At 39.8% G+C, this 132,262-nt stretch overlaps 2 protein-coding genes across 19 annotated transcripts in view; one reads left to right on the top strand and one right to left on the bottom strand.

The window, feature by feature from the left end:
• The first annotated feature begins 10,572 nt into the window (after positions 1-10,572).
• On the top strand, positions 10,573-80,713 carry ABI2 (abl interactor 2). Of its 18 annotated transcripts, none has more exons than XM_057411717.1 (12): positions 10,576-10,794; positions 42,909-43,076; positions 51,064-51,240; positions 54,682-54,699; positions 61,503-61,600; positions 62,397-62,543; positions 63,581-63,702; positions 64,666-64,848; positions 67,394-67,552; positions 71,862-71,948; positions 72,273-72,446; positions 77,576-80,713. In XM_057411717.1, exons 1-12 carry the CDS (start codon positions 10,678-10,680, stop codon positions 77,749-77,751), a joined length of 1,626 nt encoding a protein of 541 aa, XP_057267700.1. In that variant the 5' UTR covers positions 10,576-10,677; the 3' UTR covers positions 77,752-80,713. The 18 variants fall into 18 exon arrangements, with proteins under 18 accessions (XP_057267716.1, XP_057267704.1, XP_057267717.1 ...); XM_057411716.1 differs by having other exon boundaries at positions 10,579-10,794; positions 63,578-63,702; XM_057411721.1 differs by lacking the exon at positions 71,862-71,948 and having other exon boundaries at positions 10,574-10,794.
• Positions 80,714-90,486: 9,773 nt separating this feature from the next.
• RAPH1 (Ras association (RalGDS/AF-6) and pleckstrin homology domains 1) overlaps positions 90,487-132,262 on the bottom strand; it is a 90,130-nt gene continuing 48,354 nt past the window's right edge. The window contains 11 exon segments of the mRNA XM_057411712.1: positions 90,487-92,750; positions 92,752-92,885; positions 97,067-97,209; positions 98,824-98,944; positions 99,523-99,621; positions 101,937-102,047; positions 103,266-103,409; positions 104,768-104,833; positions 106,529-106,650; positions 110,302-110,461; positions 112,822-112,899. Of these exon segments, the coding sequence (XP_057267695.1) occupies positions 90,926-92,750; positions 92,752-92,885; positions 97,067-97,209; positions 98,824-98,944; positions 99,523-99,621; positions 101,937-102,047; positions 103,266-103,409; positions 104,768-104,833; positions 106,529-106,650; positions 110,302-110,461; positions 112,822-112,899 (3,003 nt within the window). The 3' untranslated portion in view covers positions 90,487-90,925.

Here is a 132,262-nt window from a genome sequence, read left to right as displayed (position 1 = left end):
ATAAGGTAGCTGAGGCCTTTTGCTTTGGCCAAAGAGGAGAGGATGCAGAACTGAAAGGGCAGAAGAACCAGTTAAAATGTGTCCCTGATGAGTGCCTCAGTTACCTCAGTGACAGTGGAGCATTGCTGCAGGAGGGCAAGTGATGCTGCAGTGACACTATGAGGTAGGAAATATTTGCTATTTATATGGGGTATGGGAGGTGAGGCCACCTCTGAACCTCTCTGTTTCTCTGCTCCAGTCTCTGCAGTGCTGAGCAACTCATGGGCACTGGCACGCACTGCTCCTACCTCCCCACTGGCATCCAGGCAGGTCAGCTCTGTCACAAGCCTGGCAGTGAGACATCCAATGCTGTGCCTGCTTGGCTGCCAACTCTAGTCTCACCAAAAAAGGCTTTTTTTAACAGTTGCTTCCAACTCAGTAATGACTCAGACACTGCAGCAAGGGTAAAGTGATCATCTTCCCCTTCAGAGTTCTATGCAGAAGGCCCTGAGTATCCTCTCTAAAAGAGAGCTTGCTGGGCCCAGCCATCAGCTGGATTCAGATCTTTAATTTAACTGATGGAACGAGATGCTCTAGCTGTGCTGTGTACCTGCTGGCCCAGGGGCTGTGTTTCAGCAATAGACTAGTTGATTTCTGCAAGTACTTGATGTTCAGAAGCCTTGGGGAGGGGAGGCTGGGAGGAAATAAATAGTCATATATACATGAGAAGGTGCTATTCACCCATTAAGGCTCTCTCCCTGGACAAATTTCCCTAGGCCATGAATCCAGAAAGAAACAAAAATCTGTTGGAATAGTAAGAGAAAAACAGTGATATTCAGCCATTTATCTTTTGGGGTGAGGGAGAGAAAGCAAATCAGGGTGTCTGAAAAAGCAAAGTTCATATTGTCAGAGGATGGAAATAGGCACTTAGTAGCATTGTTTCATACTCGGCAAGACCCTGATACACAATAAGCAAGGCTCAGATCTAGCTAGGGTGACTTTATTACCCTTGACAACTTCCCTGTCTCCTACTCCATCCTCGAGTGCTTCTAAGTCAGCCTTATACAGGGATGGGCTTTGGAGCACTACGGGCATCAGCAGTAACTGTATTGCTGCTGTAAAGGGGGTGTGGACGAATGCTACTCTGTTATGATGTGTACAAGCTCTAAACTCCCACAAATGCAGTTTCCAGGCCAAAAAGCCCTGTCGTGCCACCTGCAACTGTCCTGCTTGGGGAGAAAAGTGCAGCAGATTTGTTTCTGAACATGTTCTGGCCTTGTGAGGTGGCTGTCCTGCTTTTGCAAGCTCTTCCAGGAGTCTGAATGGGGGAAAGGTGCCTTGGGAGGAGTGAGCCATGTGAACTAATGGGAGCTGACAGGGATGTCTGCAAGAATACACCGTGGCATATGATGGGAAACCAGCTGGTCTAATGGTTGTAGCTGCCCCACATTCATTGCTGAGCAAGGTATTTGGGAATGAAGAGGATGTTTGAAGAATGTAGTCCTTCTGTTGTGCAGAATTCATACTAAATTTGCCAGAGTCTGCACCTTGATTTGATGATACTGTTCTAAAAGGAAGGAGTAAATTGATTGCTTGCTAACAGACTGCTCTAAATTAACTTCAAACATGGGCCTGGGCCTGCAAGCCTTTGTATGACTGTGGCTATTATTTATACTGTGTGATTGCATTGAATACCACTGACTATTCATATGCTGGCCTAGGACAGTTGCACTTAAATCTCAGTTGTGGCTTTCAGTCACTAGAGATGAAATTTTTGAAGCTGTTTAGGTGTTTTGATTTTCTATACCCCATTAAGCACCTACTTGACTATTTAAATGCCTTGATGTTTTTGCAAGTCTAGTATTGTCATAATGCAAAGAAAAAGGAAGTGATGCAGAGGATTTGCTGGATCTGGTTTCATATCCCAGCAGTGATAACTAGCTAGGACCACTTGTTATATGTAGTTCATAGTGAACCTCTTTTTGTGCTTGGGGAGCCTTGATGATGATAGCAACTTTTACATAGTAAAGATAAAAATACCGCAGACATACAGCTTGCATTAGCCTTTATTTATTTTATAGCTGTACTGTTCCAGTGTGGTAAACTGAGCTGAGCAATCACATTTTCTCAATTACCCTCAAGAACTGGAAATCTTTATCACCTCTGTGTTTCTTTCTCCCCCTACTGCAGCACTGGTCTTGAAATTGTCACCACAACTAAAAATCCTCATTGTGTAGAATAAGCTGTGATTTTAAGAAATTTTACAGTGCAGCCTCCTCATAAAACTCCACCAGGTCTTTCACTGATGTGACTCACTCAATTACCCATGTGGGCAGACTTTCAGATAATAAAAGTAGTTAATGGAAAGCTGTGAGAAATACTGCTGGTTCCTGAGGAGGAAGGCTACTGCAGGTATTTTATCCTAGGAGCTGCTGAGCTTCCAGCCATTTCTTTTAGATAAGCATTTCTCCATTCTGCTTTTTTCCTTTGTATAGAAACAGTTTGAAAAATCAGATTGGCAGTAGAGGAGCAAAAGTACACCAGCTGTATATTTTTGCTTCTCTGCTCTTCTTCCTACATATTAGAGATGATAGCCAGTCTGTGCCCTGAAATCTCTTATCGTAGCTGGGTGTATACTCAAACAACATTCAATACTCTAATGAGTTCTGGATTTCTGAATCAAGGAGTACAGCTAGCAAGTGGATAGATGAGCCCTTTGGCTGGAGGTGTCATGTATACTGACAAGGACCAGATTTTTCTGGAATGAGAAGCAGGCCCTTGAGATTTGGTCAGGTAATACAACTAGAAGGCAGATTTCAATGACATTTCAGTAAGTACACATTGGAGAACATGGCACTTTTTGAAGCTACTGAGGCAGAAAGAGTAAGAAGGTACCACTTTGATGTAAAAGCCTTCATATGCAATGAAATTATACAGGAATTATGGCGTCAAAGAGCCTTAGAATTAAGCCAAAACTGGAACTAGTGGAAGCGGACAAACTGATTAGAGCTGAGGGCTAGCTAGTGTTTGCAAAACAACCAGAACAGTTAACTCTTAGTTGTGTGGTTCTGAGGCTGCTAGATTTTTGAGAGATGTGCTACTGCAAATGGCTCTGTGAGCCCATTCCAACAACAGTGATGGACGTGAGAAGGGAGAGGACATGAGGATGTGCTCATTCTTCATACAAGATGAGCTGGGAGGGAGCCTATGACTTGGCTTGTTTGACTTGGCACACAGAAGTAATGCATGCGTATTGAAGCTGTGGACCTGAGAAAGTTAAGCTGTCAAATTATATTTAGTGAATGCATGCTGCAGCAAAGTGCAGAGAGGAAAAGAGGGGACTTAATGCATAGCTAGGCCCCATGGGTAGTGAGCACAGAGCAGGGAGTGAGGCTGTTTAGAGAGGATGAATTGCCTGATTCACATAAATCTCTGTGTGCGGTCAGGGATCTACACAGACTTGTATGATTACTTTGAACAGCAGAGCTCAGTTTTGTTTATCTCTCAGTGGCTCAACCCCAGACTCCATCAGGTGAAGGGTGACCAACCTGTGGCCTTCGAGCCATTCACCTCTGGCCTTGTGCTAGGGATGTCTTCTGCAGCAATCCCATTCCCTAGCTGGGGAAGCAGCAGTCTGACAGGGACTCTTGAAACCAGTGTCACAAGCTGCTGTACACCCCAGCTGTGCACCCACCTCAGCCCCAACTCACTAGAGGCTTGTTAGCTAAGGCTGGCATCTGCCCCATTTGAATTCATGCGTGTGAACACCTCGCTCCATTGTGTTCTCTGGAAAACCCAGTCCTAAAGAGACTAAGATGGAAAGAAAAAATGCTTATCCTTACACCTGTATGAGACAGATCAAACTTCATGTGCTGGCACATGACTTTGGGGTCCTGTCTTACATTCCAGGGTGCTGAGGTTCTGACTTTGATTAGTTTGTAGCAGGATGGTTTATCTTAAGCTCTAACTCTTTCCTGCTAAAACCTCACTCATATGATTCAGAGATATATTTGCCTTTGAAATAAATGAGTCCTTTAAGGTCCCTCTCAGAGAAGGCAGTGCTGGGAAGCCTGGCTGCCTTCTGCACATAAATATTCTGTCAAACCAGATTTGGGCTGAGGTGGGTGAAGCTGCTGTGACTGATGGGGAGCCATCAGTCTCCATCTCCTGTTAGGCAGTACTGCATCGTTTTGATTTGTGCTGTTACCATGCTGCCGGAAATGGCTGTGGGGGAGAGAAAGGGCTGAAATGCTCCCGTGTATTAGTTAAGCAGGAGGACAAAGCAGTTAGGAGAAGGAGAGCAATGCAGACTGTGATAGTGAGCAGGAGCTGTGCAAAAATTTCTCCTGGACAATTTGGCTGCTCATGGCCTGCATAGGTGGATTCTTCGATGAATTGGAATCTGGCTGGCCCAGGGGAGGTTTAGATTGGATATTAGAAACAATTTCTTCACAGAGAGGGTGATCAGGCATTGGAACAGGCTGTCCAGAGCAGTGGTGGAATCACTGTCCCTTGAAAGTGTTCAAAGACCATGTAGATGAGGCCCTCAGTGACATGGTTTAGTGGTGGTCTTGGCAGTCCCGGGGTAATGGTTGGACTTGATGATCTTAAACGTATTTTCCAACCTAGTTGATTCTATGATTCCAAAGAGGAACTGCCATCGCAGCCTTGTGAGAGGATCACTTGACCAGATGTGTGATGAAGGCGGAAAGATGATTCGCAGATGTGGTTTAGTATCTTTCCCATGCAATGGAGTTATGCTAGTTCTAGAAACAACACACATTCGTTTGGTGGCTTCTAAGAATATGCAAGGCCATAAAAACCTTTTTGAAGTGGTTTATGTGGTAAAAGCATGATTACAAACAGGACAGGATTAAAAAAGCTCCAGGGGGCAAGTTCCTGGAATTATGCAAGTACCTAAAAATCTGAACTTTAATTTCATACAGGAAGAAACAGAGACCTCAGAGAATGGTTCTAACTGTTGCAGCTGCAGAGCAAACTTGCAAATGTGAAGAAACCATAACTAGGCCAGTAACATCTGCTCCAGTCTGTAGTGAGCTGGAAACAGTATTTGAGAGAGTATTTTTTCTCATGTGCTGTACTGGAGCATTAACTCCACTGTCTCTACTTTGGGGTCTGTCTCCCCAGCAGCCATATCAGACCTTACTTGGGGGGTGTCACAGGGTCAGGACAGGGTGGGAAAGGACTTGGCAGTTGGTCTGGATTTGCATCTTTGAGAAGGAACAGTGGCAGGAAAGAAAAACAAGTTAGAGCGGCTCTTTCGTCCCCCTCTCCCTGAGTTCTTTGTTGTTTGAACCCTTGGAAGGAAACTGATGAGCAACTGCGCTTTGTGCTGGCTTCTCTTTGAGACCATTTGTTGCCTGTTTTCTTTTAAAGTCTGAAATGTTAGAAAGAGATCATTATTTTTCCTATTTAGTTTGACCTCTTCCTTCCTTAGAGACTTTCTCCCCTTGTACTGCCTCTGTCCTTCTCACACAATGCTGTGATGAAATAAAAGTTCAAGAGAAATCTTGAATTCCTAGGAAAAAAGCTTGGTATTTGGAATGAGGCATGTTCTAGAACAGTCTGGGTCTCTGTAACATGTCCTGTCCCTCTCTGGAGGTGCTGTTGGCCATCAGATGTCAATCATGCACTGCCTCCACCTGAGGTGGTACTGAAATAGCAATGTTAGCACAAACACTTCCAGGAGGTATAAACTACCCCATAGGTCACTTGTCTCACCCTTTGTGCAGCAAGTGTTTTACACAGCTGCAGTTTCTCATAAACAGAGAGGCAATCTGTGGTTATAATCTTGATTGCCCAGCAAATTACGGAATGCCTGAGGAAGCAGGAGGAGAATGTGCAGCTGCAGGCTGTGTGGGTTTTTCATTCTGGTTTACAGCAAGGACCGGAGTTGATCCTTTAAGATGCCTTGGGATCCTGGCACCATTTGTTGCAGCACTGGATATGTAGAATCTGCATTCTGTGCTGGGGGGGCCACCCCTGGCATTCTAGTATAACTGTGGGAGTTAAATAAGGTGCTGTTTGCTTCAGGTGCTTTAGATTATATAGCAAAGACCTGCCATGCAGCCAGAGGCAGATCCAGACACTATGTGAAGTGAGCAGGATGGCATGACAACATTTTTGTTGAAGGACTGAAGGTACATGCTTCAGTTACAGACTACTTTCTTAAGCTGCCCAGTTTTCCCTCCCTCTCCCACCCCTCCCTCCCATCTACTGTGGTCAGTGCATATGGCTGTAAGTTTGGTATCAGAGACCTTTGACTTTTCTCCAGCTGCAAATCTGCCCAGCTCCATGTGATGCAGCAAGCACAGGGGTTTTCAGCTTTTGTTTCTACCATCTACAAAACATGAAAAGAAAAAAAAGGGGGCTCATAAATGGGAACCTCATGAAACTAGAGCAGAGTTACTTACATAAGTGAACTGAAAACCTACAGCAGGATCTGTTGGATATCTGACCTGGTCATCTGTCTAAACAGGATGTTTACTTACATACCCCAATGTGGTGATTGTGCTGTTCAGTTTTCCATACAGCAAAAAAAATGAAAGAGGCTTTTGATTGTGGTTTCTTACTGTCGTGCCAAAACCAGGTGGCCTTTGAGCTACCCCATTATTACTTTTCTCTAATTAAGAATTGGTAATTCAAACTTTGGTATGTGGGACATCCACACAAAGTGCCCAACTACAAGACTGCGCACACCAAAGCATTGGCTTGTCCATGCAAGTGTTTGCGAGTAGGTGACTCCCTTGGGTGACTGGCAGAGGTAAAACCCTAACACATGTGAGAGAAGTTGGAAGAATAGTGGTCCCTGTGTTTTTGGGTCTCAACCTCCAGTTTGGTGTCTCCAGCTAGATGCTTGTCTTCCTATTTTCTGGTGACTGTAAGCAGCACTTTTAGGTGGAAAATACATTTGCTTCCAAGTCTCAAAGATACTGATCAAAGGTAAAATCTCATAAAAAAGGATTTTTAAAAAAGTTGGAAAAGTTTAAGCATCTGATACTGTAATTAGGGCTGAGGGGGTATAAAAACTTAAAATTAGTTTAGCACATCACTGGATAGATGGGAAGCCATTAATGTAAATTTAGGGAACTAGTAGTTGGATTCAGTTGGTCTAATTTAAACACGATTTCTAATTCTTTTTGGTATGCATACAGAGGATTATAGGATGGCCATTATTCTGACAGGAGGGTTCTTCATACCTAAATTTTAATCCACAAATGAGTACCCTATTAAAATGTAAGCGTGTGGTGATAACTAGCACCTGATTGCGCAGGCGGGTTGGTCTAGCTACTCTGATGAGCAGCTGTGTGAATGTATTTTTTTTCTTACGCCCAGGGCCACTGAGAGGTCAGCAGGTGTCTGACCCACGGGTGGGAACTGTGCAAGGTTTGCTGATGCTGGGTGCAGATCTGAGAGCAGATGGGATCTCTCAGGTTTCCCCTCAAAGCAGGCTCTGATGGTACCCAAAAGCACAGAGAGAAGATGAAACAATTAACAGTTCCCTCTCCCTACAGTCTGGTGCTGCTAATCCAAGTTAAAATTCCTAACAGCATCTTTAGAGAACCTTCCTCTTTACATCTTGACAGCTTTCTCCTTTTGCCAAAAGAAAGATCATGCAGGTTTTCTGGGGAGCCGCCAAATGACAGCTTGACTTCACACCTGAAAAGCAAATGAATGGAGAAGGCAGCTTTAGCCTGCCTCCAGCTTGGCATAGAAATGAAGAGTGGTGGGAGCATTGGCATGAGCAGCTCCTGGAGCTGCAGCAGCAGCAGATGTGATGAGCAGAGCTCAAGCTAAAGGTACTGTGGAGGAGGGAGCATGGGGCCCATTACCGAAAGGCAAAGGTGTTACTCATCAGCTGCAAGTCTGAGGGTGAGGAGGCCTGGCCATTGCTGATTCTTGGAGATGTGGGACAAGAATGGAGCTCCACACCCGCAGCAGCCTTGAGTTGATTTGGTTGGCTTTTCTTCTCTGAGCCCTTGCAGTGAAGGCTCTGATTAGCTCTCTCAAAAGGCACATTAATGACCAGCAGGGGAGCCGACAATCAGGATTTATTCTTTAACTAGTTCACAGTAATTCTGGATGTATAACTCATGGTTTATAAACTTTGGGGGTACAGGGCACCAAGAGCAAGCCTGGATGACACTTACTTTTTTAGTCCTTGTTTTAGGGCAGGGAGTGCCAGCATCTGCTGTGAAGAGATGCAGGCAACCTGACACCGCGCTAGCACAGCCCCGTGCTGGAGCGTGGGTACTGGGTGATAGGGTACTTGTGTTCTCGAGCAGTCACCCCTCCCTTCCCCGCACATGCCATAGCAGGGGGTCTCTAGCAGGGTGTTTTGCAATTCTCAAGACTTCTTGTGAGATTAAGTCTACTGCAGCTGGAAAATATGAATTACCCTTGGCAATTCAACTGCCTGTAGAAAAATTATAGCACAGAGTCAAGTAGTTGAAGTTGTGAATTTTGGGCCATATTTAAAATTGGGAGAAAAATGCTTTACATATGAGGGCTTTTAAAGCAGTATAATGAACACTGTGCCTGACTCATCCTTCACATGGGAGAGCTAAGCGAGATAAGAGGAAATATCTCCAGGCAGACACTCCTCAAGACAGGGATTTCTATCTCATTTTTCTTTTAAGGGAAGAAACTTAAAAAGGACTGGCCCAAAGATGAAATGTTTATTGCATGACCCCAGGAGCTGTTTACAATCTGCTTCTAATTCTAGAAATCACCTGGCACCCAGGGCTATCTAGCTGGATGCCTTTGCAACAGCTTTCAAGGCACGAGAACAACTGTTTCTAGAGTACCAGGTTGGTGTACAAGGGCTGCAGCACTGGATCTTCTCTAGCTGGTGACTACCACAGAATTGTCTGTAACAGAGAGGCTGGGAAAATATCAGACTGTTGTATTCAGAGTATGTAAGGGATGTCCAATCATGCAGGGCTGCACTACACAGGCAGCAGAAGCTCTGGAGCCTCATGGGAACATGAAGCAAGTAATCACAGCTGCAGTTCATTTCAAAGAGACAAATGAGCTCCCCTAGAGAAAGCTGGGACACTTCTGCTGAGAGGGCTGATTGCCTTTTCTTTTTCCTGGGGGAGGGGAAAGGCTACTTTTGGGTTCAGGTGAAGGAATTCAGTGGGAAAGCCTTCCACATTCCTCTAAGGGTGGGCATTTTCATCACAACTGTAGAGATACTGAGTGACTTGCCTGGGACATAAAGGAAGTCAGTGTTAAAGCCGGGAACTGACCAAACAGACCTCCTAACTCATGGCTTCAGTGTTGTGCTTCAGCCACGAGGCTGTCCTTCCTCCGTTTCTGCTGACCCTTCATTAATATGCTTTTCTGTTAAAGCTGAAAAGCTGACTACTTGGCAGCTGAGAATTTACCCTTCCTCTTGCCCCTGTACAATAGCAGCTTTTCAGGCCGAATCTGCACAAAAGAAACATTTTGTTCTTCCTCTGCTCATCAGAAGAGCAGAGCAGCAGCTATACTAAAAGCATGAGGGTCTGATCCTAGTTCACATTGTATTGAGGACAAAGCTTCCAGAGGTATCAATATATGTGGTGTTACACTGATGCTATGGGAAGAGTGCTGCTAGCAAGCTGCCACTGAGTAAATTAGTGCAAAATGATGATTAAAAAAAAGCGCCAAGCCTTCCTAAAATGAAGGTACATGTTGTTATTTGGTGTTGGCCCTCCAGACTAATGCTGTGGCTGGAGCCAGCTCCAGTTCCAGGGGACACCCCTGGGGCAACAACTCAGGGTGACACTGCTGCCTCTGGAGCGAGATCCAGTCACCGGAGGGATGGAACACCTCTCATCAGAAAAGGCTGAGAGAGTTGTGGTTGTTCAAGCTGGGGAAGACTGGGGAGACTTTTATTGTGGCCTTAAAGTTCTTAAAAGGGACCTGTAAGAAAGATGGGAGAGACTTTTTAGCAGGACTTGTGACAGGATGAGGGGTGATGGTTTCAAACTAAGAGAGGCTGGACCTGAGGAAGAAATTCTTTACAATGAGGCTTGGTAAAACCCTGGCACAGGTTGCCCAGAGAGGTGGTGGATGCCCCATCCCTGGAGACATTCAAGGCCAGGCTGGATGTGGTTCTGAGCAACCTGATGTAGCTGAGGATGCTCATTGCAAGGGGGATTGCGCTAAGGGACAGCTGAAGGTCCCTTCCAACCCAAACTACTCAATGATTCTGTAGTTCCGGGGACCGGGCCGAGCCCCGCACCTGATGTTAAAAACAAACCAGACCCCTAAGAAAACTGCACAACAAGGCAGGGATCGCCTCTGCTTTGTACAAGCCGCTCGAGGTGAAGGAGAACCGCCCTTGCACACGCTGCAGCCGATCCGCCACCGGACCATCCCAGTTATCACCCGCGTCCCTCCGCCGGGCCGGAAGTGGGCGCTCTGCGGGACGGAGGGGAAGGTTGGGGGGGGGGGAGGTGTTCGGTGGGAGGCGGGCGCATGCGCAAGAGGTGTCTGCCGGCCGCGTCCCGTCCACCGCCGCGGTGGGGGTCTGGCGCGCGCGCGCGCGCTTCCTGCCCGCGGCGCGAGGCCGGGCTCGGGTGGCGAGTAACGCCGTGGGGTGGGAGGGGGGAAAGGGTACAGCGCGGAGCGAAGGGAGGCGAGGAGGACGGACCGAGAGACGGACGGACCGGGTGAGAGGATGTGAAGATGGCGGAGCTGCAGATGCTGCTGGAGGAAGAGATCCCGGGGGGGCGCCGGGCCCTGTTCGACAGCTACACGAACCTGGAGCGGGTGGCCGAGTATTGCGAGACCAACTACATCCAGGTGCGGCGGGCGGGGCGCGCGCGGCATAACGGTCGCCGTCCCCGCCTAACGGTCACTGGTGCTGAGGTGGCCCCGGTTGGCGAGGCGGTGGTCATGGAGCAGCCCCACGAGGGCTGGGCAGGGTCGTGTCCTCCTCTCTACCCCGGTGTTGGCGGTGGGGCCGACTCCGGGGTCGGCGGAGCGGAGTCGTGCCACCCCTGTCCCCTTCGCGATGAGAGGGCGACGGGTGGGTGGCACTGACTGCTGCAGCCTGGGGACTGGAGAGCTGGTTCACCTCCAGCATAAACTACCCCGGTGTGACGAGGCGTTTAGATATGTAATTGATTTCTAAATTCCTTCCACTTTGTGAGCGTGTTGAATATTTATTTCGGATGGTGTCGTCTGCGTTGCTGCTTTTCGTTCCTTTCCCACCTTCTGCTCTCCTTTGCTGGCAGCACGGAGATGGTGTGATAAACTGAGGAGGTACTGGTCTCGTGTAAATACAGCTTTTTTTGCTTGTTAACTTAGAACACAATGCTATGTGTTTTAATTGGGATATACCTGTCAGTTTATATTTCCTTTCCCAAGCAGGGTTGGGGTATTTGATCGGAAGGGCAGCTACCAAGTTGTAGGTGCAGGATGAAAGCATGATGTAGTAGAGATGATACAGAATTAGGGAGAAGGAGATTACGCCCAAGTTGCAACCGCAGTGAGTGATTTGTGTTCTGACCACTCTGAAGCCAGGTTGATGTTAGGACTTTGGGTTTTTTCTTTCTTTCTCTTTTTACTAGGAAGAGAAAAAAAATATTGTCAGCTTATGTTCATAGCAATTGTAGGGCCAAATGAAAGAGTTCCCCCCCAAAAAAGACCCCCTGAGAAGGGTCTGAATGTGTAGGAAACAGAAGAGAGGGACATGGGTTTGTGGTGTCTTGTGTGAAGGGAAGATACAAAGCGCCCCAGTCCTGGTTTTGCTTTCAGTCTCCTAAGTGGAAAATGCTTGTGTGTTTCCAGAAGACAAGTAGGGATGAGATCTTGTGATGAGGTTATGTCAGTGAAGATGGGAGAGAATGTTGAACCAGTGACAGAATATTTAAAATGCCCCTCTAAAAACAGCTCTGTTTCTTTTGAATTGTTTGATGACCAACTGCCCTCTAGAGAGAAGACTTTGCATATTTTGGGTCATTACAAAACATGTCAATTACAGGAAATTAGAGGTGTATCTTATTATGTAATAACTTGTCCTGTGTTGAAGTGGCTTACATTCTTGAAGAGAAATATATTGAAATGCTTTCTTACAGCCATAACTTGACATACATGTATTTAGATTTATGCTTTTATGAAAACTGGAAAACTGATATTTTCTGAAATAGGGAAGAGGAGTCTTGAAAGGCAGAACCAAATAGGAAGAAGCAGATGTAGTTTGAGTTGGCTTTTTTTTTTTTTGTCCTTTTTCTGACCATTTTTCCTTTTCTTTGTATAAACCCGTTTATAAAATCAGTGTTGAACAGCTCGCTTTTATTGTTTTAACTAAAACTACAGAGGAGGACTCCATGCGGTTTTGTGCAAATAGAGAATGAAAAAAGGTGGTTATTGCTGCAGACAGCATACAGTCTGTAAGGACTGTATGGAGATGGATACAGACAGATGGTGAGTGAACGAAAAGAATGAGGCACTCTTGGTCAGCCTGATGGATTCTGGCCACTTCACAGCAATTCCCTGACTGTTGGCCATTTATCCAAGCATCGTGACAACAGAGAGCTTTAAGGGGGAGGTGAGAATGAAAGAACAAAACTGTATTGTGAGTGTTGACTGCAAGGTGCAGTATGGGTCACAGCATGGGCATGTTTAAATTTTAAACAAGTGGTGAATGAAGGGCAGCAGGAAGGCGATAGGCTCTAGTCTTTGGAATTGGCTGAGAGACCACAGAGTGGGATTTTTGTACAGAAGAGGTCCAGCGTGAGGGGATTCTGCATTTAGTGATGTGAGTGTCCTAGCAGCAAATCTGTTGGTGAACCCCCCTCGCCTTAATGGTGCCAGAGCTGCATAAACTCTTGCACAGGATCTGTATACAAAGCTGTATATGGGACTATAACTGTTGATTAGTTGGATACTGGTGATTTTGATTATAATAATGGTTATAATCCCAAAACTCTTATGTCCAATTAAATCCAAATTACATTCAAAATAGTAGCCTTGGATTTTATGGTGAAGATGGGCATGTGATTTCTTAGACGCATATGGAAGAGTAGTTGTCCAGAAAGTCATGTAGTGAAGATGGGATAATTCTACTGTAATCCTTTAGTGTTTTGTTGTTGACAGGAAGTTTTGTTGTGGTTATTCTTCAGATCTCCTGGAGGCTCAGAAAGTGACTGAGACCTGAATATAATCTGCAGGATGGTAGGCAGTGTGGTGATGGGACCATTGATGTAGGTGCTACACTGGGCTGTACTTGTCTGTAGACAAGCCACTCCCTTTTCTATGTCAGTTGGTGCTTTGAGATTTTTTTTGTCAAGTACAAAAATGGTTGCAAAAGTCAGTGGAGGCATAGGTCAGTTGAAGTTCAGTGCTAAGGTGAATGTATTTTTCTCTTCCTTCCCCCCCTTAGCAATATCATAGCAGCTTCAAAATAATCAAACCTGATCTCCTACATGTGGAAGTTGCTTGTAGTTTATAGTAGTAGAAGTTGTGTCAACTGCAACTCATTTGACTTCTGCTTAAGAAGTGGAAAATCAGTTCTTTAAATTTTTGGCAGTGTTTATGCAAATTATAATTGATACTTAGCTCAATCACTGTAGCAACAGGGAATGTTACATAAATTGTTATTCTTCCCTTGAGTCTGTGATACAATAAGTGTTTCGGAGCACTTCAGCTTAAAATTTTGTGGAACATTGTAGGAAATAGAGCAAATATTCAGTAAGTGATCCTGCAGTAATGAAAGTAAAAAAGCTACTGTTTGGACAAAAAAAGTTTTTTCATTAATTTTTCTTTATCAATGGTTGTTCTTTTTAAATTTTCCCACTGGGTAAGTCGGTTTCTCAGCCCTCTAGTCAATCAGTTACCTGGTAAGGTGATCTGCTTTTCAAGAGATAGTATTCCATTAAATAGGAAAATAAATGGATAGGAGAAAATTTAAGTATAATTTTGAATACCATAGCAATTAGTTTAGTAATTTTTCTGATTCTACTTTATACAAAATTACAGCTTTTAAAGATAATGTGTAAGTTGCTCACTTTAATCTGCTTGTGTTACTACAGAAATCAAATAACTTTTCTTGCCCAGAAGGGCTTCTTCTTCAATAACTTGGAGAAATCATGGAGTTATTCCTATGTCATACTTCAGCTTCTTAAAGAGAAGAGGAAGATAAGTGTTTTTATCTAGGAGGATGTTTTTGTGGTATCTGACACAATGTCAGTCATGGGTTAAATTTTATTCTGCCTATTCAATGCTTTATGTACTAATGCTGTGTTCTCTGTTACCAAGTTCAGTCTCAGTCTAAACTCTGCAACAGAGTAATTCTCTGGAATATATTATCTGAGTCAAGACCAGGTTGGGCGAGGCCTTGGGTGATATGATTTGGGGTAAGGTGAACCTGCCCACGGCAGGGGGGTTGGAACTAGATGATCTTAAGGTCCTTTCCAACCCTAACTATTCTATGATTCTATGATTATCTGATGTATCTGATACTATAAGAAAACCTATTTGCAGTCTGCATTAATGTATCTGGGTACTTCATAAAAAGCAGAGAACTAGTTATGCTGGACAATATGCTGTGTTTAAAGTTTTCATATTCCTGCATTGTTTTTGTTCATCAGTATCCTGAAGAAAATCTTAATTTATGATGGTGTAACAAGACCAAGCAATTATGCAAATTACTGGTATACTAACATAAATTCCAAACATTGTCTTGACCTGTCCAGTTTCTTTGAGGCTGTCCTGTGTAAGTCTATTCTAGAATAATCTTCTATTTGCTCCTCGTGATCCTTGCTTTTTGAAAAAAATCAGCTTGTCATTTTGCACAGTGCATGGGGCTTTCTAGGGTAACTGAATGCTTGTGTCTGTTAACTCTTTGTTAAAAACATCAGAAAAAATTACCAGATGGAGGCATTTCAGCCAGGAAGTATCTAGCAAGAACAGATTTGGGTGAGGGAAGTCCTGTCACCAAAGTTAGCATGCAGAATTGAGTGAAAGGCCAATCCTCTGTGCCTTGCTCAGCTTTCAGAAGGGGTGTAGGATTTCCATGTACTGTGTTATCTAGATTCTTCTAAAAGAATTTCTGAGCTCTCTATTTACTAGCTTTTCAAGATTATTATACTTTACTTGTCAGCTCTAGAGACTGAAAGGGGAGCGTGAGCTTCTGATTTTCCTCTCTTCATAGTCTTCGGGTTGCCATGACTGTATTGCTTTTTATACACAGAAACAGCCTTCTGTTGTTTGTGAGGGGAAGGATGGGAGTGGATTTTTATTGCTGTTCTTAATAGTCCATCCTTCTGGTTATTAGAAGTACCTGCTTTCAGCTCCTGCAGATAGCTTTCTTTTACATAGACATAAAGGTGAAAACTATTTGTTTCTCAGTAATTTTACTACAGTCTGTAGACAGATGAGTTTCATAGTTCTTTTCCACATATCTGTTAATCTTACTTAGACCAAGTAGCTGTAGATTTGGAAGCATCTATCTTCCAGTAGGTTGAACAAGAGAATAAGGTTGAATAAGAGAAGAATGCTAGAATTAGCATACCAGTTTTAAATTGCAGAAATGGCAGTCCTTTATAAATAGTAACTTGGTGGTTAGATCTTTAGTAATAATCTCTATTCTCTTCTCTGAAGATGTGTATCACCTTAACAAAGGCAACTCAGATTTGTAAAATATATTTAACCATCAGAAATGTAACTATCAGAAGAGTTATTTTCAACCTTTCTGCTGCTTAAGCTTGTTTCTTTTATAATTCAGCTTTGGTGAAGAGGTGATAAGAGGATTGATGGGTGGAACACTTGTTCATCAGACATGAAAGCAGATATTGATTAGCTCCAGTGAATGTTAGACCAACAATTCAGGAAGATGCTGACAAGTTGAAACTCTTTAAAAATACTAGGAAACTAGTAGTGGTAATGGATACATAGAATCATAGAAGTCATTAAGATACGTGGACAATATGCTATAGTATCTTACTCCTGAGTGCAGTGAATTAATACGTAGGTATATCTGGCCTGCCAGGCTATTGTAGGATGTCAGAAAACGTGTGATTTTAAATTGTAGTAGTATGCTGCGGTTGGTTAACCCTGACTGTCTGCGAGGTGCCTACCAAGCCATGCGCTCACTCTCAGTCCTCAATAGAACAACAGGAGAAAGTAAGGAAAAACTTATGGGTTAAGGACAGGGACATCACACACTGATGACCGCCATTGGCAAAACCAACTCGATTTGTGGAATATTAATTTAATTTATTGCCAATTAGAAATAGAGTAGGATAGTGAGAAACCAAAACTAAAACTACCTTCCTCCCCAGCCCTCCATTTTTCGCAAGCTCAACACCCCTTCATTCCCAACTCTTCTAACTCCTCCCAAGTGGTGCAGGGGGATAGAGAATGGGGCTTGCAGTCAGTTTGTAGCACACTGTCTGTGCCTCTCCTTCACAGTATCACAGTATCACAGTATGTTAGAGATTGGAAGGGACCTCGAAAGATCATCTAGTCCAATCCCCCTGCCGGAGCAGGAACACCTAGATAATGTTACACAGGAATGCATCCAGGCGGGTTTTGAATGTCTCCAGGGAAGGAGACTCCACAACCTCCCTGGGCAGCCTGTTCCAGTGTTCCGTCACCCTCACTGAGAAGAAGTTTCTTCTCAAGTTTAAGTGGAACCTCTTGTGTTCCAGTTTGTACCCATTACCCCTTGTCCTATCATTGTTTGCCACTGAGTAGAGCCTGGCTCCGTCCTCGTGACACTCCCCCTTTATATATTTATAGACACTGATAAGGTCACCCCTCAGTCTCCTCTTAGAGGACTATAGAGACCCAGCTCCCTCAGTCTTTCCTCATAAGGGAGATGTTCCACTCCCTTAATCATCTTTGTTGCCCTGCGCTGGACTCTCTCCAGCAGCTCCCTGTCCTTCTTGAACTGAGGGGCCCAGAACTGGACACAATACTCCAGATGCGGTCTCACCAGGGCAGAGTAGAGGGGAAGGAGGACCTCTCTCGACCTACTAACCACCGCCCTTCTAATACACCCCAGGATGCCATTGGCCTTCTTAGCCACAAGGGCACAGTGTTGGCTCATGGTCATCCTGTCGTCCACTAGGACCCCCAGGTCCCTCTCCCCTACACTGCTCTCTAACAGGTCGTTCCCCAACCTATACTGGAACCTGGGGGTGTTCCTGCCCAGATGCAGGACTCTACACTTTCCCTTGTTATATTTCATCAAGTTACTCCCTGCCCAACTCTCCAGCCTGTCCAGGTCTCGCTGGATGGCAGCACAGCCTTCTGGCGTATCAGCCACTCCTCCCAGCTTAGTGTCATCAGCAAACTTGCTGATAGTACACTCAATTCCCTCATCTAAATCATTGATGAATATATTAAATAATACCGGTCCCAGTACTGATCCCTGAGGCACTCCACTAGTTACAGGCCTCCAACTAGACTCAGCCCCATAGACTACAACTCTCTGGCTTCTCTCCTTCAGCCAGTTCGCAGTCCACCTCACTACCTGATCATCCAGTCCACACTTCCTCATTTTAGCCGCGAGGATGCTGTGGGAGACTGTGTCAAATGCTTTGCTGAGGTCAAGGTAGACCACATCCACCGCTCTGCCATCATCCATCCACCGTGTTATTTCCTCATAAAAGGCTAAGAGATTGGTCAAACATGATTTCCCCCTGGTGAAGCCATGTTGACTGCCCCTCATAACCTTCTTATCCTTGATATGCCTTAAGATGGTACCAAGGATAAGGTGTTCCATCACTTTCCCAGGGATGGAGGTGAGGCTGACCGGTCTGTAGTTACCCGGGTCCTCCTTCTTGCCCTTTTTGAAGACTGGAGTGACATTTGCTTTCCTCCAGTCCTCAGGCACCTCTCCCGTTTCCCAAGACTTGGTAAAGATGATGGAGAGTGGTCTAGCAATGACTTCCGCCAGTTCCCTCAGCACCCGCGGGTGCATCCCATCTGGACCCATGGATTTATGGATGTCCAGATTGCTCAACTGGTCTCTAACCCATTCCTCATCGACTAAGGCAAACCGCTCCGTCGACCTGACTTCATCTAAGGTCTCAGGGGTACAGGGCTCTTCAGGACTGCCCGCAGCAGAGTAGACAGAGACAAAGAAGGCATTCAGTAACTCTGCCATCTCTTTATCTTCTGTCACCAGGGCACCCATCCCGTTCATCAGTGGGCCTACATTGCCTCTGGTGTTAGTTTTGTCTGCCATGTATTTAAAAAAGCTCTTTTTGCTGTCCTTGACCCTTCTTGCCAGGTTTAATTCTAAGGATGCCTTAGTCCTCCTAGCTGCCTTCCTACATCCTCTAGCAGCAGCCTTATATTCCTCCCAAGTGGCCAGCCCCTCCTTCCATGACCTATAAACTCTCCTCTTCCACTTGAGCATACCCAGCAATTCCCTATTTAGCCACGCAGGTCTCTTGGCCCTCTTCCTTGACTTCCTACGTGTCGGGATGCTCCGATCTTGAGCACGGAAAAAGCAGTCCTTGAATGTCAACCAACTATCTTGGGCCCCTTTACCTTCAAGCAGCCCTGCCCATGGGATTTCCCCTAGCAATTGCTTGAAAAGGCCAAAGTTTGCCCTGCTAAAGTCCAGGGTTGCAATTCTACTTGGTATTCTACTAGTCCTGCCACACAAGATCCTGAACTCCACCATCTCGTGGTCACTGCAACCAAGGCAGCCCTCAACCCTTACTGCTTCGACCAGACCCTCCTTGTTAGTGAGGATGAGATCCAGCAGTGCTCCTCTCCTGATCGGCTCATCCACCATTTGCAGGAGGAAGTTATCATCCATACACTGGAGGAACCTCCTGGACTGTGGCTGGGTTGCTGAGTGGTCCTTCCAGCAAACATCAGGGAAGTTAAAATCCCCCACGACGACCACGGCCTGTGACTGTGAGGCCACTCTCAGCTGCCTGTAGAAGGCCTCGTCAACTTCCTCACCCTGATCCGGTGGTCTGTAACAGACACCTACAACAGTATCCCCCCTGCCAGCCTGCCCCTTAATTCTCACCCACAGACTCTCAACTCGCTCATCATCTGTCCCTGGACAGAACTCGGTGCACTGTAGTTCCTCCCGCACATAAAGAGCAACCCCACCACCCCGCCTGGCTGGCCTGTCTTTCCTGAAAAGGACATAGCCCTCCATGACTATATTCCAGTCATGTGAGCTGTCCCACCACGTCTCTGTAATTGCCACCAGATCATAATCTCCTGACTTAACACAGGTTTCCAACTCCTCCTGCTTATTTCCCATGCTGCGCGCATTGGTGTACAGGCATTTCAGGGAGCGAGCTGAGCACACCGATTTCACCCTAGGATTGTAGGAGGCCTCCCAGTCTTCATTAATTCTGGAGCGCTGCCCCACTGGGGCAAGCCCAGCTACAAGCCCATCCCCCTTCGAATCTAGTTTAAAGCTCTCCAAATGAGCCCTGCTAATTCGTGCCCCAGCATCCTTTTCCCTCTGTGAGACAAACCTTTCTCACTTGTCATTGTCCAGACTGGTGCCCTATAAAACCAGCCGTTATCAAAGAATCCAAAGCCCTGCCTGTAGCACCAGTCTCGAAGCCAATTGTTCATGAACTGAATCTTCCCATTCCTTCCCACATCAGTGGAAGATGGAAGGAGAGAGGAGAAGATCACTTGAGCCCCAGACTCTTTCACCATCCGCCCCAAGGCCCTGTAGTCTTTCTTCATCCCCCTCAGACTGCGGAAGCAGCTTCCTCCCCACCTGTCTGGAAGACCAGCAGCGGGTAATAGTCTGTCGGGTGCAGCAGGTTGGGGAGCGCCCTGGTGATATCCCTGATCCGGGCTCCAGGCAGACTACACACTTCCCTATGATGAGGGTCAACTCTGCATATCGGGCCCTCTGTTCCTCTCAGAAGGGAATCCCCTACTACAATGACCCTTCCTTCTCACACCTTTCCCTGTCGTGAATGTGGGGTCCCCCTAATGGGACAGTCCTTCACAAAGTGCTCCAACATGTGTCCTTCCCACAGGCTGCAGCTCTTAAAGAGCTGCTCCAGTGTAAGCTCTTCCCAGTGGGGAACAGACTGCTCCAGTCTGGGTCTTCCATGGGCCATAATTCCTGCTGGAGAACCTGTTCCTGCATGGATTTCTCTCCATAGTCTGCATCATTTGCCAGGAGCCTGCTCTGATGTGGGCTTTCAATGGGCTGTAGCTTCTTTCAGAGCATACCCACCTGCTGGAGCATGTGATCTGTTCCACAGTGGTCCTTTGTTGGCTGCAGGTGGATGACCTCTGCCACCATGATGTTCTCCATGGGCTGCAGGGGTATCTCTGTCCAGGGTCTGGAAACATGTCTTGCCCCTTCTCTGACCTTGGTGTCTGCAGGGTTGTTTCCCTCACGTTTTTCTTATTGCTCTCTCACAGCTGCTTTGCAGTGTTTTTTTTCCCTTTCTTAAATAAGCTATCACAGAGGCACCACCAGCATCACTGCCTGACACAGCTTTGGCTGGTAGCGGGTCTGTTTTGGAGCTGGCTTAGCCTGTTATGAGGGCAGCTCCTGAACTCTTCCCACAGAGGCTAACCCACTACCAAAACCTTGCCATGTGTCTGAAGGGGCATTACTTCAGTGCGCTCTGCATTGACGTTTACTGTTGGTAAGGTTGGCAGAAACTGTTGCTTGAAGGAGAGAGTTAGCCTCCCTTGCATTAACAGCATATATAAAAATAAAAATCTGCAGAAGTGACACCAAATATTTTCAATATGTATGACAAATACAGGAAAAAAGTACTTGAAAGTATGTTGCTTATGTGTCTTTGATTCTAATTTTCTGAAATTAATTTCCATGGTAGTAGTTCAGTCTATATATGCCCATCAGAGTTGTAACTATATTAAATGGTTGCACCAATTGTTAGCGCATGTCTCTTTCTACTCAAGGTTTACGGTGAGCTTGTTGTTAGGTTGGTAAGTTTAGTGATAATGTGAGTATAGGACTATCTTGTCTGTTTCCTTTCAAGTGAGTGAGTATAGCTGGCCAAGTTGGTGAAGTATTTATCACTCAACCAGTCTACTTTTCCTTTGCATTAACTGTGCTGTGTTTTGCCAGGAAAGCTAATTTAATGCATTTATAGTGTTATAAGTTCAACCTGGAGTGAACGGAAGAGTGAGATTGATTCTATATTGAGTGGATGTGGAAATAGCATAAGCCATTTTATTGGTGGTAATGGGACTTGCTGATGGTAATACTGTATTGTATAAGTGCAAAAATACAACCTGTAAATTTGCAAGTAGCTAATACAAAGTATTGTGACCATAACTGTTAGTTACAGGTGGTATTTTAATTGTTCTCTTCTATAGTTTGTTTTTGGATTGTGGTTACTGAATTACATTGCTCAAGAATTGTAATTCCAAGTAGCAAGCTTCTGCATCCTACAGTTAATAAGTTCTCTAAAATTTATTGTCTGTTGCTCATGTTCTACTTGCATTTGCATCATTAATCTTTGTGGTTTAGTGCTGTAGGTTTTAAGGCAGGAAGTGGTTTACCACTGTGGTGCACCATGTAAGAAAAGTGCTTCTCCAGTCAGTGCTTTAAGCAAGTGATATCTTACTCTGTTATGTTCAACGCAATATTTTATTGATAAATGTATTTAAGTACCATGTTTTTTGAAAGCTTTCGGTAGAGTCTACATCTAGATTCTGCTGGCCCATTTATCTTGGATTTTCTTTTCAAATATTGTGTTTTCATGCTTAAATGTGCACCTGAAATTAGCCTCTTGCTTAGTAATCTAAGTTTTGTAAATTTTGTTGGATACCTCTACCAGGAACCTTAGACATTGGGCTATTCATACTTTATGAAGCAAAACTGCATTTCAGTAGATGAAGCATGTAATCACAGCACGCTGAATTTAGGTGCATTTCTTCTTTTCAGGGTTCTTGCAGGTTAGGTTGGCAATTTTTTCTTGAAGTGAAATTTTTTTGACTAATATGTGCTTGCAAATGAACTGTGCCTTTTTCAGTGAGAAATGTTAATTTTCTGGCTCCCAGGTGCAATGAGCAAGTTGCTCTGTCAAATTTATAGTGATACGCTCTGAACTATGGACTCCACTTTTCCTGCAGCTTATTTCCCAGTAGATGTCATTGTAATATCTATTCTTAATGGTCTTTCAGTTTGAAATGTAAGTGCTTGTTTTATTGTTATTTGCTTAGTGTTACTGTAGTGAAGTTGTTTTATGCTCAGTTAATTGTTAGAAAGCAGATATTAATTTCTGTTATTCTTTTTGATAAAAGACTAGGCTAAATCTTGTAAGAATTTTTGTGAGATTTTGTTTAGTGTTAATATAAAGAGGTTCACTGGTTTCAAGGAAGGAGAAGAAAGTGATTTAAATTTGGATTTTAGTGAAGGAAATCTTTCTATCATAGTTACATGGAATAAGAATTAAGAATTTTTGCTTTGTGCCTTATGAGAGGAAGGTTTGAAAAATTTATTTACTTTCTTGTCAGTGTTAAAGTTTCATGGGTGGGATTGAAGGCTTTAGAAGACTGCCCCAGTCTTTTCAGCAGTGAAGGGCAGATAGCAATTTTCTCTTTGTCCAGTGTGTTACCAGCTGGGTGGCTCTGGCAGTGGCTCTAAATTTTGTGCTTGGTGTGGGAATATTAAGAAGCATTCTGATTGAGATTTATGAAGGGCCAGGTTGGACAGGGCCTTGGGTGGCATGGTTTGATGGGAGGTGTCCCTGCCCATGGCAGGGGGGTTGGAGCTGGATGATCTTGAGGTCTTTTCCAGCCCTAGCTATTCTATGAAGGCCTGCCTTGACAAGATTGAATGGACTGCTTGCTGGACTATCCTGAATAAGACTTCCTTTTCTTTTTTTTTATATTGGAAAACTTGTATTTAAGATTATGTGCATAAATTATTCCTCATACCCACCTAGAAATGTTTGGAACATAAGGTGTCTAGAAATTAAAGCAATGCCTATCAAAATATGCAAATATTAGGCTTTGCTGCTGTTTAGGTGCAAGATTGCTGAGCTTGTCTACCATCTTTCTGCTTATATTCTAATTATGTCCTTGTCCTGGGTCTGTTCCTTATGTGATCATTTGTGAGCCCGCTCAGTTAGCTAAACCAACAGAAAACTGACTAGGACAAGAAAAGCATCATTGCTTTGCTCAGTGATGGTGGAAGTGTGAAGTGATGGAGGAGGTGGGAATGAAGTAGGGAAAGAGTGGGACCATCCCTCATGAGGGCACTAAGCTGTTAGATGGACTGTTTTAAGGTAAGAGAGAAGTTCTTCAAGATATCAGGTTATTTCAAGCTTTTTGCAGCAGGAGTGCTGCTCTTTGGGCCCGAAGGTTAGGTTAGTAGTGAAAATGTCAGGTGTTGTTTCTGCCCCTTAGTGGAAACTTGTTAAACATGAAAGGGTCATGACAGATAACCTTTAGGTAATATGTGACTTTTGAAAGCAGAATTGCTGCTTGTCTGTCTGTAAAGCCTGTCTCAGAACAGTCAAAGTCTGTTCTCGGTATTGCTGTTCTTAGCAGATGGGGATATATAAACATAACTGAAATCGTATTTTTGAATATGATTTCTTCTCAAAGAGAAGATTTTAGTCTGTTTAACAAACAAAATATACAAAGCCATTTATTAGTGAGTAGTTTAGTGTGAATTCAAAGTGAACTAATTTGTCTTGATTTGCTTTAATAATAATCATTATACAGTATGTGTTTGTAGAATGCAAATTCTCAAAGTGATTTTGAATTATGTCCTTTTAAATATTGTTTGAGAGGTGTTGGGTGTTGCAGAGTTTGTAATTCACTGTAATTTTTTTGTTTGCTAGGTGGCAAGTTTGTAAATTGGCATGAGAAGTGGTGCTAGTTTATCGCTTTATATGTGAGGCAGAATGTTTATTGCAGACTGCAGAACTTTGTCTACCTACTTTCTTTTTGGGTAAAAACCACTGGTCTGCTGCCACTTGTGGGGAATGTAAATATGTTAAATATCCCAAATTAAATGGCTGTTTGGGATCAGTTAGCATAAGTTTTATCTGTCTGGAGTGCAAGGGGTGGGAGGATGAGCACAAAGTATTTAGCCAAAGGGAGAAAAAAAATCCCTTTTATGTAATAGAATATCATGCTATTATGGAAAATTTACAGTAATTTTCAGTATTTATAAATATATCTAAAAGGAGAAGTTGCCAATCTCTTATTCCCCACACTGCTAACAGCAAAATAAGAGGCTGAGATGGATGATGGATGTCAGAGAGATTAAAAAATGCCTGAAACCTCGAAAAAGGGGCTGTTGTTTTTGGCAGAGAAATAATAAATTTTAAGAATATGCAAATGATGTTGTGAAGAATATGAGCTGTGTACACTGGTTTTCCACTTTTCTTGAGTAAAGTACAGGAGTACTAAGTTTAGTTTGATAGGTAATGTTACTTAATCTGTGGAATTATTGTTATGAGTTAGCGTTTAGGATTTTATGGCCTTCTAAAAAAGGCTAAATATTTTAAATAAATAATGAAAATATATGCAGTTTTAATTTCTCTTTCATGTGGTTTTCCCCTGCGTGTTTATTCTGAACTTGTTCATGATTGCATTTTATGCCCATTAAATGAAATGTTTTATATTGTCCACTGTAATCCATTTCACTGGGCTATTGGGGATACTGCTTCTGTTTAATACCATATTTTTGGTATCCTGAATAACATATATCCTGTATCCTCTGAAATGATTATTGCACAGATTGGTGTTGGTTTGGCATTCCAAAGAGAGGGAATTAATGTGTCAATTAGCTCATGTTAGTTAAGCAAGATCTATATAAATTCATGGGAAAGATTGAAGATTTTTATATGGTGGAGTGTATATGTGAAATAGTGAAATTAGTTGGTTTTTCCCACCATGGCTAATAACTAGAGAACTGGGAGTGAACAGAGTTGTAGAGACGCATAAAACTGTGACATTACATTTATTTGTTACTTTGATAAACCAGTGTGAAGTGTTTTCTGATATACTTCTCAGTTTTCTCATTTCATTCAGGTGCTGGTGATCTTGGAAATCATCTTCAAAGATTTAGGCTTGTTTGTGTTTGTGCCCTTAGGGAAATGATGCCCATGGAGTAATTCCCTTTTAGAAGGGGCAGAATGATTGAGCATGCAAAAGCTCTGAGGAGCAGACTCTGAATGACAGAGTGGTGTGTAGTCAGCCTAAACTCGTGAGGATGTTGTTTTTGCAGCCTTTTTTTTTTTTTTGTCAGGTTCTCAGTTCATTGTCGTAAGAGTAGTCCTTTCCCAAAAGAAAAGGGAAGTTATTTCTGTATGTGTGCGTATGTTTAAATCAATCAATTTGCATGATGGAAGACATAAAGTTATCTGTAGACTCTGATTCTTTGTTACAGGTGTCTGATAGCAATAATGGTTAATTTAAACCATTTACAAATTGAGGACGCTTCTATAATCACTTGATGGGATGAGTTAATAGAACTGTCACATGTTGTGATCTGCTTAAAACTTTATTATTAACTTTTAACGTATATGCGGTCTTTATTTTAGTCAATAATTTCATATCTAATACAAATACAGTAGGATAAATCCAGTTTTGATGACTGGAGAAAGAGGCATGGATAAAAATTTATTTTTTTTCTCATTTGTATGCATAAGTCTATAATAATGGGAACCAAATGCAGAGAGCCTGGGAAACAAAAATTTTCACTGTAATGAGCCTGTTGTAAATATTTGCAGCATAGTAAGACCCTCATTTAAGTAAGGCTTATAAAGTCTATGTATTATGCAAGACAAGCTCTTATGAATTTTCTTTCTTGTTCAACAGATGGATAACTAATGCAGAGGTATAAATCATTTCATGGTTTATACATATATAAAACCAAATTTTTTCATGAAATGGACAGGTGAGGAATACAGTGCCAATAATTGAGTTGTCTTCTAGAAGGGCTGTGTTTTAAAGTACTATAAAGAGAAGGAGATTTTGTCTTTGCTTATTTTCTGACACTGAAAAAAAAAACATTTTTCTTGTGCTCCACCTTCCATGAACTTTTCTTACCTTTTTATAGTTATAACTTGTGTTAAGGATCCAGAGAAGAATGAAATTTCTTTACCCCTGCTGAAGGTTCAAAGTATTGTATTTTACTAAATCTAGCTTCTTTTTTAAGCAGCATGCTCAATGTCTTTATAGTCAGTGTATAATCTCAAATATGATTTTTTGCGTGACATGGTATCTTAAAAATGAAAAACATACTTAAGGAAATTTATTTCTTTTCAGTTTTAAATAAATTATCCCCCCCCGTAAAACCAAGCAGTATTTTCTTCCATTTTCTGTGATACCCTTGAGGCTACGTAATGATACTGGCAGCAGCTGGAGTTTCTCTGGATCTGTCTTTTTCCATAAGCAGTGTGATGTGTTCTATCGTTTGAGAAAGAGAGCTGCTCTGGAGATGATGCACAAGCTTTAGGTCTGAAGTTTGCTTTGGCGATCTGCTGCAGTTACTATACAGGTATGATTTCAGTTCTCCTTCTGATAAAGGGGACCAAAATGCACTTTTTTGTTTTTGAGGGAGAGAAATGATAGTCTTCCTGTGGTATTTTTTTCTTTTTTTTTTTAACTGATTTGACCTCAGTTTTCAGGCCTCTTGACATTACTCTGTGGTTAATGCGGTATTCAGTGGACCCAGGGCAGCTCTGAAAGGCTGAAAATTTTCAAAAAGGTATTTGTTGTTTAGGTTCTGTCGGAGGGGTTAAGACGTGGAGATTGAAATGTGAGGATTATTGGTGTGGGTGGGTTTTTTGGGTGTTTTTTTTTCTTTCCATTTAATATGTATTGTGTTAGATTGTCCAGCTGGTTGTTTTTTTGTTTGCTTGTTTTTTTGGGTTTGTTGTGGTTTTTTTTTGTTTTTTTTTGTGAGCAAAGTTTCTTCTCATTACATGCCTTTGCACAAAGTAAATCACAATTTGAGCAGTCAACTGCTTCTACCTAATTCTTTTGGTTTTAAGTAACACAGCTCTTATATGATATTGTTCATCTCTAGATTTCATACTTTACCAGTCAGGGTAAGTACTGTTTTTACTTAGAAAGAGAGTGGAAGGAGCCTTTTTCCAAGGACTTTTTTGGTCTGGATTTCATAGGCACTTAAGGCTGTGTTTGAACACAGTCCTTCAAGAATTGTTTACATTCAGCAGAAGAAAAACATGCAATGTGGACGCAGGGTGGTATTTCCTGTTTTTTAGGGACAAGCTGTTGAGTAAGTTGACTGGAAGATGGTGAGTTTTGCAAAAAAGCCACTTGCCTGTGTCTAGGGAGGTGGAGCATTAGAGATTATATAGTTGGTGGAGTGTTCTGCAAAAGTAAAGGAGAGAATTTCTTGTCTAAAAAGCTGCTTGAAAATTCCTGCTTTTTCCATGCCTCTCTGTATTTTATATTGTGAAACTCTCCAGGATAATTTTATATATTGCCATACCTAGGCAGGTAGAGGTGATATTACATGTTCTGTCAAATGAAAAAGTCATTTGTGCAGCACTTTAATTCATTAAGGTATAGGGAAAAGTTTTTTTGTTTTTTTTTTCCCCTGATGGTAGTGAACTTGCCGACTATACAATTGTAACAGTCTGTTAGGACAACCTGAAAACAAGCAAATTCATGTAAAAAAAAAAAAAAGGAAGAATGTGAGGCGAGAGAACCTTTTGTGACATAGAAAAGGCATTCAGCATTTGAAGTGTTCTTATTTTGTTGTTGCATTTCCTAACATTTCTATTCTTGTGACAAGGAAGAGCTCAGGATTGTCAGAACATCATTTCAGTTGAGTGAATAAGTGAAGTTTAAGAGTTTCATTCTGTGTCATGATTATGGTGAATGTAAACACAAAGGTAGGTGTTCTTGTATCCTGTAATGCAGCACGAAACTGCTGGGAGAGGAATTGTATGTTCTTTCTCAAGTTTGCGGAGTCACTTTCTATTTTTATCCTATAAGCTTTCATTTCTGTAACTTCAGTTTAACACTGTTAGGCTATCTAAGCATAATGACATAAGTAGTCACCACATTAGTGCTTACAGGTATGCTTGAAGTTACAGGTATGCTTGAAGTTGCAGGCATGCTGTTGGTGCATTTTGAGTAGGCTGGCTTCAAGACTGCATGTAATGCTTGCATCCTTCGTGTTGTATTTACAGCTGAGAGCTCTTGTCATTGTGAGACTTGCCAGAATGTGTAAAACTATCCAGTATTGCTGCTGTAGTTGGATATGATGAAGTTTGGCCTATATGGGGAACAGTGTAATAATTCTCAACTGTGGGATTAAAGTTATTCTTTTACTGAAATATTCAGAATTTAAATTGTATGAAAGGAAGGGGTTTCCCTGTTTGAGGCAGCAATAGGCTGTATATGACTTTTCTTTGAAAATTGTGTGTAAAAATAGACTTTAAAGACTATTGCAGCTAAAAGTTCATTAGTAGGAATTTTGTTAGGTGAGGATAATAATGGATTGATTTACTTCATGGAAGTTCTGAGATTAAGTTTCATTGGACTACTCAGAATGTGGCTGTTGTAGGGAAAAAATAGCAGTACATTTTTAGCTTCTGCCAAGATGTCTGTGACAGATGGTGTCTTTTCTGTCCAATATGAATTCTTAACCACTCTATAAATATTGATTGGAGGAAAAAAAATGGTGTTCCATAGCTTTACAAAAATGTGTCCTGATTGATAACAGGAGTGACTAAGGGATATTTATACAGGTCTTGGGCTGCACAGCACCAGTACATGCAGAAATCTGAACGAATCTGAAGGAGCCTTATGGAAGTCTGGCTCAAATTAGTCAAACAGAAAACAAAAACATGTGCCTGTTTGGGGGAAATAATGTTAAAATAGTCCCTGTAAGTGCTTTGGTGGTAAAAAATGTTTTTTAGTGAAAGCTAAGGTCTTGGACATGATTAATGCATGCTCAAAGATGAGCAGCTGCTAATTTTTTGGGCATTGCAGATGCTCTATAATACTTTTATTCATTCATCTGTCTTTTTTTCTGAAGGACCCTTTCAGCTTTTGTGATAGCTTTTTCTTCTTAAAACTTCTTGTGCCTTTGTATGTGCTACTTATCTTACGTTTCATAATTGCTGTCAAGTTTGCAGAACTCTCTCTTCTGTTGGATGCCAAGTAATTTGATTGTCTGATTATTTGCAAGGTATGCTGATAGAACTGTGTCCTTGGCTGCTGCCTCTTCTTAGAGGTCCTGCACAGAGGTTTGCTGCTGCATGTTGACTGGGATATTGCTAAAGTTGTGTTTTTCAGAGTCTTAGCATGTAATTTTGTGTGGTGTTCACATAAGTTATAGTTAAGTGCTGTCTTCAACTGATACTTAAATGTTGGAACAAAGGAACTTAAGCTTTTAGAAATAGAAACTCTTGTCTGGTATTGCTGTCATGGGGTTAGTCATATTCATTTAAATCTATTAACCTCTTGTGCTCTTGATTCAAAGAAGATATTTGATAAATAATGCACTTTCTTTGGGCGCATGAGTAAAACCAACTATGTAGAATTCACACAGCTTCTGCCGCGGTGTCCAGTTCCATTATTCTGGCAATCAGGTAATGCCATTGCTTTGCTTTAGGACAGCAGTTGTAAACATTCACTGTATGAAATCCCTGGTGCCATTCTGAAGGAATTTTCAGAAAAATACAGGTTCTTCAGGCTTATTCTGACTTGGATGTTCAGCTTTGTAGCTAAGCAAGATGTTCCTTGCCTCTGGTAGATCACGTGTTTCAAATTCCAGCTTCTCTTTAACAAGCTGAAAACTCTCCCTGTTGCTAGAGAGAAATTCTGAAATGGCTCTGTGACCTGCAACACAGTCATAGTGTTTTCCAGTCTGGCAATGTAAAAATTACTGTATGTGGAGGAAAACTTTACCCGATTTTGCTATGTTTATCCAGCATATTGTTTTTTATACTTCAGTATGGTATTTGTTAATTGTTAAGTAATTGACTAAGTAGTATTGTATGGAGATAAGTGCATTACAGGTGCAGTGTAGTTGATATGAGACATATGAGACATAACATGCACATCCATTTATGGATGTAAAATGTCCATATATTACTTTAAAAAAAATTGAGTTACTGCTTGCATGGAAAAGTCTCTGGGCAAGAAGCACTGCAATTAGTGTGAAAATAGGTCGTGCTTAGGAAAATGTGTGTGTAAAATACAGACCTCGCTGGAAATAGTTACAGAAAACTTGATGCTGTGGTGTTAAGTTATATACTGCAGGTTGAATATAGCGACTTTGCTTGCTGTTCTTGAACTACATAGCAATTGACAGAAGGTTTACTTCTAATTTTGAAGTAAATGGACCAAAACTGCTGGTTAACCGGGGAAAAGAGAATAACTACTAATTAAGGTTTTGGTTTTTTTTGTTTGAGTTTTTTGGTTTTTTTTTTGTTTTTCCCCTGCTTATTTTTTGAGTTTCTTAAATCGTAGCAGCAAAGCAAAGTTTGAGTTTAGTTAATGAAAAGCCTCCTGCAACCTTCTGGTTTTTATGTATTGACAACTCTGTTACAAACATAAACAAAATGGATGAACTTCTGAAACCCCTTTATTTCTAGCAGTCTACCTGTGGGAATTAGGCTGGGACTCCTTTCTTGGAGACATGACTTTTGTATTTGTAAAACCTTCACTAGTTACTCAAGGAGTGCAGAACAGATCTAGAGGTGGGCTAATAGTCTCTGCATAAGAGGCTAGAATCTCATTCTCACTTTGCCAGTATTGCGTTTTGTCCAGCGCTATGGTAACAGGAGCAAAACTTTGTAAAAAACATTCTTTTCCAGAAAAGTGAGCAGATACAGCTTTCATGGCACAGAGGGGAAAAAAACTATTGAATAAGAAGGCATTGGTTTTGTTTAGCAATTTTCAGTGAACTTCTCCTAAATTTGTTTCACTTATATTTGTTGATCATGGTAGTTTTAATTTGTTTTCATCCTTGGTTCAGTTATGGCAGTGTATTATTGAGTGTTACCACCACCACCTTCAGTAGATGGGTAGTATGACAAGGGTCAGCTTTCAGCAGGCTGAACGTGGTTATGGAGAAAAAAAATCAAACTGTTGTCTACTTGCTTCTGCTCTCTTTCTGTCAAGCTCTTCAGTGAAGGTGAGGAAAAAGGCCTGTAAGATATGTGGACTGTTGTGACTTTTCAGAGTCAGAACAGGAATATATTTGTGTCTGGTCATCTAATGGGGTGCAAATGTCCATTACTCTGGTCTGTGTGATGATATAGCATTGGAGAAACTGGAGACTTTGGCCTTCAGGTGGTTCTGCAGTAAGTAAGGAAGGGTGCTATGTTTGTTTAAAAGGGGAAAAAAAAGTAAAGCTGGAGAGACTGGGAAACCTTTCATGGAGAAATGGAGGGACACCTCTTCCGATTTCTTTAGTTCTGTGCTTTAGAGCCATCAACTGTCACTGCAGCTCTCAGGCTCTGCTAATTTAACCATGAATCTCTAGGTTTTGGAGTTCTAATGTGCTTCCAGTGGTTCTTTTGCCTCATAAAGGAATGTTTTATGTTGTGATTGTTGCATGAAAGTTTCTTATTTTGAGCTCTAATTTTTTTTATGAAATAAAAGGTGTTATTGTTCTGTTAGATTGTGGGCATATATCTGAAGACAGTTCATTCCTTTCATTATGTTCAAATTGACAGCAGCTTTAAAAAGTGCCAGCTAAGAATAATTTCAAATGTAGTTAACTGATCACTAAATGGATTTGGGTAATCCAAGTGTGTCTGTTTCCTAGAAATAGAAAAGTGATAACACAAATTCCTGCCCCCATTTAGTTTTAGTTTAAGCCCTCTCCTCTACCTATTGATTGTCTTTGAGATGGCATACTCCTGTTACCTGGAGTAGCTCTGCCTCTTTGTCTTTTTTTTTTTTTTTTTAGCCATAGTTATTAAAGATAGCTAGTTTAAAATATAACTTCTAGAATGATAAAAATTTGGGGAGTGCTCATGTGAGGAAGGAGAGGCAGTGGATGGCAATTAAAAAACTTGTGTTAGTTGGCTTGACACCGTGGGAAGAATTTTAAAGAAGCAGGATTATATTTGCTGGGACAGACAGCAAAGGCTGTCCAGCAGGTTGTGTTCCTTGGGTACCTTACTTTTCCTGCCTAGTGAAAATGGGACTCTTAACACAGCTCAATGACTGCCTGATATAGCTGTGGTAGCTGAGGTGGGTTTCATCTCCACATTTGCCTGCCTTTCTTTTGGGAGCTATTGGCTGAATAGGGTGTATATCTTCCCCTTATATGCTGTAATTACACTCTGGCAATTACAAGCTGTCCTGCCATCTGACTGATTACAGTAGTACATTAGGCTCTAAACCATGATGGTTGATGGCATGGCTGCGTGTCCTACTTAGCTTTTCTTGCTATAAAATTGTAATGTCTGGCAATGGACACTTGGAAGCAGAACCTGCTTCTACTGCCACAGATAACTCTGCTTGTGATTCTAAATTAAAGTTGTTAATTGGCCTCATTCATTGCTATGTAATGAATTGGGAATTTATAGTTGAATGAAGAAACTGGCAAAGTTGGGAAATAACTCAGATGTTACATAAACCCCTGTGACTGGATAATGTTTTGTGAAGCTGAAATAGACATCCTTTTCTTAGAAATGGTGGACCTGGTCAGGTTTCTTGAGTGTGTGAAAACCTGTTTATCTGATATTGCTAAGGAGAATACAATTTGGTACAAATAACTTTCTTTTTTGAACAGCAGAGTGATTGCTCTATGATTGTAATTTGTTCTAACTTCTGAAGGCCACTTTGCATCTGAAAAGTAACTTCTGCAGCGGCTATGGTGACTTGTTTTATTTTGATCAAGTAGCTATAAAAAATTTGATTTCGACTGAATTAATCCATTATTTTTATTTGTACAATCAGTGAAAACTCTGCACACTGAAGCATCCTTGGTGAATGAAGAATTTTGGAACAGCAAGTACATGAGATAGTAGAGTTAAGCCTGAAAAACTTTGCTGTTTCTAAGGTTCTTCTGGTGCATTTGTGTTGGCTTAGTCACTTATGGCTACAAATATGTTGATTTTGTATTGGTGTTAAAGCCAAAATTTGCCTTGTATTTGTAACTCTAATAATAATCATGTTGTCAGATGAACTAGAAAATGATCCACTTCTCTCAGCTGTGTTATTGTCAAAGAGCTAACAGAGTAAGGTGAAGCCTTCATTGGTTAACAGAACAGGAGTCTTAAATGTGCACGGGGAATACATTTTTGTCACTGCTGCTTATTTCTCATGCAAGAGCTACAACTGATGCTGTAAAGCAGTGATGAATATCTATTGATATAACTACATGTTAACTACATTTTAGTTATAATCACATTTGGATTCTGTCATGCTGTTCAGCTCCTTGTGATCTGTCATTTTAAACTATTTACTTTGTGTGTTGAACAAACTTTATAACCTTGTCTAGGAGGCTTATATGGATTTAGCATGGGCTGGTTTGTTTGTTTTTTTTTTTCATAAACAGGACTTTAGCTGTCCTTTGGAAAAATAGGAACTTGCCAGTTTTGGTGAGAGTAGGACATTTGTATGTGTGCACTGGTCAGCTGTGCTTGTGAATGTATGGAAAACAACATTAAGTTTGATCCTAGTGATGGTTAAGTGAAACAGATGACAGATTTGTTGCAGTGATGCTGGCAGGATGAAAACAGTGTTGCAAGTGATTAGATGTCAGGGAAAGCTGTACTTGTCCACAGCTATCACTTCTTGTTATCTTTTGGGTGCAGTAGTTATTTCTGTCATAAATTTCAAACCAGTGAGTTAGTTTTGCCATCACTGACGGCCTCGAATGCAGTATGTATTTTTAAAAGTTGCTTTTCCATTTAGGAGATTAGACTTTGTATACATTTCTTTGGGAGGTAGCTGTCGTAGCTGTTAATCAAACCCACAGTTTGAGGATCAGCGCCGAAAATACCAAATGAATCAACTGCAGTGAAAAGACTTCAATGTAATGAATGACCTGATACTGTCTGTAGAGAATTATTGATACTGAGTTTCAGCTGGCTTAGAAATTGGGAAGTCACACTTATGATCAAGAAATTCTAGTGACATTTAGTACATCATTATAATGTTTTAGTAATCTGAAAACCAGAACAACCTGATATCAAAGACTTTACGAAAGTATGAGTGCTAAGAGTATATTACACAGCTAGCATGTGTGTTATCAGTTTGCAGGTAAAATAAGCAAATTATTATCATAATTTAATTATGAAATGGAAATAGCCTTATTTATACTTTATATCAATGGAATATGATGAATGCAGTTAACCTTGCATTTGGAAATGGATTTTTCTTTTATAGATACTACATTTATTGCTTGGTCCTTGAATGTTGTTTGAATTATAAAATCTAATGATAGTTTTGTTGCATTCTTTATTCTGAAACTGGTATCTTCTGTAATGATTGTTTTTAACCTAGATGCCATAATGCCTTATACAGCTTTGATGATTGCTATGCTTAGATTACTGTTGGATCTCAACTCAAAAGATTGTGCGTTTGATTAGATTTAGAATATGCAGAATTCACAGTACTATGACAGTCATCCTAATCCCATTTCTTTCGAGTTGTATTTAGAATTTACTCCAGTAACTTCCCATTTAAAGGTGTTTAAATTTTAAAAGCACTTTGTGTGAACATCAAATTAAATACCTTCATTTACAAATTGAGTAGAGACTTTAGAAGCAATTGTGAAGAAATGTACTTTTCAGTTTGACAAATATTTATAAGGTGGGATAGTTTAGGTGCCTGACTGTAACCTCTGTGCCTGGATGGTCCACCTAGAACTCAAGTTTCATTATAGTGCTGATTCTTGCATTGTGTATTGTCATTTCTGGGAGTAGTTCACTAATAAGAAAGGAATCATGTCACTGGGAGACTAGCATGCTCCATTCTTCACAAATGGAGCGGAGAGTTGTCAAGCAGGTTACTTTAATTATAGTTAGCTGTCCAGATATGGTGGTGTTAAAATTACTATGAAATAAAAATATTCTATCTCCAAAGTCCAGAGGTACCATTTCTACTAAATTGTATCCCAGATTACCAGTCCCATTAATCTTGATGCTTCCCCTGTTGTGTAGTTTCAGTGTGTCTTGCTTCTTATGTATTCTTTTGAATTTAGAATAATAGAAACTTGTCATGGAACTTATCAGTGGGTTTATGGAAGGGTATGTGTTAAGTGGTTCCTATTCATATCTGAGATGTTGTTTGCTTATGTTTCTTTGCAGTTGATTAATTCATGCTTATGATGTAGAGTACATGCAAATGGGCAAGATGACTACCAGCTCTCCTTAATTTTAAAATAAATGTGCATACATTTGAGTAAAGTCACAAAGCAATCATGCTAGCCCTCTTCCTAAAATAATAATAGCAATAATTATAAGAATAACCAATTATATAGAGAAAAGTGTTCACATGTAGGGATGAATAATTTGGAGATTATAGTATTACAACTGACAAAACCCAAAAATATCTGCCCCAACCTCCAAATATGTTGGAGCTGTGGTTATAACAAAGAACAAGTAGAATGGGTTTTCCCCTGTGTTCAATGTACTGGGAGAACACATGGATCCTGCACATCCAAAGGGATTTTTTTTCAGGTTTTCTGGTAGTTCTGTGGTGTTTTTTTTCCAGGAATTCTGGGAGATCTCATTTCCTTCTGTTCTGACAAGTCAGTGATTATTTCTGCTTTTTGTGCTTGTCTCACCTGTGTGTTACAGACTAACTACTTAGGAATTGCATGGCACATGGTTTTTCATGGTGGGAATGAGCAGTTCTGGTAGTGAGGAAAGGGATAAGGGATATTCTTGAGCAAGTAACTATTTAATGAGATGGTTTATTAAAACAGAAATCTATTGTATTTTTCATTATCAGTTATGTAACCTTTTGGCATGATTTTGGCATAATTATTGAATTAATGATGCTCAGTTCTCAATCATTTTTAGTAGCTTATGAAAGGACCTCAGAAAGCACTTGGATAGGCTAAGCAAATACCATCTGTGCATTTGAATAAATGTGTGTAAAATATTTAATTATGTATGAGGCTTTCAGTAACTTCAAGGAATTCAGCAACAATTAAAATGGAAAAGATGATATAAGAGTTTGATCTTCTGTTTTTCACAGGAAAACCGAAGTATGCTTTGTCAGCATCATAGTTGAGCACATTTTGTACTGAATAACACAGGCTTGTTGATCTCTGTGGCATCCAGCTTTTGTTCTTGAGGCTTCTTGAAGCTGATGCAGAGTCAAAAGAAGCATGAGGGGTTTTGCTTGCTGGTCTTAAGACAAATGCTTGTTTGGTTTTATATTAACAGTAATCAAAGCAATTTATCTGTTCCATTCTCAAAATTTCACTGTTACTTTTTTGTCTCATGTAATATGAGCTTCTTTCAGTAAACGGTACTGTTTAGAACAATAGCAGGAGATGATGTATATGTTGAGAAAGTGATTATGAAATTGTGGGCACACCTTTCAGTGTAGTTAATAACTCAGCTTCTACTTAGACACCTAAATGCATTGTACACTGGAGAGTTGATTTGAGTATGAATTGAGATTTTTCCGTTCGGAACTGTCTTTGTCTAAGAGATTTTTATGAATGAAAATTTGGTGGTAAATTTTTTTTTCTTTCCCTTTCAATTCAACAGTAAGTATTAATCTTGGAAGATTTTTTTTTTCCGTATTGATATTAAAGGCAGCAATTTGTGTTAATCTTCTGTAATAAACCCTGCAATTTCTTTATCAACTTATAGGTCCAGGCTTTTTGGCTCATCTGGTAAGACTTTGTTGTGTAAATTTTGTTACCCCAACTGAAAACTTTGAATTTGGAAACTGATGATGACTAGTGGTTAATTTTATTTATTTATTTATTTATTTATTTGTTAGAACTGGAGCAGGAAAGAGACCTTGGTACAGTAACCAACTAAACTGCCAGAAGCTTATAGCACTTCCTCTCATGCTTCATATTCACATCTCTCAATTAGCTCTTTCCAATTCATGAGAACTGTATTTTTCTTCAACATGTTGCTGTCTTTTAAGTCTTTCCTTTTCTTTTAATTTGATAGCATTTGTAGCATTTGGTACCATTTCTGCTTTCATCTGGTTGGGTTGATATTCTGTAAATCTTACTGTAGTGCTCATGTTGCCTCCATCATTTGTTTCATTTTAGAATTTCTTTCGCATTAATAGCTGTCATTTTGTACAAAATTGTTCAAGTTCTTAACAGTGGCATAATAGACTTCATCGCTGTATTCTTTCTGATCTCACTTTGGGGTGGAAGAATCTATTAAAATCTCATTCCTTCCTAACCCTGCTTTTTGTGCTCCATATGCATGTAAGTTTCCTCTTACCATTCATACAGCAGAATTATTCTGGCATTTTGCATATTTTACTGCATGTTTCCTTTTCTCATCTGCCCCACCCTCTCCATTCAGTTTTTTTTTTTCTTCTTTATAATTTGTTTTTATATTCCTTGTGCAAATACAAAAGTTTGTATTTCCCTAGGCAGGAGAAAACACATTGAGAGGTTTAAGTCCTAAAGTAAAAGGATATCTTACAGTCATCAATCCAGGCGATTTCTTATTCAAATCTGATAATCTAATTGTGCTATGTAAACGTAACTTTCAGAGTGGCTATGAAAAATGATGCCTAGATTCTACATCCTCACATGAAAAGTAGTCATCTTTGCACTTACTGCAGGTTGAATTCCCTATCCTTTCTAATGCTAGCAGTGTTCGCCTGAAAATATTTTTCATTTTTGCATTAGATTTCATAACCCACATTTGTATCATAATTTCTGAGCTGTGTTAGACTTCATGTCCGTCTTTGTTTGGACTAGCATGTGGAAGTAGAAACTTCATCATTCTCAAGTGTCTGAAAGCAAGCCCATACTATTGCATGGTGTATGTAATTGTCGTGGTTTAAGCCCAGTCGGCAACTCAGCCATGCAGCCACTCACTCACTTCCCCTTCCCCCTTTCTCCCTTCTGCTCCCAAAGGGATGGGGAGCAGAATCGAAATAATGTAACTCCCACGGTTTGAGATAAGAACAGTCCGGTAATTAAGGTATAACACAAACCGCTACTGCTACCACCAATAATAATGATGATAAGGGAAGAGAATACAACTGCTCACCACCTGCTGACCGATGCCCAGCCTGACCTGAGCAGTGATCTAACCCTTCCGGGTAACTGCCCCCAGTTTATATACTGGGCATGACGTGCTGTGGTATGGAATTACCCCTTTGGCTAGTTTGGGTCAGGTGTCCTGTCTCTGCTTCCTCCTGGCTTCCCCTCCTCCCTGGCAGAGCATGAGACTCAGAAAGTCCTTGGTCGGAGTAAACATTACTGAGCAGCAAATAAAAACATCAGTGTTATCAGTACTGTTCCCAGGCTGAAAGTCAAAAACACAGCACTGCACCAGCTACTAAGAAAGAGAAAAATGACTGCTGCGGCTGAATCCAGGACAGTAATACATGCCTTTTCTTGCTGAATATGAAGTCTGTGCATTCATAGCTGACTTGAATGACTTTCATCTTTTCCTGCTATCTAAAAGCCCCAGCTTTGTACAGAGTAGTCACTGTAGTCTATGTTGTAGCTTTTGGACTGGATCCATCATGTGCAATATTTCCATCTAGTCTATAGTTTTGTTTTGTTTTCTGGAGGAGGAAAACCAACTGTTTTAGTAGTGGGTGCTTTCTACAGATGGAAAATATTCTGCAGGGGACAGCTGGGCAGAGCAATGGCTGCTGCTGTGTCTGGGTGCATCTAGGGGTGCCACTTCCCGCTGCTGCAAAGATAGCCTGACATCATCCTTACCCTGTATGTGGCTGGTAGGAGCATCAGACGAGCTCTCTGTGGTGAGTTAAAATGGTGCTCTTACTGCTGAAAGAGGAGAAAAGGATGTTGCTTTGTGACTCAGTGTAGACCACCTGCTGTGTGCATTGTATGGAGAAAAACGATAAACAGAATAGATATTAAGTTGCTGCATGTAAATTGGATGACGTGGGCATGGAAAACATCAATAATCCAAACATCTTGTCTTTTTAAGGCTGTGAAGATGATCCAGCTGCAATGCTCAAGTATGTTCTTAACACTGTTTGAAAAGTTGAAGTGGGAAGTTTTAAGACATGGAGACGTAGCAACTTTCTTAACACAGTTAATGGAAAAATATTAAGGGAAACAAAAAGGCAGTGTGGACAGGTCTTGGGAGGTTAAGAGGGAAGGTAGTGGAGGGCTGGCAAAATTGCAGCGGTGTCTACTTTGTAGACATTGTTCCTTTAGGAAGCAGATCAACCCTGGATAGTTCTGTTTATTTTTGATAGTGTGCTTTCTTGTGTGTTTTGTGGCTATGCAGTGGTTTGGAGGAGGAAGAACTCATAATTTGGTTTATGGATCAGATAATCTTCATTTTGAACTCACCTCCTGGTCTAGTTCACTACAGCAAAGAGTATGTTGTTTGTGTTGGGGATCAGTACTTCCCCAGGTACTGCTGGTTAAATTAGAACCTGCGTCTCCATAATATCATGATTAGTAGTGGAATGGATGTGTTAAGACTAGGAATGAGTCTGTGTTGGCAGTGTTGCAGAAGACTTACTTGTCAGACAACAGCTTTGATTTCTTAATTTAATATCCATGAAAAAAGAAGTACAGATCAAGCTGATTCAACAGTTGGAAGCACTGGTTCCCTAAGAGTGATGTGTGTATAGGTGTTACAATGTCAATTTGTTTTTTCATAGGCACACAAATTTTTTTGTGCATGAGTGCTAGATTAAAGGTACTTGAAACCTTTAAAATGGAGAGATATTCAGTGGTCTGTTTCTTGGCATTTCATTTAGGTCAGGGCACTGAAAAAACACCTGCTACCATTCTTGACTGCAGTCTTTCTGAGAACTGGGGGGCTTAAAGGATTCTGGTGAATATCCTTAAATGTTTACAGTAATGCATCTTCATTTTGTTATAATGAGCATAGCAAGATACATTTCTCTTGTTTTCAATATTCTACGTAGAAACAGTATTCCATAGGTTACTGAAACTACTGTAGAAATGCTATTGGTTTGATTAGGGCCAAATTAGTTTTTTTGATCTTTCACTAGAGATTTTAGGTAGGTGTGGATATTGAAATAACTTTTTGCCTGCCTTAAAATCAGGTATGACTGGTACTTTTGTGTTCTGAAAATCTGAGTATCAGATCTTAGTCTGATGAGGGTTATTGTTTGAATTGAATTTACTGATAACCTGAAATCATTGTTATTTCAGAAATCCCTTTAGTTACATAGTTACTAGTTATTACATACTTGGTTATTAGTGTACCGTTGGTTATCTAAATCTGTTTTTAGGTTTGAGCATGGCAGCAGTTGTAAGCAATATAATTTGATGTCCACTGGGACTGTACATGAGAAACTTGTTGTATAGGAGCATATGGTAAGGTACCACCTCTGGAAATCTACCTTCTCAATTAGAAGTACGATTTCTTGCAAAACACAACTTACCATTTCAAGTTAAATTTATTATTTCATCTCCACAGGGTAACTTCAGATTTGCTGTAAGTATTCCAAGCTGCTTTTCCAAATTGTTTTGCGAGACCCAAGTTTTTATTGCTTGAAAATTTTTAGTGTTGTTTTAAAATGCTGTCATTAATTTGTTGTTGTGAAATGGCTTGACAACAGTAGTTCAGATATCTTCAATTTGAAAATTCAACACATTCTGCATCTTTCAGTACACAGAGAGAAAGTTCAGACTTTAATTATATTGCGCCAAGCATGAGTTTACTTCAGAGAATTTTGGGCTCCATATAAAGGCATGCAGAGCAAATGATAGTTGTTCAGGTTATCAGCCAAATACACAAACTAGACCTCTCAATCAAGAGGGGTTTTGTGCTAATAACACTTCCAAATGTCTTTATATTATTGTTGTTTTATGAGATTTTTTAATGTGTTTGAGCATCGAGAAGCCAATTCCTTGTTGGTTTGAACTGGTGTGAATGGGGTGACTTGAATTTAGCTATTAGTTTACATCAAAGGATGAGCTCTGAACACATAGTCCTATTTGTATTTCTTTAAGCAGTAGGATCATAGCAGAGGCTCATAACTTCTAAAATGGTAAATTGTTTTCCTTTTGTTCTCAAACACTTTGGACTACTAATGAAAAAATACCGTTTGCTGGCTATTCTGGATATACAGTGTGTTAATGGAAATCAGTTTCTGCTTCTATAAATAGACTTTGTCAGCTGCTGCAGAGGAAAACTGACAAGCTTCTGGTCATTTTTATTATTGCCATTCAGAAATTGTTTGAATAGCTGTGAAACTGTCCAGTAGTGTGTATGCCTGCTGCAGTGGTATTTGCAGACTGAGCTGGGGCTATGAGTAGGGACAGGGAAAGAATGAATGCATTTATAAATGCATTTAGAAGTGTGAGAGTAGAGGCAACAGCTTTGTATTCCTTCATTTGGGAGTCCTTAGGCTGAGTTTGAAGCTCTTTATATAAAGACATGCTATTCAGCTGGCTAAAAGTCATGAGTTGTTAAATGAGGTCTGGGTATAGTATTTATCTAACTTCTTTACTGCTGGATATAAGGTAGCCTTTACAAGCATGGTCTGTTGGGGATTATCATACTCTGCCCTGGGAAGCAGTCTCTTAAAATTTTTGCTTCCTTCTGCTGCTGGGTCTGGTTTTGTCTGCGGTATGGGAAGGAAACAGCCAGGCAGGAATGCTTCCCATCTACAGCATTCCTTCCCTCCTGCACAATCGTGGGAGCTCTCGTATGGCTGAACAGCAGCTGCTGTCTTCCTTTCTAGAAGCAGACTAGGAAGTGGTACTAGTATGGCCTGTAAGAAGAAGGAATCCGAACAGGCCAGCCAGATTACCAGTGTTGTTTGTGGGCACAGGAGAGGTTGCCAGGAAAGAAAAAGTATTGAATATCATATTTATTGAATAGCATTTAATTGTCCAGTGTCTGTGTTTACATGTGTGGTTGTTAGTTGTTTTTTGGGTGACTTCCACCCCCATCCTTGAAGAGTCTTACTACAGGGTCTTGGGAAATAGCCACCTAAAAGTGAAAATTCATGTATTCCAAAGCTTTGGAAATGTAAAAGTTTCTTAGCATCTTAATCATATGTTGTATCCATGCTTTAATTTGTATTCTTTGTACTGAATTAGATCTTAGTGATGTGAACTTCTACTCAAGGGAGAAGCACATAACCCTGACAACTCTTAATGTATTATTTGTAATGTTGTTTGAAATGTATTTGTGTTTTTAAACTTCTGCTGGATGTCTTCTGGCTTGATAACTTTAATATTTTTAGGTGCTCTGCTACTAGAAAAATGAATCGTATTAATTCTTTATAGAAGAAAATACTGACAGTGTGAAGAAGCACATCTTTAAAAAGAAAACAGACTTGTTCTCCTTGAAAACTGTTCCTCTCAAATTTTATTCACCTACCATTTTAAGGGAGTAATTGTAGTTCATTCACTGTGAGCAACCATTTGTGGCGATAATGAAGTCTAAATAATTGGAAAAGATGAGGAATATGGTATTTGGCAGATCCGTAGAGGCTGTTACGAGATCTAATTGAAGTACAACGTTTAGAAGAACTAAGCAGTTCTAAAAAATACAGAGCTTAAAAGAACTAAATTATAGGTATCTCTGAACGCTTTTAAAGTTTATTGCTAAAATACAGTATAAAATTGCACTTTGATGAAAAGATGAGTGTATTGTATCATACTATATTTGAGCTTGTATAAAATATAGAAACTCTTAATACAAATATCTTAATGCAAAGTATCTTTTGTGGCATGAATGGAAAGGAGGAAAAATTGTAACTTTGATGTAGAATTAGTTTGACTTGTATAAGTCTTTGTTCTTTTAAAGACAGAGAAAAGGGATTCATTCGAAAAATCTTTGTGTGAGAGACTTTAAACCTTTTATTTCTGCTTTTAGTCAGCAGATAAGCAGCGAGCCCTGGAAGAAACCAAAGCCTACACAACCCAGTCTTTAGCAAGCGTAGCCTACCTGATCAACACTTTGGCCAACAATGTTCTCCAGATGCTGGATATCCAGGCATCCCAACTTCGACGCATGGAATCTTCAATCAACCATATTTCACAAGTGAGACTTTTTTCCTGATTCCGCTTCTTTGTTATTGAAATTACATAGCAAGTAAAACTCACCTGACATTTTGTGAATGAGGAAGATAATCACATTTAAAACAGAAGGATGCATTTCTTAATATATTAATTCTGGGAATGGGTCTCATTATGTGATTATATATATGTGTTAGTGTGAAAATTTTACATAGGATAAGAGGTTAAGTATATTCTTGGCCAATGTATTGTTTGGAGGGGGGCCATTCTGCATAAGTGAAAAGCGCATTAAAATAGCTAATGTGAAAAATAAGAATATTATGTTAAGGGACTGATTAAGCTTTCCAGCTCCTGTTTGGTGACTTACTGTACTTGGTATTTATTGGCTACAGGCACTTACAATTAAAAGAAAGGAATATGAATGCGGTGGTGAAAAACAATACTTGTCATCTTTTAACTTTTCCTGTTTCTGTAGTACTGGCATCTAATGACAAAAACATAGATGACAAAAGCAGTTTGCTCCTGGCTTTTCTAAATAAAATGTACTTTGCAATGACATGAACAGAAGGCAAAACTAATGTTTCAAATTTGTGTATGGTTGCAGAACTCATGCCTTTGTTGGCTGTTTCAGGGCAATATAAATTGATGGATTAAAAGAGAAATTAAGAGCAAATGATCCAGTAGTTTCTGTTTCTCTGTTACTGGGGAGTTGGTTGGCATCCTTACTGAATGTTTTGTATCTTATTTGGCCAACACATTTTAGCTGCTAGAGTTTCTTGATCTCTATGTGATAATGTCATCAATTAAAATAAAGAATATTGTGGTATTTGGAAAGGCGTTTGAAAGTAGTAGCTGTGTAAGGTAAGAAATAAACAAACTGAGCTGATATATTAACTTGCTGGTGCCTAAAGGTTTGCCAAACTAGTAGAGGTTTGAATCAGCAAAAGAAGTGAATAATTTTATGCTGGGCTGTAGTAGTACCCTGTTAGATTGCCTCAGTTATCTCATGCAGTTTCATCCTTAAAAAGTAAGCTGAGAAGTTTGATTTCTTCTGCTACATGCTTCTTTTTAATTCATGGACAAGTCAATTAGTTTTTTCTTTTTTCTCAGAAAATGTCACAAATTACTCTGTGTGTATATGTATATGTGCTATATATATATGCTGTGTATGTGTGCATATAACTCTGTGTGTGTATATATGCTATATGTGTATGTGTTTCTTGAGAGGATAGTGACAGCTGACAAGTATTTCAGCTCTTTGAGAGCGTGATGCAAAAGACAGTACATGAGTAAAAATATTCGGTATTGTCTGAATTTCGCATTTTATAGATGTGGAAAGTTCATTTTGTCACACAGAGTCTGTAAAATAGCTTTGCAAAAAAGTCACAGCACTTTAGTTTTATTCTGAGAAGCTGAGATTTATGCAGAATGAGATGCTGGTTAGATTGTCTTTTGCATTTATATAAATGGCTAGTTAGTTAAAATTGAGAACTGCGTTACAATCACCCAACATCTAATGAAGATGTATCTGCCAAAATTCATAGGCTGTAGTTGCATAACAACAAAAAAAGTAGTAGGTGTTTTGTTTTGTTTTTTTGTTGTGGTTTTGTTTTTTTTTTAATTAATATCACTGTAAAATTGAAAATTAGGTTAGTTTTGATTTGGGTTTGTGTGTTGTTTTTTTTTTTGGGGGGGGTGTCTACATTATCCATATATAGGATGCTCCCCAAATCTTCAAAGAAGAAATTGTATCAGAGGAGCAGACAGTATTGAACTTTGGATATTACAATACATAGAGTGTGTTGATCAAAGAAGCTTTGTTAAGTTGAATTTAATATGTTCAGAAATGGCTTCATCCCATGATACCGATGTTGTATTAGCTGTCTTTAATTTCTTTTAATTTATTTTGTCATAGTTTCTATGTAACAAATAATACATTTTCAGGAAATTTAGTTATACTTCTTCTGGAACAAGCTTAACCTGCGCAAGACTTCCTTGGTCGTTTTTATGTTGGGTGTAAAGTTTACTGGGCTGTTTCTAGTACCACTTAAAATGTCTCATGATAGAATACCTCAGTGCCAAATTATGATTTCAGTCTGTCTGACTTGAAATGGTGTCAGTAATGTAGAACAGAAAACAGGTTGCTAATTCCCATCTGCTCGCAGTGTGTTACTGCATTAATGCTTTGGGCAGTAGCTGTTGATGCTTAAGTTTAGAAAACACTAATACAAATTGTGGTATCTGGACATGTAATCCTGCTTTTAATTTGATTTTCAATTCCATATATTCTCCAAAGAAGGGAGCAAAATAATTTGGCTCTTAGTAAGAAAACTTTTTTTAAAATGCTTATTTTGTTCAAGAGTAGCTCAAACTGGAAGAGATGTGATTAACTTGATAAGATAAATTATTCTAGCTCTCTGTTCATTGATAGAATGCCAATTTATGTCACTTTCTATGTTTCCTTCTGAATACCAACTTAATCAAAGAACTGAAAAGGAAGCTGATACTCATTTGTGGTTTTTCAGATCATATATAGGTCCTGAATAAGGAAATTGTTACTATTGAATCTATTTTTATGCAAGTGGTTAAATCCTATTGGTTTAAATTCTAAGATTACTTTTATTTGGTCTGAAAGCTAATGAATCTATTCTCATTTGCCTTTTTGAACCTTGTCCAGAACTAGATGATATGCAGTGTTTCATATTTGTCTGAAAATTTAAATCCTAAATACAGATAATCTACATAAATATTTGTATTTACTAAAAAACCCCTGTGTTACAGTTTTCAAGTTAGCAGACACTGAAAAGTTCATAACATCCAAATTCTTTAAATTAATCTGGCAGATTTTCAGGTTTTAATATTTGTATGATGAGAAGTAGTTTTCTCAGGTTTAGTTATAGAATACTCTGTAGTTAGCAAGGTAATCTTTAAAACTGTTCTCTGCTGCTAATTATGTAAACAAGCATGCTATCACAAAGATGAATGACAGCAATGAGTTATCTCCAGTGGCACTGCAGAATCTGACTCCCATGACATTGAGTGTGGGAACAGGTATTGAATAGAGCAGAGACTTGACCTGCTGTATAGTCAGCACGTGCTACTTAGCTGAACTGTAGCAACATGTGTGAGCTGGTTGGTCTCTGAAGGGAAGGTGGCTTGGACCTTCCATTGGTAAGTCAGTAAAGCCTTGTAACCATTTTCAATTCTTAGTCCTGCAAGTTACAAGAATAGCCAAACTCTTAAAAAAATGGTAATGTAAGTCTCATTTTCCACAGTATGCATTACCTGTTTATGGAGCCAGTAGGTTTTCAGCATTTTTGTATCATTATACCCTCTTTCTTTGAGTATAAATTGCATACAACTTTAGGCAATTAAAGTAACATTTCTGATTGTCAAAATCAGACACTCTTTTTCAAGTAATAATCCAGTTTTCAAGGTAATTTGCAATTAATTTAAATTCTATCAGATCAAATTTAAAAAAAAATTAAAGCTCAGCCACACTATATTTAAACAAAATTTCCTTTGAAGATTTTTTTTTTAATTGAATTTTAAGAGCTCAAACTGTCAATATATTGATACATTTACAATAGATTGTTTTGAGAAGAAGAAGAGATCAAGGCTTCTGGAGACTTTTATTTCTGAAATTTCACTACAATTTAGACTTTCAAAGTGCTGTGGTGGTTTGGGGCAACTAAGCCCCTGACAGCTGCTTGCTCACTCCCCACCCCCACAGCATGTTGTGGAGAGAGAATCAGAAGAGTAAAAGTGAAAAAACTTATGGGTTGAGGTAAAGGGAGTTTAATAATTGAAATATAGTAACAATGATGATTAAAATTTTTCATTAAAAGGAAAATCACAAAGAGACCTGTAAAACCTGAGAATTTATGCAAATGAAAACAATTGCTCACTACCAACTGACTGATGCCTGGTCATTCCTGAACAGTGGCCCCCCAGCAATCCTACCCCCAGCTTTGTATGCTAAGCATGACATCATATGGTATGTAATCTCCCTTGGGTCAGTTGGGGTCAGCTGTCCCTCCCAATGCTTTGTGCACCCCCAGCCTACTCACTGGTGGGGTGGGGTGAGAGGCAGAAAAGCCCTTGACTCTGTGTAAGCACTGCTCAGCAATAACTAAAACATCACTGTGTTATCAACCCTGTTTCCAGAACAAATCTGAAACATAGTCCTGTACTAGCTGCTATGAAGAAAATTGACACTAGCCAAAATCAGCACAAGTACTAACTTAATACCTTGAGAAATTTCACTTAGAGGTAGAGAAGAATAATTCTCGAAACTGAGTTCAGTGACGTTTACGTGAAGTGGTAAATACTGTTAATTTTGGAAACCCAGAAATGATTTAATGTTTTGGTTTTTTTTTTTTTTTATTTTGATCTTTACAGATCTTGAGGCTGTTATCATTGAACTCAGTATGGCAACTTGATGTTTCAAAATGGCGAGAAAAATCGTAATAACAATAAAAAAAAAGTAGTGGGTTTTTAATTTATTTCCCCATGGCTTATTGCAGGCATGTAGGAAAACATACGAAAACATTATAGTAATGAGCCCAGCCTTTAACAAACTGCCATTTTAAAGCTTTTGCCAAAGAAGCTTGGGGGTGGTGGAGGGAAAGCTGTCAGAAGTCTGAAACTTCTTGTTAAAAAACAGTGGCTTTAAGTTATAGAAGGGCACAGGATATCCCATTTGTGTTTTCTGATAGACTTTTCAAGCCAGGTGTTCTGTTAGTCCAGCTCTAATCCCCCAAACTTCTCAACAGAAGTTTCCCAACTGCTGAATAAACGTTCTGCTAGCATTCTCCTGTCTCACTTAAGGGATTTATGCTAGTGCTGGAGGCAATAATTACCTGTGTTGAGGAGAAATTATTTCATTTTCTTTAGTAGCAGGTTAATCTTTGTTCCGTTCTTTACTAATCATATACCACAATGTTCCTTTCCTCTGTTTTATAGGTGTCTTAAGATCTTAGGGTTCTAGCTGTCTACTAAAGCAAAAAAAATAAACTTTTAAAAAACCTCCCAGCAAAATACTTAAAAAACAGAGTTAGGTGCTGATTTTGTGTTCTTAGTTATTCCATAGCTATGCAATGAAAAAGAGATATTCTGAATCATCATGCAAGAGAATTCCCATTAGATGAGCTTCAGCATGTAATTAGCTTCTATGCATTTCATTGTTTGGTACTGTAGTAATGCCTCACTGATCACCATGGTCCTTAAGGAAACTGGTTGTACTCATAACTCCTATGAATGATTAAAAAAACCATGCTTTTCATTCACAGAAACAATTTTTCACAGTGCGAAGGTACCATCACTACAATAATATGTGCATTAAATTATCTGTACTCACACTGTATTTATGGATAATTGCATAATTATTTATATATACAAAAATATATTAAAAGAACATCTTTAAAGTTGCAAACATCAAATTCTTGGAAAGAAAGGAAGAGATAATCTTGCTAACACTGCATGAATTACTGTATTTTCTTTCTGATTTATAGATTGAAATTAAGGCTCTGAAAATGTAGTGTCCAAGGCATAAACTAGTTTTGAATGACCAGATTCAGACCCATTAGATTTTGATGTTTCAGTACATTTGAAATGTCACATAGCATTTGAGGTGCAGCTGCTGTTGCAGCTGCGGTGGTTTAACATCCTAGTTAATGGTATCAGAGGACTGTGAGACAAAGACCATTCAAGAGGCAACGTGGTATTTCTTTAGTTCTCTAGTGACATGTCTAGATGACAGATGAAGTTCGAGATAATTGTGGAGATTGAATTCTTCAGTGGTATTAAACATGAGACTGTCCTCCAAGTTACTGCAGTCACATATCATTAGAAAGTATGTGCTTTCTGACTATTCAACAAGTGAGCTGAAGACTTTGTAGGCTGTCTTTGGTATGACTGCTGTTTGTTCCAGAACTTCTTCCACTATGCTGCAAAAGCAAAGGTTTTTGGCACAGAGAAGGGATAAAAACCTGTGATGGACAATAAAGTATTAAATCCTATGCTGTTGCAGAACAGTATCCTTTTGGTACTCTGGCCTGGAACTTGCTTATGTGCTCTATTTGCACTGGTGTTTGTACAGCCAGTAGCATCATAAGAGCTGTTAAGATCTGATCTGCACTGTTGTACTCGGGGGTAGTACCTAGACCAGGTCATCACAGGGACCTTCAAGAAGGACTTTGGCAAAATTGCATGGAGAGTGCTTTAGTTGTTAAGTAGTCGTAGAAACACATGTGTTTCCGCAGAGTTTATATATTGGCCAATTCTAATTTTTTTTGTTTGTTTTTTTTTTCTTTGGCGAGCGTGATGGATGATGTGTCCCACATAGTTTACTATTAAATTTCAAATCATTGCTCAACAAACTTGAGCTTTCCATAGAGACTTGCCAACATATTTTGACTTTGAATAATCTACTTTTCCATAGCTTTGTTTTAAGAAATAGCTGTGCAACTTTAGTAGAAACCTTACAGTTCTGGGCAGGTGGTACTAGAGGTTGCAGAAATGTACGTGACAACTGTATTCAGTACATAACTTTAACAAAGTTGCAAGATCCTGAAACTGTTGCTAGGAAGTACTGAGTAATCTTGATAGATAGTAATTTAAGCTTCCATATGATGTTCTTTGTATTTATGAAAATTCTTCTCTGGAAAGAATGTGAAGAAATAACTTCTTGGAAGAGGCTTTTTGTTTCTTCAGTTTTTAATTTTTGTAGTTTTAAAGGTTATGATGGTTGCATGAAGCAATACAGGGTCTGTTTTGCTATCAGTAGAACAAACAATAGTGTAAACCAGTGTAGCCAACCACGCTGCCCCAGTCCCTGCCCAAAGGAAAAAAAAGAAGTGAAAAGAAATGTCTGTTGTGAAAGTGAATTCTCATTTGTTCCTGTTACTTAATTGCTATGGAGCCTGCCTCCTAATTGTGAAAAGTCTTTCTGGTGCCATTCATGTACTCAAGCAGTAAGAAGAAGTCATGTGACTGTTTAGAAATCCTAATGGCATGTCCTTTTTTTGGCTTGGATACAGTTGGTGATTTTGGCTGTTTTCTTACCTTTTTCTTGTTAGCGTGTAGCTGAAATGTTTGTTCACAACTCTGGCAAGTTTCCTATGAGGAAAGCTGCTTTGTGAGCAAAGACTTTTTTGTTTTAAATGATGCAACATCTCTGTGCAACATGATTTAAGAGATTTTGTTATTGTGGAAGGAATAGGTAAACATTTTTTCCTAGTCTAGTTACCAGCCAAGATTCAATAACAGGTTTTTAGGCAATGGATTTTCAGCAGGGCTTTATCTTACACTGGAGATTCTTTGGTGGTACTCGTAATACGTGGAGGAAGGGATTTTCAGCATTGGCCTTAGACATTCTAAGTGAAGACAGTGGGCTTAACCATTGGCTTCACTGTAGACAAGTCAGTACTGAGCACTTTCTAAAATTTAATAATTGCTTTGTGATGAGTGATTTGTAGTGACTAAAATACCTTATCGATTTGTCTGAGTGAAATTTTATTCTATCAGATGACTACCAGTCCTAGTATAGCAAACTCTTTTACAGTGTAAGAAAACCTGTTTATGATTTGTTTTTCAGGTCATAGAAGTTAAGTTTTGGGAAAGTATCCTTAAACTTCATCTAGTTGGAGCCTATTTCAAGACAAGCTTAGGGAGTATTTGTAAAATTAAAAAGGATAATTTAAGGAATCGTATAAAACTGTGTCAGTAAATTGACGGGAACTACCAGGGATGGAAGGGAGAAGAAATTTTGCTGAACTGTAAAGAGTTAGAGTAACAGAGAACCCAAAGAACCCATAGCTGTTAGTGTGGGTTTAGAGGTGGCAAGTTCAATAGTAAATTGAATAAAGATGATGGAATCAAGTATACGTAGTGATATGTTTAGCACAGTGTACAGGGATCTTCAAAACGTTGGAACTGATTCAATTTTCTTTTATACTGACTCTGTATTCAAATGCATACCACTGTTAGTAAATACACTGCGTCTTTTGTAGACGGTGGACATTCACAAAGAGAAAGTTGCTAGAAGAGAAATTGGTATCTTGACTACAAACAAAAACACCTCAAGAACTCACAAAATCATTGCACCAGCTAACTTGGAGCGACCAGTTCGCTACATCAGGAAACCTATTGATTATACAATTCTAGATGATATTGGACATGGAGTGAAGGTAGGTGATATTGTTAAAACAGCCAAACTGCGAATACATTGTCTTTTGTATATTTTCAAAATAACTTGCTGTTTCTCATAGTAATACACCAGTTTCTCCTTGCTTGGCCAGTGTGTCTATAAGCATAAGAGGAGTCCTGTCCAATTTGCAGTTGCCTCTTCTTTTTCCCTTGTCCCAGTGTTTCTAAATCTTGCAAGCCTACTCAACCTTATTTCTGAGGATATTTGAGACTATGGGTCTCACCTTTTAAAATGGGTCTGAATGCCTGCTTGTGTGATGCTGTTACTTGTTTTCTTAATCAGTTGCCAGGGATATACCTGGGGACTGAAAGGCTAATGGCCATCAGTTTCCTGCTTGAATTAGCACCACAAACTATGATCCAGCTGTAATTGCCACTGGTTTGCTTTGAAGCTCACCTGAAGAAAGGGTTTGCATAAGAAGTATTATGGGCTGCCTTTTCTTCCTTCTGTCAGTCAGTTATACCCATATCCTGTGATGCGCTTTGTTAAAGTGAGTGCTCTACAACTTTAGTGCCATATGGAGTTTCAGAATGGGAATACTGCTGCCAAGCTTGAAGCCAGCTGGTTTTCTCTTTTAAGACTAGGAAAAAAGGAGGCATTTCAGGGCAAAGATCAGACTGAGACGCAACTGGTGGCTGTTGTATGCGGATGTTAGATCAGTGTACGCAACAGCAGTAATATCATGTGTGAGATTATTTATGCACATTTTTAAAAGCGCATCCTGAATGTAAACAGTCTTGGCAGGTGTGAGCTCATTGTTAACTTGTGCTGCCAGGAAAACAAATATGGAAAAGAGAACACTGACAGTGTTAAAGTTCCAGGAGAAGAAAGGTAAATAACATAAAGCAGTGTCATTTTCACATGAAAAACTAACAAATCTGTAAACCTGTTAAGTAGCAGTAAGGTAAGGTGCTTCTTCCAGTCAGTGTACACCAAAATTCCTTTTGCTTGACACCTAACTGCATTAGGTTACCTATGTTGTTCAACTTGAACTGCCTGCTTGGATAGCTATTTAAATGGCAAAGATTGTTTAACCAAACTCTTAAAATTCAAATTCTGAACAGTCCAATTTAAATATCTTTGCCAAGCAATTTTTCTCAAGGTCTTTCAATATCTTTAACAATCAATATCTTTCAATATCTTTAACAGAAAGTCTTTCTTCCCCATTTCCTACTGAAAGAGTCAATCTCGGTTTGTAACTTTAGACAGATTTTAAAAAGACAAGTGACTCTTTAAGCTTGATTTGGAAAACCAAACCAACAAACCCCAGCATTAATAAGTAGAGTTTTCACCCAGAAATTATTACCAGTCTTGTGTTAAAATCTGCTGCTAATTCTTACAAATTTTGAATTTATGCAGGTCAGCAGAACTCCTTCTGGATATGGATGAAGCATATTAACCTGTAGGATTACTGTTGCTAATATTTTAATGATCACTTTTGTTTCAAGGAGATTATTTTAGAACTCATTAAAGAATAGTTTTTAATTGCTCAGCAGCACAATCTTATTTAGCACAGGCTCTAAACCATTATAACTGGTATCCCACTTACCTCAGTGTAGCAGAACAGTACTCACTGATGCAATGAGGTATGTTCTTTCAGAACATAGTTCATCAAATGGATGATGAGTCAAATGTGTATTTGCATCCATTTTTGTGCTTGTGGTATGCTGAAAACGTTTTACAAACTTTATTTACAATATACTGTATGTATCAAGAAAATAGAAAAGTATTGTGTACTTGTGAAAGAGTAAGCGGAGAACTTGAAATCATGCTATCCTTAAGATCCATAGATATGACAATAAGTTGGAGAACTTGAAATCATGCTATCCTTAAGATCCATAGATGTGTTCCAATCAGGTTAACCATCTGTTAAGCACAGAAGAAGAAAAACATTCTGTTGCTGATGGGAGGAAGTGGCCAGTTGTGCTTATGAACCTGTTTTTGTTGTGCTTGGCCAAGAAATCCAGTCTACCATGTTGAGAGAAGTAGTATAGGCACTTGAGCACCTATTCCTTCCATTCAGAAATTCAAAGCATCTTCAGGAAGAGATGCTTTACCATATGGTTTCTTTAGAGGTGAGAGAGAATTTAAGTGCCACTATCATTCCAGCAGTCTCTCCTCATCTTCCCTCCCTAAGCTACCATGCTGCAGGAATCTGAAGATCTCCCTAAAAGAGATTTGATTTTAATTTTTTTCAAATGTTTTCTGAGTTACAAAATCTTCAGATCTGTTTGTCCCTCCTAAGAGCTTTTTAGTCAAGAGGATGAGGGGAAAAAAGGAAAAGAAGATCCATTCAAAGTCGTGTGTATTAAGGTAAATTACCAGGGAATGCTATTGAGGAAAAGGTCATGGACCCTCTTACGTAACTGGCCACTGTGGCCAGTACAGGGGCACCTGGTTTTCCTGTGTAGCTGTATGAAGCAGAGACTGTTTTGGTTAATAGATCCATAGAACTTTAAAGTCAAAGACAGGATATTTTCCTAGTAAATCCTATTATGTTTGTTTTTTAATACATTAGGGTCTCTTCTAAGTGGGTGAAACAAAGTAGGCACCCTGGATGCTCTGCTGTTGAGATTCTGCGTATTTAATGTTTGTTTTTACAAGAATAGTACATTCAGATTAGCTGAACTGAAAACGGATCAAATCACATTGAAATGGAAAGACAAGTATTTCTGAAAAAGTGATTGTATGGAAAGAAGAGGAGATGCATGCCAGTAAGGTGTAAGACTCAGTGTCAAAAAGCTAGCGCTTAGGCTTTAAAATAAGATTTAGCTGTTGATTAATGTCTTAAAATACAGCTTAGAAAATACTGGTATGTGGTGCAGTATCCATATAGAGTGCTGTACTTCTTACAAGACATAATGATTTGCTCTTGTCATTTGTTCAAGAGAGATGTCATGACATCAGGTTAAGAGTTAACTAACAGCATTGTCTAGGAGAGAAGTATTAGCTGAGAAAGGAAATAGTAGCTTAATATTCTGGGGGCTGTTGTAAATATGTTAATGCATGTAACCATTTAAATGAGCTCAAGGTATTGATAAGGCTATTCTTTGAGAGCACAAATAATTTAATCTCTAAAGCTAATCTATCTAGATCTCACGATTCATTCTGAAAGAAGCTGACATTTTGTTAGCACTGTAACAACTTGCGTAAACAATGTACAATCAGAGCATTAATTTTAAGGTGTTAATCCAAAGGCTTTGTAGTCAATGTATGTTAAAAGTTTCAGCTTAAATCTTTTTGTTCATAACACCTTCTGCTTTAATCACTCTTTCTATGATCTACTGATACATTATTTTGTTAATGCTGAATGCTTAACTTTTTTCTTTCTTTTTCCTTTCTCTTCATATCCTGAAGTTCCAACTAACCTTTCAATGCTTTTTTTCCTTACCTCTTTTATTTGCTCCATTTATGCATTAAGTGGTTGCTTAGATTTAAGGTAAGAAACCCCAGGGCTGGATTTCCATTCTTATTCTTCTGAGATTATTACACACGGGGAGATGATTAACATAAATGTTACTTGATTGTTTAAAACAACACCCACTCTCCCTCCTGTGTATCAGACCTTCTGTTGAATGATTTCATTGCAGATAAACATTTTGTGATACAAATTGATGTATTTATGTAAGGAAGCTAACACAGTTAATTTGAAAAGACTTGTGGCAAAATATTAACTGTCTTCAGCATACCTAGTAGATGATTTGCAAGGGGGGAATGTTGTGCTAATCTTGTATAGATGAAAAGGTACAGTGAATTAGGCAGCTGAACATGAGCCTCCCCCTGTGTAATATTCTTTTTATCCTATATGCGGTGTAAGGTATGATTTGATTTGGATTAATGTTTCAGTGTGAGATTGCTCAGATAATGGGCTTCAAAGGTCTGTAACAAATTCAAATCTGTATGTTATTTTTTAAAGTTGCAGTATCCTTTTTTTTTTTCAGAAACTGCTAGCACTGTTTAAATCCTGAGAGGCATTCATATGTGGAAATTTTCACAGATTTGATAGTTGTGCAAAATATAAATCCTAAACAAGCTATGTGATACATTTTAGTTGAGTATTAAATGTAGTACATCAAAGAACTCAGTGAAGTATGTAAAATTCTCAAGGACTTTAAAAAGGTTTAAATGCTAGTAGCCTTAGGAGCTGCAGAAGTAGCAATAAAAAACATCAAATCAATTAGGCAAGCAGTTAAATGATATTACATAATACTGTGTTGGAGTTCATAGCACATTAATTGATAGGTCATAACCTTCATTGAGTATTGTGACATCTTTCTTTTCCTGAAGTGCTAGTGGTTTGGGAAAAGACGGAATGAAAGTTTTCTAGTAGCAGCCTGCCACAGTTTTAAAGAGGGAACTGTACTTAAGAACACAGAATACTTACATGTAGTATGAGTATATTAATTAAATGAAGTTCCAAGTTAATGTGAAATATTTTTCATTACTGTTTTCCATGAGTGGAAAAAGCTGAAAGAAAATCGTGCATATTCCTGAGAAGATTGCCTATAAAACCAGGTATTACTGTAGCTATCCCAATGACGTCCTGATGGAATTGGCCAGGTGATACTTTTAGTAATGTATTTAAGTCTGTGTAGTACATCTGATCACAATGGAAAATGTTTAATAAATGAGAGATTTCTTGCATGTTATTTGAAATACATTTTTACATAAGTGTGTGAGGTATGGTATTTCAAGTCACACAGTGTTTAAATGCTTTTTATTTGAGAATTGCAAAATCTTCTCTCTGGCTCTTTCTGTCTGTATCCACACAAAATGGATACATCTAATGCTGAAGATGGCTTATTCTGAGCACAGTTTATATTGGATGACCATTTTCCTAGCAATCATAAAAAAAAAATTTGCAAACTCAGGTGTTTTTTGTTGCTCTCTGCAGTTTCAATTATAAACAAGTAATGACTATCCTAAAAATAAATTTATATATAATTATAGATTTTTATGTGAGGTACTGTATCAGATAATCTCATCTGCCATGGTGATAAGAGCCTTTAGCTTTTCACAGAAAATTATTTTTTTCTATTTATAGGTTTGGAATGAAAATAACATTTTTGGTTATAATGCAAGTTAAAATGTTTCTTTGTTTTCACTAGAGAGAATCTGATCAGAAATTTGATTTGGGAAATGACAACATGTCAATCAACTCATTGCCAAAACGTGAGGATTTAAAAAAAGAATTAAGTCAAAAAGCAGCATAGCTTCTCTTAGTGGACATTAGTTACTAGTTAAATCTCAGTAGAGTTGCTGTTCATTGGCCGGAGAGATGAAAGCTAAAAGACAGCTACTAATGCTAGTTCCATGTGAGAAATAATTTTACTTATGAGAGATTGGATATGACATGTTTAGCCTGCATTGATTTTCATGGCTGTGAAGAGCCCTTAGTCTTAGTCAACAGTTGCAATATTAAACTGACTGACTGTAGCAGGGCTAACTGTGCTTGTGTCTGGGTAGGTTAAACTTAAACAGATTTTGAAGAAAATGCCAATTAGAAGTCAAAGGAATATCTGTAGCATCTGCTGTCAGCAAATCAATTGAAGATGACATTGTTTAAAGCTTTTTGATTTGTCAGACTTGGTTCTTCAGTTACTTTACATAAGTGGATGTGGTGAAAACTTGTTAATTCACTTGCTGAAGCTGCATCTTATGGTCATTTCCCGAGACATTTCACTTTCATATCAACTGACAAACATATAGTTTAATTAGATATACAGAGTAAGTTATTCAAGTGGCTGAACACAGCCTGAAAGGGAATTTACTTGGAGGTAGCAGATAATGGGTCAAAAATCTGTGCCTCCTTTCTGTAGTGTTAACAAGATGAAGCAAGGTTTCAGAAGGTAGATTTCATTCAGCCTTAGTTTGTTTGTGCTGGAGTCAGATATAAAGTTGCTCAAGAAGGTTGAGTAGCTGCTTGAAGTTTCTGAATATGACCTGTGGAACATCACTGATGGGACACTTTTTCTGACTAGATTTTGGGCAAAACACGATTCTTTTGACATGCTGAAAGTTCTAGAAAATCTAATATGATGGTAAAGCACCACTTAAAAATTTCTAGGCTGAGCTGGATTTTAGCTTTAGAAAGTAGCTCCTCTTGAGATTTGAGTGTGTGGAACAGCTGGTATTCAGGATTCTTGACAGGGGAGTGGGGTGGGAGTGAGGGGAACCAAAGTTAAAAAAAACCCACAACAACAAACCCCAAAAAAGGCAAACAACAAAACCTAATAACAAACCAAAACACTTTGTTTTGGTAATTGGACTGACAATGAAATCTTCTTCAGAAGAGTAAAACATGTGTATTGAAATCTTCCTTACAGGTAGGTGCCTTGCAGCCATGTAAATACACAGTGCTTTGGTGCAAATAGTTTTTGTAGTTTTTGCACCTCTGATGAGCAGCTCTTTCATCTGTCCACCTATGTGCTTATGCATTTCTTGTTCAGTGATGTTTTTTTGCTCATGAAAAAATGTTCCCAAGAACTGAATTGAATGAACTGCAGGATTTCTCAGTGTTAACTTGTTTATTTCACTACAAATGTCTTATATGGTGGAGTGCTAAAGAAGCTTAATCTCTTAAATGTTTCTAAAAATATAACTATAAATGAAACTCAGTCATATGTAGCACCTTAAGAAGGTGATTTAATCACTGCATCTATGGAAAAACTAGTTGCCAAAACTAAAAATTGGACAAATAAGTCTTATTTATTCAAAACATTAATTATAATTTTCTAAGGGCTCTAGTCAGTCCTGTACTGCGTCTTAAAGTCATCAGATGTCACCTTTCTAAAACTGACAATGTAGATTAGTAGAGAAGATACTGGATGAAATACTATTGTACCCTTTTTAAACAGTGGTCCACAGTTGTAATATTTTCTACTTTCTTGCTTCCATGGGAAGAGGCAAAAAAAAAAAGGAAAAATCCGTGTATGTGTTCTGGGTAAGACCCCGTGTGCTACTTGCTGTTCACAGGGTTTTCTTCCCATTTTTAGAACAGTCAGCAGCATTTTTTTTTCTTTTTTTAATGAGCATTGTACCCAGATCATTACTACTGTCTTAATTTTTTCTTTTTTTAGCACAGTGGTTAGCTTTTTTGGCAGTTGTGAGCAGAGGCAGAGGTAATCCTTTGTGTTTCTGGTTGCAGGCTCTATTGTGCCACACAGTTTTATAAAAGAATTTGCAAGCTTTAACTACACACCAGCCATAGATCTGTGGGGTCCTGCAAACCAGCCACCAGAAAACAGATGCATTCTTCTGCTTTCCCCCTCTGATTAAATCAGTTGCATCTACATAGTTTCAGCTGTGCAGAGCCAGGGGAAATGTGGTCAGAAACCGGGTGACTTCTGGCAAATTCCACTTTACTCCAGAAAAGGGATTTTGGAAACTTGACAGCAAATGCAAATGTGACCTGAGTTCTGCTGGTTGCTTTGGATTTGTAAGAGGAATGTGTGTGAATGAGAATTTGTGTATGGAAATGATCTTTACAATCATATGTGCAAACCAGAAAAGACAATAGAGTAAAATTTTGCAAGAGGGGGGCATTAATGTCTTCCCCCCTCCCCCCTTTTCCACCTTTTTCCCCCTTCTAGTAGAAGTTGTCATAGAAAGGGACAGCTGGAAATGTGACAGTGTTTGTATCTCAACTGAAGTTGCAACTCTGTAGTTTTAAATTTTATTTTACTTTTCTTTCTTCAAGGCAGTCTGTAAACTTTCTTAGTGGTTTGTATGGTATTATTTCCACAGATCTGACCAGAACGGTTGGAAAAATGTTATATTCTTTATTTCTCTTCTATCATTATTTGGCCATAAGTCAAAGGGGAACTTAACAGTAGCTGATCGTAAAGCCATCAGTGTTGTCAGATTTGATGACAGCCCTGTAAACCTGTTTTTTTAACATTTTGATTTCAATGTTCAAAAGTCATTACAAAGAGCTTGAAACTAAGCTTACTGTCAGTGCATTTCCCCATCTTTCATTGTAGTCTTTAAGGATGGCTCCTTTTGTGACTGTAGTTTCGTGGCTAAAATATGATCCACTTCTTTTTGGCAGTATTTTCTAAAGCTTATTTCCCATCCTATGTCAAGGGTATATTTATTCAGAATGTTAATGAAAGTAACTAGCAGTCACTGGATTTATGCATTAGGCAAGTATTACTTTGAATTGTTACTGTATACTGTGTGACGCCACTACATTCTCCACCTCTACTGTCCTTTCTTTTTGTGTAGTTCTAGCCCAGTGGAAGCCTAAAACATCATTTTTGTTCCTGCAGTGATTGTATATGAATAATTAGAGCCTTTATGGTTAAATATATGGAATCTTACATTAACTGTAAAGTATTAGCTAGTGGTTACCTCATCTGGTCAGAAAGAATAGGTTGAAACACCTAAATGGACTTTTCAGGGGCATGCAGATTGGTTGACATTTGCTGTCATCTAAAAACTTTCAAAACCCCTGCCCCTGTAGGCTTAATGGGCAGTTTGAAATATAGCAAGAGACAATGCAGTAAGGTGGGGTTTTTTGGGCAACTGAGATAGGTGGGTGAGTAAAACAGGCATCTTATTAAAAAGGAAGTACAGGGGTGCTGCAACTTTAAAAAAAAAATCTAATTTTGTGCTGTTTCTTAATGTTCCGTGTATAGAATAAAACATTTTACACTTACCCTCCTCCCTTCAAGTAGTTGTAGTTCAGTGCTTACCTCATCCCTCACTTGAATTAACTTTAGATTTCTTGTTGCTTAGAGTTGGCTTAAAGGACTTCATAAGACTATGCAAAATAAAGTTTTAAATTGACATTACAAAGTACTCTTGCACAACTAAATCCAAACATCTGTTTTTTGAATCTGACAAAAGAAACCCAAACCCAACAAACAACTTCCATTGCTTGATTTTCTTTTCCTCCTAGCAGATTGAAAATGTAATAGCACTGGGATTATCTAGAGCCAGGGAATTGAGTTTCAGTGCATTAGAATATTGATTATATTCTGCACTGAATTATACTCTGCACTGTTGGCAATATTTATGAATTCACAAATCTAAACATTGTCAGGGTTTTAAATGAGTTGTTATAGTCAAATTTTAAAGGAGTAATTTGCCTTTACTGGTGTTTGCAAATACTCTTAATGCCTTGGTCTCTGTTTCTTTTATATATGGGAGGTAGGGGTAGTAGGCAAGACTTAACATTTTGGAAATAAGAAACACTGTGAAATAGAGCATTACAGAACAACAGAAAAAGGGATGTAAGCATGCTTAGTTAGGTTTGTTGAATATCCCTCTGTCTGAGCATTTGTTTGAGCATTCATAAATCACAGCTGTTTTCACAGAGACTTGTAGGAAGACCATGTATTGGGTGTATGCATTGAGAGAATTACACTTGGCTGGCATAAGCAAAATGCCTACACTGGTAACAATTGTTTAGGATTCCTATACTGGTCAATCAGTCAGAAATGCAGATGAGTTTTTAAAATAAGTTAGAGTAAATTCTTTAATATAAAAGTTACTTCGTTAGTATTTTACCCTGAAAGAGGGGAAATGGGCAACCACAATTAGGTCACATCACTGCTAAATATTTTTCTCCCCATCCATTTATTTATCAATTCTTAGAGATTAAATTGCTACAGATATGATGGAGGGAAAATTGCATCTTTTTATGTTTCTCCATATAGCTTTCTCTCTAGGTTTACATATATATAAATAATATTTACAATAAATATTATCTTAAAAAATATCATACTGTGAAAACATTGAGCCAGTAATGGATCATATTTGGAGATTACTTTGACCCTTCCATATTTGTATGGATAACTTTGAATTGTCACCTATCAGATAAACCTCAGTATTTTTTAAGAGCATTCAAAAATACTTTTGCAAACCTACCATTCAATAATGCAAACTGAAATAACTGTCTTTATCTCAAAAGATGACTGGAGGGTTTAACCAAGTTAGATACAGTGTCTGTATTGTTAGTGTTTTTATATGACAGCCTAAAGGCAAATTCACTCTTTGTACATACAATTTTTTACCACCCCCACCCCCCCCCCCCCCCCCATAATAAAGAGTCCTTTGAGCTCAACTCTTGACTTCTAGCAGAGTGGAAATTGCATATAAAATGCATGGCCTCTCAATTTTTTTTTTGTTCATTTTAACTTTTCCCTGCTTAATTGCTAAAGGTATCTCAGTGTCTCTCCCCCTAGAAGCTTGAGCTTAGTGAAGGCCGTTTTTTTTTCTCCCCATTCTTTCATGCAGGTCAGCACACAGAATATGAAGATGGGTGGGCTGCCTCGTACAACACCACCCACCCAGAAGCCACCAAGTCCACCGATGTCAGGAAAAGGAACTATTGGGTAAGTGCAGTTACCAAATCTATGAACGGTTTTGGTGAACAAGAGGAGGGAAAAAAGGAAGATTCTTTCTTTTTCTGTGGTGTGGGGTTTGTTTGGGTATTTTTGTTTGGTTTGGGGTTTGCTTTTTTGGTTTGTTTGTTTGTTTTAACCATTCACAAAGGTCAAGGGGTGTTATGTTCTCATTCCCTTACACTGATCTTGTCTCATGTATCAGTTACCATGTTTCTGTCAGAAGACAGCGGGCATCATTACTTTCCCAACAGGAACTTCTTTATCATTGCAGAACACTTACAACTACGTGCTTTAGAGTAAAAAATCAGTAACTGTGTGGCTTTGACAGATGGTGCTAAACAACTGGAAAATTAGTATATGGCACTGTTCATTAATTATTTATGCTGTGTGTGATGGAAGTGCTTTCCTGTTAAGTCTGTGAACTTAACTTTGACCTTAGGAAAATATGTTATAACTGGGATAAATTCAGTCTGTTGGTATGTTATTATGTATATACGTACAAACTGTGGTGTTTTATCTTAAAACAAGATATGGATTACTTTTAAAGCATGAATGGGATGTGCAACACAGAGTTTATTGTTAGGAAGCTTGAAGTACATGAAGAAATCCTCAATTGTTTTTTCTCATCCTGTGAAGTAGATACAGCAAACTTGCAGGAAAACATACTTTTTTTCATTAGCTCTTATTACTGATTAGTATGTAGCTGTTTTTTAAAGAATGAAAAATCTTTAAGTTTGTCTGTATTATTTTAATTTGCTTCTAATATGTGCTTGTCCTTGGGCAGGCGTCATTCTCCCTATCGTACATTGGAGCCGGTACGTCCTCCAGTGGTACCAAACGACTACGTGCCTAGCCCAACGCGCAATATGGCTCCCTCACAACAGAGCCCTGTTAGAACTGCTTCTGTGAATCAGAGGAATCGCACATACAGGTATTCAATGTAGTCCTGTACAGTGTGTGGTTAGTATTGTATAAGCACATAGACAATAAAAGCTGTGATAAATATCAAATCCATCTGCACCTTTACAGTGAAACCTGCTAATTTACAATATGGACTTGGAACATCATTTGGCATGAGGAGAATGCACTCTAATAAACCCAGAATAGTGAATCATTTTAAGATTGTTCACTTAATCCCCTAGTCACTTTAAATTTAGTGCTATCACTTAGTTACAGTACTTAGTTACTAAAATTGTGATGTTTTTCAAGTGGGTAGATAGTGATATTTTAAGAAATGCTTTCAGAACTGGGAAAAGACTTTGTACACAACTTGCTTTCTACATGTTGAAGGACTGCCCAGTATGTCTGTGGTCACATTTTTGTTTGAATGGTCTTTGATATTTATAGATTGAGTAGCTGAAAAAGAGCATTGTATTTTGAGGCTATTGGTAACAACATTCAGAGAATAAAGCTGAATTATGCTACCAAAGATTCTGGAGAAAGGTAGCTTTTTCTGTAGGATAATAAGTTCAGTGATGCGACAGGTCTAAATACTACCCCTTGAAATCTGTAAACATCATAAGCACTTGAGGATGGCAAAACAGATGGACTTAAGATATAAGAAAATCTGACTTTTACTTCATCTTGAAATTTCCATATTCTAGTAATCTCACGTGAAAGCACACAAATCAGGGTCTGAACAGTCTACATGTTTTATGAGTTACAGGAAAAAGGTCTGTCTTTGCTCAGTAGGGTTTAACAATATTGCAATGTTGTGCTATGGAACAAGGTTGCAAAAGTTTTTCATTTTTGGGCAAGTTTACTAACTGAAAAAACTGTCGTGTTGTAGTCAAAAGTGCAGAGAGTTTTAGAAAAACTAAGCTTTATATAGGTCTGTATCATCCTTGTTTCTTTTCTCGTTTTCCCTGTTACTTCTCTGAATTAGGAAGGTGCTATATGAGGGATCTTATGTTTCAGCATGCACAGCAGCATATTCATACCATGGGTTATTTTGGTTTCTTACAGCAGCAGTGGGAGTAGTGGAGGAAGCCATCCAAGTAGTAGGAGCAGCAGTCGAGAGAACAGTGGAAGTGGAAGTGTGGGTGTTCCAATTGCTGTTCCTACACCATCTCCTCCCAGTGTCTATCCAGGTAAGTGGAAACTTACTGTTCCTCTTTCTGACTTTGCATTAACCTTTATCATTTGCAAGTCTCCTAAACCCCAAGGAAAGTCTCAAAGTTCATTATCCAGAAACGTGTAAGCCTTGAAAATTGCTTGCTATTGAAAGTGTGAGTTTGAATCAAATAATATCTTTTCTGGTGGTGTCTGATGTGCTCCCATGCTTGTTTCATATATTCTATATATTAATTTGTTTATCCCTTTTTTTTTTTTTGCCTGGCTGCCTACATGTAACTAGGTAGGGCACAACTACTTTTTTAGTAGGCTGGGGGAAACTTCTCCCTTGTCCTTTTTGAGCAAATACATGTTTCTTTCAGTGGCTGTGCAGATACATAGAAGCATGTTTTTAGAAAATTAGATGAAGTGAGAGGCAGTCACAGAGTAAATCTTTAGTACATTAGTGCAAGCCTGAGTTGTCACAAAAAGATACTTGTTCAACGTAATTGCCACAGTCTTTCCAGAAATAGGAGGTGACATTAGTACTCTTCTTCCTTTGCTCAGTCCTTTAAGTGAAGTGCATAGTTGGTTTGCACCATAATCTGAGATACATGATGCTACTGAAACAAAGAACTGGACATATTTGGCTCTCCTCTTCTCTATATGAGGTAATTTATGCAAAGCTAAAGGCAGCCATGCTGCAGATAGAAGCATAAATAGCAAGGTGTGAAGGCATCTTTCAGAAGTGATGGCTTTCAGTGAGAAGTTCTGGGTTGTTCCCTTCAGACCTGTAAAGAAGTGGATTTGCTTGACCCTCATTTACCGTCTACATAGGAATGAGCCTTTTTTTAACAGCTCCATTTTTCTCTCATCTCCTCGTGCATTCTAAAATACTATGCATCTAATGAAGAGCTAACACTGGATAGTCAGCAGCTTTCTCTAATCCTTGCTAACATATCTCCTTATTAACTCCACCTCTTCCTCCTCTCTTCACGTAGCCCCTGCTGGCTCGGCTGGCACTGCTCCCCTTCCTGCTACCTCTGCTCCTGCCCCCACTCCTCCTGCTCCTGCCCCTTCCTCTGCTGCCCCAGATGCTGCTGCTGCTGCTGCAGGAGCTCAGCCCCTTGCTGATGGCTTCACCTCTCCAACTCCCCCTGCTGTTTCTTCCACACCCTCTACAGGTGAGTGTGTGCTCAGCTGGTGGGCAGAGGAACCCAGATGTGATCACGATCCAAGGCTTTTTCAAAGTTACTTCAGAAGCAGTGACCTTTTTTAAATTATGTTTTAAAATATAACCAGAAAATATCTGCTAATAACCAGCTATAAGGTAATGGCTACAGCAGACAATTCAAGATGTGCTAGTTTTATAAAGAGCAATAATTTTTAATTCTATTATTTTTACATGTATATAATTAATTATTATAATTTGATTACAGTTTGGATACTGAGACTCTCATAGAATAATTATGGTGGGGGAATCAGCACTGATAGTTTGGGTCTGATCTCTTTCAGTGATCGAATAAAAAAAAGTGCATCTAGCAAAGTATAATTTGTATGACTTGTCTCTTCAGTGCTTTCAAATGACAGGTATTCCTTCAATGAACTGATTAAAAAAGCCAATTTTTTTTGTGTTCAGTGTCAGGTAGAATACAATTTTTTTATTATGCAGAATAGTGCTAAAGCATTTTGTTTTAATACATGGTATGTTGGGTGTATATTGCAAATTGCTTTTTTTAGTGCTTATGAAATTACCCTACGCTTTTTCATTTTCTCATATGCTGAAGTTGCAGCATAACCATAAGACTGTTCTATATCAGGTTTTGAACAGGGAGTTACACCTGCATTTTAAAGATCTCCTTTAGACAGTGAAATTCGTACAGAGCTACCTACGACCTTTGTTATGTTGTTATGGTGGAGGCTGATCACAATGGTCTGAATAGGTTTGTGTATTTATTACTGTTGGTGTCTCTTAGAATTTCACCAGGTGCCAGAAGCATTCCTGAAGTCCTATTTAGTTTAAGGTGCTGTGACACATATAAAATGGGAATATACTTATGCTAGAATCCATGACTCTGACTAGAAGCTTCCAGACTGTAATGAATTTTGGTATTAGAAGATGATCCTGTTGTCTAAACTACTTCCATGATTAGATGATGAGCTGTGTCATGTGGGCCCTCAGTCAGTTTTCCATTTTTGATGCACTGTCAGTATTCTACTTAAGCCATAATGCTTCTGTATTTTTAATAAATCAAAGTCGAGCAGAGATTAATGTTTTAATGGCTATAAATTCACATTCACAATCTGTAAGAGAAATTTCAGGTTACTTACTATTTCTAAGATCTTTTCTTGCCCTGTGCTATTAGTGAGGGTGCTTGCATGGCTCCTCTGAAAAAAGTTTTTGAAGAGACTGGATAGTTTACCATCTATGAAGTTGTAGGTTTTGGTTCTTAAGGATTTCTTATGCATCTTTTTTCTGTCCTCGCTTCATTCTAATCACCACCAATTTCTACCAGTGCATTAAGAAACAGGGAGACAGGCACACTGGAAAGATGTATTAGGAAAAATGTGAAAAAGATACATATATATCTTTTATATATATATATATATATACACACACACACACATATTAGGAGGATTCCTTTGTAGTAACACCTCCGTCTGTGAAAAGGGCATTTTTTGGGATGTATCCATACAAAGCAGGAGGAATATGGATTTTTGCATTTGCTCTTAGGAGCAAGTAACATTTTATTTACTGACCTAGTGTGAAGCTTTGCAAAGGAATCCAAGCAGAATGGAGAAAACAGTGCAGGTTTTTTAAAAAACGCCCATTTCTTTGTTCTGCTGCCCTGTTTACTCCCCTCCATGTAATTCTCCTCAGCCACAGTGACCACCCCTTCTCCCCTTGTTTCCTTGCATTTCTTCAGAAATTTATTTCTAGCACAAGTGGTGGAGGCAGAATAGTTAAGGAGGGTAATAACCCATATGGCTATAATAAATCCAGTTTATTATATACAGCATATAAGGAAAAGAACTTTATTTGAGCACAGAAGAGAGCTTAGTGGTCTTGCTTAGAATCAGGATCAATTATTTTGATACAGGAAGTGATTGAAACCAAGAGCAAGTTTTTAAGGAGTTGTTTCAATTGACAGCTCCCTGAAGGAAAGGGGCTTTGAGTATGATTTAATTTATTTCCTTCTTCAAGGAGTTCCTAACATTCTCTTCTCCCCAGATGGCTCTCTGCATGTTTCCTGAATAGCAGTAGCGTAGTTAGTATTGTGTTTTTCGGTTGCAGAAGGTAACAGCTTTGAATCTTGGAAATGGCGTACAGTTAGTTTGTATGTATATGGTGTTTAATTGCTGAACTGTGAAGTGTAACTTTTTTGCAGGTTTATAAATAACTAAATTTGCAAGAAGCTGTTGCATTGCATAGAATGGATAACTGGGAATTATTTTCTTTCATATTGAAGCTTTGTAGCTTAGACAGCTCTGTATTTGGATTTTGTGAGCAGTGCTGATTAGAGGCAGTAGGGAGAGCTGTTTTTTGTGTTTCTATTGAGATATCCAGTGTCCTGACAGCCTTGCAGTTCAACTGTCTGACAGCTCCTAGGATGCAGATGTCTTTAAAAAGACCCCAAAACCTTTCCAAGCCTTTGAATCTTGAATGCGAATATAAAACAGGCAGTCATCATTCCTCTCTTTGCTAATACATTTCTCTTTCTAACCTAGGTCACCCAGTTCAGTTCTACAGCATGAACAGGCCTGCATCTCGACACACACCCCCAACAATAGGGGGATCTTTGCCATATCGGCGTCCTCCTTCGATCACATCACAGACAAGCCTTCAGAACCAGATGAATGGAGGGCCATTTTATAACCAGAATCCAAGTAAGAAAGTTTTTCTGCTCTGTTGGAATTCAGCACAGAGGTGAATGGAGAGGCCTTCGGGTCTCTGAAATCTTATGTTCTGTTGCCCCTGCGGATCTTGCAGTTAGTCTCGGGTGACTTCCAGTACATTGCGGGTAGCCATGCCAGAGCTGCAGTCAAAGTACAGAGTGTTCAGCTCCCATTATGCCAAGCAGTTTAAAACAATACTGGCTTTGTTGCCAAATAAATTACTTTTGATCTCACAGTCACTATCAGAGAAGCTTAATTCCTTTACTACACCATGTGTCATGTATCTGCTTTGTTGGATGGATGGGTATTTGACATTGCACCAGAACACTGATACTTCATTAATCAGTCTTTATCTTGTATGCTTTTTCCTTCTGATTAATGGTCAGTTCAAGAAATTGCATTTGTTATACAAGGGTAAGCATTAGACACCTTGGAGTCGTCATGGTGTTTGGTATGGGATACAAAGGTGCTGTGTTATCTGTTAAGTCTACAGGTGATGTTATTTTAATAGACAACCTGTCTTAAAAAGCAGGATGAGATATTAACAAGGAATGGCGTGTCTGTGTGACAGGCATAACACAGTTGCTTTTTATCTAAGCAGTCCTTTTCCTGTGCTTCTGAAGTGACATGAAGGTTTCAATAACAGAGTAAGGGAGACTTTCTTTTTTAATGAAGCTGCTGTGAAAGATGCAGGAAACATGCTGAAGGTTCCTTGTTAAGAAATCAGCCATTACCAGCAGGATTGTATGTTGACTTGAAAGTACCACTGTGCATTAAGTACCACAGTGCATTTATGTTTTGTGGTGGTGGTTTTTACTGGTTTGGTTTGGTTTTGTGTGTGTGTGTTTATTTGGGGTGTTGTTTGTTTGGTTTGGTTTTGTGTTGTTTTTTTTTTTTCCCTTTGTTTAGGTTTGCTTTTTTTAATTGAGCACTGAATTTAGAATTAGGTCAAATGCTGCAATCTGCATTTAAAAGATTTGATCAGGTTCAAATGTTACTGCTTGTGAATTATCCTGCCATGCTTGTGCATAACATGAGAAGGAAATGGATCGTCCTGTTGGGGACAGAGGAATGGAGGAGGATATATAACTAAATTGCAGCCCAGTTGCCTGAAATACATGGTGGTGTTAATCACGTTATGTGCATATTGAAGGCAGTAGGGGAACAGGCAAGAAAGAATGGGTAATAGCAATAAAAGAAACTTTCAGGATTACCTTAGCAGTAAAGAGGATTTTTAGCATATCCAGAGAGTTTCTGACAACTGCTGTGCATTTCTGCTTTAGCAAAGGGATAGTTCTCTTCAAGCCACCATTGCATTGTTAATAGGTAATCACAGAAGATGCCAGATAGACTTTAAATAGGTTACAGAACCGCAGTGCAGTCTGCATACTGAATTGTGGCTAAGAAGATAATGATTATTGTGATTAGTCACTTGAGCAGTAAATCACAAACGTAATACTTAAATTATAGTGGCATACTTGATACAACAAATAAGCAGTTGTAGTAACAGACTTTTTATATATATGTATATTTCTGGCAGAATACAGAATTTATTAGTTTTGCAGTTATGACTGTTAGTAAATCCAAGTTTTTTTGGCCTTTACCTTGAAAGGAGAGGATGCTTGAGCATCTGTAATTGATGAGACCCTAAGAACAGGAGGACTGTTTAGTCTGTAAAGAGCAGGGTTAGTAGTTACAGGACAGGGGCCACAATTGCTTCTCAGCATTCCTGAAGAGAGGGAGAAAACACAAACTTAAGAGATTAAAAAGAGACCTTGCAACAGGCCGAGGAGTGTGCCAGCTGTGGCTTGTGTTCTGCAGGCTGGTTTTTCCACCTCCATTTAGTATGTTTTTAGTATGTTGGCATAGCCATTTTTGTTTATTCGTTTCACAGGAAGATGAAAGATCCTTTCCTTGTCTCACTCTTTTGAAGGCCAGTTCTAAGATAACATAATTTCCCTACTTCATGGTGAGACCTTTTTAACAACTGAAAAGAAAATATTAAGAAATGCAAACCCTAAATGGTCTCAGCATATGTCTGCCCAAAGCTGCTCTTGCCAGCCATGCCACCTAAAAAGTGTTTTAACTTCTCAGCCTTAGATACCAGTGTCGAAGCAGTGTGCGGAGTTCAGCACAGGCTGAAAACCCTGTAGGAGAATCTGGGCGAGTACCAAGATGGTGGTTTGCACTATACACTGTGTAGCTGAATTCTTATCAGTCTGAAGCAGTCTAGTAGAAGGTGCTTTTGCCTATTTCTGAATTAATATACAGCAACTGTGTTGATTAAACTCTTAATCTACCAATGGTCTACATGGAAAGAAGCTGGGAGGGAGCATTTAAGCTGGTGTTCATATTGTCTTTTGAGGCAGCAGAGGTACAGTAAAGTTCTTTTGATGCCCCTTATAAACAAAGTCATTGTTAATAAAATATTTATCATATTGGCTCCTAAATATCAAAACTAGATTAGAGTCACTATATGTCATATAGTATAATATATATGCTATGTATATATGTATATATCATATAGTATGATATATATATAAAATAGGATAGTCCCTGCACTGTGCATAGGCGGAAGCACAAATCAAATGAATAAACAAAGAATGATGTCAGCTAGCATTAGCATCAGCATTTTGATTAAACTGCATAACCCAAACTAAAATTTTTTTTTCATAGTTGCTTGGAATGCTTGTCTAGAGTGATTTATTTTCTATGTGGAAAGCCTCTTTATTTCTTTCAAAGGAATAGCACATGAACGAAGTACGCTGAAGGGACCCAGGAAATACTAGTCTCGTGTGATAGATATGAAATTGTGTGAATCCACATGATGATGAATAGAGGAAACATTTTGAAACTGAGCATTTTTATAGCATGTGTAATTAAAAAGGTAGGGACTTCAGAGCTGCACAAGGATGCTGAAATCATGAATATTACTGCATTTCAGTAGGATTTCAAATTCAAGTTCCCTTTTCCTTCATTGAAAAAATGTAAGACCAATTTTTTCCTAGCTACTGTGATTGCACTTGAAAGAATAAATACCCTCAGAGGTCACATCACTCAATTTAGAGAAGCTGTAATTAGAAATCTATTTCAGTTTTTCTCAAGAAATACCAATTAAATGGTGAGATAATGGAGCTTGCTTTATATGGAAGTACAGGGGTATTTTACAACAAAAAGGATGGTTGCTCCGTTGGGTTTGATTTTTGTTTGGGATGTGTAGTTATGAAAGAAATGTGAATGTGAGTGACAGAAGAAATTCAAAGCACTTCAGATAATAGTTCTACTGAAATACAGGAAGCCAACAGAAGAAATTTTGAGACATTAATTTTAAATGCCCTGGAGCTTTTCTCATTTGTTGTGATGGCATGAATTAATTTTGAAAAATACTACATCATACCTGGCAGTTTTCTTACTGGCTCTGGGATGAGTCTGAAATTTAATTTTCTGCAGGCTAAAGAAATGTGCTGGTACCTGAAGTGTACACCATTTTCCTCTCAGTCTTTTGGACGTGACTAAATGTTTTGTGTGCCGCTACTAACAAATTGTTTAGTTGTGCTTTTCCTGAGGTGTGCCTTCTAAACAGTAATCTTGTAACTTGCTTAAAGGACATTACTGTTACTTTAGCAAAGTGATACTAAACCTACATAAAACTAGGTAACTACTTTTTTACCTGAACTAGAAAATTGAAACTTTCATTCCTGGGTTAAACCACAGTTCCGTATTGTAACATTGCAACTGGCTGAATGTATCTTAAGTGTGAATTCTCATGTATTGTACCAGGGCCATTCGGAGTTCAGTGCAGTGGGCTGTTTTGCCTAAAATAACTACTGCATTCGATTGGGTTTTCGGCCTACTTTTTGGTGTAAAGTTGTTATATTAATTTTCATTACTAAGGATTGGTTGATGCCGCTACAGAAGTCATCTCTAAAAATATCAGTTTGATCTGAAAGGTGGAGGATTACAGGGAAAGAATCCTCTTGATAGATTTGTTACTTAGGTCTGTTCATGAAGTGCTGTGTTGCTGTAGCAATAAGCTTCAACTTAAGAGAATGGTTCAGCATGGATTCTTAATCTTATGGAAAAGAGCTGCTTGGAAATTTTAAAAACAAGAGACATCTCCTTGAAGTAAGGTTTAGGAATACCCTTAAACCACCTGAGCCATTTCGCTTTGAATGTCAGCCTTTATATGTGAGTCTGGCAGACTGCTACACTGTCTGAGTGGTGATGACATCTACTTTCCTGTTTGCTGCTTTGTTGTGTTTCTAACTGAATGCTTCTCTCTTTTTAATTTCTGTGGCAGCATCCCTTGCTCCTCCTCCCCCCTCCATCCTACAGGTAACTCCACAGTTACCACTAATGGGATTTGTGGCCAGAGTTCAAGAAAACAGTAAGTTTGCTGCTTCCTTGTGCTATGATTTATTACTGGACTTGACTTCTGTTTTGAGTGGATGAAGGATTTGTCTGTATATAGCCAGAATTCTGATTGCTCTACTGCCTCTGCAAGTTCATCTAAAATTTGAAGGGAAGGAAAAGGAAATAATTTTTTTGGAGAAACCTGATCCTTCCTTTTCTGAATTTTATTGTTTCTGGTGTATTTCCACAAGTTCTAACTATTGGTCCCAGTGCAACTACTTGGGATAGAGGGTATTTCTTCAACCTGCTACCATGGTTCTAGAGACATTTTCATGGTTATACTACTGTTTATTTTCAGTTTCAGATACTCCTCCCCCACCACCGCCTGTGGATGAGCCAGTGTTTGATGAATCTCCACCTCCACCACCACCTCCAGAGGATTATGAGGAGGAGGAAGCAGCAGTGGTGGAGTACAGTGATCCATATGCTGAGGAGGACCCTCCTTGGGCACCGAGGACCTACTTAGAAAAGGGTATGTTTAGAGCTAGTAGAGATGATAGTATCATGTTTGCAACAATAATTTCGCATAACCACCTGCCATCCTGCTTTGGACATGGAGTCTGCCTAAATACCTTTGTAGTATTGTGGTGAAGGTGCTCCTCCAAATGGTAATTTAAAGAACAGAAGTTAAGCTACTCTGCTAAGTCTGACTGACTCTTTCACCCCTTTCTCCACAAAAGAAAGATACTGAATAGCTGGCTAATTACGTATTTTTTAAATGCTCTGTCATCTATTTAAGACTCACCTTTCAGTAATCTGCTTAATCCTGATAATCAAATTCGTATGAGGTCAAAAATGAATGAATCGGTGCTGCAGTTGCACTTGGAACTATGAGTATATGTGTGTATCTGGAGAGTTGCTGCAGTGTGTGTTTAGGGCTCTGTGAGATGCAGTGCTGCATCAGTGTGGGGCTGTGCTAAGCTAAAAAGTGCTGGGTGTGCATAGGACTGAGGTATTGCTGCAGGGCTGCATCTAGATGTCTTCCAGTTTGAAGCAGGTGTGTGGGAACATGCTGGAGTAAAACTCAGGTAAAATAAACTGAATAGGTAAATGGCTTAGGGGTGCTTGAATATGAAAAAATCTACAGCCTGGTGTTCTCCTGTGAAACAGGGTCATGTACCTCTTAGGAAAAGGTGGTAGAAAATCTGATATTGCAAAGCAACTAGGTGTCTCAGTGGAGTGACTGTTAAAAACATTCAGTTTGCATAAGGAAAAATAATTCAAGAATGCCAGTGCAGGACTTGACGGGAGGGAGGGGAAAAAGAGATGGAAGAGGTGCTTTCTGTCAACTCCAGCCCAAAGGAAATATTACTATTCCTGAGGGAGATGGAGAAATACGTGGAAGGTTTTTTGTTATTCTCCCACCCTCTGTTTAGCTGGTGTGTTTAGTGCAGGGAGTACCCAAGCTCGGCTGAGAACAAGCTGAGACCATTTGTGAGACGCTTTATCTGTTGACCTCTCCACACCCTTGATTGAAAGCAAGTGTCACTATCTCTGTTATGTTTCTGTTATTCCCGCTATCTGGCCCTTAGCAAATCCTCAGTGGCATTTCAGCTAGGAGCAAAACAGAAAAAAGAGGACCCTGATGTGCATTTGTTGTTTATAGCAAATAATGCAAAGGGGGGTGTTTGTGTGTGTGTCTGTGTGGAAGAGAGGCCACAAAATCATGTGGCATGTGGCCTGGGAAAAACAGCTTTCTGTTTGAAGAAATAATGACATGGGATAGCAAACTGTAATGGGAGTCTTTAAGGATAAGCTGGAGACAGGCTTTTAGTCAAAACAGATTTCTGCAGAAAAGCATAAGTATAGGAAACCAGACTTTCTGTCATATTTTGCCTATGCAAAAACATAATTTTGATCAATATTTTGAAAACTAGATGACTGAAATATCTAAAAGGTTGCTGTGTTCTGAGAAATACTCATAAAACTAATAAAAACTTCTTTATACATTGTAAAATGTTTACAGTGTATGAAGAAGTTAAATAATAGTTTTACAGTCCCAGAAAAAATGAGGAACTGACATAAGCATAGATTCTGTTCTAGTTACATTAATAGCTTTTCTTCCCTTCAGCCCACATCTTGAGATTCGTCTGCTTTGCTGGAGATGGGAGAACAGTGCTTGGCTGTGATTTTTTTTTTTTTTTTTTTTTTTGGTTGTAACAGATAAACTTGAAAGTTATTGAAAAGCCCCATGCTGAAAGAGGACTTTCATATTGTCCTGGGTTCAGCAGTAGCAGTCATTTTTTCTTCTCCTTAGTAGCTGGTGCAGTGCTGTGTTTTTGACTTTTGTTTGGCCTGGGAATAGTGCTGATAACACCGATGTTTTTAGTTACTGCTCAAATGTTTAGTCTGCCCAAGGACTTTGTGAGTCTCATGCTCTGCCAGGGAGGAGGGGAAGCCAGGAGGAAGCAGAGACAGGACACCTGACCCAAACTAGCCAAAGAGGTATTCCATACCACAGCACATCATGCCCAGGATGTAAACTGGGGGCAGTTACCCGGAAGGGCTAGTTCACTGCTGGGTTGGGCTGGGTATCAGTCTGTGGGTGGTGAGCAGTTGTATTCTCTTCCCTTGTTATTTCCATCATTACCATTATTATTGGTGGTAGCAGCAGTGTTTTGTGTTATACCTTAGTTATTGGACTGTTCTTATCTCAGCCCATGGGAGTTACATTCTTTTCATTCTCTTCCCCAGCCCTCCAGGAGCTGGAGAAGGAAAGGGGGGGCAGTGAGTGAACGAGCTGCGTGGCTGAGCTTAAACCATGACACATACCCAAAGAATGTCTATACTTACGCTGCTGTGGAATAATAATGCATTATCTTCTGCAAATTAATTATTCCTATGGCAACCCCTGAAATTCCAGTAAACAGTATTCTGTGCCACATGATTCAAAGTGGACAAAACTGGTGGAAATGGCTGGTCAGACACTATTACCCCCAGTAAGTAGAGTAGCAATTCCTAGGATTTGTGCTTATTCTTTTGGTATGGCTGCTCACTTAAATTTAAGTTCATATGAAAGTGTTTCTAATGGGATTAGTGCAGATAACCTTTGCAGAAGCAAGAAGGCAGAAGCTGGGACACTAAGGAGGTGTCAAATCCAGGGGGTTGCTATCGAGATGGGGTTCAGTGTGATCCTGTTCTGTAAATGGGTCATGTGTTGTGGGAGGTGTATTTAACATTAAGACATGCTTTAACCTACAGTTAAGGAAGAAGTGAATAGCAGATCTATTTTGAACAGATGGAGAAACTCTTAGGTAGGATACAGTTACTGGGGACATTGAACTTGAGGGCACTAACACATGGCTATAATAGCAACAGCCAACCTGCAGTGTCCAGGGAAACATACTGCAGTTTTCCATTGAGCTCTCTGTCTGGGTCTGTGGCATGAAGAGGTAAGAAAATGTCCCAGCTTTGCAAATCAAAAACCAAAAAATCAAAACAGGTATCCAGAAGAAAAAAATGCCTTCACGCCAAATAGAGAAGGTGTGTGGTCACATATATCAGGTTTCTGTTGGATTATCAGTCTGGGCTATGTCAATGGTCAGTTTGATGTGAATGGGGTTCAGCCGAACTGTGTAATTGCTGAAGGACCAAAGATCACTAATTGGAAGAACATACACCTAAAGGAGTAATTCTGGTTTCCATATGTACATTGAAACATGTTAAGATAGAAACTACCTGAGTTTCTATCTGAACATGCTTCAGATAGAAAAGAGGTCCTGGCTCAGTCTCCCAGGAAAGGGTGCCACCTCCTGAGTCAGTATTGCTGCTTCGTGTCTCATCTGGAGCCTTTATTGCAGTACTGGCCTGGGCTCCTGGTAACTCAATGGTGTAAAAACAAAACCAGGCTTCGGGTAATTTTATAAGAGGCTTAACAAGAAGCAAATTTTAAAAACGAAATTAGGAAAGAGTTTTTCGTACTTGTGATCATGAAATAGTGAGACCATTCAGTATGAGAAGGGACTAGAGTACACTCAAACATGAGAAAGAAGGGAAGTGTAAGTTACCACGATCCTTGGATTATTATTATCAAAAGACTTAAGAACAGCACAGTGACTGTAGGAAGAAGTGTTTTTAAATGAGAATATAGTTCATAGAAGGCAGTTAAAAAGGAATTTTGGAGGACTTTAATTGTATCTTGTGTTTGTGCAGTGACTTCTGGTTCTCAAGCTGAAATTTTATTAATTTCTCCTTTAGTGTTTTGTTTCCTTAGAATGGTATGTCTAAAACTAGTTAGAATGAGTGACTGCACAAGGGTGCATAAGCATAGAACTAGCAACATGTGTTTTTCAAATATGCTCTGGTCAAATGATACAAATCTCCTGTTTGGGTGATCTGTTACAAAATACAAGAAATCTCTATAGATACTCTGAGTCTCCACTGGCATTGATTTGGATGTTTTACTTGATAATCTTTTCAGGATCCAGGTTTCCCTAGTAAATATTTGTATTGATTCCTTTGGCCCCTCAAAAGGAAATGACCTCTTTTCTTTTGAACAACATGATGAGTTTAATAGGACTCTTGGAAACTGTGCTCATGAACACATGCTGTTAATTTTTTCTCCTTGCTTTTGTTCAGAGTATCTTCCCTTCTATCCTCAGTATGAGATTTTAGGATCTCTGTCCAACATCCATTTTCTTTCAGTGACAGCATTGCGTGTTTCATTGCCAAGTGCTCAAAGCAGTGACTGATGCTATTTGTTTAAAGTATTCAGAGTCCAGCATAGCTGATTTTCTGTATGGAACACATAATAATTGGTAGGACTAAGAATGGAAAAACATACTGAGTTGATGTCTCTTTCCTGCCGTTTCAGGGCAATGACCTCTTTAATATTTGCCAGTGCTTTGTCCAATTTCTTTGACTTTACTGACAGCTTTTGTGCCTTCAGTAAAATATTCTGCAGCTGTAAGAAAATTGTCCTGTGATATAGTAGGCATACATTTTGTTTCAGAGAATCACCTTACTTCCTAGTTCCACCTGGGAGCCACCTTGGCACTGTATACCGTGGGAGTGACTTCTAGCTACTGGGACTGCACCTTGGCATTTTACAGATTTAAATGTGACATTATCTAAGGTAGATGGAAGTCTGAGACATTAGCCTTGGCTCACACATACTGTGATCTGAAAAGAGCTCTTACTGCTCTTCCTCTTCCATGTTTTCCTGCTGATTAGTAGTTGTGCAGGGATCTGATTTAGCGCATATATCTAATACATGAACTCTGAAATAGCAGTCATAGCCGAGGGGACTTACAGCCACCTCCTTGTATCATTCCTCACCAAAAGCTTTTTGTGTATTTGTAAACTTCTCCTCTGATGGGTCTGTCTGGGAATAGTAAGAATAGAAGAATTACAGTGGTCCTGACTCATGTGCTTCAAAGCATGAGCTCTTATAAAAGGGGCTGGAGGAAGCTGATGCTCTCAGCAGGTTATTCTGCACACACAGAGGTGAGGCAGTGCAGCTCTCTGAGGTTGCCTTGAATGTGGGGAACTTTATATGAGGCAGGTTGATTTTTTTTTTTTTATTTTTATTTTTTTTTTTTCCTTCTTTATTCCTTCTCTTCCCTGTACCTCTCCTAACAGTCACACTCTGTTCTTTCCTAGTGGTGGCAATCTATGACTACACAAAGGACAAAGAAGATGAGCTATCATTTCAAGAAGGTGCCATTATTTATGTCATCAAGAAAAATGATGACGGCTGGTATGAAGGGGTCATGAATGGAGTGACGGGGCTCTTCCCAGGGAACTATGTGGAGTCAATCATGCATTACTCGGAGTGAAGACTAGAGGACAGAACGCTGCATCTCCTGCTGCAGGAGCTGTCAGGGCTTCCCAGATCTCCACCAGCCTCTGGGGCCCCATCCAGTCGTCTAACTGAATGAAGGATAACTGTAACAACCACTCTTCCCCCTTTCTTCCCATCCTCCCCCATTATAAACCAATAGTAATTTGAGTTGTTTGAACAAATGGCTCTTTCAGCTGCCAGCAGAGGCTATCCTGGCCCATCTGATGCTGAATTAAGCTGACACATTCAGATGTAACAAACTCGTTGAGTAGCTGATACTTCACTCAGTTTCTGACTTCTTCTGACAGGCTTGGGATATGTCTTGGAATTCTGTGTGTCCTTGTGGTACTACCCTTGGCAGCAGTGCCTGGCGCTTGGGATGTCCTGGATGTTTGTGGTGAAGGTTTACCAGCCAGTGGACAGCCCTCCTGTTCCTATACTATGCTCCCATGCAGCTGGAAGAAATCATGTGCTAGCAAACTGGAATTTTACACAGAGGCGTTCCTGTAACTGACTTCCAGATAGCTGGTTACATCTTTAGCATAAACCCATCTGCAGCTGCTCTGCACATGTAGGCTGACACAGGGGCACACAGAGCTGGCTTTCATTTACTCACCTTTCAGTTTAGACAACTAAAATGGCTGCAGCCCAGAGGACCCCCACCCCCATTTCCTCATCTTTTGAATGCCACCAGTTTGTTTTGTGTTCTGCACTGATGTAAGTGTGCTCCTCTCCACAGTGAGCTACTTGCCACGGGCGCTGCTGGTTTAAACAGAACTCACAGATGCTGTTGACAGTGAATGCAAAACAAAGTTTACAGGTTCTCCTGGGGTCTGAGGATAAACTCTAGGGGCTGTGATCTAAGGCTCAAGTCTACTCGCACCTCCTTGCACTAGTGAAACTTACCCCCGACTTTAGTCTTATGCACAATATAATCTTAAAAATCCAATCAGGTATTGTAAATTGGCTATTTTGTACTTGATTAGATTTGCATATGTACTGTGAGAGCCCTGTGTAGAGGCAGGACAAACGGCAATTGTCGTCTTCATGTCTGTTGCCAAAATCTCTTCAGTGGAAGCAAAAAGGGCTGTTGTGTGTACTGGTTTCCCATGGAAATCCAAGCAGTAACTGGTAGTAGTCCTAGCTCTTCCCCCAGCCCTCTCCATTGTCTGTTATAAAGAAATAGGTATTCTGAGCTGACTGCTGGATCTGGGTGGAGTTATTACCAAGTAAAGACTCTGTAGCCCCTTGTGTTGCTAGTTTGCTTTTTAATCTAGTCTCAGTTAAAAATGCTGCTCAGTGATTCTGCCCAGCAGATCAGTGTAAAGTGATGGCTGCACTAGTCTGCCCTTGGTCAGGAAGGACCAAATGTTATCTTTGGGTAAATGTCATGCATTAACAGAGTGAGCTGGGTAAATCTCATTGCAGTCCTGTTAGCCTACAAATAGAGCTGATGCCTGCATTGCCAGTCTCCTGGGCCAGGGCATCTTCCTGAGCAACTTCTGTCACGTGGCCGAGTTCCAGCTGGTACCAGCAGTAGGTCCCCAAAGGTGTGACAGTGCTGCAGCTGTCTTCTGAGGCCTGTGTGTAGAACAGAGCAGTGCACAAGAGAGCATCGAGGCTGGGTTTGTGACAGTTTTGGCAAGGATACACGTAATTGACCCAGTGCCCTTGTTAGGTGATCAGTGCAGTATCAGGGTGGAGGTATAGGTTTGGTGCGTTCCTGGGTGGGGAGGCACTGTAGCTGCTCGAGGAAGAAAGAGGAAACAAACATGTGAGGTGTGTTTGTACGGATGGACATGGATGAATGTGATCACCCCTGTGAGCTTGTGGAAGAGTATGTTAACTCCTGTGACAGTGCATACGGAACCAGTTTGGTTGAAGCCTACAGCAGGTACAAGTTTGAAGAAACTGGTACAAAGATAGAAGTTACTTTCTCCCCCTATCAATCCACTACCTGCTTCTCTGAAAACCTGTGACTTGCAGCAAGACTAGCAGAAGCAGCTATGGTTAATTTCCTCACCCCATTGTTTCTCTGGGAGCAAGCCTGGAAACACAGGTTGTCAGTCACTGGAATGACTGTTTCTAGTGTCATAGGACAGACCTACACATTTTGCACAGGGAGGCAGTGCTCTTGGCCCAGGTGGTGGAACAGCAGTATTTCACAAGCCTTTGGTGCTCACAGGGTGGTTATGTTTTCCAGGACTATCAATGCTTTCCTCCTTTCTCTTGCCCTGGGTATGTCTGTGGTAAAGACTTGAGCATGGTGCTCAATTGCATCGAGTTAGGGCAGCTTAGAGAGTTACTGAACGAGAGCTGAACCTCTCTCCCCGTGCACACATGCTCCATGTGGGAGGTCATGCATTGTTGAAATGTGTTTTTAACTAGGTCTGTGTAAGAAAGAGCATGTGCTTGAATGCTTCTGCTGGGTGGGTGGGTGGGTATAGTGTGTACCTCCTCTGTGTGTGGCACACACCAGTGTCCTTGTTCTTCAGTCAGGCAGTTGTTCATCTTGCAAGTTTTCTGTGTTGTGAGAACAGAGCAGTGTGAACTCTGGGAAGTGCTGAGCCCCTGCCAGAGCACAGCATGGAAGATGAGGCTGCAAAACCTTGAGAGTGGAATGTGTGAAGCTCCTTAAGGAACTGGCCTTGGTCTGAGGGCCCAGGGGTTAGTCAGGTCCCTGCTGATAGCAAGTGGGATTGTTTATGCTGCAAGAATTGCTGTGGATGGAATTTTTGGGTCACCTCCTGCTGGTTTTATGCTTTATTATGCAGTACTAATGTAAAGAAATTTGTTGAAGTTTATGCATAGTTTTTATTTTGTACAGGTTTTAATTCTGTGGCTTGTTTGGGGATGATGTGATGTAATGGTCTTAGATCAGGCCAAGGTAAACAGGCTGTGTATATTACTGTTACATAGATTGCATGCTAGTAAAGTCAGTACGAGTCAAGTTTCCAGTTTTGTCCCTTGTACTTCTCCTTCTCTGAAACCTTCTTTGCCCCACTCCTTTTTATTTTACGTGCTTACTTTAAAAAGGGGGTGGAGAAGGAAGAGGGGAACACCTCAGTATTTCAGATAGGTGCACATCTCTTCACTGAGTTCTGCTGCCACAGCCGAATGTGTTCAGTATCACAGGCTGTTGATCAGCAGTGTGTATGCATGAGAGGTGGGGGAAGGAGACACTCCAGAATAGCCCAAAGAAAGCTGTATGGCCAAAATGAGTATGTTTCTCCCTTTGAGAGAGCTGCCTTAGCCCAGGCAGCTATTTTTATTGTGCACAGAACTCAGTCAGCATCCTCTAGTGGTCAGTCTTGCCGTGGTTTGCTGTATTCAAGATTCTTTCCTTGCTAGGGCCAGCGCTATTTACAGCTGCCTCACTGCCATGTGCCTGTGCTAGAAGAGGTCCTACAAGTCTGACCCTGTCTAGTGCTGAAGCAGGTTATGTTGGTGCCTTCTTTCCAGTGTCAGACATGGCTGAGGTGGCATGTGTTGCACCACATTGTTTTGGGTGGTGTTTTTTTTTTATCTTTCTGTGATAGCTTCATGTTGTTTCTCTTACTGACGCAGCAGAGGCCTGAGAGGAGCAGAACAGGCAAGCAGCAAATTTTATGCTTGAGCATCCTGATGGTGTGCCCATGCCCATGGACTGGAGTAGGCACCAGAGCTGAAGCTATGCCTGAAGACTTGCTGGCCTGACTGGTGAGAATGAAGAACCATTGTTCTCACTGGAGGACAAGAGGTGCAGCATGGCCCCAAGGTAGCTGGCAGAGCAGGGTAGTGTTACCAGGAGGCTTACCGCGTTCCTGTGACTCAGGTTGTCTTTGTGGTTAGTTGAGTTGGATGTTCCTGAATGTGGCTGGAAATTGCTGCTGGTTTGAACCACAGCTGCCCACAGTGCCAGTGGTCTGTGGCAGTGTGGCTTATCAGTGGATGCCAGGAAGCCTTAGATTCAGCTAGTTCTTGCTAAGCTCACAGCTCCTGAGCATTTACGTGCTGTGCTGCTGTGGGCTCGTGGTGACAGCCAAAGGTGACGTTTGCAGTAATGCAGTGTCTGAAAAGTGGTACTTTTATCTAGGGTGTTTCAGTTGATCATGAAAAGCGGCGAAGCTGCAGCAGGACACTTCTGGCAGAGGGTAGGCTGCCTGCCTGGTGTGTGTGTACATACTGTGGGAATGAGCTTCTCTGCTGGAAATGAGCTCTTTTAGTTACGTTGCTGGGCTTTAGGCATAAATCAAAAGCAAAACTTTCCTTTCCTTTCCAGAAAGGATGTGACTTCATGTGGATTAGCAAACTGGGAGCATTTACAGGGCTTCTGCTCCCAGGGGTGGAGCAGGACATCATGTGAAACAAGTGCCATTTGTATTGTCTTGCAGGGGAACTTGCTGGAAGTTGCTAGAGGATGCTGTTGGAAAGACCATAGTGCTGTGACTTCTACTGGAAGCAGTACTTGCATTTAGAGTATAAAGTCACTTGTTGAGCACTGCAGCATTTCGGGAAGCATTACAAACCCCATGGCAGAGACTTCCAATTCCTATGTTGACAACAGTGGCAGTGAGAAAAGTACAGCACTGTTGCATTCGCTAAGGCAAGTATTTACAACCCTGATCTCTAGAGAACATGGTAGTGTAAACTGAGCACTGGCAGGCAGATAAAGAGCTATGGCTCATAGGGCACCACTTTCAAGAATTTGCTGTGCTTACAGGTACATTCACCTTTTCCACCTTTTGGCATCTCGAGTATTTGGCACTGCCACAGTTTGTGGGTAAAATGGTACTACCCAGAAGTCAGAATGGTGCATGAACGGAACGGTGTGTAGTTGTTTTTCTTAATTTCCCCAATAGCTGAAGTCAGTGTGTAGTAATAGTCCTACTGATCTACTTTTGATTTTGAAACTGCAGGAATAGTGGGACACCCACCTCGTGTCCATGGGAGGGATGCTGAAAGCTAGATGCAGCCAAGGTTTGCCAACTGCTGTTACAAAGAATAATTCACAGACCATGGCGTTTCATTCAGAAAAACACCCATGTGTTTTGTGCAATGTCCTGCCCACGCAGGAAGTGTTTTTTTTCCTTTGGTACTCTAAACATACAAATTTTATTAGGACCTTTGCTTATTACAAGATGTGTTACAAAAAGGTCAGCAGCAGCCTGTTGTCCAGAGGTAAGCTTACACCCAGCATCCTGCTGAACACCAGCGTGGGAACAGCTGAAGTGTGTGCAGTACATTTGTTCGGCTTCTCTTAAAACCACAGAAGAATCCAACCACTACTGACTGATGAGGAAGAACTGTGTACAAATTCATTTCCATTACAGCGCCTTGGTAAAGTGCTGACATGTCTGAGATTTTTTTTGTAAAGAACAAGTGCTTCTTTTCACATTTGAAAAAGTGTCTTTTGCAACTTGCATGGACAAGTAGTTTCTATGAATTCTCTGGAAATGTCAGTGTCTAACATGGATTTTGTCCATGCACTTTTTTTCTGAAAGCAGATAACCCCCCCATGCCCCCTCTTTGGTTTGCAGTCAGAGAAACACGCTGTGCTTTTGCTTTTGGCACTGCTGATGCAGTGTCTGAGTGCAGAGCCCGCTGTAAATGACCAAGTCCGCAGGACTCTGGGGAGCTGTATGCCACCAGTAATGTTTTATTGTGTGTGCCATTTGAACCACCTTCCAGTGAGTGAAAAACCCAATTTTTAAATTTTTTTAATTGTACTTGGAATTAACTGTTGCCATGTACTAAACCCTCTTGTTACGAGCCCTAAATAAAAAGAACAAAGCACACACTGTGTTCTGTGAGCGTGCCACTGCCGAGTCACGATCCTTGTGTTTAGCTACAGGCTTTTCAACACAACAAGGCCAGAGACAGTTGCCTGTATATGCAGAAGCCCTATCCCAGGGGAGCTACAAGCGCAGCACTTACTTCCCCCAGCAAAGGTATGAGCACTGGCATCGAGCCTGCTGCCTTCAGCAGCTCCTCCCTCCACTTCTGTATGGCTACTCATTTCCTGTCATCACCACTAATGTAACACCTCCAATCCCTGGTGTAAAAGCTGATGAGTGATGCAGGGCCAGCATGCAAGTGTACCCCAGCAGGAGGTGAACAGAGCCAAATCCCCTACAGTGGACCCCAGAGAGGGGCTGCAGCAGCACTTACCAGCCACCAGCTGTCCTTGCATGAGCAGAGCATGAACTCTCTCATGAGAGAGAACAAGATCAAGAACAGGACTCTGCACGCCTGAGGGAGGAGGCAGATGGAAAAGGTGAGCCTTCAGACCAGGTCCTCTTCAGGCCTGTGCCTGGTGTGCATCATGTTACTGGTACAGCCAGCTCTTGCCCATGGGAAAGAGCTATGCAAAGGAACAATAAAAAACAATTTTATTGAGCGTGTGCATATAAGCTGGTGACCTGCAGGCCATCAGGTACCTAATCCCTACAGAGGGGAACCACTGATACCCTAAAAACACAGTATGGGTTCTGCACTCATGAAAAAGGAAAATGGCAAAACAGAGGATTAAACCAGATTATTAAATTTAACTACATCTTTATTGGATTGTGCATATTCCATTATAATGATCTATACTGGGTACTCTATAATGAAGTATTTCTTTTGTCCTCTCCCATGCTTAAAAAAGTATATTTATACATATATTTATATATATTTATAATATGGCAAAGCTCCCCCCAACCTGAAGCTATCAGTCTAAAAGAGCTTTGATTTTTCTTTTTGGAAAGGGAAGAAGAGGGGAGGCAATCCCACTGAAAGATAAAATGTGCAATTTTCTTTTTAAAGCAGTAAACATGAATGTATTTACAGCACTCAGCACAAGTCTGCTGCACAGACAAATCATCATTGCAGTGACACTTTCTCTTACATTTGCATCCCCCATATTATACAGAACATCACCAGCAGCTGCTAATAGTGTGATCCATAAACCAAACTGCTGCTCCAGTTAATTTTGGGTCCACCGCAGTCCACTAGAAAGGAGACCTAAGATCTGCCATTACAACTTGTGACAAAGCATTCAGTTTTCCTTTTAGAAGTACAAGCTTTATAGTGCTGCATCAAATCAGCAGCAGAGAGCCTTGGGCACAGGTTTGTTTGCTAAATTTAACTTCCCTTTGCCCTGCCTGGCAGGTGGGTACCCACTTGTCAGTGCTAGTTAAAGGCAAGAGATACACAACAGCAAACAGTGGCATCCCTCTTCTCCTGCCGAACAGCAGCTCTTCAGTCCTGGCAGAGGCTGGTGCAAGCACATCTGAGTACCTGGAATTTAGCTTTGAATGCATCTTTGGCATCTTGGGAAAGGTGGGAACAGCTGGTTCAATTCCCAAGTCTCTTAAAATACATATCACCTTTGAGCATTTAAATGAGGGGGTATGCATTCCAAAATCTTCTCCTTCTCACTCACTTCCCTCACTAAGTCCCTGCCACAAGGGATGGTGCATGTAGCACTAGTTCCTGTTCCTCTAATTAATTTCTCTCTCTAGCTCTCTTCACCACAGATGGTACATGTTTCTGATGACCAGAGAGCTCCTACTCAACACCTTAAGAGCACCAAATACCCATCAAATGCAAATGCATCAAGTGCAAATCGATTACTTTACATTGTTAGGGATACACACGTGTTGTCACCCCGTTTGCAGTTTAGTGTTTTAAACTTTTCAAGATTAGACAGCCTGTGACTCACTGGATCACAGAGATCAGAGTGCACTGACCCCTGCAATGTAACACTTGTTTTGTCAGTCTTCACGGGCATTTTCTTAATTGAAGAAGAAAAGTAATTCAGAAAGAAAAATTACTCCATTTTAGACAAACTTACTATTCCAACATACAAGCTTAAAACCCACCAGCACATTACAGTAACATCTAAGAGAAACTAACCCTTGTAGTGTTAAATCCTCTCGGGTTTGGAGTCCGTCCTGATTGATTGTGCGAGGGAATGCAAAGCCAGGAGCCACAACTGGGCTGTGGGAAAGCATCTCCCTCAAAGACGATTCCCATCACGTCCAAACGAGGAGTGCTGTTTGAACAAGTACATAACCTACACCTTAACAGTGAAAAAAGGAAGAAACAAAACAAACTCTCATGTTCTGGCTGCATCATCACTACCTTCTGTCAGGAATTTATACTGCTTTCCTGGAGTACAACTTGATTTCAACATGATTCTGTATTTGACATGGTAACTCCCAGTAAGACCCATATAATTTTATTTTGAGTAAGAAACAAATTTACCTGCAATGATAACACTGAAGTAAAACAATTTAGTTCTATGCAGTATTCTGTCACAACCAGATTTCTCTTTTGCCCTTCTGTTGCTGAAATGGTACTTTTGGTTCCTTTAAGCTGTGGAAAAAGTAATTTTAACTGGGAGGAAAACTGGCCGCAGTCTCTGAGCTGACTTATCTGGTTGCTTAAGGGCACAGAAGGAAGAAATAAGAAAACATTTCAATGTGCAAGTCCAGAACAGTAAATCTTAAAATGCACTTGTTGAAAAACACTGCTCCCTCTCCCATCAGACCTGAAGCCAAAGTGATCCAGGTACCTTTGCTTTGTTTCCCTGATGTGTCAGTCAGCCACTGTTGCCCTGCAGGAAACTGTTCAGGAGAGGAGCTCTTTGGCTTTGAGGTCATGCACCAAGCTGAGCAAGCAGTGGTGGTTTGCCGCAGGAGCAGAGCAGGAACTTTCCTCTTCCACAGAAAATAGCAGATTATTTTATTGTGCGACTTGTGCCTAATCTCCTCCCTCAGCCACAGGTTTTGAAAGACTAAAGAGAACCCCAGCACATCCACCTCAAACATGGTAGCTGGGGTTTGTTCAGAACCAGACTTCTTTGGGGTTTGTTAACTAGTTTCTCCTATAAGCTTAGTGCTGTTGCAAGAGCCTTGTTTTCCCTTCCAAAGCAACTCCCCGAGACCTGAAGTACAGTCAAGTGTCTGAGAAGACTGGCTCCCTGCTTTGTACACCTGCGCTGCAGGCACAGAAACCTGCCAGAACAGGAGGCACCCTGCTGCATGGCAGAGAGGAAATGAGCACCAAATCTGTTCCGGATTAATGAACACAGCTGTATGCTCTCAGCTGCCCCTGTGGCAGCAGGGCTTTCCCCAACACCCCGACCTTAACAAGTGTCGGAGGGGCATATGCTTCATCATTTAACACAACAACAGCTATACACTCCCAGTATTTTAGGATCAAAGCATCTGCTACCTTTATGTCCAGAGTATGAAAGCTCAGCTCTCACATGCTCATCTTAACCGTGCCAAAAGGAAGCAGAAAGCTTCTTGCAGTGGGTGCGAGATCTGCTCCCTCAGTTTTCTGATTTAAATAAATATAACGGTGCAATTATGAGACCAGTGCACACAGGGGAAAATAACTTACTTGCAAATAAGGCATAAATATTTACTGTCACAAAAGCAGTAAACACACTAGAAAAGCAAGTTACAATGAGGGGTCTCATAAGCTGAAAAGGCAGCCAGGTTGCCAAAATTTCAGTGCCTAGCTGAGAGCACTGTATTTTTGTATCATTACTGGCTTAGGAAGCAAGATGCAACAAGAAGCAATACAGGGTGCCACCTTTGCTGATGCTTGTTATTTTTCCTGCAAACTTAAGAAAGAGTTAAACTTCTGTCTCCCAGCAAGCTGTGCAGCAGCCTGCAGTAGTAGCATGGATTCACTGTCTAGAGAGAGATATTGGGTTATGAACTTGGGCACAGGAAAATGAGAACAAAGCTCAAATGCCTTTGAAGAAATTGCACTTGAAACATTGCTCTGCCGAGTCCAAAGCCCAGAGGTGCCCACACTGAATGAACAAAAGCAAAAGGGCTGGAACTAACACACACCAGTGGAGCTGTCCTGGGGCAAAAGAAAAACAGATGGTGCAAGCAGGATTCCCTGGCTGCTCTCATCCGGAAGCACGCTGCACCAGCCAGGGTGGCCCTTGCCAGGGAGCCAGAGAACGTGGTCACTCACCTACCCTGGGTAACAGCTGGGGAGTTTTGGCTCCAGCTCTGCACCTCTGCCTCCACGGGTGGGTGTGAGCCCTGGAGCTGTGTACAGCACAAAGCAGCAGGAGGACCAGTGTTGAAAATTACAGCACCATCAACTGCAGTGTAGCTCAGCAACCTTCCTGTGGAGCTGCTCGCCAGCTACACTGAGCGTGCTTAGATCAACAATGCAAATGCTTTTAAGGACACTTTATAAGCACAAAAATAGTAGAAACAAAACTTTTTGAACAATTTGAAAGATACAAAAAAGTGCCTTTCCATAGCAGTGCTTAAAAAATGCACACAATGCTATATACTCTTATTGCTCAAAAAAACTAGTCTGAAATAGTAAAACGATTTCCAGAGGTGCTGAACCAGATTTGTAAAAAATCATGAGGCATCAGCAGAAACAGCACCATTCATTTATCTCTTTTCAAGATGCACTTATTTAAAACTCTATAGTTATAGCTGGGTCATTTTTTACCCTCTGATTAGCAAAGCTTTTTCCTATTCATAAAGTATTAATTCACAAAGACATTATTTTACTATTTGGAGTTTTAAAAAAACCACTCTATTAAAACAAAAAAAAAAAGGCATGAGGGATGCTGTCACATTATTTCTTAAGTCTATCAGCCTGAATTACTCTAATGAGAGAGAAGTTTACATCTTTTGTGCACACTTGAGGATACTGTCAAGTCAAGCTATTTCCATTGTTTCAATCTCTGGGGGAAAGAAAACACTTAAAACCCGTTTTTGGAGAAAAAGTAAACCAGCAGAGAAATCATTTGCCATCTGAGCCCTGACAGTGTCCCCATGCTGATGAGGGAAGTTGAAACAACCAAAGATGGAGCAGGTACAGTCCAAATATTTTAGTTACTTTACAAAGGTTGTGTACCACTACCCTGTACGGAACATGCATGGTACATAAGACCACTTACATCAACTACACTACCTTATAGCAACGCCCGGATACGTGGGTTAAGACTGTAGAATCAGAAACTACTCAAGAAAAAGGGCTCCAGTACTTGGTCTGGTGATTGGCTGTGCATCGGTGGCAAACAAAACCCAAAGCAAATACAACAGTCTATTTCCTACTCATGGGCCCTTAAATTAACTTATTAGCACATGTTATTGCCTCTCAAAGTTGTTTTTTCTAGTCTTCTCCCTTGACTGCTACAAGTGCCGCTTTGTAAATTAACAGGTTTATGCACTGGTTGCAGTCTCCAGCGGGTCTAAGAAAAGAGTGAGAATTCTCACTGTGCTGGCCTTGGGGGTGTTGGTCGATGAGAAAATAAACATGAGCCGGCTTCAGTGTGCACTCGCTGCCCAGAAAGCCAACCATATCCTGGGCTGCATCAAAAGGAGCGTGACCAGCAGGTCGAAGGAGGTGATCCTGCCCCTCTACTCTGCTCTTGTGAGACCTCACCTGGAGTATTGTGTGCAGTTCTGGTGTCCTCCACATAAAAAGGACAGGGAACTGTTGGAACAAGTCCAGAGGAGGGCCACGAGGATGATCAGGGGACTGGAGCACCTCCTGTATGAAGACAGGCTGAGAAAGTTGGGGCTGTTCAGCCTGGAGAAGAGAAGGCTGCGTGGAGACCTCATAGCAGCCTTCCAGTATCTGAAGGGGGCCTATAGGGATGCCAGGGAGGGACTCTTCATTAGGGACTGTAGCGATAGGACAAGGGGTAACGGGTTCAAACTTAAACAGGGGAAGTTTAGATTGGATATAAGGAAGAAGTTCTTTACTGTGAGGGTGGTGAGGCACTGGAATGGGTTGCCCAGGGAAGCTGTGAATGCTCCATCCCTGGTGGTGGTCAAAGCCACGTTGGACAGAGCCTTGGGTGACATGGTTTAGTGTGAGGTGTCCCTGCCCATGGCAGGGGGGGTTGGAACTTGAGGATCTTGAGGTCCTTTCCAACCCTAACGATTCTATGGTTCTATGAAATTACCACTCCCCAGTCTCTGAAGGGGAAATTTCCTGACAGTTTCTAATGAATTACAAAAACTTTCTTTAAATGCTTCCACAAACTTGTTTTGTGGAGATAACCCACCAGGCACAGACAAGGTGAGACTGCACACATCGTACAGTTGTGCAAGTACCTAACACTCTACACAAACCTACCTTTTCGTTCACAGAAAGAATTACATGTACAAGCGATGCATCAGCACGTGTCAGCCTTGGGGGTCAGCCTCGATTGCAGGAGTCCTGTCAGCTTTCAGAAGGGGTTAACACAAATATATTTTTCTTGAGCCACAGAAAGAAGTGATGAAGCCTACTAGAAAGTTAGAATGCATAATGGATTGGAATAATACGTATTTATCCTATTTACTGCATGGACAAATAACTTTGAAATGATTTGTAGCAGTATATATTTTTCAAACTATTTGGAAGGGAGGGGGAGGCTCTCTGTAGTATAAATATATTTCGCTCCAGCCCACTATAAATAAAATCTCTTTTCCTCCTCGGAACATACTCATTTTCAGTAGTAGTATGACCAGAATGTTTTGGTATGTTGCACCTGTACTTTTCAATCAATGAACAATGTACAGTTAATAGCAGAACACTTCAGCTCTGCACCATTACCCACCACAAACTGCCAAGAGATTTGTGGGGTGGTTTTTGTTTGTTTTTCTTCCTTTCTTTAAAGTGCCCCCTACATCTTCATCTTTGTGGCAATATGTGACTAGTTACAGAGTCCGATTCCAGGTAATATAGCGACTGAAACAATAAATACGGTTCTACAAAAACATTCTGGTTATCTTCTGTAATTGCGACGAAATATATCACAATATATTATATACCTACACTTATAATACATGCACAAACATGTCTCACGTGGACAGACACTACAAAAAAATTATCTCCCCCCCTCCCCTAAATGCAGAAAATGTAAGAAAATGAGGGTTTGGTCCAATCTGTATGAAGGGTAACAAAAAATGAAAGGGTAAGTTAATGCTTCTCTACCCACCTTTCCCAATAAAATATTGACACCCCAAGCCCCCAGCTTTTTTGGCGTAGCCGTGAAAGGGGAATGTCTTTACATTTAGCCTTAGCTACAGTTTGAGATCACCTCTTTTGATGGCGCTGTCACCTACATCCCCACATCCTCTCCAAGTGCGCAAGATCACAGGTCGGCCGATCACAGAGCGGCCCACAAGTCACGGAGAGCACCGGCCCTGGGGAGGTGGTTACCAGTCTCGCGACAGCTTGGTGTTCTGATCCCTTTTGGGAGGCGCAGGGGGTGGCCCCCTCCGTAACGTTGCATAGCCGGATAAATGACCGCCCCCAAAGCTGCTTGCCTTCTGCTGGTCTGCCAGCAGCTCCGGTGGAGGTGGAGGCAGGGCCATGTCGTCCATGGTGGCCGTGGGCTCTGTTCTGGACATCCGTGCAGAGGAGAGGGAGCCGTGCCGGGTGATGGATTTCCGCTGCAGCGTCCGGTTGAGGTCTGCCAGGAATCCCGGCTGAACGCTAAGGCTGGACTTGGGTGAAGTGGGCACCTGAGGGGCAGCTGATCCCGGTGGCTCTGCAACCTCCGCCTGCGTCAGTCGAGTGCTGTCATTCCGCTTGGGGCGTGTGGGTGGTGGGGCCTTTTTCATGGGTGCTTTTGACCATGTCTGAGGCTGGGGATTGACAACGGCGACTTTTGGGGAGGTGCTGCCTGAAAACACAGATGGGATCTCCACCGGAGGCAGAGGAAGATCTATTTCAGGTGGTGGCGGTGGAAAGTCTGAATCAGATGGTGGTGAAGGGAATTCAACCACAGGTTCCTTCTCAGACACACTCGGAACAGGAGCCTTGGCTGGGATCCCTCCTTGTGGAAGGACAATGGGCAGGCCCACCCCAGAAAGGTTGAGCTTTCCTGGCTTTGGAGGGGCTGCAGGAGGCAATGATTCCTTGGAAGGAGACCCTGACGGGTCTGGTGGGTGTGCAAATTTGCTGACAAGGCGGTCCACTGAAGGTCTCTTGGACTCATGGTACTCAGTGGAGCTGGTGGACTTGATGCTGGAGTTTCGCTGAGGTGTTGGAGGTGGTTTCTTCCCTCCAGGGCTTGATGTCTTGCTGGTCTTTTTGACTGGAGACCCTGATCTGTCGGGGGGGGGAGAACCTGCAGAGGAAGCTGGGGAAGGAGGTGGAGGAGGAAACACTAAACTACTCTCTGGTGGAGGAGGGGGGAAATCTGGTGAGGGAGCGGAAACAGGCTGCCATTTGGGCTTTGCCTTCACTGCTGGAGGTGACTGCGGAGCCACGCTCAGTGGAAGGGGTTTTAGAGGCTGGGGCTCGGTGGCAGGTGGGGTGGGAGGAGGTGGGAACTGGCTAACTATCTGTTTCACCACAGATGGCACTGGGGACTGAGGGGATGGAGGAGGCTTCATAGAGAAGCTCTGCTGCTTTGGGAACATAGGGGGAGGAGTAGGGCCAGGAGGGGCTGGGGGCAGTGGTGGCACCTGGGGAGAGGTGACACTTGGTTGTTTCTTTATTGCAAGGGGCAAGGGAGCTGGCACAGGGGGGGTGACATGTGCGACCCCTGGTGACGCTGCCTTCCCACTAGGCTGCGGGGGGAGAGCTGCCATGACAGGCTTTGGGGGTGCCTGGGGTGGTGGCGGGGCAGGCACAGGCGGTGGCGGCGGTGGCAGTGAGGAGGTGGCAGCGGCCTGGCTTACGCTTGGTTGAACCTGATGTATTTTGGGGGGTGGCGGTGGTGGTGTGAACTGTGGCACAGAGGGGGCGCAAGGTGCCGGCTTCAGCTGCGCCATGGCGGAGCCCGGAGTGGGAGGCGGTGGTGGAGGCGGAGGGGGCGGCATGACCCCGTTGGGGGGCACAGGGTTGTGAGGCTTCCCCGCGGGCAGGGGGCCCTGCAGTGCCGCGGGAGGCCTGGCGAAGGGCCCGCCGTGCTGGGCGGCGTTCTGCAGCCTCGTGATGGTGCTGTACTTGACAAACATGGTGGCGGCAGAGCCTGCCGACGGGGCCGCCTGGCTGGGCAGGGGGGTGGCGGTGGAGGGGGGGGGGGGGGGGAGGAGGAGGAGGGGGAGGCGGCGGGGGCAGCGGGGGGGACGGCTGCGAGGCTGTGTAGGGGGTCACCACTTTAGTCTGTGGGGACACAGGGGGTGCAGCAGACATGATGGGCCGGCCTGCGGGCTCCGTTCGGGCCTGTCGGGAAGGGGTTTTTAGTGGAAAGGGAGAAAAAGAAACAGAGAGGGAGGGAGGGAAGGAGACAAAGAGATTATAAAGTCAAGGTTTAAATGTGCCTGTCATTAAAAATTAAGTGGCAGATTACAGCATGCAGGAAGTATTAGCAACACAATGCAGCAAGAGACCTCCACGCACTGACAAGCCTGGAGCATGCAGTCTGACCGGGCAGGCAGGGGGGGGAAGCCGGCAAAAGAATCTGTGGAACCAGGTTCAAGCTAGGCTGAATGTCAGCGAGGAGACACACCAGCCTTGTCGCTTCTGTGGGCAGGCAGCTGTAGCCGGTGGGCATCTGTAATGACCCAAGAGAGCACTGCCCAGAGTGCCGCGGGCCATGACGGAGGACATCAGGCAGAGCATGAGACCGCAGGCATCTACTCGGCTCACTAAGGCTGGAGTTAAACCATACATGGACGGCCTCCGGGGGCACCTGTCAAGCCTTTAGGTGGTTAGCTCAGGCCTGACACTGCTCGGTGTTAACGAAAGGCAGAAATCCTCAACCGCTCTAACACACATGAGGAGCAAGCTCTACACAGGAATACTACAGAGAATCCTTCCGCTCCACATGCTCCGGTATCTGAGACTGGCAAGGAAAATAATAGGAAAGAGAGGGACAACTGAGGTTTCCTGGGAAAATTTCACCAGAAGGAAATGTTTAAAGATCTGCAAAAGAAAGTTAGCTTAGGGAAGAAAAGCTACACGTGCAAATACTACATCAAGAGAAAAAGAAAGAAAAGATGGGGAAAAGCTTACTAAGGGAAAGAGCAATGGGAAAGCAGCAGGCAATGTTTAGTCTACTCATTGGGTTTTGCTCAAGTTAAACTGTTTCTCTAGAATTGCAAACCTAGAGTCCTATTAAAAATCAAAGAGATAATGGCATTACTCAAGCTTAAAAACATCCTCCTAATACAAAGTGGTTTGGCTGCAAGCCATGTTGTGAATTTCACAGTGCACAGCATAGAAACATGCATTAGAAATGCAACACCAACATGGCAGCTGACTGCACAGGGTACCTATAATTCATCAGAAGACACTTTGCCACAAGTTAGCCCAATTATGCTCATCTGCACTGTATGAGCAGGTTTGCACATTGCTTTCTTCTAAACACAGGTGCACAAAGTCTCTATGTGCAGAACACCACCAAAAGGATTAGAGTCAGAAACAGCAAACGGTGATATACAACACACATGGGGTGTGCTTCTACCTGTCACATTAGGTCTGGAAGGCAAGAGTATAACAGTTCTGGAGCTAAATCAAGGTGTTCACATAACAAAACAGGAGACAAATCTTGATCTCTTGCAAGTGTTAGTCTGTAAATTACCATTCTCCCAATCACCCAGGTTAATGAAGTTTCAAGTAGCACCACCTGACCTTAAATGTGCCCTGTATAAGGCACCATGGGTGTGCTGAGCTTCACTTTTGACACCTGAGACAGCAAAAGGCAACAGGAAAAATAAAAGCGCATAAAACAGAGAGGGAGCCCAAGGCATAACAGAACAGACATCCCTGAATGAGAAGACCTTGGAGAATCTGGAATTTGTCACTTAAAGCATACACAGTGAGCACACATTTTGACGCCTGTTGTAGCATCCCACTTGAAATAACTTGTTCAAAGTCTGACAAGCAAAAATGAGACATAATGAGATCTTCACTGCCCAACTGCAAAGAATGAACAGATGAATAAAGTATTCTTTGGACAAACAGCGATCTTTCAAAATGTGAATGGACAGATTACCCACATTTTGGGAAGTGTGGATTTTTTCATCTTAGAAATATTTGAAAGAGCGAGGAATTTTCTTCATAACTCATTGTGGACAGTGATTTTCACAGTGAGCAAATTAAACCCTCAGGATAGGGAAAAGAATGTTGTGCATCTCAGGAGGGGGAGACCCTTGCATCTCCACAGGATCAAATCAAATTTCCACAACCAGAAACATATTCAATGATACTCTGTATATTGAACCACCTTGAAAAAGATCATTCTTCTTGTTCTTCCTTATAACTATGTGATGCTCTCCTGTGTATCTTGAAAAATTACTTATTGCATAACTACCATGCACATTTTCATGGCTATCTGGAACTCTCAGAAATGCTGTAAAAAGAAAAGTGTCTGTTTTTAAAAATAACAGCTATGCTTTTTTTTTTCTGCTCTTTTTGCTAAGAACACAAGCTCTTGCAGCAAGCAGCCTGCCCGTATGAACTTCTTAAGCCAGCTTTGTCAGCAAAGCACTGTGGAGTCAATAACTCTGAAATAACTGCTTGGACACTAATCTGCCTAACGCAGCATGTCTCAGTACAACTACTTTTTAATGTAAATCACAATTTTTTTCCACACTGTTTTCTTTCTTGCCACGCAGGCTCACATTTCCCACTGCCAGTCTGATTTATTTGCTATTTAAGTTCCTTGGGCCTGGCCTGTACAGGATAAAAAAGCATGTACCGTGGTTTCACTAAAGATAATTTTGTCACCAATTTACTCAGAATTTCTTAACATGGCTTTGAATTGTAATTTTACACAGGTCATTTCATCTGGATTCTTTGGAGGTGTCAGGGCAATCCATTCATCTGTTCTGCACAAAGAAACGGACCTTTTTTGGGGGTTGTGCATAGAAAGGAATTCAGATGAATGAAATCTTGACGCATGATGGCCCTCAGCAGGGAGCAGTGTGAATACTTCATTTTAAAAATGGCTTTAATCAGATAACAGAAAAATTCCTGCAGTTTATTTAAATGAGCAGTTGCCAGCAGCACTATGGACTTGGTAAGAACAACAGTGAGTGGCAAACTGTAAACTCTTCCCTAAAAGCTCCCAGAGGATGTAGCAGCAGGATTTTCATACAGAACCCAAAACTTTAGAAAACAGTAACATTCTCACAGCAGCTCTCTTTCCCCTCTGTCGGGTACATGCCAAAACACACTCAAGTGCCCCATCTTTTGCATCTAACCCACTCCTGCAGAAATGATGCACGCTGTACACATACAAGCAGCCACCTGGTGATGAACATGCACCAGGTGTTGTGCTCATGCAGTAGAAAATTTGGATCACCATTTTGCAAGCTCCATTCCTGGGCCAAGGACTACATTACTATTAGAATCAGACAATTTCCAAGCCAGCAGGCAATGCAGAAAAGTTACCAGTTCCAAAGATGCAGCCAGGTCAGTCTTCACATTGTGCCACATGTGCTTTCTTATTTAAAAATCTGATGTTCTGTCTTATTTTTAACTACTTATCTGGTTCACCCATGGTTTCAGTTTTAAAAAGCTTGCTTCTCTAGCTTGAACCTGGGGTCTGGGGAAGGTTCAAAACTGACAGGAGTAAAACCAGCTTCTCATAGCATCCTGACAATGTACTTGCACTCAAAACTGCTGCAGTTAATACTGACATCATGGCTGTTCAGGAACCTGGAAATTAATTTAACTGCCTGACAACAAACTGATGTAAACGGCAACTGTGCTGTTTGGAAGTATTCCCTAGGAACTACATCAGTCAACTACCACAGAAAGGACAGAAAACTAACCAAACCACAACAGACCTGAGCCTCAGGCTTCAATGGGTTAAAATCTTTTGTAACTCACTACCAGCAACAGGAGATAACAAATCTGCGTCAGTCCACAATTATTGTCAATTTTTCTGCTTTTGCTTTGACCATATATATGTGGTCACCGTTTCCATTTTCACCAAATACAACAGAAAACATTTGAGTTAAAACTACCAGCGTACTTCTTAAATAGATATACCTGCCTTCAACTCTCAGTTATTCACATCTTCACAATGGAAAGATGTGGCTAGTTAACTGGAGAAAGATTTTAGTGAAAGAATTTCATTCAACTTGTTAACAACTGATCCTTTTATTTTGTCTTTATTCAACATTAGTTAATAGGATTCTATGGGATGGGCTGTATCATGCCTTCAAAGAACAGAGGGCTTCTGTGCACACAAATAAAAGCAAGAACAGAAGTTTCCAAGGCTAAATTCCCTGAAACAGTGATTCCTGAAAGAAACAATTATATGGCAGTGTATGTCAATAACAAAGAGTTAAAAAAAGAGAAGAAATCCCACACAAGACAGAGGTAGAAGAGGTATCACTCTGTCCCGTACATTTTGTTGGGTGTTGGTTCTCAAACTAAAGTCTTCTTGTTACCTTGCTGGATTCCTCCAGTTGAGTGCCTCGTTTCCAGGCCTCAGAAAACATGGAGCTGACAATACTTTGGGAACGGACATGTCCGGCTGGCTGGGTGTCAGAAACTCCACTGTCAGACTGATTAGAATGATTTGATTGAGATTCTGTTTAGAAAAAGTTAAGAAACAGTTAGCACATGTTGCTGAATACAAGAGTAAAGTCAGTGTGCTTCTAATGCAACTCTGTGTGACATTTATTGGTCATGCTTGTTAAGTATTTTGTAACTACTGCATAAAGTCTAGTTCACATCCAGGCTGTTGCAGTCCAGAAAACAAAACGAGCAACAGCATCCTGGTACTAACCAAATCTGAAGCTCTACAAAGATGATGGGGTGTCAGATATGCTGTGAAGTGAGAACACACTGCAGTTTTATAGGTTCTGAAACATCCAAGAGCTCCTGCACTTTGGGAAAAGCCCCATTTCATGCAATGCATGCAGCCTACTCTCTTCAGCACCGCTTCCAGCACAACCTGAGAAACAGACACTGGACATAGGCTGACAGCAGTCAAACTATGCTAGGCAAGGCAGTAGTCTGCTTCTGACTGTCCCATTCCTCAAGGGAAGAGAAGGACTAATGAGCATCCTGTAACTAGCAAACACAGATGATGCTCTGTATCCACCAGGTATCTTGAAAAGACAGCAGCAGCCACTGCCAGACTGATTTTCTCCAGCCTGGCAGCTGCTTTCTGTGTAGTCCCAAAGGTAAGAAAGCATCTAGGCATAGGCTGGACTGCAGCTCTGGCAGAACACGCACAGCTGGTAGGCTGTGGCTCAGCTCCCCACAAGAGAAACTTTACCAGAAAAACATCCAGCCTGGATGGAGAAATTATCAGTAACTGAGAAATTACTGCTACACCTAGCAGACTTTGCCACACAGCTGAAAAGACAGAGTACCTTCAGTTAGGCTGAATTTGCTTAGCTCATTCTCACAGGCTACTTTCTCAACCTTTCCAATTCAGTAGCATTACTTCCTGACCTGTATCTGCAATGGACACCACACTTTCATACAACAGCCTGTTTTCAACAATGAAACTTGCCCTGAGGGTTGAGAATAATCTGGCCAAGTATCAGTCAGCTCTGAACACTGAAATGAGACTATATAAACCTTCATCAATTTGTACACTGTTATGGGCTGTGAAAAAAAAAGCCCAGTCCCAGTCCTGCTGAAAGGTAAACGGGAGCTGCCAGCGCACACAGATTGACATAGGAACAGAAACAGTGTTTTCAAAGTTTGTCTCTAAAGAGATTATTTGGATCTTTGCCTTTGGGCAGGGACTATTATTTTCCAATTTTGAATATTCCAGTCAACAAAAGCAGTTTCACAGCTACACACACACACATATTCTGTGTAGCATTAAAACATACATTTGCTTTCTTTTTCTCAAATAGGTGAAGATGGAGGCATCAGGAATTTGAGGAAGTTTCCTCTCAGTGTCAGAAAAAGTCTTTTTTGGAAGCGCACAAGAAAGTACTGTATGTTTCTCAATACACACACCACTGCAACTAATATAAGGGGGCTTTTATATATATATGTGTATATATATATATATATAAATAAAATGCAAAGTCTGTGTTTTAGACTAAACAGTAAGACTTAGCATAAAAGATTTTGGAGAAACAGTCCACTTCCTGCAACAGTCTCTCCTAAGGTCTCTAGATAGGGGATAATAAAAAAAGGTAATTAAATCTTTCTATTATGAGGCAGATCACATTATTACCTGGCAAACTAGATGAGCTGGAGCCTGACTTGATACTGGAGCTAGACAAGGAAGTCCAGTCATACGCTGATTCTGTTCTCTTCAGTGCTTCCTGATAGTTCATGTATAGTTGCTTCCCATACTACGCAAAATGACAGACAAATTTAACAACTGTACATAGGCTGTGTACCCTTTCAGACTGCTGAGCTCCACCTCTGGTTTCTCTATTCCACCATTCTTTTCCCCCCAGAGAGAAACAACAGGCTCTTTGTTAAGGAGCTGAGGCAACAACATTAATTTTTTATTAGAGAATTGCTGAAAGAAAGAAACAAAACAGTTTGTTTATCCTAGAATAAACCAATGAATAAACCAAGCCAACCTGTGGATTTTAGAAATCAATTCTGCTTTCCAGTTCTCCCATTAGCTTTCTGTTTAAAATCTGTGAGGGAGCTGGCTAAAATCTAGTTATGATGTCTGCTAGAACTCTGTCAAGCGATGGAGGTCCAGCAGAAACAAGAAGGGCCTAATTACTGAATTATTATAACAAGAAAGCCCAACAATTTTGCTAGAGAATGAAACGTAAGAAGATTGCACAATTTACATTCAGGGTAGGTAAACAGAAGTAAGATTTAGTATGTATTCTACTAAGTAACTCTATGTGGTTTCAAACAGATAATGACAACTCATGAGAACAGTGTAAGACTGCCTAGAGGAGGTTACCTTAGCAATGCGGATGCCATTGATCCATTGGTGTAGAGTTCTTACATCATCGCAGCAAAGATACTTGATATACTGGGATTTCTTTTGGATCTGAGGATGCTGCAAAAAATCATTCATCCTCGTCAACATTTTAACAGCTAGGAACGCAAGGAAAGCCATTTATCTGTTGACATCTATAAGGACAAACTTAATGCTGGAAGCTCTTCAACAGTAGTCTGTATTTGAGCCTACTTAAAAATGTTTGACAGCGTTTCAGAAGGTGGCAGTGGGGATAGCTTCACATACAGATTGGCAGTGTGCGCTGATTTCAGGTTTGAAACACTAAGAAAAGGTGAATCAGTATTTTAGTGCTGTAACTTCTCTCTACTAAAAGTCTTTCGTACCTGTACGGCTCTTCAGAAATCATTATACTCTCAAGCACAGTGGTCAGAATAGTATCAGCTTGTAAAAACCTTTCCTAAACACAAGCAAGGTGCTGCCAAAGCACAAAGAGTTGTTTCCTTTCACTGCTCTATGGATTAACTCACCACCTGAAAGAGACAACTGACATTTCCCCTGGTTTACTCTGCGTGGTCAGCAAGTCTGATAAAGTAATTCAGTCTTAACCTGTCCAAATGATGGGGATAGAAAGTGACATGTCAGCAGAAGAAATCAATTTAATTCAAGAATTTATAAATACCTACAAACACTGACATTTCTTCTTTTAATAATAACCATGCCAATGACCTATGAGAACATGGGAAATATTTCCAGTTTCAGCTGCATGCCTTCTCCCGTATTTGATATTCAGTGTCTACCTCTCAGGGGGCCCAACTGCAATTGGAAGATGAAATCAATTTTTCACACAGTGGACAGGCAGCCACACACTCCAGGCACATAAAGCATTTTAAGGTACTGACATAACTCCATGAACTGCAGATCAGGGAAGGTAAGAGGTCAAATGAAAACTGTAAGTTCAACTATAACAATCTCATGTTACTCACACCATTTCCAAATCAATTTTCAAATGCTACTTGCTGTGAACATACTGTGAAAACCTGTTTTAAAATAGCTTTGCCACTATCTATCCTGCAGGAGCTGACATAATTTTGAACACTGTGTGGGAGTCAAGAGAGACTGGAAGATGAGTTGATGCAATTTACAATGATTTGAAGTACTGAAGTTATCTATTTCACAGGTTAAGATCAGGTTGCTGCTGTTTATATTTCACATTTTTCTACTTTTCTTTCTACCTGTCCTTTATACTCAGAAGTTTCTTCCTTTAATGCAACCCCTTTCCCCCAGATTGGGCAATACAGGCAGACCTGAGACTCCAATACCAATTTCTGCACACTTCTGGACCTACACTTTTAGAAGACAGCAACTCCCTGAAGTTAGTGTTTTGAGGGGTATTATCTCGCTGAATCTGAATGGTTTTAAGGTATAGAGTAGCTGAATGGAAGAAGAGTCATGTTCTGATTTACAGTATGCTGAACAATTAAATACACTAGGACTTAGTCTGGAAGTAAGACAATCGAGGGCAATATGAAAATCAAAGTCACAAGGAGCATGGAGAACAGGCAACAATTGTTCACCAAGTGTTTGTTTCCTATACAAGAACTACAGGAAAATGAAGTGGAAAGCAACTGATGGTTCAGAACAAATAAGAAAGCATGCAAGGTTTACCCAACTGCTGCAGCATTCTGCAAGTTTCTTGGAATCCAAAAAGAAACAGGGCATACTCAAAGAGTAAGAATGCACCTGGGGCTATTACACAGCCAATACCCAGTGTCTGGCTACCTACATTTCCAAAGGGTAAAAAAGTATTCTGTGAAAGTATCTCTGTCCTGGACTTCTAATTTTTCCCTAAGCAGCTTATAAAGAAAGGACAGTGTCAGAGAAACCTAGAGTGTTATAAATGAATCTAGAAAAGCCATTCTTCCGTGTCTCTCAGTGATCTATCTTCCTCCCCTACCACATAATCCACATGGATCTTCTGGCAGGTGGAAGAGATCTATCAGCTTGATGAGGAAGAAAGTGATTCATATGTATTTCTTCCTTCTGCACTAGTCCCCACATGGCATTTTCTCATTCTCTTACTGTATTTCCACCAAGGAGGCTCATTACAACTCCACAGAAAATGTAGTTAAACATAGCTTTCCCACTGTCATTGCAACTAACAGCAGTTTAGAGTTCCCATTTACCGAATGAAGTTTCACCCTGAAAACTGACAGACATAGTTTTCCAATTGTTGTATTACTATGGGAAGTCTATTCTAAATTACAGTCTCTCCAAAGATTAATACTGTGCTAATCAGCTGTTGCTCACAATTGGGAAGGATAGTTATTTTAAGGGACTAAGATTAGCATGGAAATGTTTCAAGCTCTTTATATGCTCTTTTCAGCGTGAGAATTTCCAAAACAATCACAAGTTACCTTGAGCACTAAACAATAGTCCGTGGGTGCTTTGTATTTGTTCCGATAGTCCTGTCCATAGTAAACACTGACATGATCAAGCTGTAGAAAGCACACAAGATCCCGCGAGACCTATTAAATACAAACATAATAATGTACAAAATACAAGGAAACCACATGCACTGACAGAATCAAAATACTAATAAAACATCTAGTTAAGGTTAAATATTAGGTTCAATCTGATCCAAAAACTACCATTAAGGAGACACAGCCATGCATAAACTCCTGCATCAGTCATCAATTTTTAACTGGATATTATTTTCCAAATTCAGTCTGGGTTGGGTTTTTTTGTGTTTTTCTGCATTTTGCCTTTTGACAGCATCTTACACCGGCCTGCTAATGTTGATTCAGAGTTGGTATCAGGAGAAAGTAAATAGGATTGTTTGCCTGGGAACTTTTCAACAGTTGTTGGCTATATTTCACCTTAGTTAATAATCAAGGTGTTCAAATTCCAATGGAAATGCGAGAAAAACTCTAATGATGTTTGGCAGTGATTGTAGGGCACAGAATTCCAATAGGTGATCTTGCATATAGATTGTTGTAACAAAGAAAAAGGCTGTGTAAGGAACATGAAAACATCTGAGATGTTTTCAGTGTGAAAGCTGATGCACTGACAGAAATTTCCTCATTGTCAGCTGTGTGGGAAGTGGACCTCCCATACTGGGGATCAGTGCATGCTGTCAAGTCTGATGGATTCATGGTCAAATTCAACTCACAGTGGTTCAGCCTTGAAACTATAATGCATTTGTAGCAGTTTTCTATTTACTTTTTATTATTGATACACACAGAACAGCAGTAAGTGACAATGAAGCAATGGTATTATATTTGCCAGTTTCAAAAAGCATAGCACAAATTGGTCCAGAAAGAATCCCATTTATATGAACTAACTAAAGACCATGGAATTATGCAGACTGTGGAGTAGGTCTGATATTTTATGATTGGCATTTGCAATGAAATCTGGTCCTTTATCTGAATTCTGCTTGAGATAACACAGCCTCTCAACTGCACCAATTATTTTTCCTTAAGTGTTTCTGAACAACTACCCTGAGCTCGTTTAAAAAGCAGACCCTTGTGTTCTTGCATTTTTAAACTTGGGGTTTAGCCCATCAAGTGCCACAACAGTAATTTACACAGCATTTCCATGATAAAGCTGCACTTTTAATTAAGGAATGTGGCACTAGGCAAGGCACAGCTAAGCCTACATTTTAAGGCTGACTCTTGTGACCACAATTTACCAGCAATAAAAAAATCCAGGGAAGCTGCTCTAAAGTATCATAAGTAAAAGCATACCTTTGCTTTCCCTTTAGGGACATAGTAGATTCCAGAAGCTCGAAGAAGAAAGTAACGTTTCTTCCAAGACTTCTTACCATCTTCTTTCAGCCACAAAACTCCCTCAATCTCTGGCACAGTTACAGAACTTCCACAGAAACATTCCTACCAATAAACACAATGTATTGGGAAAAGAGAAACAGACAGAACGTACAACATGCAGTGGTTTGTTTTTAATGACTGAAATTCTGAAATTCTTTATTTAAGGAATGCAGGCATAATAGGGACAGCTCTTTTTTTTCACACAGTGATATGAATTAGAGATTAACTGTGAAGCTACAAGGTAATTCAGACAAACACAATAGGGGCTCTTAGCAGCTACTGTAAAGATTTTCTAACCACTGCTTTTTGGTAATAGAGCTCCTAACAGCTTTATTTGCTGTAAAGTTATGAGGTCACCTTGTAGATATCTCCTCCTAAGTCTAAATCTACACACAGCCTAATTCAGTATCGATCAGATACAGCTATAATTTATTCCACAAGTACTTTGTTGCTACTAACTGCCAACACCACAACTTCTGTTGTTCTACTTATGAAGAGTGAACAGAGGAAAACAAATGCTTTAAATACTCTCCAGATTAATATGCAACACAAATACTAATGAGTAATCCTGGAAGACAAAAAGAATTAGATAGAATTACAACCTCTTCATGTCATGGATTCAATTTCCATCTTTCTGATCCACCGTATTCACATGACCACTTCTTAAAACCTGTATTAATAATACACTAAGAGCATGCATATGCTACTTATAAGTTAAATTTTATTAAATATAACCCCAAATTAAATACCCCAAACAGTCACTTTTGTCTAAGTACTGAAATCATAACCATTATTCTGGAAATCATATGGAAGTTATGACACTTCAGCACGAGTAGGTCTCTACAAAACTATCTCAAAACCATTCAGTTTTCAGCTTATGAAGGCTATATTCACTGTTTGCTCCACATATTTTTCTTGTTGTCTTTAGTGTTACAAACTATTTGACCTGTTTGATACTGACTTCCTTTGCTGTCACATATTTTAAAAATTGAGTATTTGGTTGTTTATTTTAAAATGTAACTGAAACAAATTTTAACTACTTTGCTTACTAATAAAATTTAAAATATTAACACAGGTCACTCATGAACCGATGCACAGAATTTTGTAGAGAGTAACAATTTGGAGAGTGCTAGGAAAAAAAAAAATATCTACCACTGCAGGTAAAAAAACCCCAGATGACAGTTGTGCAAATTTCCACTGGTTTTAGCCATAGTTACAGGTAACCTCATTTCGATTATCACTGTGTATGGTTTTTTGTTATTAAACAAAATATTATCATACCTGAAAAAGGCCAACATTAAAATAGTCATTATCTCAGATGTAAAACATTTCATTCATAGTTGTGGCAGAATTACAGTCAGCTCCACCCACCAATTTCAATCACCACAACCATTATGTCCTTTTTGTTTTGGCAGCCTTACCTCTAGCAGCACCTCCTTATTTCTGTCTGCCATCTCAGAGGTTTCTTTCTTCCCCAGAAGATAGTTCTGTAACAAGAGAAAGCTTAATATTTCTATAGGCATTCTGAAATCAAGCCAAGTAACATTTCTCACTTACCTTTCTGTAGCAGGAAAGAAAAAACCCAGAGCTGTCATCTAAAACCAATACATTAATTGAACAAAAACTCCACAGTCCACTTGAAACTATCTGTCAGATGGCTAAATAATACATGGAACTAAGTTATAAACACCTTTTCCAAAAATATCAATCGGCCCATACTCTTACCATAGCTAACAGCCTCAGAGCAACACTGTCCTGGCTTTTCACAAAACAGCTGCCTAGTACAATGCATCCAGAAATTACTATGGACTTGAAAAATCTCACAATAAAAATATTAACAAAGCCAGAAATCTTTAAGCTTGTTACATATTGCCATTATTTACTTGTTCAAAGAAGCACACATAGAGGCAATGTACTTCTTTCCACCTTGCCCTGGCAATTTTGCTGAATAAAACTATTGATTTTTCATTCAGAATTACTAAATACTCCTTTCCTTCTTAAAAGAAGGCTATCTGCAGGTCCTGTAACTTATTAATAAGGTTTGTACTCCTCTTCAGCTTGGCAAGTACTTGGACAATTAAAATCTTCCTCTTCCTAACCTGTAGCTGGAAAAGAATAATACTCACACATAGTTTAGCCAACAGTTCAATATTTTAAACTAAGATGAAATATCTGGTCTATGCTGGTGCGTCATTCTTGTTGACTGTGTCTACTGCATGTACTGACAGTAAACGTATCAACTACATGCTTCTAAGAACTCAGTTTTGCTGCATCACCACTAAGCACCTCAGTAAGACCTGGCTTTCAATCTTTGAAGGGAAAAAAAAAAACAACAAACAAAAACCCCGTGTACACTGATGATGCCCCAAAGGATGAGCATGTAAAACCAATAGACAGTTTGAATCCAAGAAATTACCACACAGATGCCATACAGATATAAAAATAATCTATGACCCCCAAAAGGGATACATTGGATAAGAGTTAAGAGAGAGATCAAGTGATAATGTATCTAGTTATTTTCAATTCAAATTCTTCAGAAAGCCACCTTCTATTTTTCTTTTTCTTTTCCTTCACCCCCTTACAATACCAAACTGCTGCCAGATATCAAATCTGCAGCTATCATTTCAGAGAAGAGAGGCATCTAACAGAGAAGAGAGATCTTTGGTTTCCCAGCCAAGGAACAGGAAACACAGGTGAGCAGTGGCAGATCCCAGCTTTCACAGAGATATACACATGCTTTCTTCTCTTCACTTGCCATTTGACCACAGAGTAGCTATTTCTTATACTTTCGTTTTTGCTTCTTGCCAGCAATGTAAGAATGCGCACTGGAGAGGCATTACTATTGGCAAGATCTGACAACACCTTTCTTGCCTATTCATGTATTTGAACAGCACTAAGCATTGGTGTAAATGCCATGTAACTGCTTGCCTTCATCTCTATTAAAAGTACCCACAAACACATTAGCAAACAGATTGCTTCAGCTCAAGGTTTTCTGACAGGGACTTGATTTTGTGCCAACCACAACGTGGATGTACACGGTACTGAAATGTAAAGTTGCCTGATATTTTAACATATACACAAGTATCAAGATAAAAGTATGAAATGAACGCTATCAAAAAGCGGTAAGAAACTGTAATCAGGCATGCATATACACATCCATTCAACATGAGTGTCAGGCTTACCTGGGGATTCTTGAAAAGTGCGTATTTCTCTATGCGTTCCACGAACATCAGTTTGTTTTGACTATCTCTTGTCCAGTTAAGAAGATTTTCAACTAGATTTTCATGATCTTCAAAGATCCTTTCTGTAGGAATAACAAGAGAGCAAATGCGTTTGAATGTCATATTTTGTTACAGAAACTACTCTGTAGTCATATCTCTGAGACAACGTACACACAGAGAATTCAACGTTACTAAACCAGGGAAGAAGTTTACACTAAGAAACTAAAAGAACTTAACTTTCAGATGTGCCTGGTTTAATTTTACACAAACACTCACTCAACACTCTCAATGCCATCTCTTCAGGCTTATAGTTCCATCAATATATGAAGTGCTTAGATTTTTTTTCACCTGACAAAGCCTACCAGCCCACATGAACACAGCAGACTCAAACGATGACATTTTGAATGCTATGAGCACAAATAAGGAGATTATCTCATTCCATGTACTCTGGTCCACACAATCCCTGAAAGAATTTATTAGGCAGCTTTTCCAGCACAGAATTTGTTTCTACATCCCTAATCAATATCTCACTTGTAAAGTATTAAAAAATAGTAACAGACAATATCTGAAATGCAAAATACCCATGGCTAGTGGAGGTATTGTAGAGGTAGTGTGAAAACTGACACTATCTCTTACAATCAATCTTGCTGAATAAATCATGTACCAACAATGGCTTCTAAGAACTATAAGCATTGGCTCTCTGTTGAAATAGTTATCACTAGTACAACATACTGAAAATAGACAAAAAAAAAGAAGGAAAAAAAAGGAAAATTTACTCAAATGATAGAGATATATGTGAAAACCCTTATTCTAAACTAAATAAGGAAGAATAAGTCTTTGGGAAACCACTAGCTCAACTTTCTCCCTCTTTCAATCAGAATTTTCTGATTGAAGGATCAGAATTCTCCTTTCTGCAGTTTATTCTTTCATCACACAGGCCACATAATGGCATTTCTGCAAATTATTTTTTCAGACTCCTCTGGGACCAGTTTGATCTTTCAATTGCATCTGAAAGCAGAAAATGTTTTATTCCCACAATATCAATTGCACTGCGTTTTTACAGAGGGCATATTGCTCTGTTCACATCCAATGAAGACTGAGATGTCAGCTGACATCTCAACATCTGCAGTAATTAAGAATACTAAGAAGAGTGAATGCAACAAATGTAATCTTTACATCTTGATATGACAACATTGAGGTCTCGGCAAGATTCTTTCTAAGCTTTCGAGTTACAACTCACAACTTCATAAAGCTCTATCAGCAACACAGCAATACTGTCTTCCAAGAAAATAAAGAAGGTGTTCTCTAACACAAGAACAGAACATAAAAGCTTCAGAAGACTGGCACAAAAGCTTGTATCTCACAGCAGCTTCATTAGTGAAACTGGGTGGCTTTCAAAACATATCAACTGTTATTACAAGAAGAGCAATAATTGAACTCAAACACAAAATAACTTATTCACTGAGTGTGTAGGTACCTATAGCACATAAACTGCATATAGTGCACTTTTCCTATTATTAAACATACTCTCTAAAATTAAACATTGTAATTTACTGATACTTCACAGACATACCCTGCTCCAACCAAAAAGAATGAAAACAAAACCTTGTTCGAACTAAAAGAAACCTTTCAGAGTTGTTTCTGCTACAAACTTGCAGGGTAAAACCAGGCATAGCATTTCATTCTGCATTCTGGAAATAGTATCACAGAGTTCTGCTGAAAGTACATATAAAGCTCCTAGTTAAACCATTAGGTAACAACAGTTGGCCTTCTACTTCAAGTAGATGTACTTACATCAGCCTCCTCAAAAACAAGTTAACCACACACAACTGAAGCAAACCACATAAAATGCAAACAATCAGGAACATGTCTTTCTCTGCAGTTTGCTAGCTTAAAGCTTTCACTGCATTTTATTGAACTGTGCAAGTAATGAGCAATCAACTGACAAGACGACATGGTAAAATATACTGTGAGAGTACATAGGCCCTCTGTGTCTCACTAAAGGATAATACAATAAAGGAGTTCCTTCCTCTTACATAGGCATTGCCAGAAAAAAAGTTTCAAAAGATGAAGCACTGGCAAAATCACAATAGTATATACAATAGTATATAGGTTGAGGGCTTTGTTGTAATAATTTTTTAATCTGTTTTCCAGTATAGAGGATATGAATCAAACAGGCTGCATTTTGGATTGTCTTTAAAAAAAAAACAGGTATGTGAAAGCCATTCAAAACTATTTAACAGTTGCCCTTGCCAACAATCACGGAAAGCCATGAAAAAAAATGGAAACTGAATCGTACTCTTTCATTTCCCTTAGGTTTGTCATATTGTAGGTTGAATTTAAAATTCTATAATAGATTATGTTTTTTAGCTTGAAACTCTTTCGATACAGCAGTCAAATTCTGTCATTCCCAGTGTGTCACTGAGCCCACAGAGTAGGGCATGCATATACTTCCAAAATGCCCAACAACAAAAGAGACTTCTTAACCCTGATTTAATTTCAAATCTTAATTCAGTCACACTGTTATTGTCTGAACAAACACCAGTTTATCTTTCCAGTATTTTTTCCTTTATTCTTTCCAGGCTGCAGAGTGAAGGGAAGCTTCTTATGCAAGCAAATCTAGGATGGGAAAGACCCCTAGTTGAGCCTCGAGTTTGGGATCCTGTTACACATTCAAAAATTTTTCAGTGATAGAAACATAAAACTATTGTAGAAGTAATAAAGTTATTTATTCATACTATTCCTATTGGTAAAATGTTACAGAATTACACCTTTGATTCCTATATACCTAATCTGGATTTACACAGAATTTGCAAATTCTGTCTGGTTTCAAAACTGGGCAACTTTTAAGATTTTATTTATTAAAATTTTAAGATGAGCCTAATAAGATGACATTTTTCACATGAAAGAAGATTCAAAGGATACCTTGTCACCTTACATGACCTTTTTTGTGTAACAGTAAGCAAAGTTAACATTCCATTTCATTTGACGTATTTCAGGCATACTGCAATATTCTACTGAATAGAATTCTACTGAAATAGAAAAGGTTTCACCAAAGGAGAGGGGAAATACTATTTTGCATTTTAATTTGAAATCAAGCTATTTGGATTCAGTTCTGGGATTTTGTTAGTTAACGGATAAGTTTCTTAACAGCTCTCTGATGTAATTCTTCTCTTAAACTGGAGATAATTAATAGTTTTTCTACCATTTTTCCTCTTATATTCCATTCAGATGCTATATCCTTTGGCTGAAAGAACAACTTTCATCGTGGTATGTGCAATACAGCACAAAGGAGCTTCAACTGCCCTCAATTTGCCATATTGCCATACTGCCAAATGCATTAAGATGTTTAACAAAAAAAATTTAGACAATTTTTTTAATAAGAGCTATTTGGACCAGTACAAAACACTATTTACAGAGAGGAAGATGCATAGTAAATTTTTTTCCCTTATTTCTTTTTCTTCTGTGAGGAGCCCATCAAAACCAAGAGGCTCAGTAACTCGACATTAGTAAAATTACTCTACCACACATTAGAATTTAGACATGCTTTTAATATGAAAGATCATTCTGAAACAATACTCACGAGATTTATTATATCAATGAACATTTACTACATGAATGAATGGGATGACAAACATTAAGACAAAAAGAATTCAAATCATTCTGAGGATGCAGATATAGACAAGCATTACATCAGTAGGTAAGAATTATAAATGTTTATAATTATTACTTACCCATTTGCAATTCAGAGATGGTTTCTACCAACGACCAGTCTAAACTGTAACCACAATGCGATTTGTCCATCAGATTGTCTAATACTTGTCTCACTGTCTGCCTCTCATCCACCATCATTGTTTTTGAGCTGTCATCAGACATATGGACTCTGATCACCAACTATTCAGCAGAAAATTAGGAAACAAAAAAGAAGGATTAAATTCCCACATTTCAAATAAAAACTGTATCTTTTAAGATCGTTTCTTTTTCTAACATTGTTAAAATACCATAAAATATTAAGTTCAGTTAAAACACTCGCTCAAAATGTAAAAAGCCATAAATGACAGATATTTGTATCACGGACACTTAATAAGATACTGTTGCTCTTCGGTATAAACGAGCAAATATAAAGGTCTTCCCAATATGATGATATCATGATTTAGCTGTCTGTTAAGCAGAAAAAAATTCCCTCATGCCCAAGTGTTTTGTTCTGATTAATAAACTGTCCCTGTGACAATTTTTCTCACATCCCTAGGTGTAACAAACACGCAGTTTTGCACAAGCTTATATAAAATCAGAATTTTTCCTATTTGCAATTCAGCTTTCTGCCTGCTTCCTCCGTATTTTCTAAAAATGCTGATTATGTAAGTAAACAATATACCTACACTAAATTTTCTTTTTCTGGACAGTATGAAGCATTAGCATGAAGAAGTCTGCTTTTAAAACACAGCAGCTTTTCACAGGCACTTTAAAAAGTTCACTGTCAAAACCCCCCCAAAACCAACCTAACCAAAAATCCAAACCAAAACACCTGATCAAAAACCTTAAGACAATGGATTCTTCTTGCTAATCATTATGTTTCCTTTTTTATATCTTGTTCGGCTCTAGAAGCTAAAATATGCTAGTTGGCTTGTTACTTCCCAACTTCCAGCAAGGACAGGTTTTCAGCTTTTGATATGTAAACAGTAAATGTAAAAATTTTAAGCTAGTGAAAAAATCCAAACATAAAATAAGAATGCTAAATTTCAAGGGAACGCTAGATACTTCGAGAGTGCATCATGCATAGATTTCCTCCACTTGGTGACACCTACAGTCTGGAATGCTGGTATTCCATTTAACTGTGGAAAACAGTGCTATGCATAATACGAAGAAAAGGATCTGTAAAGCAAACAGACCCAAATTTTAAATGTGTGGCTGCTTAACATACAATCTCAGGAGGCTGGACTTCCATTTCAGCTCTAGGTGGAGGTTAACAAAGTCTTCTCAATGTGAGCCATCTGCAAAATATGCTATTCCTTAAGAAAAACCTTCTGTTTTATATGGGTTTTTCTACACACAGGAATACGCTAGAATTTTCTTGATTAGGTCCAGTCCAGATTTAGAAACTATATGCTCACACAGTATCAGAACAATACAGTGTTCCTGTTTTATTTAGAGCAACTTAAGAGTAATAGGCACAGATGAGAACAATTTTGCTTGCATTTTCCAGGTAGATCACAGTATCACAGTATGCTAGTCCAATCCCCTTGCCGGAGCACGAACACCTAGATAAGGTTACACAGGAATGTCTCCAGGGAAGGAGACTCCACAACCTCTCTGGGCCGCCTGTTCCAGTGTTCTGTCACCCTCACTGAGAAGAAGTTTCTTCTCAAGTTTAAGTGGAACCTCTTGTGTTCCAGTTTGTACCCATTACCCCTTGCCCTATCATTGTTTGCCACTGAGTAGAGCCTGGCTCCATCCTCGTGACACTCCCCCTTTATATATTTATATACACTAATAAGGTCACCCCTCAGTCTCCTCTTCTCCAAACTATAGAGACCCAGCTCCCTCAGTCTTTCCTCATAAGGGAGATGTTCCACTCCCTTAATCATCTTCGTTGCCCTGCACTGGACTCTCTCCAGCAGCTCCCTGTCCTTCTTGAACTGAGGGGCCCAGAACTGGACACAATATTCCAGATGCGGTCTCACCAGGGCAGAGTAGAGGGGAAGGAGGACCTCTCTCGACCTACTAATCACCCCCCTTCTAATACACCCCAGGATGCCATTGGCCTTCTTGGCCACAAGAGCACAGTGTTGGCTCATGGTCATCCTGTCGTCCACTAGGACCCCCAGGTCCCTCTCCCCTACACTGCTCTCTAACGGGTCGTTTCCCAACCTGTACTGGAACCTGGGGTTGTTCCTGCCCAGATGCAGGACTCTACACTTTCCCTTGTTATATTTCATCAAGTTATTGCCTGCCCAACTCTCCAGCCTGTCCAGGTCTCACTGGATGGCAGCACAACCTTCTGGCGTGTCAGCCACTCCTCCCAGCTTAGTGTCATCAGCAAACTCGCTGATAGTACACTCAATTCCCTCATCTAAATCACTGATGAATATATTAAATAATACTGGTCCCAGTACTGACCCTTGAGGCACTCCACTAGTTACAGGCCTCCAACTAGACTCCGCCCCATAGACTACAACTCTCTGGCTTCTCTCCTTCAGCCAGTTCACAGTCAACTGTGAGTATAAAGATCTTATAAACTAGTATCCATAACTTACCTTTTTCACTTGTGCCTCTTTAATCTTCTCTAATGCAACCCTAATCTTCTCAGCTTTGAGTTTAGCAGCCTGCTCCTCCTAGGGGACACAACACACAGAATTCCAGTGAACACAAACTTCAGTTCAGTTTTGGGGGACTTAATTTTCAGACTACCATGCTTTAAAATATGAACTGAAATGCTGATGCACCCACCCATAAATCCTCACCTATTTCTTAGTAATAACAAAGACTTATTTTTTATGACAAAAACTGTTACTCTATATAGCTAACATTTAGAAATATAACTGCCATTACCTCCAAAAGAACATACTGGAGGTATATATTTCATATTTGCTGTTTCTTGGTTCTTCCATATTATAAGTAGCCTTGTGCATTGCTACCAAAAATTTTAGCACATTTGGACAATACATATTTGACAAGAGTGTACATCTGAGTATCCAACAGATACATCCATGTACAACAGTACATCCAACAGATATTTAATCAACATAAAACATTAATAGCACACAGAGAAGTATCAGAATTTAGCAGCACACAAGTATGGAAAAGAAATCGTACAAGTAAGAGTCCACACTGGGCATTGGTTTGGAAGATTTTAAAGTATTAAATCCATTTGAAGTCAGTAAGTAGCTTGAACACTGCCTTTATCTTTACAAAATGCAGTTTGTATTTTTCCTTGCTTTTATTTTAAGTACACATAAAGCAAATGATTGTTCTTTTATTTGATGCTCTTCTAAGGAATCTATTTTTGTTACAACTGGAAATGTATTGAAAATTCACATAATTTAAATCTATCCTATTTGCTGATGCTAAAGAAATCATATATTGTAAGACAAGCAATACTGGGTTTTAATTTCTGGAGTTTATTGATGTTTTGAAAATGGATTTGAAATGTGCAGCTAAACAAGGAACCACTTTAAGATAGCAGATGCACGTGGCTGTTCATTTTGGCTAATATGCTAAAGCCTCATAGTTATTTAAGAATATCTAGAGCAATAAGCATATTAAATAAATACACAAGCAAGTCCCCTCCAAAATATGTAATCTCCTTGGAAAAGAAAAATCAAGATTTTTCTCAGATCAGAAGTGCACAGCCCATCACAACACCATTCAGCATGCCACAGACATTTAGTTCCACATTCCTTTCTCGTATGAATGTGATTCATGGTTTCTTTACCATGTGTTTAGATGGTTGCTTTTCTTGTAGAAGTCAAGATTCAGCTATTCTGAAATCCACAAAGTTTAAGTTTTCCCCTTCTCAGTGAATTACTAATATTCCTAATAACTGATAAAGGGCATTTTCTATGCTACTTACTGTACTCTTACTTAACAGCTTGTGCTCCCTTCACAGCTGTGACCATACTATGCGCTGTAAAAAACACATGAGCTAAACAGGACAATAGGTTGTCTTGTTAGAAACATAATTCTTTTCAATAAAATGAACCAGAAATAATGTGAGCTTGAAATATTCTCTGGGAACTAAACTATCTAGAAATATAGGTACCTAGAAATATTAGCCTACCGAGAACTAAAGCTTTTATTCACCGTAACAATGGTGTCATATGGCTTAGAAAGGTTAAATGAGATTAGGATTCTATTAAAAACAAACAAACAGTGCCATAACACCTAGAATCATTTCAATGTAAATCACACCTAGAATTCTAAAATATTCTTCCTCTTCCTTAACATTAACCATTTCCATCTATAGAAATAAATTATTACTAAAACTTAAGGCTTTAAATACTTGTAAGTTTCTAGAAGTGATGCTATGCACCTGTGCACTAGGGACTCAGCAACAGCAAAATACTTTATTTTGTCATACATTTAGAGAACCTTAATTTATGGTTTAAAAAAGCTGCTCATTAACCCAACCATAAACCTTTATCACTGGACAAAGGTTGATAGCACATTTGGTTTTACTCTTCACTAAAGTCAAGTAGCACAGTTTTCCACCCCATTTGACTGCACAACTCTGCAACACAACTATCTGTAGCAAACCCCAGCAGGAGCACTTTACAGCCACAGCACACTGGCAGCAACAAGAGCAAAAAACAGGGAATCAGCTGGGGGTCTCTCATATACCTGCACCAAAACAGCCAAAATATCTTTGTTGATCTTGAAGTTTACAGTTCATTTTTTCCTATTTTTTTTAAACAAATAAATACGTGGATAAAAAACGATTTCAAGGATTTACTGTTTCAATGCCGACCTATTACTTTTCACTGCCCACTCAATTTTAATGTGGGTCTAGAGATCAGGATTTCTTGTACTGTACTAGATTATAAAAAAGTTGGTTTAAATTTAAACAAACCCCCAAGAGTATGATTATAGAAATAAATACTGGTTTTAACCAGAAATAAATCATATAAAAGAGGCCTGAATCTGTTTACTGGAAATGCAGAGAAAAAGGGAGAAAGAATTAGAAATTTCTGAAAGCACGCAGTAGTTAAGAATTTTAGGTTACTCAAGTTTTTCTTTATAGTTTGTGCTGAGGCCACTGCTGCATCAGTGCTGATGGAACAATATTTCACTGGAGCAGAAGGAAGAACTATCTACTTAATTTTATAACTTGAGAATTCTTCAAAACTCAGAACAATTTCTTCAATTTCTCTCCTAAGGGCCCAAAATAAACAGCCATCCACATCCCCCCTTCCATCAAAGCCACCCCAAAACCGCTCTCAGACACAAACACAGGCCTTTTCGTCCCCCTACGTGAAACCAAGACAACTTAATGGGAGGAAGCATGTGCAATCCATCAGCTTGCACTAAGCTAAGATTTTTAATTGCACGCAAAGAAACACGGCATGTGGCAAAAATACTTGACTGCAACCGTAAACTATGCCATGCCATAAACTAACAATGCTAGGACATGCAGTCCAATCACATCTAACACTGATACACATGCCTCCCTTGCTAAGTGTTACTTCTCAGCTATAGCAGTCATAGTGCTGCTGCTGCCAGACAATTCAGTTAGGGAGCTGAGCTGGTTGAAGATTAACAAAGCAGAAAGATTCAGCAGAATCCACTCCACTGCCTTTATGGTCACGTACATGCTATGGAAAGCATACGTACATTTTACCCACTGTGTAAAAACAGAAAACATAAAGGAGTGGCATTTCTACCTCTGACAGGAGAACGATATTCTCTTTTAGCAGCAATACACATCACTGTAAAATTGCAACATAAATTCCTCACTTAAATGGAACTACTTCAGGAGTATTGTTACACTTATAAAGTCTTGAACTCAGATTATTGTTGGTTATGGAAATCAAAACACCCAATTTAAATAATGCTTGGCAATATACTTATGTTAAGAACTTGTTCATCCAAAATATCCTAACATACTGTGAACTAAAATTTAAGAAGTGCAGCTCTGCAATACAACGGTCATATTAATGACTTTATCTTTGGTTGGTTTTTTTTAATACCAGAAGTCAGTTTTCAGTAATACTGGGATATTAGCAAGAATTATCCCAAAAAAGTCTAAAGTTGAGATTTCCTAAATTTCTCTCCAGTTTCCAGTTAAATGCGCAGTTACAAGATACTCCAGTTGTTTTAACCTTAAATATGCAAGATGCATGCTATGACAGAGCTGCCCTTGCTTTACGCCCCACAATCCTAGGTTGAGGTTCTATTTTTCATTTCATTGTACATTTTCAAAGTGTCATTAATTGATCCCTTTTACAGAGATCACAAGCATAATGTAAAAAAAAGGGGGGGGGGGAAACTTCTTAAGAAAGGTTACAGCATTTAGGGAAGCTAGTAATTCAATGGGAAGTGGTAAGCTCCAAACTCCACATTTCACTTAATTTAGCAGGTTAACACAGATCACAAGATGCATAAAAGAATTTTCTTTCATGTATAATACTTGAAAATTTTCTCTGAAGTCTTTCTTGGAACACAGATAAGATAACAAAATATGTAAGTAGCATTGACTTCTGAAGGACTAGAAGCAGCTATCCACTTTTTATTTTCCCACCTACAGTCTAGCCTCAGTAGAAAGTCAATCACCTGTTTTGCAAAGGAAACTCCTTTCTGCAGTTTTTACTTAAACAGAGGTTCGTGGTGCCCGCGAACACCATACTGACATCTCAGTTTGTACCTAATCCCCCCAAACGTCAAGATATGTTAACCCCATGTTTAATGTGCATCAGTCTGTACAAAAATCACAATAATGAAGTATTTTCTGTCTGTAATTTTCATTTATATTAAAAAAAAGGAATACTCAAACAAGTGTGTATGTGAGCAGCACTGGAAGGGGAAAGCCAAACGAGTAAATATTAACAGCGGTCTGTATTTCTTGATAAACTCATTAGGACAGGCAGAACACCGCTACACTAAAAAACAATGTGTGGCATTGGTGGCACAGCCTATTTACAAACTGCAAACTTGTGTTTATAATAGTAGTTCATGACCATTGTCAAAACATGATGTTTTATTGTGCGTCTTCTCAAAATAAGCCAGAACCTGTATCTGAGTAAAGAAGAAAGGGAAACAAGACCTTACTTTTTCAAAGCTCACTAAATGTGAGTGTACAGAAGACATTTTTCTGGTAAACCAGAACTGGATCCATCCTCCGTAATGGAGACTCATCCCAGGTTTCCTCCTTCCTTGTCAGTTTAAGATACAGAGCTTGCTATACCTCTGGCACATTGCTGACTTACTTGCCCCATATTGTACTATGTTAATAAATACAATAATGAAGGTAAAGCAGTAGTATTGTTTTGGGGGTCGTGTCTGAGAATTAAGCCATCTGAAGTTTTTAACTATCACAATGACACTACACTCGGGTAGTGCCATATTTTCCCTTTGTTCTACTTCTGTGCAACGTTCACAACCTTTTTGCTACTAGAAGCCTAACTCCAACACATCAGATGGCTTCTGAATGGAAGCTGGAAAGGAGCAGTCACATTCTAAATGTAAGATACACTGGCCCTCATCACAAGTTCTTACATAAGGGATCTCTCTCCCCCCTACCCCCCACGCTGGACAAGGGCCATGAAGACGATGGCTGGAACACCTCTCCTGTGAAGACAGGCTGAAAGAGTTGGGGTTGCTCAGCCCGGAGACGGCTCAGGGGAGACCTGATAGCAGCCTTTCAGTACCTAGAGGAGGCCTTCAGGAAAGCTGTAAACATTTTATGAGGACATGTAGTGATAGGACAAGGAGTAATGGCTTTCAACTGCAGGAGAATAGATTTAATTAGATATTAGGAAGTTCTTCACCACGAGGGTAGTGAGGCACTGGAACAGGTTGCCCAGAGAAGCTGTGGCACTTCCTATCCCTGGAAGTGTTTAAGGCCAGGCTGGATCGCGTCTTGGTGCAATCTGGTCTAGTAGGTGTCCCTGATCATGGCAGGATGTTTGGAACTAGATGATGTTTAAGGTCCCTTCCAACCCAAACCATTCTATGATTCTATGATTGTTAATGAAGATGTTGAAAAGCACTGGACTCAGTACTGACCTCGGGGGTGCACCACTGGTAAATAGCCTAGGCATTGTACCATTCTGAATGTATGCTTCAAGGTGTGTCAGAACAGAATCTTACTCAACAGGGACATTCCCGCTGAAAATTTACTCAAGCTACATGAGACAAAGCTAGTAGCGATGATCAAAAAAACAACCCAAAATGCATTTGCAAAGAATTTTACCGGCTCTTTATCCCTTGAATCCCTCATCTACACTAGCTTATCTTCCTGCTTGCCTCTAAACAGGACTTGCCTTGTAACAGCTCTAGGCCAGGCTTCTTACTGGGGCTACATAAGGCAAACAGTTATAGAAGAGGTACTAGATCTGGGACCAGGAAAAAGCAACAAAGGAGGTGGGGGAGGAGAACCTCAAAAAAACCAACATACACACACACGTACAAAGCCCCAAAACACATACACAAAAAAATTACAACAACAGCAAAACAACCCAAAACACCAAATCCACAAGCTGGGAGGGAGAACAGGCCTTAGAAACCATCGTAAAGAAGTTTGAGTCAAACGACGACTACAGCGCAACAGACAAGCCACTAGGACTCACTGATAAGTTTTAGTTGGACAGAAAGCTCAACCAATAAGCACAGCAGAGTAGAAACACAGATTTGAGAACACAGGCTGTTTGCCTAACAACATAACCACAATACGTTATTGTAATTCATTCCAAGACAAAGCCGACATTAAAACTACATGGGAACATCACAATAATCACAGCAGATTGTTGAATAAAAATTTTATATCATCATTTTCAGCATTGCAAAAAGTCCTAGTACTAACCACCACCATCTTTTTTGTGGTTTCCAGGTGCGGCCATCACAACTTCCTCAAAAACTGACTCTAGGAGACTAGAGTTTTCAGATCATGCTCATATGCTGTGCAGGTTAGAAATCAACTGCTGCATTTTGAAGCTGTATTTAAAAGATATTTCAAATAGATGCTTCATTCAAGAATAAGCACATCTGAATCAGACTGACCTAAGATATATGAAGCCAACTTCTCAACTGATTTATGCAAAGGTCTGAAGTGATTACAGTGTGTAGGAATCTGAATCTACAAACAGAGGGAATCATCATTCATAAGAAGAGTATTTGCCTTTCAGGTTGACAAGAAACAAAGAAAGAAGTACTAGATATTTGAGAAGAGAAGGCATAACACAATTCTTTTTCTCCAGATGCTGACAGGCATGTCTGACGCATTACATCATTAAATCACCAGCATCTGGCATCCTGAATGTAGTTTCAGCTTCACATGCATCATAATGGTAGAAGAAATGGTAACTTCAAAATCCAGCATGTTACATTTCTATTTCTTATTTTCATGTCCTAAACTTGAATATATTTGAGCCCTGAGTAATCCCCCTAAATTACGTGCATGTACTCTATATTTCACAGGCACAAGCTTAATTTTCAGTGTTCATTTGATGGCTTAATTCCAGACCTACGGGGAAACAGGCTTACAGATTTGACATTTTGACATTAAAGATACGTTGCTTTATTTTCAATACTTAATAACTTACTTTACTGATATGGCTTCACTTTTTTGTTTTCAACAAAAGATCTGAATACTATGTAATCAATAACACATATAATTATGTTTAAAAATGAAGAGAGAACCACAACAAAGAGATCATTCCTTGTGCTGAGATCTGCCCTATGCTGCAACAGGAACTGTGTTTGTGCATGGCTCAAATGGAAAAGGAATCTAGTCCATGACTAGAATTTTTACAATTAGTTATAATACCAAAGGACAAAAATGGTATTATCATTTCCCCAAATTGTCTCCAGTCTCAATACAAGAGGCAGACAGATCAAAGAAGGGGAAGAACACAAGAAACAGTAAGAGAGTAAGAAACAGCTGACACACCAGACACACAAGCATAGAGCTGCAGCATGATCCTACAGTTAACTTATCTAACACCTTGCTACAACTGCAAGGAAAAGCCCCATTTTTGGGTAATCCTTCTCTCATATGGGGCTTATCTAATGGTACAGCAAGCTAAAGAGATCTAAGCAGTAAAGTGGATTTCCATTTTATCATTTTACTAAAGATATTTCTCTATGCAGGTCAGAAGAGAACCAGTAAATATCCACACCAGGACTGTGTACTCAGTAGTCAGAAGTAGAGAGCACAGCTGTACTGACACAGTCCTAAGCTGAACTAAGAACAAACATTATCCTCAGAACATCAGCAAGCTCACCAAAAGCATCTGACTCAAGGGGCTACAAAGTCTAATAAGCCAAGCCAAAGATTTATAAATCCCAAATTCAGGAGTCTATTAGAATTTCTGCTATGAGTAGTCCATGGTCATACAATGCAATGGACTTAATTCATGCGTTCTTTTTTTTTAGTTGAAGTTCCATATGGTAACCAACACTCAGCCTGTATATAAATAACCAGAAGGGAGAACATGGAAATACATGGAGATGAAAGAAAATGGTGGTTTATGTTTGTGCCACAGCTGCTGTTAATCTATTTGCAATCAAGCAAGGTCTGCTGGTTTGGTGACTCTGCTTTGTTGGGGATGCAAGGGCAAAAAACTGATGGGGGATGGGGGAAAAGAAGTATGGACTTAAATTTTTAGCAAAACAATCGCAAAAGCAGAAATTCCTTGGGTTTGACTTTTTATGCTCCTCTAGAATACAGCATGAAAATTTGCTGTTAAGATGCATACTGTGTATTTTGAGAAGAATGTTAAGATATTTAAGAAAGAGCAGTAAACTGGGTCTAAACTTTAATTGGAAAATACAGGCTACTTATGAACAGCAAACATTATCCTTATTATTTTGAGGTCACTTTAAGCTTGCCTGCACTTTCTCCTCTAGTCTCTGGTTTAGAAGAATCACCCAAGGGGTGGTTTGCAGTAGGCAGCAACAGACATAATCTGACATCTCAGCTACTAAACATTCAAGGTTTCTTAACGATGTGAAGCTGTATGTTCTTCATCTTAGCTTGCTTTTTCAGCAAGATTTATAGCTTGCTCCATCCCTTCTACTCTAATTTCTGAAGGAAGTACGTATGGAAAATGTAATTCTTAAACTGAACAGTAATTTGTGCACTTAGTACACTACTGATTTCCTTCCTGTAAAGAAAATGAATTTATAATCAGAATTGTACATACCTGGTTCATTAGACCACTACCTTAGTAGCATTTTCTGCCCACATGATATCAAGACAGCATTCAAAACATTAAAAAGTAAATCCCATTACTTACTACAGTTTATATTCAATACAGCAAGTGAACTTATTTTAAGGCTACTACTGCCATTTAACAGTACTGAATACTCCCACATTTTCTACAGTTGTCATCTTTCATTTTTTTTAAACTAGTGAATGGGAATAATAAAAACCTCTAGCTCAGCACACTTCCTTTTCAGCTAAGGCATTTTACCTACTGATGTGGCCATTGAATATTTGCCAAGATTTGAACACTTTGATGAATCTGCAGAAACAAACAATAAAATTAAGCCTTTAAAAGCATGTTGGACAATCAGGAAAATCATGTAAGTAAATGCACAGGTTCCTGGAAAGGGCAGGGGTGGGAGGAGCATAGCACACACCGAAAGCATTCTTTCTACATGGAAATAGTCACATAGAGGTGGAAAGAAGAAGCATCACCTTGGTCAGCAAATGAGAAGGCTTTCCTGCAATGTTTCTCAGAAGGAGGGAGGTTTCCCTGTCCAAATAGGAGTGCTTGTGCAGAAAGAAAAAGAACATAAGTCAAAAGAAGCCAGTATAGTAATTTCATAGTGCCTTGATTACAGAAGATAGAGTTTAAAGAAAAAAACCTACGCCATCACTTTATCCCCCTCCCATAAAAATGTGAACATTCCCAAATATTATGAGCCTAACACACTAGTATAAATGCACTATTTTAATCTTCCCCTGTAGAAAAGGTCACACAATAGAATTAAGAAAACTTTTGCTTACCTGCTACTGGTTTCTTTTCTGCAAGAGACAACTCATTTTTAAAGACATTTAGAACTCTAAGGAAACATGCACTTGCAATGCTTTTCAAAATCCTGTCCAGTCTTCTAAAACAGAACATTCTACTTGTGTTACACAAACATAAAGCCACTAAAAACTGGTCATCCTGGAGAGAAAGAACTGGTTTCACACTTTTTACAGTGGTTGCTGTTTCCATAGTTGAAGAAAAAAAACAACCCAGACATTACCATAATAATAATCTGATTTTTTTTTTTAAAGACTTAAGTCTCCTTCTTTTATACAGTCCAAATTATGTAATCCAAAAAGTTGGGCACAAATCCCGGTATTTCGCTTGGAAGATAAATTAGCAGAAAATATATTTTAATCTGTATAAAAAGGGGAAGCAAAAGCGGTAGCAACCAGTAGAGAAGGACCTCTCAAAAGGCAAAAATCATTTAATGACAGTTAACAGCGATCATCTTCTTCAGGATCTGCTACAGAGGAGCAACAAAACCATCATTCCACATTTGCAGAACCACATAGTCACAAGTCTGCTGAGGAAATTAGACTACAATACTGTGGCACTTAACAGGAGCATTAAGTGTATCTCCTGTGTACCGCTGTACTGCGAATTCGGTCCAATGTGGCTGTATCTGTGTCAGCCTTATTTCTGTCAACTGGCCCAATGCTACAAAGGACAAGCATGACAACTGAGCAGCCTACAATTAGCAGCACAGAATCCCCATTTCTTCTTCAGAGACACAATAAGGTATAGTCTCCTGAAAAAAAATGAAGGGACCATGCCCACGACTTCATGCAAGGCAGTATCAAATAGTTTAGTGAATACAGTTCCTGCAGGGCGAATATACTTGGTGCAACTGCCACATGCTGGGATGAGTAACTACAGATCTCTAGAAGGCTTTAAATGTTACACCTCAAAGATAATGCACAGCATCTGAAGTAAAACCTAAGACTCTACTCAAGCTCCATCTGCTACTTAGCCACTAGCATAGACACAGGTTATGCTACAGACTGAACACAGATTTTGCTGTCTGCAGATTAATTACCATCTATGTCTACATGGTATGTTTTAGAAGCACAGCAGTGCTGCCTAGTAACACCTCAAGCACACAGCAATGAGAGCTTTCTGATGCAGGACCTGGTACAATTAAAAGATTTCATGCATTGTTTACAGTCACACAGAATTCTCAGATTAAACTTCCTACCATATATAACCATATCATTAGGGACTGATGAACTAATACATTCTGCTTTTTCTATATAGACAGGACTTCCAGCATCTTCAATGACACTTAAGAGTGGCTATCATGTAAACAACAGTTCATTTACTCAGCCTGAGGTGATGCTAACACTGCTGGTCAATAATACATCTTAGGTTAACTTGAAGGCAGACTGATCATTTTTTTTATGATTTCTGTTATGTGCCTTTTTACTCTGAGTGGTTTCCTTTCCTAAACAGAAGCTCAAACTTCCACAAAGTCAGTCTAGAATGGTCTCATTACCACATACTACTACTGGCCTTCTGGAATAAATTGGTTGGCTCTGTCCAAAGCTAAAAAAAAAAAAAAAAAAGTAAAAACTCCAAAGATAAGTTCAAACAGTTTTTTTTTAAAGAGCTTCTTGATAGAGTTCTTGTCAGACATCTTGGACTTTAACTAATATGGATCACTTTTCTTTTTGGTGAATGGAGCACTGCAGTAGAAAGAACATTATAATGTACATTTGTAGCCTCTTCCTTAGGGTTTAGCCACTTTCTCCCCTTAGTGCTCCATCAGTCAACAATAATGTCAGTATAAAGAGGGGATACTGATTTTCTCCTTTTCTACTTAAATACTACTTGCTGGAGAACATTTCTTCTAACAGAGCAGCTCAAGGTAGGTAGTTTAACCTTCTACCTACCATTGGTCATTTTGGCTATTGCCATCTTGCACCTCCACTAAGGAACTTTAATTCTATCCAGAAATGGGAATGCCATACAGTTCTTACAAAATAATAACCACTGGGGACTTTGCCAATATCACTTTCCAGATCTGCAGCAAAATATAAAAGCAGATAACCACAGGAAAGCTAATCTGGAAATCAAGAATTTAATAGGTGTTTCATAGGAACAGGCATTGGCTAGTAAAATGCGAAACACCTACCTATGTGAATTTGAGCTGGAAACATGTCTAGAAACAGGAAGGCAACACTTCTTCAGGCACCTTTAGTGCATGGCTCCTTCCTACTGCATAACCCATTCTGCAGTATTGCAGATATCCAAAAGTTAGAATGAGCAGAAGTAGCAGAGAAACAGGAAAGGCCAAGTTCTAGGAATTATAGGTTGGCTAAGCAACAACTATGTGCACATAACTTTTTTTAAAACTATTACACCTGCACAAACCATTAGAGATAGAAAAAATTAGATTTCATTTTAGAACAAAAATGTGTTACTCTCTCACAATCCACAGTTTGAAAGCATTTAATCTGTTTCAAAGGGAAGACTTCAACTCAAACATCAAGCTTTGAGGTGAACAGATGCTGCTTTTTAAGACAGTCTCCTAGGAATACTCCATTGTTTAGGAAAAGATAAATATTTTGTTATTTTTTTCTTAAGACTGTACAATCACATTGGACCACACAGAGGATCTAAATAGCCCACTCTTCCTCTCTACTTCTGGACTTCAAATATGTATCAAAGCTCTGACGGTATAAATGCCTTATCCTTCCAAATAAATTAACCTACTTTGCTTCCTTATATTATAACTAAAAATAATACCAAAGAAATTAGGAAACCAAAACGTTTTTAGTCCTAGATAGACATTTCTAGTCTTCCACTATGAAAAGCATCTGCTCTCCTTACATCTGCTCCCATCACAAGAACTCACGCCTTGTCAACAAAGAAACCTCTTCCCCAGTGCAGTTTTAGGTTCATTCAGGATATAAAACCAATTCCAATTCACAAAGTAGTATGCCCCAATCTCTACAAGCCCCCAACACCATGCACTGGTTCTCTCCTGTTGCAGTAAGCTTACTGCTTACACAGTACAAGGCCATCATTTCTCATAATGGGCATTTTCAGTTTAATTTTTTTTAATTGTCTTGCAACTGGAATATTAAAATATCCTTGGAAGGTTTGAAACATCACAGAAGCATCAAAATATGACAAAAGCTTCAGAGAAGGTGAAAACGTGCAGTTCTTCACACTAAGCATGAAGTTCCATGAGAGCTCTGTTCTAACAGTGTTGGAAGACTAATTGCTGCATTCACTGAAATACTCAATGTGGCTTATTATACATGAATATACACAAAGACAATGACGTGACGCATAATTCATTTACCCGCTTCTTTAAGAGATCACATATTTCTAGGCTAGCACTTAACTAAGGGTGCAGACACAGACAGTATATAACATGGACACAGTCCAAAGCTAGCTGTAATCCTTTACTTCTATACAAGAAGGATTCTAAAATTGTATTTTTAATCTATAGGATAGCTTTTTTTCCTCTCCTTACCATATCATCAAATCATGTAATTTGCATTTCCTCAGAAATTGTGAAGAATCTTTCAGTATAAACTGTGCTGCAAAACTTTAGACCAGTAACCCCGGACAGGTGCTAACACTAACTGTGCTGGAGACTGGACCTCACTATCTTTTCTTCTTTATAACCTTCAGGAGATATACTTCCTTCCCTAAAAAAGGCAAATATGAAGCCTATCATCAGCTATTGAACATGCTTGTGACTTCTTTTTATTCCAAAATCACTTCTTTTAAAGGACAATTTTTATACAATACATAAAAAGCTATTTAGTTATGGTTTAGTGCTTCCTTTGAACTGTCTTTGAACAGAACAGACTTTGAACTAAGTTTCAGATACTCAGTTTAGTTCAAAGGACCTGGATAGAGAAAAAAAAAAAAATAAAAAAATAAAAGTAGAGAAAGCTATCAAAACATAGGAAAATAATGTTTTTAACTCATTTTGTACAAGAAGTATAAGCAGACATTGCAATGATGACTGGTTTGGACTATTTTCTAACTTAACTCCCAGCAGCAATTATTCCAAGTCACACTGAAAACTACTGATATTAAAATAATAATTAAAAAAATCCTCAAAATACTAATAGAGATATGCTGATCACAACATTAATGTTCTATAAAATAAAATGTATACCTTTCTCAAGGGATGACAAAAGGGCTGTGCACAATAGCAGACAGTACACAAACATTTTTACATTAAAAAATGGGATACAATTATCAAAATATCAGAACAGAAAAGCATACAAATAAGTCTACTAATGTCTCCATAACAAACTTCAGCTGGTATGGATAATGACAATGCCAAAAACTAGATTTGAGAAAAATTAGCATTTAAAAGTTCTAGATGATGTGAGGTTTTCATGTAGTTCATTCAGGAAAGACCACTAGGTTTAATATTTATGAAATCATAGAATATAACCTTGCTCCAAATTACATTTTGAACTTCAAAGATTTCCTATATCCTTTCTTTGAAGACAGGAATGTAACATCTATTATCTTTGGGCCTAAATACCACAAGTTCATGGACTAGATGTTGAATATTGCATTTCACAGCATTTTCAGAGAACTCAAACAATACTCCTCTTAAATACAAAGTAGCTGCTTATGTCAAAGTTTTGTCAATGCTGAAACATTTTTATACCCATCACCAACCCTACATCTACAAAACATGTTTGCTAAACATGACAGAACAGATGGACTAGCAGAAAAATGAAAATACCTTTCAGACTTTAAGCATATAATTGGCTGCAGTATACTAAGCAAGTAACCCTCAAAAGCTCAAGATTTTCTCCCCTATTATCATTGTCAGATCCTTTATGAAAAGTTCAGTAGATTGTTTTAATTCTTGAAGTTCTGAGGCCTTAGGATGAAAGCCAGTTTCAAAAAACCAAAGGAACCTAAAATGTTTTCTAAGTTAACACTGAATTATTAGGCACATCAGCGTTATTTTTTGCAGACAGTAACTGATGGGTGCACTTTTAAGAAAATCCTTTTAGAAAAGATGATAAACTAGGTTCTAGTTCTAGGTTCTGAAGAATGTAGGCACTGCAACCCCCCTTGCAACTGTAGCAAGCCATCAGTTCACAGCTAACATGCTATATATACACATCACCTCATTGCTTCATTTTTTCAATTCTATTTGCACATTTTTGCAAAACCTTGACAATTACATATGTTCATATTGAACACCGATCCATTTTCTTGTTACACACCTAATTATCCATTAGTACAGAAGTCTAGAAAGATTCAATGTCACTGCTAAGAGACTAATTTTAAGGTAAAGGCTCAGAATATACATACAGGGTTTAAAACAGTACAATACTATATTAAAGGTGCCAAATATATTCTTTACACTGCCCATTTACAAATAACGAACAAAAACTGGGTGGGAAGTGTAAGAAAAAGATGACCTGGCCATGTTCTAAGGTATTACATCTTATTGTTCTATGTTAAACATGTTACATAAAAAAAACTTTCTTTTTAATTAAATATTATCTGTAGGTTCAAAGACATCATTTACCCAAGGTACATACAACAGAATAATTTACCTCAGCTCACCAAAAAACTCTCCTGAAAAACAATGACAAGACACTGTGAACTTGCATACATAAGTATCTTGCCACATTTCTTGCAAAACTCTCAACGATTAAACATTATTACACACATCTAATTAAACCAGCTGGTGGCACTCTTGTACCATTAATCTGGATTTAATATGAAAACTAGTCGAGAAACACTACAAACATCTTTTTTAAAAGCCCCCTACTACCCCTAAGAAACTAACTAAAATGAGGGAAACTGAGGAAACAGTGTTCAATAGACAGCTGTATGCTTGCAAACTCTGTTGAAAAGATAACTACTTTCATTTCAACTATATCAGTACATCGAATTCTTTAGACACCAGCTTAAAGAATTAGAACTATTTTCAAAAGACACCGTGAGAATTAAAAAATATAATTTTTTCTTTGTAACTTTTTCCAAAGGGAGACAAATCGGGAAAGGAGAACTGATATTTTCTTTGCTAACTCTGAGATTATCTATTCATATAGTAAATATAAAAGCAAGCAATATGAAGTGATGAACATCTAATAAAAAAATATCAATTTTCTGCTTTCTTTTGCAATCGGGGTTGTTTTGTCTGAAGAAAAGGAGGCTCAGGGGTGATCTCATCACTCTCTACAACTACCTGAAAGGAGGCTGCAGTGAGGTTGGTTCCATCTCTTCTCCCAAGTAAGAAGTGATAGGATAAGAGGAAATGGCCTCAAGTTACGCCAGGAGAGGTTTAGACTGGATATTCGGAAAAAACTGTTTACTGAAAAGGCTTTCAGGCACTGGAACAGGCCACCTACGGAAGTCACCATCCCTGAAGGTATTTAAATTACATGTGGATGTAGCAGTTGGGGATGTGGTTTAGTGATGGACTTGGCAGTGCTAGGTTAACAGTTGGATTCAATCTTAAAGGTCTTTTCCAATCTCAGCGAACCTATGAGTCTGTTCTATGGTACTATGACAGCCAAAAGCAATCATGCTTCATAAAAAAAAAGTGTATTTTAAGTAGTCTTGCCCAATTGACAGTCAATGATCAACTTAAGAAGTTTAATTATATACATGGTTACCTTACTGCACTGTTGGGATACTAACAAATTAAACTAATGTGATTTTTTGTTGCAGACACATTGACATAACTGTTGACATTAACAGAAGCCATATAAACATGTTGTAACAACTTACAGGAGTCAGTTCAGCTTCCTCTTCTGGAAAGTTTATGGGATGCTTGGATGATTGATGGAATGTCCCACAGAAACAGTAAAAATGTAGGAAAATTGGAAAGGAAGGATGCAAAAGGGGAAGAGAGGAAAGGGACAGAGGAGAAAGAAAGGCTTTATTACCACTCAGAAGAGGGAAAAAAGAAGCAGCGATGACGATTAAGAAAAGGCAACAAAACTAGATTAAGAAGTTACAGTAACCCCCATCCAAAATTTCTTACAGACAAATGATCAATGACTTGAAGACAAGAAGATATTCAGGCTTTCTTCTACGGGAAGGGAGGAGATAAGATACAAGTATGTTTTCAATCACAGTAAGACGGGAACCAGTCAATAACCCCAGACAAAAGCAGTTGAACAAATCAGAAAATGAACCCAGGTAATATTTTCTTTGCACAGTATCACTTGCTCACTAAGCCAACAACCGAGAGTTAAGTTCTCTAAACACTACAAACAGAAAAAACATACTGTCACTTCACACAAGCTTATTTGCTTCCCATGTCAGTTCTTCCATACATAATATACTCTGGTGACAAAGTACATACAAGAAGAATGTCCATCTAGTAGAGATTTAACTTTGTCCAGTTTGTCATACTGTTTTCGATCTCTGAGTGCTCCCATACTCCATTTAAAAAGAAATGAAGTATTTCTGTATTTCCATAATCTTCAGTAAGGGAAGGGCTGGGACACAACAACAAAACCCATAAAGCAAAAAGAAAAACCCCACCACATTTGTGGCTCAGGACAAAATGCCCATGGTAGTGACAACTTTCCTAGTATGAAGTTAAGGGATCAAAAATTGAATATTATGCTACTAAAAAGCAGAGTACCCAAGATTTCTAGTGTGTCATCCAATGTTTGCTCCTTTTCCTTCTAAGGTACAGAAGTATTTGTTTCAGGCATGTTAATTTTGGTAACTGAATTTCACAGTTAAAGTTCGACAGACGGAAAAGGGGTTACTGTTTATTCTTACCAAAACCTCAGAAAAAGAAAATAGAAACTGAAGCAGCAGCATTAGATAATGGAGCTGCCCAATACTTCCACATACAAGATGTGTTTTCAGCTGCTTAGTGGTCACAGTTTAGCAAAATTCTTATAAGACAGAAATTTGCCATTACGGGTTACTGTTATAGGATTATTACTAATCAGTTACATTAGACAATGTATCTCCAAGAGAGGAAAGGAAGGTGTATGTATTTTTAAAAACCTCTGCATGTCTGACCATTAAATAGACTGCATGTCTGACCATTAAATAGACTGCATGTCTGACCATTAAACAGACTACTGGCAGGGGGAGTAGACTTGCTTTGCACTCTCCCATGGGGAGTTACCCAAATATGTCTGGGCATAAGCCTTTAGAATTAAAACTGTAGTCCATAAAGTCTCAGTGAAGACTGGACAATCACAATTACAAAAACTCAGTGATGCATTGTCTCACAAAGCTCTTCAACTGGACTGCACACAACTAACCTTGAACAAAAAGACTGGATAAGTTTGAGAGTGTTTGGGTCCATGTTGGGACATTACAACAGCCTTCTTGAAACTGCAACGCCTGGCTGCTGCAGAGCATACTGGAGCCAGATACGGGAAGTGAGAATCTGGAGCTATTACTCTATGTTCCCAAGTGGCCAACCCTCTTCCTAGAACCCGTGCAACTCTGCAGGCAACTGGAATTTCCTAATACTAAGTGTTCAACTTTGCAACTTAAAAAACACCCAATAAAAAATCCCCAAATAATCATGATTTAAAAAAAAAAAAAAAAAAAGTATTTTTACAGGAAGTATTTCTTAACTTCTAGGGACACTTAAAACTTCATGCCAGCTCTGACAGCTACAATCTAAACCTATTGAAATTCACTGCAGTTTAAGAAACATGTCTGTGGATGCTTCAAATTAAGGAACTGCTGGACTGTGTGCATGACGTGCACTCTTCTATAGTCCACTGTTCAAGTCCATGCACTTGCCATGTCAAGTTGTGATGATGCTTCTCTGATGAACACAAATCCTGGGATGCAGCAGGACAGAAAGCATTGCAAAAGCTATAGACCATTTCACTTCAAGCTTAGTTTCAGTACTGGTTTTAAGAGATTTAAGACTATGCTGCCACAAGAAAGAGGCAGTCCTGACCTTCCCCCAGCCTTGTGCTCTCACATATTTTTTGTGTGAACAGCAGTGACCATGCAGTCCAGTAGAACAGCAAACAACTAATTCAGACGGATTATTTTTCAGGGAGACCACAAGCTAATCCAAATCACTAGGCAGCTGCACAAACACTAGTGCCAACACAAAATGGGGCTAGACTGCCCAATTCAGCACCAGCATGGACCTAAATTAGTATGAACAGGAAAGAGGTTTCAAGCAGTGGAATTTTCCCAAAAGAAAAAAAAAAAAACAAATATGAAAAATTAAATAAAATGGAGTATAATTTCACATAAAATGGTTGTCTGATCTATCCAAAGAGATGTATCAAGTAGAAGACTGAAAGAAGGAAAAAAAAACACCCCACCAAACTTCATGTTAACTGTGTTAGTTTGAGAAAGAGTATCAGATACCTCATTGTGTGAAGGGCTCTACCTGAGGCACAGAAAACAAGACATCACAGTAGCTAAGATACCTAAGCAATAAAAGTACACATAGCTTTAATCGGTTTTGTTTGAAGCTGCTGCCTGTTACACCAAGTAGTACCCGTATTAAGTAACATTTGCTTACATGTCTGCTGACTTCTAAACTCTTAATCAGTTCTAAAAAATTACTGTAGACATCAAATGATCCAAAGATCAACCACCAGAAAAGAATGGATATACAGAGCTGGGGAGATGATGTCACAAACCTATCCTTTTGTTTAAAAGCAGGTAAGGCATACGAAAAAACTCAAACTCGCATTCATAAAGCAAACCATGTCACTGATGTGACTGGTCTAAAATCTTGAACTTTTACAGACATGAGACTACTAAATGTCAAACACAGGCAACTGCAACCAAGGCTGTAAATCTGGTTAACTTAAAATGATGACTTCTCTTTGTATTTGCAGACAAGTTTTATTATACTGTAACAGACTAAACACAAGCCAGCATGCACAAAACAGATACAGCTAAAAGGACAGTTCTCAGCTGTTTCTCCAGAACATAAAGTCTCATTTTTTGGGTCTAAAATCCTTTAGAAACCTGATAAACCCAAGTTTTCATCCTCTAAGTTACAAGTGTATGCAACTGAAGAAAGCTGTGTAAATTCTTT

Source organism: Pezoporus wallicus, unplaced genomic scaffold, assembly GCF_028554395.1.
Source record: "Pezoporus wallicus isolate ANWC-B61680 ecotype Strahan unplaced genomic scaffold, APGP_CSIRO_Pwel_v1 contig_6732, whole genome shotgun sequence".
Classification (NCBI taxonomy): Eukaryota; Metazoa; Chordata; class Aves; order Psittaciformes; family Psittacidae; genus Pezoporus; species Pezoporus wallicus.
This window is presented reverse-complemented; position numbering and strand designations above follow the sequence as displayed.

What these genes read in the sequence shown, in the direction of transcription:
- ABI2 (XM_057411716.1), top strand. Translation starts at nt 10,678, where the DNA reads ATGGCGGAGCTGCAGATGCTGCTGGAGGAAGAGATCCCGGGGGGGCGC. An exon ending in GCGAGACCAACTACATCCAG is followed by an intron (nt 10,795 to 42,908) that starts GTGCGGCGGGCG and finishes TTCTGCTTTTAG; the next exon opens with TCAGCAGATAAGCAGCGAGC. An exon ending in TTCTTCCACACCCTCTACAG is followed by an intron (nt 64,849 to 67,393) that starts GTGAGTGTGTGC and finishes TTTCTAACCTAG; the next exon opens with GTCACCCAGTTCAGTTCTAC.